The 144179-nt window shown below is 43.4% G+C and overlaps 7 protein-coding genes and 1 long non-coding RNA gene across 12 annotated transcripts in view; 3 read left to right on the forward strand and 5 right to left on the reverse strand.

The window, feature by feature from the left end:
* Positions 1-2153: 2153 nt before the first annotated feature.
* snx27a (sorting nexin 27a) lies at positions 2154-16655 on the reverse strand. The gene is made up of 13 exons (XM_071518238.1): positions 16282-16655; positions 13106-13337; positions 12624-12816; positions 11720-11784; positions 11247-11351; positions 10910-10988; positions 10437-10600; positions 9272-9361; positions 8801-8950; positions 8019-8147; positions 7682-7741; positions 7439-7487; positions 2154-6346 (listed from the first exon to the last, which is right to left on the reverse strand). The coding sequence occupies exons 1-13, from the start codon at positions 16590-16592 to the stop codon at positions 6276-6278; spliced, it is 1698 nt and encodes a 565-aa protein (XP_071374339.1). The 5' UTR covers positions 16593-16655; the 3' UTR covers positions 2154-6275.
* A 1582-nt stretch (positions 16656-18237) lies between these two features.
* Positions 18238-21277, reverse strand: LOC139642671 (ictacalcin-like). Its single transcript, XM_071517622.1, has 3 exons — positions 21207-21277; positions 18896-19041; positions 18238-18537 (listed from the first exon to the last, which is right to left on the reverse strand). Exons 2-3 carry the CDS (start codon positions 19031-19033, stop codon positions 18394-18396), a joined length of 282 nt encoding a protein of 93 aa, XP_071373723.1. The 5' UTR covers positions 19034-19041; positions 21207-21277; the 3' UTR covers positions 18238-18393.
* Positions 21278-26071: 4794 nt separating this feature from the next.
* LOC139642663 (protein S100-A1-like) lies at positions 26072-28560 on the reverse strand. Its single transcript, XM_071517610.1, has 3 exons — positions 28451-28560; positions 26620-26782; positions 26072-26328 (listed from the first exon to the last, which is right to left on the reverse strand). Exons 2-3 carry the CDS (start codon positions 26758-26760, stop codon positions 26167-26169), a joined length of 303 nt encoding a protein of 100 aa, XP_071373711.1. The 5' UTR covers positions 26761-26782; positions 28451-28560; the 3' UTR covers positions 26072-26166.
* An 8524-nt stretch (positions 28561-37084) lies between these two features.
* trim46b (tripartite motif containing 46b) lies at positions 37085-51347 on the forward strand. Of its 4 annotated transcripts, none has more exons than XM_071517911.1 (12): positions 37085-37144; positions 40535-40797; positions 41178-41366; positions 42358-42556; positions 44032-44178; positions 44476-44571; positions 45998-46251; positions 46825-46946; positions 47343-47681; positions 49057-49286; positions 49495-49562; positions 49981-51347. In XM_071517911.1, exons 1-12 carry the CDS (start codon positions 37085-37087, stop codon positions 50426-50428), a joined length of 2415 nt encoding a protein of 804 aa, XP_071374012.1. In that variant the 3' UTR covers positions 50429-51347. The 4 variants fall into 4 exon arrangements, with proteins under 4 accessions (XP_071374012.1, XP_071374021.1, XP_071374029.1 ...); XM_071517920.1 differs by having other exon boundaries at positions 40535-40796; positions 41216-41366; XM_071517936.1 differs by lacking the exon at positions 37085-37144 and adding an exon at positions 38173-38196 and having other exon boundaries at positions 40535-40796; positions 41216-41366.
* Positions 51348-60250: 8903 nt separating this feature from the next.
* On the forward strand, positions 60251-61890 carry dpm3 (dolichyl-phosphate mannosyltransferase subunit 3, regulatory). The gene is made up of 2 exons (XM_071518298.1): positions 60251-60272; positions 60769-61890. The coding sequence occupies exon 2, from the start codon at positions 60806-60808 to the stop codon at positions 61082-61084; it is 279 nt and encodes a 92-aa protein (XP_071374399.1). The 5' UTR covers positions 60251-60272; positions 60769-60805; the 3' UTR covers positions 61085-61890.
* A 4986-nt stretch (positions 61891-66876) lies between these two features.
* Positions 66877-81459, reverse strand: efna1a (ephrin-A1a). Of its 2 annotated transcripts, none has more exons than XM_071517860.1 (5): positions 81147-81459; positions 69594-69889; positions 69020-69085; positions 68805-68903; positions 66877-68622 (listed from the first exon to the last, which is right to left on the reverse strand). In XM_071517860.1, exons 1-5 carry the CDS (start codon positions 81242-81244, stop codon positions 68501-68503), a joined length of 681 nt encoding a protein of 226 aa, XP_071373961.1. In that variant the 5' UTR covers positions 81245-81459; the 3' UTR covers positions 66877-68500. The 2 variants fall into 2 exon arrangements, with proteins under 2 accessions (XP_071373961.1, XP_071373953.1); XM_071517852.1 differs by having other exon boundaries at positions 66877-68625.
* A 30482-nt stretch (positions 81460-111941) lies between these two features.
* On the forward strand, positions 111942-115340 carry LOC139643002 (uncharacterized). The gene is made up of 3 exons (XR_011695059.1): positions 111942-112086; positions 113913-114035; positions 114641-115340. It is a non-coding gene; the product is annotated as an uncharacterized lncRNA (long non-coding RNA).
* Positions 114726-144179, reverse strand: part of efna3a (ephrin-A3a) — a 48692-nt gene continuing 19238 nt past the window's right edge. The window contains 8 exon segments of the mRNA XM_071518106.1: positions 114726-114844; positions 119484-119561; positions 121538-121603; positions 121905-121923; positions 121925-121993; positions 121995-122076; positions 122078-122190; positions 122192-122207. Coding sequence (XP_071374207.1) covers positions 114726-114844; positions 119484-119561; positions 121538-121603; positions 121905-121923; positions 121925-121993; positions 121995-122076; positions 122078-122190; positions 122192-122207 — 562 coding nt within the window.

Here is a 144179-nt window from a genome sequence, read left to right on the forward strand (position 1 = left end):
ACTTCACCCTCTTTCAGCTGCAGGGTTTGGTGTGATCTCATCTCTCTTTCTCCACCAGCCCGTCTCTCCTCTCCTCTCTCCAGAGAATGTTGCAATTCAATGCAATTCAAATGGGTGAAGTAAAATGAGAAAAACAAATAAACCATGTAAAGGCAATCCGGGGCATGCATGCATAAACGGTGTTGATTTGAAACCACAATGCCTCTTAAGTCATAGATGAAGTTTTTTTTTTGCTGTATAACATTATTAGAGATTGTAGAGCAGTATTTTATGTATACAGCCCACAAACACAAAAAAAGCAATCTGCTTGGCTGCTTGGCACGGTGAATAAGAAAACTAGAAAAGAAAGACAAATAACAAATCCAACAAAAAAGACCAAAGTGGCCTCTGTGTAAAATTGGAAATAGTATGTAAGAGAAACAGCTGCACTGTTTTCACTGAATCCTCAACCCAAGTGGCCTAGATTGCATGTCCATTAGATAACCAGCTGCTCTGAGGGTCTGAGGGCATTATCCCAACCTGGCTGGTTAAAATAGGGCACCTGGTCGGCAGAGGAGTGCTCTTATTAAACAACACTAGAGGGTTCGCTTGCTTGTGCCAGTAAATGTCAAACTATAAAATCAGTGGCTATAGAACGAAACCCCCCCGCTGCCGTCTTAGAGCAGCAAAAATATACTTTCTCCAAATTAGACGTAGGAAAAATGGAAACTGAGGGAAAGTGGTGAAGTCAGGATGGCAACCTGCAGTCAGCATATAGTGACCACGTGAGACGGCTCTAATGAGATGAGTATTTTCACCTCAGTAGTGCCAATGCACACAACATTTTATGGGCTCGGTTCCACGGGCTGCATTAAGAGGCCTTGTGTTTTTTTTTTTTTGAGTTTTCCCCCCGCAGACTGCGCTCGCTCCTGCTGGGTTCTGGGGGGTTGAGCAGCACAGTGGACAATATAAAGATCTGTGCAGCATGTGACCATCAAAATGTCATTGTGCCCATTATTCTGGCAGACGAACGAGCCTGTGGATCTTTTATAAGCGACCATGCTCCCTGCCATGGAACCCTTTTATGTACAGCGCTGTTCCCTTTCCTGCAGACCTGGGAGTGCTTTCAGGCAGGAAATCTGAATTTTTTAAAAAGTGTGTGGACAGTAACTGATCAGCAGCAGCATTGCAGAGGCAGAGGCAGAGAATAAAGCACATACCACAGCCATCCACAAATAAGCTGTCTACTAATCGCGCCTCAAGCACAATATATCTTTGGTCGGCTCCAGTCTGCTCTGTCATTTGTAACTCCAGTAAATCCCCAAGAGAGGGGCATCATGTTTTCTATTCATCGCAGACCTTTTTAAGGTGCTAAGGAGGAATACTGAAGGGATAGTGAAATGATTCCTGCCAGCAAACTGTCACATCTGTTCCTTATCTCCATCTGCTCTCCGTCACTTCTCATCCAGCAAGCTGTTAAATGTAGATAATGTAGTTAAATGTTAGGGGGGGGGGAAAAATAAAAATGACTGCCGCCTCAACTTCAACCCCTACTGAGCCAAAGGACTTTGCTCTGAATTTAGCATTACCTTTTACTTTACCACTAGTGACTCATTATGAATTGCATTTGCATAAACGCCTCCCACACACACACACACACACGATACACTGCATCTCACCAAAGGGAGGATAAGGGAATGAATGAGTGCATGAATGAGACCAAACCATCACCTTGCCTGGCAGTCAGAAAACACACAGTATATCACTAATTAAAGCAAATTATTCACTACGGTTTTAGCGTTTTTAACTAATTCAGTTAAAAACAAACAACCATACATTAAAAGCCTATTTACTGTTTGGTTTTCCTTCAAGAGGTGAACTGGTCCCGGATGAGCACTGCTGTTGCTTTATTGCTGCACATCTTCAGCGGTGGATATTCCTGACAGCAGCCAGGTCCCACTGGACAGCAGCAGGATCCATACATTGATAAGCACCAGCTGAGTGCTTTATCAATATGACAGCTGGTAACAAGCCCTCTAAAAGCTAATTGAGGTAATCGCCAACATCCTAATCAGAATGCAAGAAAACGAGTCTGCAGTTCATTTTATGTCCAAGGGAGGATAAATAAATAAATGCAGATCGAACAATGTGCCAGTCTATCAGCATTTTTTCCCAATATATAACTTTATTTAAAATAATGTTACAATTTATTACTCTACACAACATTTTCAAACCTTTTTTTTCCTTTTTCTTACATTGGTTAGTAAACCTTCATTTGTTTTTCAGATATAAAACTCTCCATTTTGTAGTTCTGCATCAGTTGTTAATTCATGTCTTTAGACTGTTGAATAAATGCGACACGGCTTCTCTTTTATATAGCTCGTCTCAATGTGTAGTTAGCTAATCCTTCCCCATACAGCCATTCCCCCACACACAAAATTAATGATCGACAGTGGCCTTAACGCATTACACTATAATTTCCCCTATCTTTATAATTTCTGCTGAAATAAATTAAAGTTTTGAGTTGGAGAAACAAGAGTGCATTTTGTCCAAAAGGATATATTCTTTTTTTTTTTTTTTAACAATAATTTACAAGTTATGCTGAAGACAGACAAACAAGGCTTAGGTTTTTAAATCAATGTCACTGCCTACTTGCCATGGAAAAGCCCTGTGTCTCTGAGCAAGGAACAGAAATTAATTACATATCTATACAAAGGCTAACACTTTATTATTTTATTTTTTTTAAACAGCACTTCACCCTCCATGTTAGTCATGTGTGACGCATCAGCTCAAATGGGGAAAAAGCCTGGTGGCATTAATGCCGTCCAAGCTGGATGTGCGTTCAAAGAGTTTGAGGAACATCAAGTCTACACAAAAGCTGATTAGATTAATGTGGTGGCTGACTGAACGAGCAGTGTCGAGCTGAGACTGACACCAGTTAACACGCTGAAACGGGACACTTGAAATACATTCCTCTTTTTTTCGGGAAAAACAACACTTGCTTACAAGCCTCGGTCCACAGTAAAAAGCGTCTCAAACACAAACGCAGGTGGACAGGAGCGTACATTGAAAAACATGACGTGCTTCTTAACATCCCTGCTTGTACCAAACATTGTTACTATGACAATAACCCGCTGATGACACATCTGACAGTACACACACCTGCCTGTGACTGCTAATGAGAGTGAGCGTAAAGACAAGGGACGCACAAACCAAAAAAGCGCTCTCTTCTATTGCCTATTCACAGTAGCACGAGCCAGAGGGACAGAAAACAAACACCAAATAGTAAAAAAAAAAACAAAAAAAAAACAAAACACTGCTTTGAATACATTATTATTAGGAGTGAGTCAGTCGATCGACGCGAGGAACAGAGGCTGTACTGAGCATGGAGAGCCGACGTGGTGCTGCCAAGGCAACCGCATCCCCTCGTGATGATGGGAGACCAACCTGGTATAGGAGCAGAGGATAGCCGAGCCAGCCAACACACACACACACACACACACACACAAAAAGCACTATCTCTATCTCTCTCCCTATGACATACAAAAAACCCAAAAAAAAACACGTCATGGTTGAGCACCTTCAATTCTTAGGTCATCCATCTCTAAATTGGCTATTACTTCGCCTGTCAGAATGACTGTCCAGCTATCCAACTGCACCTTACACAAACAGCGCTTATTTCACAATGCAGCCATCTGTAGTGTGTGTGAGAAACGGACAGCATGCTACTATAGTATAGTATGTATTGCTATATCGTCTGGCCGAGGCCTTTCCTCAGAGGAAACAATCGATGATGGAATAACAAAATATCTTGTGATCAGCTATACTTGGGTAAAAAAAAAAAAAAATCCCCTCCAACCACAGGGAGAGAAGACAGGGGAAGAGGAGGGAGGGCTGTGTGTGTGTGTGTTATGTTAAAAGAGCATGTGCGAGGCTGTGTGTGTTTGCTAGAGGAAGGGAAATGTCTCCCATTTATCTCTATCTGTCCACCGTCTCCACTGTCATGCAAACACAAAGCCCAATCTTCATCTACTGGCTCTCACACCGACAGCTCATCACACATGTCCAATCAGAGTCTAACACCTTATCAGCAATGTCAAACGCAGACACACACACACACCAACATCCTCCAAGGTTATTATAACTAACTCATAATAACACTATGACTAAACCTAGTCATGAAATAAAACGTTTTATCTGAAACCAAAACTGTACTGTAAGAAAAAATTATTCCAACTATAGAGAAAGTTGAATATGTGCGTCCAAAATTGATGTAAATAAAAAAAAAAATTAATCTGAATTATTCTCTCTCTCTGTTATTTCAGTTTTTTGGTCAATGCCTGAATGAAGAAAGTAGGAGATCCATCTAGTAATGAATCAGCCAAGATAAACTAATAGCCCTTTGTGGGATAAGTAAAGCTCTATTGAATTAAATGGAAATCAATACATTTACATACACTATATCCATCCAGAGACTATTTTCTTTCAGTATGTAGGCCTAATGCACATCCAATACACTCCACACAGGCATGACTGATGAAAAAACAAAGTTAAACTGAGGATAAAATCTAAAATTGAAGGTTTATAGAGAGCAAAAACCTGGCATCTTTGTGAAAAATAACTGAAACTAAATAAAATGACACTCAAGAAGACAGAAATTAATGTAAACCATAAAACTACCACAACCCTGACACACACACACACAGCTAATACTGTATCCTTTTAGGCTCAGTGAGGGACAAACAGCCACCTGCATTCCCGTCTACGCTGTAGGCTGTGGCCTCTGTCACACCAGTTAATGCACCGTCAACTCTCTAAACAACACACACACACACACTCACACACACGCATGCCATCTGTCCTCCTGACACGGTTAATAGACAAACTGCAGAGGAGTGATACTTGGTGGTGAGTTACAGAGCCCGGGGGAGCACTCTCCAAGAAGCTCCTAAAAGATCCCTCTCTTTTTGCTCAATACTTACATTTAAAAGGCCTCTTACACTCTACTGCTCTCTGCTGCCTGTTCGGAGAACTGCAACTCAACAGAACGTACACATAAAACTCTCTCGTCCTCATACCCTCAATCTGTCTGCCAAATGCCCCATACAGAACTCGTGGCGTTTCAGGGACGTCAAAGCCTTGTCCCACGACTTTTTGTTCAAGAGGTCACCCCCTCTCTCCCTCCTCCTCCCGTACATGGAGTTGATGGAAGACAGCGCTTTTGACAGAACACCACTTCCTCTCAACTTCAGAGCTCTGCTGAATCACCACAATAAAACACGTCCGAGGGGAATAAATACCCATACTGTTGGTGGTCGACTGCCAACAGGCGTCCATCTGGACTAGTGTACGTTAGACCAGTAAGACAAGGTGAAAAATGGAGAGTAGATGGAGCAGCCTGAATGCAATTCAGTTAGCGTTTCATTCCGTTAGATCAAGAAAACAATTATCGTAGCTCTTATATTAATCTCTACATTATCATAAGTAAGATTGTTAAACATAGACATAATTATGAACACATGTTCCCCTTATCAGTTTCCAGTAAGTTACACTTGTGTTGCCTTTGCTTTTTGACAGACAGAATACTTCTGAACCCATAGACGGAAAACATAACCTTTGTGTTAATGTCCAGCATCAGTGTAAAGCATGTTTTGCTTTCCTTCTATATCACTGCCTGTGAAAGTAGTGAAAACCCCCTTTTCCTTTATCCCTCCCCACCCCTCTTCTTCTCCTCGACTCCAGCATCTCATGTCAGTTCAGTAGACCAGAGGCACACTGAAGTGTTTGGCCCAAACCGATAGTGTTGCAGAACCGGCCGTCACAATCGCACTGCAGTTGTCAGCTCCCTCACCAGGTGGCTTTTCGTTGGCTGGCCGCGTCATCAAGGTGCTCCGTCTGTGCAAATGGTGTCGCAGCGCTGCCGTAACCATGGCCAATCACACGCTGTATTGTTGCATCTCATCAACCAGTAGGGTCGCAGGATTCTCTAGTGTCCTGCCCGACATCTGAGGGCTGATGCATGGAGGAAAACAGTAGACACGCTATGGACATCTAGTAAATGACATGAAAGTTTGTTTTTGTTTATTTTCCTTCATTGCTTTTCCTGCTGTGTGTATCCCTGGGTTTGGTGTGTGTGTGTGACTTTCCCAATTTCCCAAATTGGTCACTTCCAGTTTGTTTCGGGGCATGGATCGCCTCAGTCTGTCACTCAGTTCTGTGTTTGTCGATGGGCACTCTCTGGGGTGGCTGTGATGATGTGAGTGGACCAATTCTAGTTAGGATGATGACCGTGGTTTTTAGGAGGTTGCAATCTCGCCCCCTAGGTGGCGCCATCCCTTCTGCTGCGTCTCCAGAGGAGGCAGAAACTCTGCAACACAGAGAGACGGTTCAGGGGATGAAACTGAATGGCCATCTCTCTTTGTGCGTCATGTGGCTTATGAAAATGCAGGCACAACACAACACAATTCAGTAGAATGTCAATATGTCTCCACATCAGCAAGACAAATTTCCTGTGTATTTACTGTGCTTCAATTAGTGGTTTTGATTCTACTTGTCACTCTGCAGCATGTCGAAGCCCTGGCCTTCTATCTGTATGCTTCTGCTGTCCTCAGTCTTTGCCGTTCAGAGTTGTTCATTATCTCTCTCTGCTGAACATAATGCCATTACTGTTCCTGTGACTCCCAAGGTTGTTCATTCATTCTCATACCTCGCAGTCATTTGTTCACATGCTTTTGTCACTGTTCTCACGGTGTCTTGCGTGGGGCAAATAGCTCTCAACTTCTAACGTGTTAGTCTACTGGAAATGGCCTTGATAGCAAGTCACGTGTTTCTCTTTTGACTGTTTTTTCCCCCTTTATGCACAAATATACCTGACCATGTCTTCTCACAGATATCATGAATATTGGCCTTGGAAGAGAATTTACTCTATCCTATTATATGTGATATATTGTGAGGCTGGGGTGAATTGTCTAAGAAATGCAACCTTTGTTCTGCCTTGTTATTTCCCCTTGACTTTGTTCAATGACTCATAATGCAGAAGGTCACAAAAAGACTGCATGGAAAAGACAATAAAGCAATCCAACTGTGAATGCAACCTTTGTGTTGGACAGTTAGTGTCCAACACAGTGTTACTTATGAACTAGTAAAAGCTTTATATACATTTCTTCTTTTCCTACACAGATGGAAGGTAGTTTACTTTGAAATCCTCTAGCTCTGTTCCCCACACACTGGGAGCTGTGGGCTGTGAAGAGTTAAGTTTTGGCTGTCGGACAGGGAATTTCCGCATAATATATTGCACTTGGTGGATGCTTTTATCCAAAGCACCGCACAGTACCATGACTGAGTTGCCCCAATTCGAATCTAACCTCTAACTCTGGCAGTGCTGGTGATACGTTTTATCCATGGAGCTACACAGAATGTTACTGTTTTTATGAAGGACAAAAAAATACTTGCTGCTTACCACTGTTACTGCAGTTCTTGTTGTCTTTGTCAGATGCCTCTTCCTCAACCTTATATAAGATAGAAAGAAAAGAAATGAATACATAGGAATCATAAAATAACCATTTTAAACAAAACAACTGAAGAAAACATGCAAAAAATTGTGCTTCAATAGATAAACCTATAGTGAGCTAGGCTAGGAATTTCAAACTTGGTATGGAGTTATGTGCTTCCAAGAATGGAAAAGGAAAGGTGTGGTCTGTACCTGTTTCCTCCACTTCAGCTCACAAAAGACCCGCTCAAAGCACTCGTGCATGTAGTTAAACTGGGAGAAAAAGCAAACAAAAACTCAGTACAGTCTTACAATACAGCACAACCACCCAGTAAAATGACTGTGACCAGTTATTATTACTCTGTTATCTTTGATTCCTCTTACTCCTGCTTTAAGAACATGTGATTGGCATTGTGTTGACTTTATTAATTCATGCCCGTAGCACATCTGAATCTGAGCGGAATTTTATGGCAACCTCCACTTTCAAAATTGCGATAAAAACGCTGCAAAACATTTCAGGCAGCATTGTACGACATGTGTGCAGACTCACATATGGGGTGAAGATCTTGACCCAGCGAGGTTTCTTCTCTCCCCTGGCGTACTCAAAGCAGAAGGCCATGCCCTCCTCGTCTGTGTCCCAGCGCTGCATCTCCCCCCACTCAAAAGCTATCACCTGGTTCTGAGGGTGGGACAGAGTTGACATGATTATTTACACATCCCACATCTGCAGCAATACACAGATACATACCATACATACCTCTGCACACGCAACCAAGCATGCGTGCACACTTAGGCATGTCTGTACTCCCCCCCTCTCTCTCCCCTCCCCCTCTCTTTCTCTCCCTCCCAGACCAATGATGTCCACTAGGGATGGGCCAATATGCTTATCTCACGATGCGATTCGATATGCGATATGGGATTCACGATTCAATACAGTCACGATATGATAACAGATAATCAAATTTCAATGCCTACAAAGTATGACTGTGCAGAATTATATGCAGAATTATGTTTATTTTTGAGTCACAAATCTTTCTGGCTTGCTAGAATGTAAACAACAATTTAAAAATGTAATTACAAAGTGCAAATAATATAATTTGGATGGAGAGCTTGTGAAACTGTGATGGTCAAACCATCTAATTTATGATTACTACAGCAGAATAAAATGGAGCTAATACTGTGATTCATTTTTCTGCCCCACTATACATATTGTCACATTTTTGTATTGCAATATATTGATTTTTTTTTCAAGTTCCTCATCAACATCCATTCTCATACTTTTGCACTCTCTCACACAAGCATACATACACACACACAAACACACACACACACCTCCAGCGTGCCGTCCTCGGTGCAAGCGTGCAGCTTGAAATGATGGATGCTGATTGCTGTGATAACGTGTCCCTTCCTCCTGGAGTCGCAGGAGCAGTGGGGGAACATCACCTCGTTGTAGCCCTCACATGACCGCAAGAGGCTCAGGTACTAAGAGACAGAAGAGCGTGGGGGCACACACATCAATGCCGTCTTTACATTCATCCAAATAAAGTGTAACCAAGTTCTAGAATAAACACTGACACACACACACACGCTACTTTCTTTCAATATTGTTGCAGATTCAATGCAACTTCAGTGGCTCTATCTTATTTTATACCATTGAGTGCCTTTATTCTGAAATGTGAAAGGCTTTCTGATTATTTTGTCCGTTTTTATTTGGTAACGTATTGGTGATGGCTCTGGTAGGGAGGCTAGAAGTGCAGTCGTCCCAATCCCCCGCCTGAACAAAGACTGGACTGTGGGACTGACCGTGGCCATCTTGCGCTGCTCTGCCAGTTTCTGCAGCTGGTAGGATTTGTCCTCCGTTTTTATGAATCCCTTCTTCACATCATCCAATGCCTGGACACACAGAGAGAGGGAGTGGGGGGAGGGGAGATAGCATGTCGGGATGAACCAATACCACTTTTTCCACTGCCAATACAGAGAACTCTAAACTTTACCAAGCACAGATGTGATGAATTAATCTTAATGAACAAGAGCTTAATGAACAAGAACTTGCACTTCTACTGTTTGGGGTCACTGAACAAAAATGATTGAAATAAAAATTAGTCCCTTTTCATCCATGAGATTTAACAGAAAGATATCTTCCTTGGGAAACTGAGATCACTCAAAGACTGCAATAATCTCTTATATACATTTTTGCATACAAATGTATTCTGGCATGTTTACCATGAGGGGAAGCATCTACATGTGCTGACGTCACCAAGAGAAATCATTTTCATTAGGTCCTTGTTGAACTGCGCATGCCTGAAATGCCTGTGGTAGTAACCTTCATTGGCCAGCTAATGGCCTGAAGGTTACGGCTGCTGCTATACCTATTGTTCACTGTATTTACACTGGAAGATTGCTTTTTCCAGTTTCACAATTTAAATTGCTTGTGGAAGCGTTTTGCTAGCTGGTAGAAGATTCATCTCAAGTTCCCTGGTTTCCTGATAAGGTAAGTGGTGGCATTTTAAACACCTAGCAAGTATTTAACTAGCGCTAAGCTAGATTTCACTTGATTAAATGTCACATTGTCCTGCTTTGAAGCTCCACTGAAAGTGTTGCAATTAGATTCTGTAATGATGAGTGAATGTGTGCATGTTTACACTGACTGTAGATATGTTCAAAAGCTAGCCTCAGATAAAAATAGATTTATAATGGTCACTGTTGTGATGCAAAATTCAATTACTTTTCCATGACAATGGCAGAGCATTTCCATGACACAAAACGTTAAAAGATTCCAGGTATGTTAGTGTTGTTTTTCAGGTCAGAAAATGGGAAACAAAGTTAAAAAAACCCCAACCTACATTCCTGTAGACATCTAATTTTCTGTTATATTCCCATAAAGTCCATGGCTTCGGGAACATAAATCTGAAATTTCAATGATACTCCAGTTATTCCATGGCAAGTCAGAATCTATTATTGTCATTACCTGGTGGAAGCAGTAGTGCAAGGCCAGGGGGTTGTCTCTGAGCAACTCCTCCTCCTGGGAGCTGAACAGCCATTTACGGAGTGCCAGGCAGGTCCCCGGCACTGCCGAGGTATAGTTCTGCACATAAAGCTTGTGGGGGAACTCATTAGGCGCCAGCTTCCGCACTGGAAAAGAGAAAAGCGATGAGGAGAAAGATGAGGAGAGGGATGAAGAGCAGGGGGGGATACAGTTATTAGTTATTAGTCATCAACTCCAAATCCTTCACTGTACCAATTAGCTACCCTTGCTGCCCACTGATACACACAAACACACCCTCAGGTCCAATGCATTAAACAAACCATTGTGGCTGGCAGAGGTCTTTGTTTAGAGTAATACTGATCATGTGATGAAGAGTCACCCAGGAGAGGACTTTTAACTTACACGTGATAGCATGTGAGAAACTCATGAAAAATAGACAAATGCACAGTTCTTACCAAAGGAGTGGTTGATGACTTCAAAAAGGGCAAAGTAACTGGCCATAATACTGTCCATTCCAACCTTCATCACTAATGCCTGCAGGAATAGGAGTAGAAATTAGGACAGTGTTGGCTATTAAAAAACAAACACACAAATAGAGTTGAGGAATTTCTACTGCATCATTGTGTGAAAGTATTTCATTCTTTTAAATAGTCTTTGTTTATTAGTTTTACTGCATTTTTTATTTCAGTATGTGTCATATGTCGAAAGACTGAGGCATTATATACTTCCATGACAATATAGTCCAAGCAGATGGTGATACAAAATCTAGGCCTAGTGTCAGTCATGTGGTACCTGGTAGACTTGGTCTGTGGTGCTGTTCTTGCGAACTCTGACAGAGATGGTGGTCTTGTCTGGCAGGGCTATCCGCAGTTCTACATCTGTCACCCCATTGTAGTTCTGCACAGGAAAGCAAAATATGATGAGAACAATTGTGTGTGTGTGCGTGCATAAATGAGCTTATTTCGAATTAAGTACTTCTAGATAGTCAAAATACACAAGCAAGACATAGCTATACCAGCTATTGTAATTTCCAAAATGCAAGTGAGTGGGGGGTTTTTTTGACTAGGGGGAAGGGCATTTCAGACAATGTATTATATAAGATATTCTGGTGCTCTGCTGATTCCCTAGCTTACAAGGTTACAAAGAAAAATTTCAAAGAATCCATTACAATCCATACTACAACAGCAGAAGTTATTTTACAAATGTCAGTGTCGTGCAGTCCTAGAATAGTGAAGTAATAGCACTACATAGACAAAATGACATACCTCATCTGATTCAGAGAGGAACTCCTGCATGATGTCACTCTCCCCAATCACCCGCACAGAACACACTAGAGAGAGAAAGAGGATGATGGAGAGAAAGGGGGGAGGTCAAAATAAAGCAATTAAAGAGAGGAGAGAAAATGTCACGTTCCCTGTATCTTCTGTGCTCACATTTAGCTTCCATTGGTTGTACTGCTAAAGTCTGACAGGGTGTGCAGGTATTCCAGACAGTCCAGCACAGTCACACAGATACTGCAGTTCTTCAGATACTCACGAGACTCCTCTCTCTCTCTCGCCCTCCCCCTCTCCCTGCCTCCCTCAACAGGATTGTGACACAGTTGCTCTCTCACTTCTTCAAACTGTGATTTATGTACTTCCCTGTACAATGTCCAAATTATTTCATATGCACTGCAGACTATCAACACCTGTGCTTGGCCTCTTCTCCACACTCAAAGTGAAATAAAAGTGATGGTTAACTACACTCTAACTATACATTAAATTATTTCTCCTTTTGTTAGGCTATAGACTGTGGTGCTTGAGTTTTAGTGTCTTTAAAAGATGTCTGTCTCATTCGGCCCTGAAAGACAATTGCCTATTCTCCAACCCCTCCTTATTTATACCAAGCAAATATTTCTTCCATCTCATTTTGTCATAGAAACTTGATCATTTGATCATCTACATTTTGGCCTCACCTTTCTCCAGGTAATCCTGTCTCCCTTACATTATCCTCCTATTCAATTTTTGTAACCACAACCATTCTCCTCCCCTTTCTATCCCTTCCACCCCTGCTTCCTTCCCCCGTATCCTCATCCAGGCATAGAAATATGGATTTCGGAGCCCCCCCCCCCCTTCAAATTCTGGCTTAGAAAAAAACACGCATGCTTGTGACGATCCCACATCAGCTCACCTCTCTCAAGGTACTCCTCCAGGCCTCTACGCCGAGCATCCAGCTGCTGTTCAGAAAGGGAGAAGGGCCATTTGCCAGGCAGCTTGGGGAAGCTGTAGGTGGAAAACTCCCTCTTTAGGTTCTGGTGCAGGATGGCAAACTCCCGGTAGCGCTTTGAGCACAGCTGTCTGCCTGACATGTACACGTTGTACACCTATGGCCATGGACACAAAGACAGAACAGAGCCACCATATTGCATCAGAACAAATGGAGGGAATGAGAAGTTGTGGGGAGGATACAGACTTGATTTTGGACTATATGTAGGATTACTTTGATCATGGAAAACATGTGCAAGAGTTACAAGCGATTACAATACGCCGCAGAAAAACATCCCTGTGGACATTTTCTACCTCTAAAGGGAGAAATTGTGAGGGCAGCCATTTGAGACCATTTGTCCCTTTCAGGAAGAAAAAAGTAAACTCATTTGTCCATTCATTACTCACCACAAACCTCTCGGAGTGCTGCTCAACATGTTTGTAGGTGGGGATGGATATGGGCACGGCCTGCTTGTCACTGTAATCATAGGTGGGTTGGACCGAGCTGTCCTCCCCTCCTTCCAACCCATCAGCCTCCTGGGGTGGCACAGACAGCACGGCCAGAACCAGCTCCCTCTCCCCGGCCCGGATCAGGTCCACCACCTGCTTATGGGTGGCACCCTCCACGCTCACCCCATTACTGGAGGGAGAGGGACAGCAAGAGAAGGGTGAAGGGAGGGAAGGAGAGAGAGAGAGAAACTCAGCTTCATATTTTTTTTTATTTATAATTTGTTTGCTTTAAAGATGCAGTAAGTTTCCAGGGAAAACCACCGGTGGTTATTTGTTTGAGCAAATTGTCTCTGATGAGTTTGCCACCTACTGATCATCTGGTTAAACAACCTACAATACCTCCACAACAGTTCCACAGCCGTGATTAGCTACACCCACTGGAAGAGATTTAGAGGCTTCAAGCTGCATTTTTTCAGTGTATGACCCATAAACCAGAGTGTTTGACCATCACTACTTTGATATGCACAACCTGGGAATATTAAGGTATGCTGATCAGGGACCATCTTGTGTAGGAGAATTCACACTGAGCCTTGTACATGGGAATGTCTTATAGGCCATCACGTTATAACCTCATCAAAAGCAGGTGTGTTTACAATTACGCACTGACCTTGAACCCCAAGCAGAGCAGAGTTTGACCAGTCCTCTACCACTAGTCTAATGTGAAGGGGGTAGCCTATATGATGGATTTTTACAAAGGCATGTATTGATATCTCTTGATTCATAAGATTTTACAGATATTTCTATGCTTTAAAATGTTTGCAACTGCATCGCTGGTGGACATAAGAAGGCCATACTGATCGTAAATCTGTAATGACCCATTGATAAACGTGATCAATTTTATTATCATGCCTCTCTATGACCACAACAGTCTTTCCTTTGGTGCTGCGAGATGCCTCCCTCCTTAGCTTACTTTGCTGAGGCCAGATGGCTGCAGCATCAGGTGTCTCTGCTAATCTTCCTCTGAGAACCAAGGGGACAGAGGGAGGAAAGGAGGGAGTGAGCAAGAGTGCAAGCAAGGGTCTGTCTGCCATACGCTATGTTTCCATCATTGTTTATTAATTCATGTTGGTGTAATGCCTTACATGAAAGCGAGAGTGAGACAAGCAGGTGAAGAGAGGGTGGAAGAAAGTCAAGCCAACAATGACAGAGTGGGAGAAAGCTGGAGGGGAGCTTGTGCATCATGAGGACACAAGGTGACATGGGGACATTCCTGTGGGTTGTTGGACTGAACTGAAATGAAAGGGGGGCTGAACAGTAAGGTGGAGATAAAGGGAGATGTAGGCTATTGTTCTCATCACTGCTCTGATCTCATCATCCTCCTATTCGCCAAAACAAAAAAAGAGGGATCTCTGCCAGAATGCTGTCTCAGTTGCTAATCAGCAACAAAGGAGGTTGGTAGAATATGAATTAGGCTGATGAAATGAAGAGATATTAACACTGAAGCCTGATAAAACAGCAGGACATTGTCCTGTACATTCACCAAAATAGACTAGGTTAATTTCATTCCATTTTTACAAAAGGCGAGTCTGTAAACAAGCAGTTCTACACAGAGAGCACACTCTGACAGTAATCAATAGAGACAATCAATAGTGACTTAAACCAGCAAGAAATAGCATAGGCTAGCTAGTTATCACCACTCAAGCTGGGGTCATTCAGTTTTCTCGTTGATATAACTTTGAGCCTAAATGCTGACACATGTGAAATACCTAACCGGATGACTACACTTAAGTTTCTTGTTGTGAGTCTTGATTTTTTGAGAAATGGTCATGCTGGTTAATAAGTCACATGGAAACTACTGGTCAAGTCATATGACCAGAGAGGTTTAGCAATTCAAATAGGGAAAACACACTAAAACCTTTTCTGATGCCTCAGCAAGTTGGCTTTGCCAGCCAAGAGCCGTGTTCCTTGTTTTTTTCTTTCTCTTCTCCCTTACTCTAAGTTTCATCTGCGGTCACTTTCACAGTAACAACTTGGCCCATTCTCACTGCTCAATCTTCATCCTGACTTTAAAGCTTAGGCTAGGCCCCAAAATACATATGGACTTCTTAGAAAAATCTATGATGACTTCGTAGTGATATCATATAGTAATTTGTACATGTTAATATTTTGCTCTTAATGTGCTTTCCAACATTTGCTCTAAAGGTCAGGACTTATCTTAACAAATGATGGTTGAAGTGGAAGAATGTTTGACAATTTAGACAATTACACACTGAGACTGTGGCGTTATTCAGAGTTTACCTATATGGAAATATGAACTGAAAGAGGCTTTGTGGACATACTTCCTTTTACACTTAATTGTTATACGTTTACTAAGGGTTAAAGGCTTGAAAGGTATCAAAAGTTCAGTCTCTCCCCTGAGGGGTTTTGATTAAAATAGGCTTTTCCTGGCATGAGCTACTGGGCTTGCCAAAACACAAAGTACTTTTATAACATGTCTCCAGGGTCCAGTCATGCCTATCAACTCCACCCAAACACACTGATAGGAAAAAGGGCATAAACAATGGACAACACTAAAAACTGCCACATGTAAACAGCAAGCCTGACTTGAAGGCAATTTTGTCAAGCTGTCTGTCGCCAAGGCAAGAAGCACAGACACAAAGTGATGATAAACTTGGTGACAACACTGGCATCTACTGTCTTCAGGCAAGGCCAAAAGACGCATCTTAACTATTATGCATCGGAGAATTTAATGTCAACAAGGCTGTTATTTAAGTTACGTCCTCACATCCATGCTGGAGGCAGTCACTGCGCAAATAGGGCTAGCTAAATAACACGTTAGCTACCTAGCTAGCTAAAGCTAATCAGCATGCACAGGCTGTTTTCCAACTTATGCAAGCTGATTAGCTTGCTAGTTACAATAATACCATTAGCTAGGTAGCTAACGTTTCATACCGTTAACTTGTTGGACAAATATCTAGCTAACTGGGTAGTAAGTGGCAATTTTGTTGTCATAACAGACAAGTGACGTTTGTATTAAAGATGGCTAACAGACGTTTGTAATTGCAGAGGCTTGACACGGAGCTAAACCAGCTAGCTATCTGCTGGCTAACATGAACTGATGAAAGCTGACTTACACCTCAAGGATCCTGTCACCCTTTGATATGCCAGCTCGGTCTGCCGCTCCTCCGGGCAAAACAGCGCTGACATGCTGAAGAGGAGCATACAATTCCCCATTGATGCTTCGCAGTTGTCCTCCTTCGCTAACTTGACCGCGAACATTGAATCCATATCCCGACTCCGACTTCACAATCCTTACCACCCTTGGACCTGACGTCACCGTGGTTGCGTTCTGGCCTGCGGTACCGACTACCGAACCGACGACAGGTCCATTACGGGATGCCGAAGGGAGAGCCGACCGAGTTTCATCGCCTTCTACATCCGCCATCTTATACACAGGCCCTACCCCCCTCCAGTCGGTGTCTTCTAGCAAATTCAAAACAACACACGCTCTCTGTGTCCCTCAGTAGCTCCTACAGACCGACTCCGTTGTTGTTAACCCGCCCCTTGGTCGCGTCACGAGACACGGCTGCTCACACAACGTGGACTACCGGAGGCATCGCGGGAACACAGGCGGTCTAGTCTCCATAAACCCTAATCAGTGGTCCGATTTGGGGACTCCAGGGGTCCTTGGCAAAATGCGGAATAGCTGAATTTCACTAGCCTATATTTTAAATCACTACAAAATTATTCAAATTAGAAAATCATAAGAATGGCTCTTGACATCTATTATCTGCCACCTACCTTGTAGACAGTTACAGAATTCAAAACTAAATCAAGAAGAGCAAAAATCTTCCCACATGGAGGTCACTGGACAAAATCTTATCAACTGGGCTCTGTGGCCTAATATGTGTCTAGTTGTATTAGGGTTCATCACATAAAAACACTTTAAGACCCCCCAGTTATATAATTCAGTGGTTCTCAAATGGTTCCCAAAGTGGGAACATCCAGGGGTCCCTGAACAGGCCCCAGGGGTGAATGTAGCCTACTGTTTTGATTTTAGATTTCACGGTTCCTACTGGTATCTCCCCACCTACAATGCAGACAGTTATATAATTCTGTACCAAGTCATAGGCCTATATCTAAAAACAAATTGGGCTCCTTGGCAAAATCTTACCAAAGGGTGGTCCATCGATGAATACGTATATGGGGGTTCTTGACATGAAAAAGTGTGGGAACCAATTCAGAAACAAACTCTTTCTCTTTCAAATATTTCAAAACCAGATCTCTCTCTGGTAAGGCACACACACTCATTTATTTATTTAGACAGAAGATTGAAAGTAGCACAAACTCATTTTTTTTTTCATTTCTGATGGAAGATAATTGCCTTCCAGGATTTACCTGCTTCTTTTTGTTTTTCTCTTTCTCTCTCCCCACTCCCCTTTTTTCTCATGCAAGGAATGCCACACTGTCATTGTTTTAGTCTAGTTTTTTTTCATGATGGAAGACACCTGTTTCCATCTCTCTCTCTCTCTCTTTCTCCCTCTCTCTCTCTTTCTGTCTGTCTCCCCCCCCCTCTCTCTCTGTCTCCCCCCCCCTCTCTCTCACTCTCTCTCTCTCTCTCTCTCTCTCTCCCTGGATGGAGTTTAAGGAGGCCAAAAATGTTACAGAGATGTACTGTCTTGTGACTACCTCCCACCACACACACACACACACACACACACACACACGCGCACACGTGCGCGCGCACACACACACACACACACACACACACACACACACACACACACACACACACACACACACACACACACACACACACACACAATTTAAAAACTCTTGTTCAGTACTGACACTACTGTGCTTTGTTTGAGTGTAACCCTCCAGACAGTCATCAAAGCCAAGTAACCTGCTGATAAAGCTGTTGATGTCAAAGCTTATCAGTGTTTCAAGAGGCAACACATCACCAGCATGGATGCTAGACTAAAGCCAAAAAATGAATGTTGATTAAAGAAGCAATTGAACAACAAAAGTGTACTGCAGAAGAAACAAATCCCCCCAATAATACAGTAACAAAGTGCACTAGTCAAGTGTAACGATTTAAACAAAATTTATTGCATTTTGCCTTACAATATATTAAGTTGTGCCTTCATTTTAAGTTTTTGTGTTAGTTTCATTTCCTCCCTGGGAACAACTGCAGCTAAGAGACGCCTTGTTCTCTTTCACAGCCCCAAGGTGGCGCTCGGGCCCTATTTCTTGCTGACGAAGAAGTCGTTGCACATCACAGTGAGGCAGGAGACCATGGTGACGAACTCCTTGAAGTCCACGGTGTTGTCCTTGTTTGAGTCCAGGTCCTGGAACAACCTGTCCACTGACGTCTTGTCACTGGCTTTCTGCGTGAGTGAGGAGAACAGGTCAATTGCGTTCATAAAAATGTAGACAGGCTATGCAGAAATTAAAGACATACAATACACATCATTCCAGTGTGTAAGTGGAATAACCCTGATCCTCACTGGCGATAAAACGGGAAAGTATCGTCATCGGATACGTTCCCCACCAGAAAGTAGAACAGGCTGTGATGACGCACAAATATATAGCTCCATACCAGAAGCGCTCCCCACTGATGATGCTGGATAGGTAAAAGCACTCTAAAACACATCCACTGTCTGTAGACCAATAATGTGCTAATTCATCCTTCTGGAGAGCGTGGCTGTGCAGGGCCGGGCTACAGAGAGGTCAGAGGTCACTCACCCCCAGGATCTCTCCCAGTTCGCTCTCAAGCAGTTCCTTCAGCTCCGCCTTAGTCAGGGTGTACTTGTCCCCCTCCTTGCCAGAGTATTTGTGGAAGGAGGAGATGAGGAGGGCCATAGCCTGCTGGACCTCGGACATGATGAAGGCTGGTGAGAGGGGACAGAGAGAGAGAGACAGGGAGAGAAAGAGAGAGAGAGAGAGAGAGAGAGAGAGAGAGAATGATGACAAAGTAAATTTCCCTCTTGCCTCCCTGTTGGTTGAATGTTCTGCCATCACGCCTGAGGAGGTCCACACACTGTGATGGATGGCATGGATTCAGATGTGATTGGGTGCTATACAGATAGCGTCATGTTTTTCTCTGTTCTCTTTCATGTCTTCCTCCAGGATACCAACAGGGGGTCAATGTGTGGAATTCATTACCCACACACCTCAAAAATGGACATAATTGGGATGACTTTAAATACAAATTGAAACAATTTTTGAAGAGCAACCAGTCACGCAGTCATGGGTGACCTTGTCTTTCTTTCTCTCTCTCTCTCTCTCTCTCTCTCTCTCTCTCTCTCTGTCCATGTATGTATCTGTCCCTATTCAAATAAACACTGAATGAACGAATTAGAAAAGTTGTTATAATACTGAATGTTATAAAACTGCATGCTCTCATTTTGTGTTGCTCTAACTCCACCTAGAGGCAGAGTCTCCAGGTCTCTTCAACTTCAACTCTCACTGATGAGAGTAGAGCACTAGTGTGATGCTAGTGTGATGTTTTGAAATTTGGCATATGGACAAAGAACATAATTTACTTCCCTGGCTTGAGGGAGTAGTTGCAGGGGAAGGAAGGGGAACAGGCATACGCTCACATCTGAAAGCTGGGCAACCACAGTGTGGTAAAATTGGTGACTGAACAGCTCTTCTTCATTAGTTTAGGACTTTTTTTTTTTTCTTTTTTTTTTTACAGTTGTTGTTGCAAGTGGCAAGCATTGCTCATTTCATTAAAGCTGGTCTTGTGATGCAAAGCAGAGACATTCCAGTCATAAGCCTGCTTTTGCAGTCTTAAGGCTACTGGTGTGTCATTGTTGGCATTTTGCTTTTTCCTGTCTAACACTAACTGTTTTAAATGACGGCTAAATTAGCCATACACTTATATAGAATGTCATTTCATGGCAACTAAGAAGAACGGTATTCATTGAAATAAAGAAAAGAATTCTCAGAGCAATGCATACCAGTTTCATTCAGAGTACTTTAACAGCAAGCAGCTGCTGACATCATTGCTTTTGTCTTTGCCATGTTTTTCTCTGGATTTTCCATGGAGCTGGATAAAAATAAACCCTGGGTTTCCACCAGGGCCCAGCTACTCTCAGTCCTCCTCCCCTGTCACCAGTCTCAGGCTCTCTGCTGAATGACACAGGAAGCCATTGTTATGGCAACAGCTTCTTCTCTCCTGGAAATTCAGACTGAACCAAAGACGCAGGATGAAACCCCACTGGTGATTTCTATCCTCTTAGTGCTGTATGCCTTGAAACGTATTTCTATTGGCTGCATGCACCCATGAGAGTCAGCTGTGTTTACAGTAGATTCTGACTCAGACAGTAGGCTCCCTCTCCAAGGTGTGTGGTAGGTTGAGGAAACTGGTACCAAAGGATTTGTAAACAAATGAGACTTGTAGAAAGTAGAGGAAGAGAGTACAAAAAGAATACCATTGGTATTGTTGTTCTTGGTTCATATTAAAAGTAAGAATACAACTGGGTGAAGAGTTCTGGATGTGCAAGTGCATTACAGGATGTTTCAGGTTCATTAGCTAAATAATTGGCATCACAGCAAAATGAACAGCATCTACTGCAACATGAAGTCTCACAAGCAATGAAGAGATGTCCTAGTGGAAACAAATCTTCAAAACAAACTAATACTGCTGTTTGAAAACACTATTGCTTATATATTTTCATACTTATAAACTATTGCACGTATTTGATATGCAGTACTTGATATTCCATTGAAGTATATACTACTGTAAATAGTTATGCAAATGTTGATATTATCCTAATTAATCATCAGTAATCAATGTGAAGAAGATACAGATTTATTGTGTCCTTTGGTGTTCTTGTTGTTGAATTTACCATTTTTTGTGTTTGTAGTTTGAATTTCTGCTCTGGCAATATGTATATGTGCATGTCATGCCAATAAAACTCACTGAAATGAAACTGTATAAGTGTTTAATACATTGTAGCCTGGGAAAACGTTTTGCTCCTATTCGCTGAAGCCAGTAAATAAAACCAAATAAAACAACAACAAATCGTAGTTTAGATTTTCTACTCACCAAGGCTGATTTGTTGGGAATGAATGAGGAATGAGAGTGAAAGTCAGTCGTAGAGGAACTGTAGACAGTGATGGAGAAAAGGATTGAAAGGATGTTTTATACATAACCCCACCCTTTCTCCCTTCCTCTATCATGCTCCTTCCATCCCCAACCACTCCTCCCTCTTTCCTCCCTGTTCCGTTACTTCTGTCGCTTCCCATCTTTAATCTTTCTATTTTGGTATTGTCACTTGACAAAATGGTAACACTGAAAAGATAATCAGCAAATAAGTCTTGTACTAGATATGTATCTTTAAGTCTATCTCTTTCTGGACAAAGTGTTTGTTAGAGTCAGTGGTGGTTCTGGCTTATTTGGTGCCCTAGGCGAGTTCATGACGAGGCACCCTTTCTTTCAACACCACCCAAACTCCAACAGACTGCCTTCTGTGTGGACAGGGGCACCCAGTTGACTCGGGGGCTGGGGGAGGGGTGGAGTTTATATCACATTGTATAGCATAAAATGCTAGCAGGTAACCAAATGCATCCCTTCCCTCCCCATATCACATAAAAATGTACTTATGGAATATTACCCTAGTCATAAAAACTCATAAAAGCTGCCAATTGCATGATTTGCACAAAAAAAGCTGGTGAAATAATGTACTTGACACTTGGGGCTTGACCCTTGATTGACAGGAAGGTCAAGCACTGCAGTTATTGACACACACAAGGAGAATCACAGGTGAGAGAAGAAAATCCTCCCGCTGCATTATGAAGAGGTCAAAACCTCCAGGTGCACAATTTAGGGGAAAAAAAGAAGATGCATTTTAAATAGATGATGATAGATGATAGAGGGATGTCATGTCATCATAAACATTTTTATTACGGTTATTACGGTTTTGAAGTGTAATAAACACTATTGTTCACTGATAGCTTGCTAGCTAATTGATAGGTAGCTTGATGTATAGCTGGATGGGCTTAGCTAGCACCCCGTTGAAACTTCTCTTAAAAACTTAAAACAAGCACCAGTAGTTTTTTGTTTCACCTAGGTTGAAGGAAAATGGAGTACATGTATGGAGTAATTTTATGGTCATTTTTTGCCCTGTTTGGAACTCTAAAGAACCGGACACCATTGACTTCAGTTGTTTTGGAGAAGGCTGTTACAGAGTTGTGCAGCAACCTCCCTGTGTGTTATGTGGACAAAGCAACTTCACCTGTGTTTTGACTGGCATGAGGCCAGATAAAGATAACAGAATTTTTATTTTTGGGTTAATTATTCCTTTTATTCATGAAATAGAAATAGTTCCTCTTTGAAAGGCAGTGCTACCTTACTTCTCTGGATCAGATAGTGAGGCATCATTTTTGCAAACACACATGAACTTTTGGTTTAAATTAGGCCTCGTTGATTTCTGTAATTTGTACTGTAATACTGAATGTAATAATTCTTTGCCAGTTTCTAATCTATTGTTTGTCATATTTTCAGTGTGAGGGGATTAGCCAGGACTGCCACTGCTTGTGGACATGAACCGGTCTCTTCCAAATACAAAAACGAGAGTCAAGACTCTTGATGATGTGGTCAAGAGACAAATCCTGGAGCTGCTTCCCCAACAGTGAATGGAAATTGACTTAAGGGATTTTTTTTTTTTTTTACCAGCCATGTATTTTTATCATAACCATATAAATTTTGCCAAAGGGCAGCACAGCACAAAAAGGTTGACAGCCACTTGTGTTGACTCTAGACATATTTACATACAGTATGTGATCCGTATACACATTCATATACACATACATTGTTGCTGGGTTTGTTAAAGTCCCTCAGTTGATAAGATTGTCATGTTTGCCTCGGTGGCAACCAAGCCCAAAAATATTGATCCTCTTCCTGGACAATCTGAGGCTGAAGACCAAAGGAGACTGGAAGTCTTTGTAGCCTGGCAAAATATTTTTTTTACACAATCACTTATCAGAGCACACTTTTACAGTCTGGCGTGAAATATAATTTTGCATTCCCCTGTTATATTTTCATTGTATTTTTTATTTATTGATTGTATTTTGTAATAACTCATGTCTGGCAAGTGTAACTTAGTGTAAAGTCTAACTTACTTTTATCTATTTTTGTTTTATTGTTTGAAATGCGCTTTGTAACACTGTTTTGAAAAGCACTGTGTAAATCATGTTAATTGTCATGACGATTAAATGAAAGGATGGTCTCAGTGACTCATTGATAGTTCAGTGTTGTGTAGATTGTGTGGCTCAGATTTTTTTATGGTGGAGGTTGTGACTCACAGTCATGTCCCTGAGCTAGTGAGTCAGATCCAGCAGGAGCCTCAGACACAGAGACAGATGAAAATCTTCACCATGGCGACTGTGTGTGTGTGTGTGTGTGTGTGTGTGTGTGTGATGCTTGCTTGGTTACAGTCTTTTCCTGCCTCTCCTCTTTGGTAGGGGCACACCACTGTTTTTGTCTCTTATTACATCTTCCATCAGCCCAAACAGAATATACAATTCAGTGACCAGAATTCAAGACACATTTGCCACCATTCATGTTTGCTGTGGTTTAATTTATAATGCAAAGCCAATCTGAGATTTTTCGGTACATTTTAGATCAATAGGGCCTACTATCCTCTCCCACAGTGTGGAAAAAAATTGTCACTAAAAATATTTCTTCCTTCCCCATTTTATTACATTTACTCACATGGTGATCTAGCAACAAATAAGCAACAAACTATCCATGGAAACTGTATGCTGTATATATCCAACTGTGATTTATATAATAGTATTTGCAATACATCTGGAGCAGGAATAACTCTAGAATAGTTATATTTTCATATGCTGATGGTAACCTTATGAATACTGTTATACTCTTACACCATCTAGTGGTCAAGCAGAAGAACACTGGAAACAACGTAGACCCTAGACTGATATTCCTCATTTGCTGCCTTTTCTCGTGTTGCCTCTTATAAGAAATTTGTTATTTTCGAATAGAAAGAATATTCTGTGATTGAAATGTGACACTCCATTAAGAGAGAGTGCTTCACTTCTCATTTAACCCAGAAACTCATGGTTAATGGGGTATACCACTGGATTTCAAATGTGAAATATTTTATTCCGGTGCCCTAGGAAAGTTTGGTCTGTACTAGTGAAAACTCATACCCCGCTCCTACAGTCAGAGAGAATAGAGAGGTGGAAAGACAGAATAGCTTGTCTCGCTATTCTCTGATGTTACACTAATTCACACCTCCATAGAGAATGAATTATGAAGACATAAAGGGCAAAATCAACATTAAATCACATAAGGCAGGTATTGCAATACCTGCTTTGACATCACTGATTGGGGCGTGGCCAGAAGTGCAACATGCTTGAGAGTTTCAACCCATAGAGAGCAGTGCAACTACACTTTTCTGTCCCATGTTATTTAGTGTTGATTTTAAAAGTTAACCGTGGCAGTATCCAGGGTGAATTCTTTTAGAGATGAGTGTTTATTTCTGGTTTGAAGGTGATTGCACTGCCATAATATGAAGATCACTTGGCTGAAAAAGTTGAGACAAACTTCATGTCAGTCCACAAACTCAGTCTTCTCACTGCTAATGGAGCAGCTGTCTCTTGTTTCCTGCTTTAGGAGAGTTACAAGTACTGGACTGCCTTAAGCCTTCAGCCACATGTAAATATCTATGAATTCTTACATTGAGTGATAGTTCCCTTTCAACAGATAATACATCAACTGCACAAAGACAGTACTGAGAAAACAGTCAGCACAGGGGGAATTCCTTGCTCTGAACCTCTGCTGTGGGTCACATGGGCGTTGTCTTGTGCAAACCCAGAGTTAAATACAAACTCTCTCTCTCTCTGTCCACGCACACACACTGTGGTAACCTAGCAACCCTCATGTTTGCCCTGTAACCAGTAACATCGGTAGGCCACAAAGTCAGGCCCTGCCCAAAGAGCTGAGGAAGGGGGGGAGAGAGAGAGAGAGAGAGAGAGAGAGGGGGGGGGTCTATCCTGTTCCTCCCTCTGTTGTTATCCAACACCCACCAGAGCATGAAACACAATGAAAAGGGCCTTGTGGAAAAACAATGATATGAAAATTGCTGATCTGCTGAGTCCTGCGACTCATTTATTCAGATAGCCCAGGGCTGAATTGCCTGTTATTGAATCGAAATGACCAGAATTCCACAAATTGTACTTAATAACATGGGCAAACCATTCATATAGCAATGGATTTTGCCCCCCCCCCCCAAAAAAAATCATGTCTGTTTATTAGCGCTGCAGAGTTGCAACATCAGCTCGATAGAGGGGTGTGTCCACGACCAGAACATTCTGAGGATTCCTCAGCGCGGTGATAAGCAGGTCTTTATCAGGCCGACAGGGAGCGGCTCCTCTGCCCTCTCAGACCCACTGAAGTGTAAAATACAGGTGGGAGTTACATTATCGCATCTAGGATCTGGACTGGTACAGGTGCCAGGTGAGAACACAGTGATCTTTGACGCAGGCCCAACAGACTGCCTGTTACCGGGGTGTGAAATTAACACCAACCAAAAGCCACCAGCAACCAGTCAAATGCATGTACACTTTGATGGTGGCTGGTAAATTTGTCTATCTGCCATTTAAGATAACAAACTATCATTTTGAGGTTGCTGTCCTTTGTAAAAAATCAACCTGGCTATATCACATTCATAACCATAGGTAACAAGAGGTAGCAACTCTGCTTCTCTATATCACAGACACACACAAACAAACACAGGTGAAATATGTAAACCTATGCAAACACATGCAGGCATAAACACAGAGGTGGATTTGTATTCACATTATGTTGTTCATATATGACAAACACACACGTGCACGCAGACAGACAGTACCTACACACACCCACACAAAAACCACAAGGCAAATTCATGGCGGTTTGGGATTTGTCAGTGTATTTAATGGACACAATCTTTACAAAATTGAAATGCTTTCCTCTTTCCTCTCCTCTCTTCCTCTGTCATCTTTTACTTCTTTCCCGACTTCTTCATGTGCATTTGATAGCAGTGCTCACAGGCAATGGAAAGTCCAACAACCAGAGAAACAAACTCCTCAAAGTCCACCTGGCCGTCGCCATTGGCATCCAGGTTCTTCATGATCTTGTCAACTGCAGCAGGGTCCTTCTGAGACTGGATTGGGTGGGGGATCGGGGGGTGTGTCAACAAGAAAATATTCAATCATACTGAAATATTTGATGATTAATTAGTTAATGTATGCTAAGGCGATATATTTATATGTATAAGTTGCTATCATACTGTATAAGTTGTTGTGAAATGTTACAAATCTGTCATATTAGCTGAAAGTAAACAATAGCTTTAAATGTTGGTGAGCCATCAATTTAGTCAAAATCTACTGTTGAGCATCTTCTCAATGCCTAAAATGTAAAAGTCAAAAAGCATGGGGGCACTGTCCCTCCTCACCTTAAGGAAGCTAGATAGCTCGTTCTCCAGCAGGTCTTTAAGATCTTTACGGCTGAGTGTGCCGCTTCGTCCGTCCTTAGAGGCGTAGTGGTGGAACACCGTGATCATCGACTCCATGGCGGTCTCCAGTTGTGAAGGCATGGCTGCTGACTGTGGTTGTTGGCTGAGAGACAGAGAAATAGAGTTCAAATACTACAGACATTACTGAATATGAACATCGATGGAAGAGCTTAACACGAGCCACAACTACAAACACTGCAAGAAATCTCCATCTTAACAAGTTCAAGTTCAATCAAGAATTTTGTAGAAACAAGTGTCATTTTCTTGATAGATCGTGCAGTGATCTGCCTTATTCTGACTTGTTTCAAGATAATTTCTCATTCATTTCTGGAAAATTCCTGAAACAAGTGAAGCTGCATTGGAGACAAGTGGAGTTATCTCACCTCATTGGCAGAATTTTTCTCTTGGTTTGAAAAAACTACGATTTGCAGGCTGAATATGAGACTAAATGACTCGTTAAGATGGATGTTTTTTGCAGTGAAAAAGTTTGCTGCTGCTGATTTTTTAGGTGTTTACAGCTGATTCATCTGGTGATATAAAGGAGGGTGGGGGAGCTGACCCTCCCACAGTAAACAGCAGTACTCTCCAATATGAAAAAAAAGCACTGGATTAACATTATCAGCAATCTGTCAATCTGTCCCTCCCCCATGCACTGTGACCTAGCTCCATCAGTGAGAGGATTCATGTGACTATTTGTCTGTCTTCACTCTGGCAGGAACTACGCAATGTCTTGGCTGAAATAAAGATATTCTGAAGACACTGTGTTGGGAAAGAGGAGATTTCCACTGCGCTGTGGCAGGACGGGGTGTGTTGAGGGTGAAAGCAATGGTTTGCTCCGTGGCCCTGCCCAGTGATGAGTAATACTCATGAGTAATTCTAGGTACAAAAGGTCTGCTAAAAAGTTGTCAGTAAAAGATGGCTGAAATATTTACACATAACTTAACAATATAAACACATAACTGAACAACAATAATAAAAAAAAAAAAACATAAAGCTGAAACCTTTCTTGACTATAGAGCTGCTTCTGTAGAGTTGCAACAGAAGTTAAAAGGAGAAGTGAGTTGAAAGAGGGAGGGTGTGTCATTTGTGTGAGAGGGAATGGAAAACTTCAACCTAATGAGGAAAAAATGTGCTGTGGACCAAGATGGCCAGAATTTGAAGCAGCAAATAAGAGGTTACACACTAGCAGCAGAGTAGAGAGAGAGAGATGTGTGTACATGCCCACAGTCAGCCACACCCTTGGTACTGTTCCTGTCTGGACTCTGTTAATAATACATTTAAGAATCAATGTAATTATCAGAGTAAATTGAGTTAGACTTGAGGAAATAAACCGGTAGAAATCCCTTACTCAGTGCATTAGTGTATATAGACCTTTACAGAAGTTGTAAATTCAGGACAAATCATGCTAGAGAACAACAGCCTTATTATTGCAGTAGCCTATAGGCCTATTAGTCTTAGGTTACAATGTTGTTGTTTTTTTTTAAGATACAATGAAAAGTATCATTTAAAGACATCACCGCGAAATGACATGAATTCACACTGTAAAACAGGCTGCATTCAAACCAAAAATCATTTACCATTACAAAAGCTATATGATTGGCAGACACTTTTTCTTTTTTTCCCCCAGCAGATAAAAAACTGTGGTAACTATTCCGCAAACAAATACAGCCTTCACACACCTAGACCTACATTAAAAACTTGGCAGACTACCTGCAGGCAAACCCATACCCGTTAGACAAGAACTGTACGGACCAATTATGTTAATCCTTACCGTGTAGGACCGAGGAGAGGTGGGAATGTTCAGAAGTTGGGAAAAACTGCCGCGGGGATTTTATAGTCAGGCGCCGCCCCTGCTGCTGTGAGGTGTGAGTCGAGCTGTGAATATGAAGATTACACTATAGGTTTATGACACGGCAAATAAGGTTCAGCGTTGGCTGGTAACACGGAACAGTAATAAGCCTAACATTACATTTCCCCGTAAGAAAAACTAATTTGCAGGCCTATTTCCATTTCAGTAATAACTGAAGAGTTACCAGTGGAAAAATCTCAAAACGTTTTTTTTTTAGATTTCTTTCCTGAAGATAAAGAACACATCTTTATTGATATCTTTATTAATGTATTATTCATATATTAATCTAAATCATATTTATATTTTATTATATTTGTATTTTGCCTACATAATGAAGACATATGCCTATATCTTTATTATAGGCATATGTCTTCATTATTTATATAGGCCTACATCACGTAGCCTATGTAGGCCTTTCTACCAACACATAAATCCATATAGGCCTAGATACAGTATATACAGTATATAGCCTATGCTGTTTGCTTCCCATGGTCATTTACAGGAGGTGAGTTGAGTTATCGTGATTTTGGAAGGCAAAAGCGGATGCAACCGCAAATGTGGTGGGTGTAATGCTGCCTTACGAGCTCCTCCTAAACTACTTTTCTCTTTAGAAGACGTAAATCCGTCTTGTCGCGCATTCAAGTGTTTTTGGTCGGAATGGTAATAACAAAATGCACCCTGTAACAAAACTAGTTTTCTAGTGGTGGATGTTGCCATAGAAATCAAGCGGCATATAGGTAATCTGTTGCGTAGCGGCAGAATGAAGAGGAGAAATAGCACCTCGGGCATATTGATCTTTCGATAAATTTACTACAGGCAAAAGTTGTTGTAGGCTACATGTCACATTCACCACTTTTATTTTGTAAAACCTGATATTTCCGACAGTACGTGAAAAATCATTCTAAATATGACTCCTTTCTCTCGGGGATTAGGATACATCTAGGCTAAATCAAGAATATTTCTGATCATCATTATTGGTCGTCTGGCAGAGAGCCTGTTACTGATAACGAAACTCGATATCTGACTGATGTCAATGTTATCACTGGGTAAAGTTGATCTCATTTAAACTTAGGGAACAAAGCAAAACAGTAGCATTTTACAACATAGCCCAAGATAGATGAACATCTTAACTGTAAGCCTGTCAGTGACTGTGTGACAACTGTGTGACAACACATGCAATCAGTTGATGAGATTTGGTGTCCCACATTGTTTTGGTCAGTGCGGGAAAAAAAACGAATTTACAGCACTTATGATAACGGTCCAGTCTATATTGGAGGAATCTTAGTATTTTGTTTTGATTCTTGTATTACTTCTTTATTTATTGTACACGTTTTTTATATTGTGTAAAGCTCTTTGTATCTCTATTTTGATAAGCGCTCTATAAATAAAGGTTATATTATTATCTTTAGAATATAGGACTTATCGTAGGGGGCCCTCATCTGGCCGGTATATGGCATTGCAACTTTGAAACTCTCTGAACTGCTCCTGTCTGCTGAAAGAGGTCACCAATAACCAAAGATACATCCACTTCACTTGCAATTTCTGTTACCTGTTTTTTTGTTTTCGTACAGTAAATGAAAAATGCACTGACAGTTTGAATTAACAGAATCCAGTGTTCACTAAACAGGTTTACGGCTCTGAATGTGTAAGAGTTTTACCCAGCTGCTTTAGTCATGGTGCAGTACAGACCTTTTTTTTTAAACCTTTGTTTTACCAGGCAGGTCACTTAAGAGCAAATTCTTATTTACAAGGATGGCCTCCTTGTTCCCCATGCTCATCCCACCATAGGCGTGCGTGCGTGTGTGTGTGTGTGTGTGTGTGTGTGTGTGTGTCCTAGGTGCCCTTTTCAGATTAAAACACTGCAGAGTTTCTAAACAGGCATTGCTAACAAAATGCCTCTTCACTTTCAACAACTTAGTGCAGTTTCACCTGGAATTATTAATGGAAAAAGAGTTGAGCATTGACTCTTATTGATGGAATAGTGCAACTTTTGGAAGAAAGTGGAAATTACTGAATACCAACACTAGCTATTTTGTATACACCAAGTGATATAATTTAGAAATACTAGCCAAATACTGGTTGAGTGCTTTCTTATTGTGGAAACATGTTTTTTCTTAGTTACTGAAAAATGGAAATGGAAATGATCTTGCTAAACCAAGAAACTTTGTTGGTAGGGCCCTTTTTGATATTTCAAAGTTGTTCAATTTTATATTGTATTTCATTTAATACCTGTAAGTTTTAGATTGGATTACATATTAAGGTCAGAAATGCAAGTATATTGCATTTTCTCCCATGTAAGTGTATGCACTTGCCACCAGTGGTGGAAGAAGTACTCTGATCCTTTACTTCAGTAAAAGTACCGATACAGCAATGTAAAAATACTCCATTACAAGTAAAAGTCCTGCATGAAAAATCCTACTTAAGTAAAAGTACATAAGTATTAGCAGCAAAGTGTAGTTAAAGTATTAAAGTAAAAGTAGTGGTTTGGTCCCTCTGACTGATATTTTATTATATATGACATCATTAGATTATTAATACTGAAGCATCAGTGTGTAAGCAGCATGTTACTGTTGTAGCTGCTGGAGGTGGAGCTAGTGTGAACTACTTTATATACAATTAGCTAGTTTAGTCCAGTGGTTCCCAACCTAGGGGTCGGGCCCCTCCAAAGGGTCACCAGATAACTCTGAGGGGTCGTGAGATGATTAATGGGAGAGGAAAGAAGAAAAAACAAAGTTCTGATACACAAATCTGTTTTCAGTTTTTGGACTTTTTTTCTAATCTTTGATTTTTGCTGAAATATTGGATCATTTGAACATTTATTGAAATGAAACCATGTGAAGTTTAGAGGGAAAAATCACTATTTGGTGGAGCTGTTAACAACTCATAGACATCTGAAATGTGACCCGACTACACACTGCTTTTTGTAAGATGTCAAAAGCCAAAAAGGTTGGAAACCACTGGTTTCATCTTTAACAATGTGTTGTATTTTAAAAGCTTGTTATATTATCCAATGTGTCAAATCTCCATCTGAAAAGTAACTAAAGCTGTCAAATAAATGTAGTGGAGTAGAAAGTACAATATTTCCCTCTGAAATGTAGAGGAGTGGAAGTATAAAGTAGCATCAAATGGAAATACTCAAGTAAAGTACAAGTATCTCAAAATTGTACTTAAGTACAGTACTTGAGTAAATGTACTTAGTTACTTTCCACCACTACATGCCACTGTCCAAAACTCAAATGAGTTTTTAACAGCAGATTTTCCAAACATCTCTCTCATAGCTTGGCTTGCTTGACTGTACGACAAAACAAGTCCAACTACAATTTCTACAGCGCGGCATCCTTCCAAATGATTACGCCCATCATAGTGTTTATTCTGGGTTTCTTCTTTTTTTTTTTTTATGAACTTTGTTTATTGATTTTTAAACACAAACTGACAATAATTTAAAGCGCTTGTAAGTGTATTCTGGGTTTCTTCTGAGTCACCTTTTCATACTATTGAGAGAGTGTATGATGTATGCCTAGAGCACCAGAGTGGCAAATTATAGCTAAATGTCATTTCTAATAGGTGGCACATCCCAACACCTTGCCACATCTTTAAGAAACAACCAAGAGATGCCGCATGCTGTGTAGTGCCTTGGAGATTACATGTGAATATCATGCAATACTGGAATTCATGCTGTTTGTTACCACATATGCCCCTCTCCATCTGTCCAGAGGAAAAAACAACATGCACACTCCAAAGGATCTTTTTTGTTGCGGTGCTGGGGGTAAAGTGGCCCCCTAGCTAACTGTCAGAAAAAACAAACTTGCTCCTGCACACACATTGTTACAAACTCTAATTATTCTGTCGATGTTTCGGCCCTCCGACCTTTTTCAAGACATTCCTCTCCATCTGCCTGCCACAGCTAGAGAGGCATTGTCCTTTGATGAGAAAGTACTGTATGAATACAGTAAATCACGTTTCAGTGATGAGCTGTGCCTATTACCTATCTTGCATCAAAATGTTGTATGAAATAGTCTCCTATTTAACAATGTATTTCTTCAGTTTTATGCTGTGGTTGAAACATGGGCTGAATGTAATTGTACACTACTGTAATTAAACTGAAATGCACCAAATTTTGTGTCCATTGTACACATTCGAAAGTGTATTCCAAAACCACTGAAGTCAGTGGGGACCAGTTCTTCAGAGTTCCAAAAAGACCTATATTTTGTATTTCTTAACTACAGCTGATTGATTTGCGACACATAATGGTGTATAGGTCTTTCTATTCACAGTGTGACTTTTTGGCTGTTTTTGTTTTGGAACTCTAAAGAACAGGTCCCCATTGACTTCTGTTGTTTTGGAGAAGGCTGCTACCAAGTTGTGCTGGCAACCTCCCTGTGTGTTATATGGACTAACAAATTTCACCTGTGTTTCATTTGGCATGAGGGTGAGCAGATGACAGAATTGTCATTTTGGGTGAACTATTCCTTTAACCTTGGCTATTTCATGTTAAAATGTAAGAAAACGTACCAACGCGTTGTGGCCCCACCCCAACTGCTCCAGTTGAGCTACCCATCAGCACAAGCAGAAGAATGTGCTGGGCAGCTCTCCAGTGTGGGTGGGTGTAACTGTATGAATGAGGTTGCTGAAAACGTTCCAATAAATACTGGTTAAGCTGCAATGCAAGGGCTTGAAAAAAGCCATAGGCATGCTATGGCTTTTTTCTGCGGGAACCATATTGAAAGAGGTGTGTTCAAAATAATATGAAGAGACATGTCTTAATGAATGTCTTAAGAATAGGTATCAACAAGACCTAGAGATAGTGTAGGTGTAGAACGAGTTACAGGGTGTGTCTCTTCTATTTAAACCCTCACAGCCTTTCTCCTCCTCACTCCACGGATTCACCTTCGGCACACACTTGGAATAAAAGCATTTAATTGCTTATTTTCTTGTCTTTGGGGTAGGTTTTTTTCTGATAACTTTACACCTATTTTGCAGTAATAAAACTGCACTGACAGTAACTCTAATAGAATTAAAGTCAATCAATTGTATTTGAAAAGCTGTGTAGGCAAATTGCTAGCAGCAAACTGCTGCTAGCAAGTTTGTGTTAAACACCCAGAATTTCATGATTTCTGATTTAGGTTATGTGCTTTTGTATGGATGCCTTAACTTTTACCAGGTGTGCAGAAATCTTGAAAACAGAAAACAAATCTTTATGAATAGGCCTAATATTTCCCTTTTTAACACATATGTTTTATTTCAATTCTTTATAATGAATTCAGCAAGCCTAGATAGAATAAGAATTCACTTTTTATTTCTCTCCAGCTCATCACATCTGGGAGACAGATGGCCCAGGGGCAGAAGGAACTAACTGCAGTGGAAACTGGTCTGACTCTACTTTGCATCGCTTTCAAGAAGCATGCTGGCGATGACGACAAACTGAGCAAGGCAGAGTTCAGAGAGCTTGTGGAGGAGCAAATGCCTGCATTTACTACTGAGAATCTGTAGAGTCTGAGAATCAGAATCAACCTATAGTAGTATATACTGTACAACTTACAGTACAAACATATCATGTGATAGACAAAAGGCTATCATTCTACCTACAATATACACATTTTACTTTCAATTACAATGATTTTACATCTATATGCAGCAGAGATTTTCACATATTGAGATTGTTTATTGGGGTTGTGTTTCAGGAAATGTAAAATTTTGAATTCTACAGAACTACACTCAAATGTGATTATTAACAGTCAGATACTGCAATGACCTTGGGGGTAAAAAAACCCCCCAAAAAAAACACTTCATTTACAAGAAAATGTATAATACTGTAAATTCTTCAAGAGTTTTGGCAAATACTTAAACATATTGAATGTTTGTCAAGGTGTAATATGACACAGTGGGCAAATATTTTTTTAATTCTCTTTCCCATTATATAAAGCAAAAAATGAATGCAAAAAATAAATAAACATATGCACTTGTTTTTGTCATCCATGCAGAAAGGTGCAGCTGATGAGCTATTCAAAGATCTGGATAAGGACAAAAGTGGGTCAGTGGACTTCACCGAGTTCATCCAGCTGATCGGTGGGATGGCTTTTTTGCAGTTTGAGCTCATCAAACAATTAATGGCTTGCCGCAAATGATGGAAAAACACTTCTTTCATCTGTTTTGTATGGTATCATAACCCATTAATAAAAGTTAATATTACACCAATCTTGCTTGCTTGTTGTTTGTCTTAGAAAGGCTTTAACAGTAATTTAGAATCGGCTGATAAGACTATCTTATTTGTTAAAAAATTCTTATGAATTCTTTCATTTCATTATTTCCATGTACAACTACCTATACATACATATAAAATACCTTTTAATTGATAAAGATAATATTTCACTTGTTGTGTCATTCCCTAATATTTTGGCTGGAACAGGACCACTAAACATTCTGTAACCCTAACTCGATAGATAGATAGATAGATAGATAGATAGATAGATAGATAGACAGATAGATAGATAGAGTTAGGTAAATCAGTGTAGGATAGAAGTTAATGGATGTGCTACCGAGGAATTTCAAAATACTCTGTAATGTAGTTTTACATCAACATTCAAGCACAAGTGAAGGTTTTATCATTGAGCATTGAACAAAATCAACAACATGTCCAACTCACTGACTTCCTCACACCATAAGCTGCTGACATTAGACACAATAGATAAATGCATAGGTGTGGTAGGCCAAGGCCCACAGCAACATGGTGCATTGCTTAATGAAGTATGCCAAAATGAAACTAGAGCAGTCGACCAGTAGCATTACACGTGACTGAATGGAGAGGTTGGGAGTGTCAAGGTGTAGGCAACATGTATAACACACACACACACACACACTGAGAGTCTTTCCTCATGACTCATATAGTCATAGTGGCGTACTTTGCTAAAGAAGATTATGATCACTTTTAATAATAATAGAGTATTTCTAGCATTCATTTTAGGTGTGCTATAATTACAAGCGTGCCACGTGGGAGTGTATGGGTGAATAATGCAACACTGTTTTTTTTTACCTGCTGCGCTAAAGTTGTTATACTGACTTTTATTTTCATTTGTTGTTATGGTTAAAGCAAAACATAGGTATAACAGCTTTATTTCAAGCAAAAGGTTGTTTGTCTTTCAAAGTAAAAATTAGCTGGCAAACCATATTAAATTACAAAGATGAAGCAGAGGTAAAATGAAAAACAAAAGGATAGCTTATGTACCTGTCACTCTCACCCTCTGATCACCCTATAACATATAGGACCCAGATATGTTCCAGACTGGAATTACTTTTTAGATGAATTGATACAAACATGATATTTACCCTCTGCTTACAAGCTAACTATGATTGCCCATCAAGAATAACATTAACAACAGAATTAACGTTTCTTCAACAAGCTTAAGTTTGATTAAGAAAACCAAGTACTTAAGTTTTATTGTATGATAGAATTCCAGGAGAGTCTAGAATTTACAGAGCAGGCTTTGGCGATTAGAGCCCATCAGCAGATTGCAGCATGGCAGATATCTCCCCAGCGGAGTCTAGACGCTGGTGATGCTGAGAGGACTGAGAGCTGAAGGCCTAACACACGTCTTCCTATTAGAAACTTTGCTTCTCCTGAGCCTAGCTATATATGGAAGCAGAAGTACGTAGTATGGGGTGTGGAGGGGTTTGTTCTGGGACGTTAGAACTTGTGGCGGTGTCATGAGCCCATAATTCAACAAAACATCTGTGATAAAGTGCCAACATTTAATTACAATGGCATCCAAGCTGGTTTCCACAAACTGGTGCTCACCCAAAACAGTCCAAGGGATAGTTTCACTGATCCTGTGTATCAGTGAATACCCCCCCCCCCCCCCCAACACACACACACACACACAAGATAGACACTTGGGATAATTGTTTTCCATAATTAGCTATACCATACAATTTTTCTGAGGCTCCTGAAAATATTTAAGAGCATTTATTCCACTTTAGGTCAAACGGACAAAGATAGTCTGTCTGTGCTTTGAAACAAGACAATTGATTAGTGATCCACCACTTGTTTTCCTACAAAAGAATCAAACAGATTTATCTCTTCCGATGACATTTAGCATTGCCTCGCCTCATACAGGCACACTGATGTGTGCCATCATTTGAAGGTATTCGCTGCGGGAAGGGAAGGGAAGGGAAGGGAAGGGTGGGGGGCGGGATGTCTGGGCGAGGAAGAAAGCCACGGGCATCTGTCAGCATTCTGCGTGGATGTTTTCAGTGCCGTTTATATCACATTTAGACATTTGTTTCTTTTCGTTTTTTTTTTAAAATATCTAACTGATAATACGGACCAGGCTCTTTATATTGCGTGCGTAAAATGCCAATTGGCTGCCCACGCATATTCATTACGCAAAAAAATCGCAGAAATTACCACGTTTGGCCTACAACATTTGAAAATCCAGGAGCCCAAAGGTTGCACATATTGGTGTTGTTAGTATGTTCCATATTGGCTATGCCCTAATTACATCGTCGTCTAGTACTACTATATCGAGATGATGACAACGGGGGGTTCTAGCAATTCTTAAAATGGCAGAGTTGGATTTGAAAACGGCCACATCGACGATGGACGCTTTGGTTCGTATCAGTGTGAGTAGAAATTCCGCGTCTGTGTTTGTGTTGTCACTGGATGTTTGGTCTCTGTACTTTTCCGTTAAATGGCTTTTTTTTTTTTTTTGCCTATTTCTAATGGAGCACCGGAGAAACGGCTTGATCTCTGTTCCACCTGTCGGACCACTCTTGACAGACATGCCTTTTTGATTTTCCTGCATTCAGTCTATAGCCAGTTTTATTCAAATCAATCAACATTACATGAAATATAAAGGCTTAGCCTGCCCATAGAGAATAAATAGCCTTATACCGGCCTTCTGTTAAGGAGCGGCTTCGCTTTTCTTGGTGCTGTAACCCACATTTTTATCATGTCATTTTAACGATGTGACTCCGGCCCTAAATATTGAAATGTGTCCGGTAAATCAGGCTTAAGTAGGTTGAATGCCTATTCTGAATTGGAATTCAAGACATTGTCTGCAGGGAGACTGGGGAGATTTCTTTTAAAAAAGCATTTTAGTAGCCTACCAAATGCCAAAACACTGTGCCTTTGTAGGTTCACTTCCCCGAATTTCGAACATTAATGGATGGATGCTATGATAAATGGAGAGTAGCCTAGGCTATTTTATTTCTGGGTTCGTTCTTTGGATGTATGAATACTCGTTTCCATGGAGACGAGATGCAGGCGAACCAGGCCCTTCGGTTGCTGAGGCAAAGAAAAGAAGGGAAAGTACGGCTAGGCTGCATGTAGCATCGCCTGCTATAACGTTAACACATCACTATCCTTGCATGCAGAGATGGGAACAACGCACCATCGTGGACTGACTCAAACTGCAGTTCTGCAGGTCTCGCCATTTGCATAAGCTACAGCCCATGTTGCAGTGGAAACAGTTCCGAAAAAATGCACCACCATTTCATAATTCTGAATCGTAGATCAGTCACCTCCACAATTCCCCCCCATTGCCCACCTATTGCACAGCTGTAGAGCAGTGCATCTCCCTCACACCCCTCCCCTCTCTTCAACAAGCATCGCTCCCTTTATGCTGGAAATGTGCACGTAGTCCACTGTCATGGCGCCTAGGTTCCAGGTGAAGGTAAGGATGCGCTGTCGCAACGCCTGTTCTGTTCACCACGCCGGTCGGCAGTGCGCGATTACCATTTGAGATTTGACAATAAACAGTGGGCAATAATGCGCTCTGGACACTGGAATTGCTTGCCTGAAATTGCGATAGGCTAATTCACTAGAGAGAGAGGATAGGCCGGAGTTGACATTGGGGAATGACACAGAAAGATTGAGGTGGACTGAGGGAGAAAATAGGTTACTTTGATTCCTAATTAGACTAATTTAATGATTTAATATAGGTTTATTTATTTAGTCCTAGTGCTGTACGCATAGCCTATTTAATTCTGCCACAACTGTGGAAGTGACAGTTGCTTTATTATATGTAAATGACTATAGAGACAGGCTATATTTCATTTCCATCCTATAGGTGTTCAAAGCTCAGGGAGGATGGAAGATTGTCATTCTTCTTGCTTGGGGCATTCGATCAACATGGGTGTGTTAAGTGGTTTTCTGTGTAATCCAGCTGATTGAATTGTGTGTGTCTGTGTGTGTGTGTGTGTGTGTGTGTGTGTGTGTGTGGGTATGTGTGTGTGTGTGTGTGTGTGTGTGTGTGTGTGTGTGTGTGTGTGTGTGTGCTTAGCGTGCTTATGATCTTGTGGACATACAGTTTATGTTCCTCTCCAGCAAGCAAGATTCACTCTGATGCAAACATGCAGAATCATCGGTTAAAGGAGAAGCTGCAGTTTTAGATAAAGGCAAGGCAAGGCAAACTTTACTTATATAGCACATTTCACACGCAAGGCAAATTCAGTGTGCGTCACATAAAACATAAAATAAAATGTATAATTAGTCTAGTCACTATGATAACATTTAGCAACACTTTACAAGGATCAACTCATAAAATGACATTGAAAAGAAAGAAAGATGAAAGCAACACTTTTAAGGTGCATTTGTGATAGAAACATTCCTGTCACATCACATCATAAAGATGAAATCCCAAATCCCTTTGCAGCAAAGCCAGTCAGTCTGCGTTGCCCTGATTTTGAAGTTAACTCATAGTGTCAGTGATGTAGATGTAATACCAGAGACACTGCAACAGTTGCACGGGTCAACAGTTTCAGCCATAATTTCTACAGAAGCTGTGTGTCAAGGGCATCCGCAAAGGCAAAACAGACACACGGCTAGATTAAAATGGCAGAAACTCAGAAACTTTATTATACCGTGCTCTGATCAGAGACAATACAACATTTGGGCTGAACAAAAAGTCTGGGTACATAATTGTCACTCATTCCAGTGTAGGAAGATTGAGAATGGAACTGATTGGTTATCTTTGTTTGACCAGCTCATTCATTATGATAAAGGTGACAAAGTGGCCTTGCAGTTAGAATGACTGTCCTGTGACTGAAGTCTCAACAGCTAATGTGTCCGTCTCTGTCAAAGTGTCCTTGAGCAAGACACCGAAGTGCTAATTCCCCCTGTGCTCCGACCCCTCTGCTGAAATAGATAGCAAGTATAGGTTTATCAGTGGATTATGCAAAGAAACAAATCCATAATTATACTGTATGTTATGTAAACTGATAAAATGATCTGAAAGGCAAAACTGATTCTAGCACTCCTACTGCATGTGATATGAATAATCCACTGGTTATCTCTTGCACTGTCCCTTTGCACTGCATATGAGGTCTTGTTTCTTCTTGTGCCATGTGTCAGTATGTAGTGTGTCGCTATGAAAGATGTCGATACGTCTTTACACCAAGTCTTTGATGAGTAAAGTGCCACTGATTTGGATTGAGTATGTGCGTTGTAACAAGGCTGAGTTGTGGGTGATGTCAGTGCACACAGCAGTGGTCATGTGTGGCCACTGGCCAGAGAGCTCATCTTCATATGCAAAGCTGTGATTTAACCACACGGATGCACTGTGTGCAGTGATTGAATAATTAATGCCTGGTCCTTTATCCATATTTAACAAGAGCGGTGCCCCCTATTGGCCTGACTAGGACAGCTATTTATATCGGCTGCTCTGTCAGCTTTGTGGTCATACTTTAACGAAAGAAATCTCTGTGTTCTATGTTTTTCCTCCTTTGCTCTGTCTTAGTCTGTTCACCTCTATGAATACACCTCCTATTGGGTATTCCTGCATGTTTTACTTTTCTCTGATCTGACTTTCCCTCAAGGCTAATTGTTCACGCATCAATATTGTTCCTTTCTGTATGTTGCATGCCAGGTTCAGATTTGTATTTAAGTTTGAATAATACACCCTAATGCTAGCTCGGCGACCATTGGATACTCAACTTGTGTTTCTGCAAGAAACGAAAATATGCTCACCCACCTCTGCAGATTGTAACCCCTCGCTTCTTTGCCTCTGACAGTCTAACATGAAGAGCATGGAGCGTGAGCTGCATTGCCCAGTGTGTAAGGAGATAGTGAAACAACCCGTGGTCCTGCCATGCCAGCACAGCGTCTGCCTCATGTGTGCCTCTGAGGTCTTGGTGGCAAATGGCTACCCGCCTCCAGAGCTTCCTCCAGAGCCCAATTCGCCAGCCTCCACCCCCAACACCCGCTCCCCCCGTCAGGCGCGCAGGCCCATGCCTAAAGCTGAGCAGCGGCCCATTGACCGTGTGCTACGGGCAGGTTTGGATTAACTGTTCATACGGCATATTGATGTGATATGTAGAGGAGGGGGAAGGGTACATTTATGCCTCTGACTCTTCACATAAAATGGTAAATGTCTTTATAAAACATGCTTTCTCTCCTCTCTAAAAGTCCTAACATGTCATTATATGGAGGCCATTTGGTGGGAGTGCTTCACAAATTTTGGCATGCAGTGAGACTAAAGAGGAAAGAAACAGAAACTGTGTCTTCACACGTTAGCTAAACTCTTCCTCCTTGACTTCAACGTCAAGTCATGATCAATATGCCCCAGTCTATAGATGTGTTAGGAATAGACATTCCTCCCCTATCATTTGCTCTCTCCCTCTGCTCATTATTGACTTTTCCTCCTGGTTTGCTGGACCCCCACCCTGCTCCCCCATCTATCCCCCGGTCTCCAGGATATGGGACGTATCCAGGGCGACGCCGCAAGGAAGGCCCGCCCCTGGTGATGATGTTTCCCTGCATCCCCTGTGGCCGAGACGTGGAGCTGGGGGAGAAGGGTCTTACTGACTGTCTTCGCAACCTCACCCTGGAGCGTATAGTGGAGAGGTAGGTACCACACACACACACACACCTAAACACACAGATGCACACACTCTTAACGCAGTGGTATCTTGGTGATCCATGCAAACACGTGCAAAAAATGCATGCTGTGATATGGCCATTCAGCGCTCATGATGCTTGGGCAACATACTTCAGTGAGTAGACGATTTAGGTGTGAAAAACAGAAGGTGTGGGAATGTGTCCAAATGCTGACTGTAATTAATCAGCAGTAGCTGAGCTGTTGAAGAATCCAGCAGAGTATGCACTGCAACATGGCTACTATGGCCGACAGTGCACTTCCACAGTCTAGCAGCTTTGTGTTCCCTCTGTAACCCATTTGATACTATTTATCTCACTCTCTGCTATGTGCACTCTCATTTAGTGCATTTTCACCAGCCTTGTCTTTCATGTGGTTTTGAGTGAACTTATACTCAGGTATAATAATTTTATGTTGTTTGTCTGCAACTTTTCTATTTGTTATCGATGCTGCTTTCTTGGCCAGGTCCATCTTGAAAAAGAGATATTTAATATGAATGGGACCAACTGCTTAAATAAAGGCAAAAAAACTCTTTAGGAATTCAATATTCCCCATGAAATGAACTCCCATTACCTTTACTTCCTGGAAAACACAGTATCTTTCATGGTGACCTCATGCTGCACTAGTAGGCGTAAATATAAATTTCTAACCAATAAAACCATCAGATTTTTAAACAATTCTGCCCCTCTGCACCCCTCCCAACATTGCCTTTCTCTCCATGACTCCTATTCCATTGGTTTAGACGTTTGAATGATCCCTCTCTGCATTATGTCCTGCCCCAACATCCTGTTTCAACAGGAAATGCATAAAATCTAGGAAGTAAAGATGCCATTTCATCACTAACGCATTTTCCTCTCTCTTTACGTTCATAAGTATGTTTACATTATGTCTTATTTGTTGTTATTGCCTTTCTCCATATTCCTGTACCTTACTCTTTCTACCCTTACATTCCCTTCTCAGGTACAGACACACAGTGAGCCTGGGCAGTGTGGCTGTGATGTGCCAGTTTTGTAAGCCTCCTCAAGCTCTGGAGGCCACTAAGGGCTGTGCTGACTGCAGGGCCAGTTTTTGTAATGAGTGTTTCAAGCTCTACCACCCCTGGGGGACGCCGCGGGCTCAACATGAACATGTCCAGCCCACACTCAACTTCAGACCAAAGGTGAGACATTTACATATTTACTGTCTATGTACAGTATGTAATAATAAAGAATGATATGCTTTATTTTCATAGCACATTTAAATATAATAAAAAAGATAAACAAAAAATGAATTGTAAAAAAAGATGAAACAGAAAACAGCAGACCAAACTGTAAAACTGTAACTCAACCTCCAGGGGCAGAGCTGGTGATTTGGAGGTCCTAGGGAAAGGTAAACATGGGGCTCCTTGAATCCCAACCCCTACCTTTTTTCAATCCATCCTTAAAGGATAAGCCTGGTTATTTTCAACCTTGTCATCATGACAATCAAGTCTTCACTGTGGAGTTTTCAGGGAGTGCTGCTCTCCAATGCAATCTGGGCCAGTGGAGACTCAAAAAGCGATTAAAACCCCCTTTCAACAGTCACATTGCAGTTACATAGTCTTTAAATAGCTGCGACTCAACAGTTACCACACAACAGTGTTACAACCAGTTATAATAGTCCATTTGATACTTTTGATACTACATTTGATTGTTCACACACTTCCTTGTTTACTCTGCTGTCTGCCGCATTTGCGTAATATCGGAAGAAGTAGAAGAACGAGATTACATTTTGTTGCTAGAACTTGAAACTCGCATCCAAAATCCATCCAATCCATCCAAAATCATTTTTATTTATAATTAATTTATAAATTAATTTATAAAATCAGCCATAAACTAACAGCAGCAGATATTGCTCGCTTTTCGTAAGTAAGGTCGATTGTAGTAGCATGAATATAACGCATCATTTTTATTTTTATTACCTTGGACTGCCAACATCAGTGGATTCCCTGCTGTGTTTACCACTTGTGTTGACACACAATTCGTGACGGCAAGGGGCAGATATCAGAGCTCACAAAAACTTCCCCACATATCCTACTTGTGATTACCACTAGGTTGACATGAATGTTTTCTCCCAGTCGGCGGTTCATACTTACAGATAATCCAATATGACGTGAACATTAGAGCACTTCTACGGTCTCCTTGCCAAGTAGCTCACGCTAGTTAAAATAACGTGTAGCACTGCAATATACTCAATTTTCAGGCCATGGATAATTGGAAGATCAGAAGTAGGCAGATTTCATTGCAGTGTGTGTTACTGAGTTGAAATGGACATGTATAGAAAAATAAGGTGCAGGTTGAAAATAACTGGAATTATCCTTTCTAAAGTCAAGTGGCAAGATGACACGAGAAGTGAATTGTCAGTATAGCCTGACTCAGTAGGGGGATAGCCATGACTCAGGATTGAAATTATTATATTATTTATTGTAAAGATGTTTTGCAAAAAAGTAAACATTTTAAATTGATGAAGTTGATGTTTTCTAGATACACACAGATCCTCCTAATGCCCTGCCGCAATGCTCTCCTCCTTCTCTCCTCTGTTCTTTTGTCTGTGTAAAGTGTATTCAGACACTACTTCACATACATTTGATTTGATTTGACTTGACTCTCCTCCCAGGTTCTGACCTGTCCAGAGCATGACCAGGAGAAACTACAGTTCTACTGTAGGTCCTGTCAGCGGCTGCTGTGCCCTCTCTGCAAGTTGCGCCGCGTCCACGCCGGACACAAGATAATGCCAGTGGCACACGCGTACCAAGCCCTTAAGGTGGGAATCTGGGACTCTGATGTCATGCAACATTGCTGGATGGTTGTAGGATGGTTCTGAGAAACCCAGCCCAGTCCAGTGACAATTAATAGTAATTTCATTACAAAAATTGCATTACTGTGGATTGTTATTCAGCAGCCTGCCATACATCAGAGACTGGCACAGCACAGTACGGCATTGTACAGTACAGTTATAAAATGGGGTAACACACAGAGTTAATGTAATACTTTGTATTAGGATTAAGCCGATCTGGTGTCAATTTGTTGTTTGTTGTGTTGTGTGCTGTTTATTTGACAGGAGAAGATTACCAAGGAGATGAACTACATTCTGTCCAACCAGGAGACAGTTCTGGCTCAGATTACCCAGCTGGAGAGCGCCATCACTCAGACTGAGGTGACTCATACAGTGCGCAGACAAAATGTCACTGAGCAAGGAATTAACAGCAGCCATCAGCTAAATTGTGGCAAAAAAAAAACTGGCTGTAGATTAGCATCCTGTCTGTCCATTTTACTAGCTTCTTTGACAGGTAGCCATGTGTTCCCTCAAATGTTCCTATTATAAAACCTACTGTTCTATTATAAAACCTACTGTTCTATTATTATAAAACCTACTGTTCTATTATAAAACCTACTGTTCTATTATAAAACCTACTGTTCTATTATTATAAAACCTACTGTTCTATTATAAAACCTACTGTTCTATTATAAAACCTACTGTTCTATTATTATAAAACCTACTGTTCTATTATAAAACCTACTATGAAATAAATTGACTGGTGAAATTTGGACTTCACTTACCACAGTCGATAGTTGACAAAAAGGTTTGATACATGCCCTTCTGCTAACAGATATAAAAAGTATCAAAAGTATTACTGTTAGTATAAAAAGTATCACTGTTGGATGGAGAAACACAAAGCATCATCAAGCACAGAGCTACGTGGTTCAACCCGTGTCAGTTTATTGGTGGTGTAGGTGTTAATTGCAGGTTTTACCTGGACTCTTTGTCCCAACTTGTCTGACTGTGTTCTCCCTCTAAATGTTCCTTGCTTTTGTTTATAGGTGTGTATTGGCACTACTGGACCAAAGGAATATTTTGATGATTACTTGCCACATGATACAGTCAACAAATCCAACAGTCTATCTGATTAACAAATCTTTTTTCACTTTTCAAAAGAATGCCATGCAAAACAAGCACTTTAGATCCGGTGTTTACCATAGACTATTGCATATGAATATGCTTGTTTATTTAACCCATACAATGGCAGAAAATAGTCACTGTTTAGTCAACTGGATGACTAAAGAGAAGGCAGCTCAGTATGTGTTGTCATTTCTGTGTGCTTTCCCTCCCCAGATAGTTACAGCACTAGTTAGAGTTAGATGTCCAGACCGCTCTGAATTTGCCCCACCACTAGTTGTTTCCACCACAGTTTCTAGTAATATAAGTAGTAATCTGTCCACTAGTAACCTGCTTGTTTTTGGAATCGGCCAGATGATACTACTAGTTAGATCATGTGTGTGGGCGCACACATAGACGTGCACAGTCACACCAACACACATACACAAGCACACACACACACACACACACACACACACACACACACAAAAACTTTGACTTTTTTTGTGTTATACTTGTTTTTGTTATCATTGTTTTTATCTATTTTTGTGTCCCTTCTTTTCCGAAGAACACTGGATGGCAAACCTACAAAAAAGGGGCTCCAGAAATAAACTTGACTTGACTCAAAGGTGTTGTTGTAACCTGGCATCCGCTTGTTAGTTTTCACATGCGTCCCAACTTGTCTGTCTGTGTTACTCTCCACCAGGTGAACAGTGTGGCAGCCAGAGAGCAGCTGGCTCAGAGTGTCAGGGATCTAACTGCTGCTCTGGCCGAGCGCCACGCCTCGCTCACCCAGGCTCTGGAGGGGACGAGGCAGAGGCGGGGCGAGGCACTGGCTTCCCAAGTGGCGGAGAGACGGAGCATGATGGAGCACGCAGGACTCATGGCGTTTACCCAGGAGCTGCTGAAGGAAACAGACCCGCCCTGCTTTGTGCAGGCGGCCCGCCAGATTCATAACAGGTTTGAGTGCTCTATTATTTATCTTTAGGTGTGTGCAATGTTTTTTTGTTTTTTTTTGTCACTCCTCTCTTAGATGTGTTCTTTTTTTCTTTCCGAGATTATCTTCATTTGTTTTTTAATGACAGAGAAAGGCGATGTTTTAATCACATTCAAAGTTTCTGCAGAGAACAAAAACAGCTTGTAAAAGTAGAAAAATTGTTATTCAATTAGTTATTATTGTCCCTGCATTCCTCTCTGAATTCTTTGTAATAGCTAAATGGCCACAAGATGGAGCTAGTAGACTTAGTAGTAAGAGTGAGTAGCTTTTGGAAGCACAGTACATATGTGTGGATGTAGATGCCAAGGTAGATAGTCTACGATTTGCTATTCAATTTTCTTCCTTTCAGTTCATTGTCTTGCCTGAAAAATCATTTGGCCAAAAGCTTACATCCTGAACTTAATCATGCACCCCTTCTCTCCTCATCAAGCTGTTTCACCCTCCCACCCCGTACCATCTTGATGCAAGCGTCACGTAACCGCCCATCTTCCTCTTTCCTCTAACACCACCTCCTCCCTTTTTTTTCGCCTCACCAGGTTGAATAAATCCATCGACAACGTCCAGTGTTTCTCTCTGGCTGCTGATCCATCCTTCAGACACTTCCAGCTGGACGTCTCCAAAGAACTCAAATTCCTCACAGAGCTGCACTTCATCCAGGGTGAGAAGGGGAGAGCAGAGGAGAAGGGGATGGGCAGGACAGGGTGGAGGGGAGGAGGAGAAGGAAGGGATGGAGGATAGAGGGGGGAGGAGGAGGAGGAGAAGACAGAGGTTTCTTGGTGGCTCAGTGGGCTGAAGCGCATATAATTTGCCCACAATGTCACTAGTTTGTGACTATTGTTGCATGTCATCCCCTTTCTCTTCCTGTCAATTTCCACTTATGCTGTCCAATGAAGCAGAAATGTCATAAAATATTGCATAACAAGCGAATGTGGCGCAGTGACAGAATTGGAGAGGGTAGTCAAACTGTGACAAGCCAAACCTCCACACTTGAGTATGTTATTAAGCTTTCAGCCCAAAAAATTGAGCTCTCACATTCAACCCGTTATTTCCCTAGCACCTCTGGCTCCAGTGATCGATACCCAGCGCACCCTGGCCTACGACCAGCTCTTCCTGTGCTGGCGGCTGCCTCAGGACTCCTCGCCCGCCTGGCACTTCTCTGTGGAGTATCGGCGTCGGGGCGTGGTGCCAGGGGGAGGGTCCAGAGGCGGGATCAGGGGAGGATTGGCTGCCGCCCGCTGGGGCTGGCAGCGAATGGATGAAGTGAGCGGGACCAGCGCTGTGATTGACAGACTGGAGATGGACAGCGTGTACGTGCTGAGGGTGAGAGGCTGCAACAAGGCGGGCTACGGGGAGTACAGTGAGGAGGTGTACCTACACACACCCCCCGCGCCAGGTGAGCATACACACTGATAGTGCTTTCCGGTTGGTAAACTGAGAGTTTGACTTTGCCACTTGGGAACTGCACCCAAACAAGTTATAAATACAAGTGGTAAACTATGGCTAGTTTGGTAATGCCCCACTTTACAAAGTGTAACCTTCCTTTTGGACCTCTTATCTTTTGTTGTGGGAAAATCCCAAACAAGGCTTGAAGTCAGTGAGAACTTTATTACAGCTACCAAAATATCCCATTATATGCACACAGCAAGCTACACATCAGTCATTCAAGACTCATACATGCCTACACACCTGTTATTACTATCAGTCATAATATAAGCATTAGTATGGCTACCATGATGAAATGCTTAATAATTCATTCTCTTTTTTTCTGCCCATTCCCATCTTCTTCTTCTTCTTCTTCCTTTTCCCATCTTTCCATCTCTCTCCTCTCACTCTCCATCCATTCGTTACCTGCCATCCCCACCTTCTTCTTACCGTTTTTTTTTCCTCATCCTTCTCCTGCCTGTCATCACCACACCACAGCTCTGCACTTGTCATCCTGTCCTAAGCTTCTTCCACGCTGCCAACCTTCATGCCTCCTACTGAATGTAAGAAGCGCATCCATATCTGGTGACCACCCCTCTCTACCCCATCGTATTACACATAATTATCTCTTCCTCTCTCTCTCTCTCTCTCTCTCTCTCTCTCATCCTATGCACTCCTCTGTTCTCCACTCTCTCTCCCCCATAACGAGATCTGTCCAAGTGCTGATGAGGTTTGCAGTTTGTTAAGACGCGAGGCTTAACAACATGGATCGGATTCAGATCCAGGGTTTTTTTAACGAGTCGAGTCGAGTCCTGAGTGGTTGGTGAATTCCTTGTGTTCCCCCGGGTTTTTCTCTCCCTCCTGCAACTGCGTATGTTCCCTCTGTAATGGTTCCTCCTTTTGGAAAGAATGCTCTCCCCACTGCCACAAGCTTCTTTCTTCTCTAGCTACTTTCTGCGTTTTACTCCCCGAGTCGTCAATATATAGATCGGTGTTATATTCCTTATCTCTTTGTAACCTCTGTCTGGAGGAGGTGCATGTCTGCTCTCTGTTCCTCTCCGCCCCACTCTCTCCTCTCAGTTGGTTCTTATTCTTCTCGTTCTTCTTCTCCTTACTATTTCCCCGCTGTAAATCTGTACCGCCTCCCTCTATCCACCCAAACCTCTCCTGTCGTTTCTAAATCCCCTATACCTCATTTTGAACGCACCTTTCCCCTTGTCTTCCCTCTATCCTCGCTTCTTCTCTCCTCCCCTCCCATTCCTGTCTTCCTTCTCTGTCTTTTTCTCTTCCCCCTCCCTCCCCCCCACTCCTCTCTCTCCCTCTCCTCCCTCCCCTCCTTCTCCCAGTGCTGAACTTCTACCTGGACTCTCGCTGGGGTCTCCATGCAGACCGGCTGGTGGTCAGTAAGGAGCAGCGGTGCGCCCGCAGCGTCCCGGGCCTCTCTCTGCTGCAGGCTGCCGACCACGCCCTCACTTCCTGTCACCTGACCTCGGACCTGCTGGTGGGGGATGTGGCCATCACACAGGGACGGCACTACTGGGCATGCTCAGTGGAGCCTGGGTCTTACCTGGTGAAGGCAAGTAAAAAAGATGTGGGGGTTATGGAAATAATCACGAGAGAGAGGCGTATCCCCTTATAAAGAGGCATGTATTTCTCCTATATTTCAAATAATTGGAAATGGGCATGCAGGGAAAGCTGGATCAATGCATTATTTAAAGATTTGCTACCAGAGAAATGTTTAGTTAATTATAATTTGCTTCCTTTTTTCTCTGTTTGTTGAACAGGTTGGAGTTGGTCTGGAATCTAAACTGCAGGAGTGGTTCCACCTTCCACAGGACATGGCCAGTCCCCGGTGAGTAGCTGGAGTATGAAAAATGAAAATGAAAGGGACATAGTATATGACAGTGGTTCTTAACGTGGGGTCCGGAGACCACCAGGGGTCCTTGAGGAGGTTCCAGGGGGTCCCTGGCAAATTGATGAATTGTTAAACTTCACCATTATTTAATTTACAAGAAGTTAACACAATAAGAGAATGTAGAAGAATGACTATTTTATTTTTATCATACTTTCATTGTTATCTCTCCACCTACAACACGGATAGTCATGCAATTCTGGACAAGATCATATCTAACAATACAAATATTCTCAGATTTGGGTCCAAGAGACAAAATCTCATCAAATGGGGGTCCGTGGCCCTAATGAGTACTAAATTAGGTCCAAACATAGCTGTCTGTCTCATCCTCATACCCCAAACTGCCGTCCCCCTGCAGCTACGACCCGGACAGCGGTCACGACAGCGGGGCAGAGGACGCGCTGGACTCCGCTCCGCCCTTCTGCTTCCTCACCATGGGGATGGGCAAAATCTACCTGCCGCAGCACAGCTTCCACCACCACAGCAGCCACGGCAACGGCATCCGAGACCCCATCACCAACGGCAACGGTCCCTCGTCGCCCACGGGCCTCACCTACCCCCTGCCCCCGCGGCTCGGGGTGTGCCTTGACTTTGAGAAGGGCCGCGTCACCTTCTATGACGCCCACTCCCTGCGGCCGCTCTGGGAAGGCCATGTGGATTGCTCCGGCCCCGTCTGCCCGGCTTTCTGCTTCATCGGCGGAGGGGCGCTACAGCTGCAGGAGCTGGTGGCCAATCGCAACGCGGATCAGACTCCGGTAAGAAGGGTAACCATCCAACCCCGTGTCACCAATTTGAATAATAACTGACAGCTGATCTGAGGTCATGTGGTAATACGGAATGTAACGGTTAATTGTGAACTATTTACTCAGCTAGAGCGAAAAAGTTAGACATCTCAGCGATTTTGTTTTGTATTTCATTTGTATAAGAAAATGTTTCTATAGCAACAAATATGCAAATGTAATTAAGTTTCTTACTTTTTTGTTACACGCTGTTTTGCAAGAATTATTGAATTGCTTAAGTAGTGTCTGGTATATCCAACACACACTATGTAATTATATCTTTGATGCTTGCACTTGTAGCCATGCTATACTGCATACATTTATAAAGCTAATGTAGATAGAGCAAAACACGATGTCATCCTTCCTGTAGGAACATCTATTATCTGTCCTCTCACATCCTTAATGTTTAATGCTTAATCTCCATTTATGTTTTAGAGATATGAACATAATGTTGCTAAAATAGGCCTTTTATTGCATCTATAACTGCTAACGCTGTCTTAAACAACACAGTTTTTTCTTCACCGTTGGTAGATACTCGCCATTCACCCATTATGATCCCAACCAAAGCCATTGTTTTTTTCTGGGATGTAAATGTGATTGAGTGGTAGATTAGAGGTAGAGAGGAACAATGAGGCAATACTGCAATTAGAAGCTCCAATTATACCTCTGCTGCACAGCTAATCACTGGTTTCTGTTGGTTCTGTTTGTGCATTGCTATTTCGTATTTCAAATAGCCTACATGAATCTGATTTGGGTGTGTGTGCTTGTATGTATGTGTGTGTGTGTGTGTGTGTGTGTGGTTTGACTGATAACTACATTGATTCATTGCTGATGGTAAAAATTGTTTTCACTCAAACAATGTTTTTGATTAGTTTAACCTGGCTTGATTGTAAGTTAATGAGCTGTGCTTCTTATGAAATGATTAGCAGATTTGAATCCATGTAAACTTCACCTGCTGGCAGAATGTTTGCAAAACAAAATGAATTAAAGAAATAAACGCTGAATAAATGCAAATTGTTTAAATTATGATAATATTCTCTGTTTCCTTTTGTCGCTGTCTCTGTTTAGTTAATATTCAATCTGCTTCAACATTGTGCCAGTTTTTCAACCCTTTATAATGAACAACTTCACTGTGAGCGAGAATCAATACTTATTTTCACCACTAGGGTGCAGCAAGACATAGCTGAACCCCCTAGAAATGTGAAAATGAAATATTAAACATGCACATACTGGGAGCTCTGTAGGTGACACATTGGTCAGTATATAACATAACTAATAAACTTGGAAAGATGAAGGATTTGAACCATTTTCTATAACAAGAATCTTTCTTTTAGGATAGGTTACTTAACAAACAAAGATTTTGAAACGTGCACTGCAATATGCTGTGTGGGTGAACGACCTGCCCGAGGAGCTTAGGATGGATATATCAGTATCATCTTCCAAATCACCTCTTAAAATTTTTATAGATTCACTTTTATGTGTCTTTTACTTTTATGGATCTGTTATTCAATGTCTTTGACCTCCCGTTTTATGTTTTACTTTTTATGTTTCAGTCTTTGCTGGACTGTTTCTTGCTTTGATTTCTGCTATTTCACTTTATCGTTTGGTTTTATTTACTCCTTCAAAAAAGCGCTTTGTAACTATGTTTGCTATATGATAATGATAATGATAGATCACAAGCGATAGATTTTTCTTCTAACCTTGCACAGGATTTACGCCACAGTTTGACTGGCCACTCTGGCCCATACTGAGGAGAGCAATTTTGTACTGCCTTAATCACATTGACTGATAAACATGGTGATCAATCAATGGAATCACAACACACACCAAACCCTAGCACACACTGGCTTAGCCAGACAGCCATAATACAGTGTAACCAGGCCGTTCATGCCAAGTTCATGAACTCCACAGAGCAGCGCTTACTGCCAAATGTTACATATCGGCTTATATGAATGAGGGGCCGTGTAATTCAAGTTTATTGTACACACACACACAATGAAATGTTCACATCCACATATAAAATATGCACCCTTTAGTCCTACAAGGCCTCTCATATATATGACATGAGTTTAGCTTTGTAATAATGTGCAAAGGACGCCACCTATTGGTTAACCAAGATTAAAGACAGAATATAGACTCAGCACTGCCCATAATGCATGAAGCTCCCACCCCAAAATGCTGAAGTCTCTGGGTTTGCATGATAGGAAATTATATGCTTTTGAGATTTTACATGTATCTCAAATCCCATGTCTGACCGCCAAATTCTTGCTTAGCGAAACACCTTGAGTGAGAATAATGAACAATGATGACCATCTGCTTTTGATATAGATATTAACACCTCACATGTGTGGGTGCTTAGCATTCCTTATGTAGATGTAATGTAAATCGCTACAGTTTACTTTTTATGAGCTTCGATATGAAAATCCACATATGTGTTTAATTGGACCCATATCCAACGGGAAACCATAGGCCGATTTGGGTTTGCCTCAACCACAAAGGGAAAATAAAAACGTAGAAAAAAGGGAATTGAGAAAAAAATAATAAAGTCCATAGCCTTGACACAAGCCAAGGTTCTTTTAAATGTCCTAATACACACAGATAAAAATACTGCCTCCACCGGGAGGTTTATCTCTGATCCCCCATGATATAGAGGGAGTGGAATGTACTGTAAAGTATGAATACAGTATAGCCTCCCGCCCCCCGTCCCACCCGACCCTCCCTCGCAAGCTTGCTGCACCTCTCTTCTTTAGTCCAAATCTGTAACAGATTGGGTTTAGTCTGACTGGAGGTATGCAGCCACAACACCACATGTAGGGGTCTGCATAATCCCTCCGCTGAGTATTAAGCACACAGCATGGGCATTCTTTTTAAGACCTGGCAGGAATTACCAATACATAATCTCCATGATCATCATTTAGTATAGTTCGGAGGGAGAGGCTGGGGGGAGGGAGGCATCTGAACTCATGAAGGGCCTCAGAGCTATACAATCTGTGAGAGACATAGTGCGCTGTGCCATCTGGAGAACACATAGGGCTCCTAGTACAGTCTGTTGGAATTCTCCAACCCGACTGTCTTAAATAACACGAAGCTAAACCGCACTTTCAAAAGGCCTGATTTGTTTGTTGAACCCACTATGCAGTATATATAGCCTAGGGCGGAATACATTGTTTATGGGGAACCTGCTTAATACTATTCTGTTGAGTCAAAGCCATTATCATGGATCTCTGTGACGGAGGCCTGCAGTTAGAATTAAGTAGGTAGGGGGTGAGATAAAAATATACATGAATATATAATGTGTTTGTTGCAAAAGCTCAGTGTTTGATGACTGCCACCTACACTTCATAGCACTGGCATTTCGAATTGATTGGAGAAGTGAATACATCATAAATCTTCATCAGCACATGTACATTACAATCACATGAGGACACAATTCTAATTTCTTGAATAAGCCACTCCTTCTCTATATGTAACACACCGTTTCATTTGGAGGTTATTGGCCAGTGGAACTGCATCACATCCGCATTTTTCATTTCTTTTATTCAGTTTCCTTGACCTTTAAATTCAATAATCTTGGCCTGATATTATTCTTCCAGACATGGCCACTACTGAAACATTTATGCTTCTCTCCCTCATCCATCCATCCGCCCAGGAGACGGAACAGTATTAATAATATACATCTCCCAGCTTTTATCACATTGATAATCCGAATAGAGGAAGTAGGAAAAAAATCAATCAGCTAAATGTTGGCTAAGAGGATTTGAGGGGGCATAGCGGGGCCATCTTCCCTCACTATAATAAATGAGGGGTGACAGTAATGCTAGACAGAGCCCATATGGCCACATACTGTAACCTAGTGCACTGCGATCGTGAGAGGAAGCACAGGGCTAATTCACTTTAACATTTACACTCCAGTGGCATATCCTTTTGTATTGGATTTGTGTACTGTACTTCATTGCCTCCATCTAATGATGCGATGTGTATTATGCAATGAAAGTGTAGTTTATTGCATAAATCAAACAGCATACAGAGCAAAATGGGACTTCTAACAATTGGAAGGCCCTCTGATATCAAGCATTAACATTATCGAAAGACTCAAACCAAAAACTTGCATATCACATCCTTTAAAAATGATTTCATTCTGCACCCAGAGAAACAGTTTGCTAGTTTGAACCATTAAAATCCAATCTTTTAGGGTTCCTCAAATGTATGCGTGGGAAGCGGACCTCCTCCTATAATGGATTTATCAAACTATATTAAATAGCCTTTGGCCTTAGGGTGTAACTTTAAGGCTGGTGTAACTTCAGATATATACCTTTACACTCTGCCTGTAACTCATAACAACTAGGATGTTATTATTTCCATAAAGCTGAGGTGTGGAATAGCATTTTGGTGAGTAATGATACAACATTAATCGTAACACATGGTGTGAGCGGGTGTGGGACTGCCGCACTGGTGGTAGAAACGCCATTTTTGATTGAGCTTTGCGTACTGTGTGACACATCCATACGAGAAGTCTGTCAGGCAGGAGGGCTGTCGTGTATTTTGAGTGGTTTTCCACCTTGGTTAAACATGCTGAGTCGGACCTCAACAGCCCCTGCACAGTTAAAATTCCAGGTCCCTGAAAAGCGAAAGCCAAGGCAAATCAGAATGTCAACAGGGGATCCGTAAACCACACGTTTCCTGGACCGCTCTGTCAAGACCAGCTGTGCATACATCAGCCTCGATGCCCTGTGTGTGCAGTTCACCGAGATGGATGGATATGGAGGGAGAGACAGAGAGAGAGAAAGAAAGAGAGAGAGAGACAGACAGAGAAACAGAGAGATGTGAAGACAGATACCAATGGAAGCGTACAGAAAGTGAAGTGGAGGAGGGGAAGTTGGGAGCCGAAAGGTATTTGATCTGTGAAAAGAGAAAAACAGACTGACCGTCTCTCTGAAGTTTGGAGACTCTTAGTCCTATCTGTTACCGTGTCAACACTTGGCCTGCCCGACCCCCTCCCTCCATTCCTCCCTCCATCCCTCCTTACCTTCCAAATGCTCACCAAGTTAAGGGGTTAAAGGTTGGCAGGTGCCTGAGGGGGCAGCCAGCAGACTGTGGGTCAGATTTCTGAGAGGTCAAGCAGCAGGGGTTTGTGCGGTGGGGGGGGGGGACAATATGGCTAGTGTCCAGAGCAGAAGGACTGGTCAATGCAGACCAGCAGTCTAGCCTAATCAACTTCATCTATGGGCAATGACAGACAGCCACGCCTGCCTGAGATGGCCACAATCAGCTTTCAGGGAATTACCTTCTACCCACCGCAAATCCATAATCCTTTCACATTTCCAATATAAAGTCAATGGCGGTCACAAATGTACAGTGCATTTGTATAATCATATTTCAACTTCAAACACTGTGCCAACCACGTGTTGTTACAGCTCCTGAAATAACTAAATGTGGGTAATAAGTGAGGGTTACTGATTACATTATATGCGACATACTGCGAATTAATCAAATTATGTCATTTGTTTCAACACAAAACAGACAGCCTTTCATTATAATTAGATTTTATAGACAGCATACTGATGCATCCATACATGACTGAACCCCTGTGATTTATCTGATCTTACAAAGCAACATGACATCAGCCCTGATTACCAAACCTAATCTGGTAGAACAAGAGCAGACATTGCCAACATAATGAGAGACTAAGGGCAATATCCTGTATGCAGTCAATAACGCTCAGATCCATCGTCTGGTCTTAATGAGTTTTTGCACGTAATTGCATGCTCTTTTTGGCATGTTTGGGCTTCTAATGCACGCTCCAGTTTCTCCAAAGCCCTTCATTATATCAATGTAATGAATCGATAATGTCTGCAATCCCTACATCCAAATCAATGTGGTGTCGGCAAGAGAGACGGATAATCTGTAGCACCCTATATTGTGTGCCTGATTGTACACAGCCGAAAAATCGGATTAAATTCACCTATAGCTACGACTACATCCTCTGACCTGAGCCCAGGCACCGGATCTATCAAAGGAAAGCGACCTAGTGAGCAGACAAGACTAGTAGACAGAGTTCCCCTCCTTCTCCCATTACCACCCATTATCTAAACAGAAGATGAGATCAGTTTATTCCAGTCTAGACATGTAGCCCTACATCATCAGCCCCTTGCTGGGTACACTGCACTGACCCACATTCACCATTTATAATCAATACCTCCTCAGGTCCCGTGCACGGACTCGCCTATCTGATGTTGAAGGAAATTGCACAGTCCAATTTAAAATAGCCCAGGGGGACTTTCATAACCATGTGCCAATTAGTTCCACTGTCAATAATGGTAATGCTAAAGGACACTGTGTTCTAGGGCGAGAGGAGAGGATAGATACAGGGAGGAGGGAGACATCATCAAGCTTATGCCCGTTGCTCATTGTTAATGGCTGTTACACTGACAAGAAGCATTTGATCAGACACACACACAGTAGGCTGTGGATGTGGTTCGAGGGGGTAGCGGTATGGGGCAGAATTATACACCCATGAAGATAATCGGTAATGACGTCTTATAAAGGTCAACAAACAAAGCACTAGTGGGACAAACACAGGCCATGTGATGAGATTCATTAGGACAGCATGGAGAGCGAGGGAGGAGAGCGGGGATGAGGGGGGAGCGCATTCCTCCTCCGTTTCATCGCGGCCGTCACAGCAGCAGCTGAAACAGGTGTGTGTTTTCACTCGGGGCACCGAGGGCAAGACAAGTGCCATTCTCACATGGCTCAGACCGGTCACACTTGACCACACTCTGACCTCACACCCACTTGAGTAGCCTAAGACTTCATTAAGTAGGCCCTAAGCACCGCAGGGGTCCCACAACCATTATGTCAACAATTTAATACAGACTCCTGCTGTCCCTAGATGATCTTGGCTGAAGGATATTTGTGAACAGTCTGCTTATCAATGTAGAAACATTCAGGAGCGCCGCAAGGAATTCTGGGCTGCGTGACAAGTTGCTCCCCACCCCGATCGCCCCGGATTTAGTACAGTATCGCCTCGCCTGTCTGAAGGGCCCCTTCTTCCGAAAAGTTTTCCCTCTTCTTCCCCCACTATCGGCGTCCCTGGAACCTGGATGTGGTGACACACTGTTAGTCACCCCATCCTGGGTACAAACACATCTATTCACACACACACACACACACACACACACACACACACACACGTGTCTCATGGCAACGTAACACACGGCTAAGGTCTCCAGCTCAGGAAACAGAGGGTTCCTGTTTTTGAGTCCAAGCTCTATTGTTATCTTAACCAGCATTTTGATTCTCTCTCTCTTTCTCTTTCTCTCTCTCTTTTTCTCTCTCTCCCCCTCTCTCTCTCCACACACACTTGAGATATTACACAATACTTATCGGGCCACATCTTGTTCCCTAATTTGCTCTTTAATACCACAAAGTCTTATCTGGACCTTTCACTCTGCTAATATTGACATAACCAGAGAGATAGAGTCAACACAACTCTCCATTACCACTTTTCCTGTTTTATCTGCTCCTCTTATCTTCCCTCTCTGGATGGAGTCGCACAGTCACTCCTCTTTCTGCACTTAAGAAGAGATACTTGATCTCTTCTTCCATCACTCTGTCTCTGCCAGACCCCCCCCCCCCCCCCCTCTCTCTCTCTTTTTCTCACTCTCTCTGTCTGTACTCCTATGCTTACTCCCTCTTGTGGGAACCGAGGAGCTGTATGCGGCATGCTGCGCAGTCGAAGGTGTTAGCGGATTGAAGAAAAGTCTGGATAAGCAACAGCTGGATTTAATGCACCATTAAGGTCATTGGTTGTTCAAGCTGCACCTGCAAATCCCCTGATTTCACCCCCTTTCTAAACCTCTCTCCTCTGTCAGCTCCCTCCTCCTCCCTCGCTCCCTCCTCTGCCCTCTCTTGCCCTCTCCTCTTTCCTCCACATAGCCGGTCACCCTTTCTTTTCATTCCTGGCCTCTCAGCTTTCTCTCTCCCTCTCTCTCTCTCTCTTTTTCTCTGTCTCTTTCGCCCTGTCAGCTATGAAATCCCCCTCTCTTTCTGGCTCTTTATCTGCCTTTTGCCTCACCCCTCTCTCTCCCTCTAGTACCCCATATCTCTGTCTCTGTTTCTGTCTGTGTCTGCATTTGTTTCTCTCTCTCTCTCTCTCTCTCTCTCTCTCTGTCCCTCTCTCTGTCTCATTCTCAGTCTTTCTGTACCCCTCCCTCTCCCAGGCTGTTGTGTTGTGTCTGCCAGGCCTTCTCGGCCGGAGCACAGGTTTCCTGAGTACTGGAACGGAACAGGAGCTGGCAGGGAGATACACTGAGAAAAGCCAGCTTGACTGTTCCCACTGAGCGTCACACGCGCTCACACTGCTACTCACACTGATGCAACACAGGCACGACAGAGCACACGGCGTGCTGTACCTAATGATGCAGCGGAGGGTAAACCCACCTGGACTCAGTTTACCAACCACTCTATCGAAGAAATGGAGCATACTGACCTTGACGACCTGATAGAAATCTTTATTATCTAAAGTTTTATTTTAGAGTGCAGCAAGTCGCATCAGGCTGGTGTAAGTTGCATGAAAATAGCGGTTCTGAGGATTGAAAGTTTTTTATATTGGTGGTTCTTTGCTTTATGATGATCATGGACTGCAGTTCATAGTTTACCCTCTTTTTAATTTACCACTACATTCATGTCTGTATCCATGGGTGTGCAAACAAATGCACAGATAGGCCTGCGTCCTAGTTCAAAGCTGGGAAAATCACACGCAATAAACATGGACAGACATTTATAGCCTTGTCTTATCACGCCGTAATATTTTGACTGTTTTAGAGCGCCACAAAGTCACGCACAAGATTCAGCATCCTGGAACTGCACTGCAAACTCCGAAATATAATTGTTGATTTCAGCATTTATTTATAAAGATTTACACTTTCCGCAAATAGACATAAACCCCCCCCTATCTTACGCTTGTACATATTACACCCCGCATAAACACAGAAAACAGGCTTTGCCCCTCTGGCCGGCACGCACATCGTCACTTACACTACTAACACTGGGGCAGACAAACATAAACACCAACGTCCCAAGAATAACTCTCCATTTTGCCAAAAGAATGATGTTTATGTCTCAGTGGCTCTTTAGTGTCTCCGCGGCCCCAGCTAAGTGAATGATGTTTATGTCTCCCACTCCTCTTGATTTCACTCCAGAGAGGTCTGTGCCCTCTGCACCCTGACAGCCCCCAAGTTCACCACTCTGAATGAACGGATGTGACCCATAGCACCTAAAGAGCCACTGAGCTCTAATAACAACGCGCTCCCGGCGGGCCCCTAATGAAATTCTAGCAACTGTTGTTGAATTCCTTGCTTTGGCATAACATTAGTATTTATAGATGGCTCTTAGCTGGTGGTAATGGTAATGCAATTTTCAAAATGGCTTTTCTAAATTGAGGGTATGAGAGAGAGAAACAATTAGGGGGCTAATGTGTGTTGAAGCTTGACTGGGGGGCTCATTAAGGACTCAATCAAAACAGATTGTTCTCTCTCTCTCACCAGACAGGCAACTGGTGGGTTAATACATCAACAGTCTAGTACAGTGTTTTGTTTTGTTTTTTATATCATGGGGGTTTCTGTGATCCAAACAGACAGCAGCAATGTTAAGATTTAAGTGTTAAGTATTATATCCTTGGACAGACCCACATAACAAAGCAATTATTCTATCCTAAATAGAAATAGTGAATGTTCTTCTAATCACTGGCGCCCTATTTCTCATCCACTCCTATCTTACTATTAGTTAGTGGCTGACAACTGCATTTCCCACAAGGCGTTTCAGCTTGTCACGTCATATCTCTGCGCAGAGCTGAGCTGGCGTTTGAGAGAAGGTAATACACCGGATTATTCCTACTATAACTGATTTACTGCGATGCTTTTAAACCAGTCATTAAACGCAGTATCTTAACGTTTTAAGATACTGCGTTAAGATACTACTGTTTCACAGTTCACACTGCCAAGTAGCAGTCTCCCTGCATATTGTATCACAGAGCTACTGTTGTGCTTTACAGCTAAAGCTAACGGCAGCTAATTTGGTTGAATTTGTCACGGAGATGTACCGATTTCTCGATTGTATAGCCTACATCTAGTTAAGAGGTTTTGTTGAATCTCTATTCTCTTAACGTGTACAGTCGGTAACGTTATGGAAGACGTTGTATCGTTTTTAATCCCCCGAATAGCTCGCTTTGCTAGCTACAGACAAGCGTTTAACTGAAGTCAGCATGTTGAGCACTCGTAAAGTCGTTTTTTTTGGCTGTGGGTGCACCTTTCTTGTACTTGTATCCGTCTTGTTATGACTTATACCGTCACCGTTTCTTTCTCTCTCAGGTTGTTTACCGACTGCTGTCCTGGTCCTCTCGTCATCATGACAAAGCTGTTGGAGTGGGTGTTTGGCGTGTCGGTAGTGGGCGCAGCCTGGGCTCTGGTCACTTTCGACCTGCTGGACCTCAGCCTACCACAGACTTACAAGGAGGTCGCCTGGCCCATGCCTCTGTATCTGTTGGTGTCGTTTGGCTGCTACTCCCTGGCCACCGTGGGATACAGGGTGGCCACCTTCAATGACTGTGACGAGGCGGCAAAGGAGCTGCAGGAACAGATCAAAGAAGCCAAAGAGGACCTGAGGAAAAAGGGGTTGAAGATGTAAAACTAGAGAAGCACTGTCTAGAGACTTTTGAGAGACTGACGGGAGACACAAAAGCTGACACACACCAGTTGCTTATCCCAGACCGCTTCACCATTCAGTGTCCACAAAATCATGAGGCTGTTGTTGAGGATGTGTGAAAGTGTTGGGATGTGATCGTGCCCCGAGTATACATCCATCTCTTTCCCGTTACTTTCTTACCAGCAGATATGATCTGAATATCAATCATCACTTACATTTTTAGCAGTGATGTTAGTGTTTAGACAGCCCGACTCACCGACCTCTTGTTATAAATTAGATATTGATCAGCTGTACTTGAAGAAATGAGAAATGCAAGTAGGCCTAATGGATGAGTTCCTGAGTTACTCTACAATAGTTTCAACAAAGAGAGCAGTTTGAATGTAATTTAATGTCGAAAAATCTGCGTCTTCGCGTCACCATTTCAGGACCTCTTTGTTTTTGTAAGGAAATAAATGTGTTTCAGGATTCTCTGTGTCATATAGCGCATCCTAAAAATATTCTTTGCAACCAGTTGCTGGTCACTGTGATATGCCAACTAATGAAACCCAAGGGTTACACTGGAACAGAACCTGACAAAGATTGCTTCCATAGGGAATTCTTAGCTGCTCTCCGCCTACCTGATTTCAAAAAGGCTATTATATAGACCTAGTTGTGTGTGCCCGGAGATTGTTGCTTGTCAGTATGTATCGGCTAGATTTTATCTTTTAAGAACTGTACATTCCATTGTCCGATTTCAGACTATGTGCCCCGAGGCTATTGCTGTGACTTAATTAAATCGGAGTCTATTTTCCTCAGTTTTTCTCCCTGGAAATGCTTCTGTGTGGGTCGGGGGTCCGGGTGGGGCCGGGAGGTATGCGAGTGTGTGCATGAATGCTTGCAAATATGATGAATGTCTTCTCCAATCAAGAACCACATGGCCTGCGGGCTCTATATCAACTGCTCAATGCCTCCCTCTGTGCAAGAGACAGATCTCTTTTGTCCCACTTTGTAGTTAACAGCATAAAATATACATGACATAGCCTTTCCCTCTTTTCCCTTACAGAGGTTTATTTCAGTCAGAATATGTAAGCTAAGTATGTAGTCCAGAACTAATCTGATTTTGGTGAGTACAGTTCTTTGTGTCAGCCTCAAAACGCTGCCTATGCTCATTTTCAGTGACTCCTGCTGTGCATAAACAAAGCATAGCCTGGCCAAAGGCATCATTATAGGGTTTCAAAAGCTCCCATAACTTCAGAACAAATCCAAAAGAGTTGGCAGTTCTCTGCGTGCAAGATCTGCCTGTTGTGCCGTTTGGCTGCAGCCCCATCATGCCTTGCAACGTCACCCCCCATGAATATCTGCAAGCTGTTGCGAGAGCAGACTGGATTAAAGGCAACCTGCGATTTACCAGAAAACCTTCTCGTTTGGCAATTACACCAAAGGCTTCCCTTGGTAGGCAGTTATGTTCTTACTCATAGCCACATGTGAAATAGTTAATCACTTTTCTTTGTCACCCTTCTCCCTAAATCCAACTTTGAAGATATCCATCTGTTCAATAAATTTCGGCAGGCTGTCTGACAAAAGCTTTTATTTGGATAGGCCTAACATTATATAGACCGTACGGTACATCTACACATAAGTGTTGTTCTCCCGTTGTCATGTGAACATGCAGTATCAGCATTTTTGTACCTTTTTATTTTAATCCCTTATGTCAAACAAAAATAGCCATCAACCACCTAGACATATCCGTTAACATTCACATAATAGCAATGTAACTGTAATCTGATGCACAGACAGGGATGCGTATGAAAGCCGTCCCATTAGAAATGACCTCTTGTATACTCTGTCCCTTTTTTTTTTTTTTTTTTAATCTCACTGCATTTTGTTTACGGCACGCGTGAGAGGATTACCATCACCGCTGCTGTTGTTTGCTGGGTAAGAGGCAGCAGTCACAAGAGAGGATGCGCTTGATATAGTACTGTAACTCGAAGCACTGAGCAAAATCCATAATAATGATTGCATAGTAATTCTGTATCTCTGCCTGCATACTCACTTGCCTCGGAGGTGAGAGGTTTGCCCCTCTGGAGAGAAAGCTGCGGAGCGCTGCCTTTGCATTTCAATGGACTTCTGAAAGAGTCAGTGTTCTCAACTTTGTGAACTGTTATTTGGATGCATCATTTTAGCAGGGGAGCAAGAACAGGCCTTCAGTTGTTATTTAAACCCTTTGGCCGTCAGATGTTGCGGAGGAATAAAACTAAATTGAAAACTGATCTTTTCTTGCTTCTTGCTGAAGGTATGTGACGATTGACAGTCCAGCAGTACAGGTCCTTCATTCGTCCAAAGTAATCTTCCTGAAGGTCTCACCTCTATTGAAGGAATTCAGTAACAGTTTGAAATAACCTATAGAATAGAAGTACGCATCCCTTCAAAGCAGATACCTTGAATTACATAAAAGATTACTGTACCGTCTGCTGAATGTGAGACCGTTTCAAAATGCATCACAAGTGTATGTGTGGGCACCGAGCCTGATATGAAACAGACATCTGTGATGGTTAGTCATAAACACTCCTAAATACTAACAAATACTATCCATCCTCCCTTATATTAACTGTTACAGGTCCCTTTCAGGTGAGAGGTTAGTCCAGGATGACTCCAGGGGAAACATATGAATTAAACACAAAGTTTACCAAAGTTGAGATTCCATTGTTTGGAATTGAACATGAGAAGCTGATTTGTTCTGAATGATCTGAATTATTCATCCACCCTTGTATCACAAAGTGGTAAGTTCTGTATGCTTCTTCATGTGTCAAACTCATCTTAAATCCCTTAGTGATATAGCATGCCTGAATGCTTACTCCAAAATCCTCTTTGTCGCAGCTGCGGTTTTTTGTGCATGTATTCTTTTCTGGAGTTTCTGGAGTACGAGTGCCATTTACCAGTATTTCATGAGTGGTCTGTCTGGCTTTGGCAGGGGATGATTTGACAGTCGGTGAGGCTGAGAGCGATGACTTATGCGCACAGAATGTTCTTCACCCTCTGCTCTGAAGTGGCAAGGTGACAGGCGTCAGACACAGCGAGAGGAGGGCTGAAAAACAGGAACAAACATAACAGGGACAGAGGCAGAGAGAGAGAGCATGGCGAGCTGCGGGGTCGCGCCCGCAGCATGGCCCCACTGAGACCTTCAGACACTATAAAAAACCTTTGCTAGAGACAGTCAGTGACACTGCTGGGAGCAAATCCATCCGCACAGGCTGAGAACCAAGACTGAAAAATGATAGGTTATCGTTTTTCCTCACAGAAAAGACTTTTTCCCACCCACACATTTCACAGCAAAACCTCAAACCCATCTAGAGACGGAGAGAAAGAGAGATGGAGTTAGTTGACGAGGCCAGAGAAGTAAAAGAGAGGCGATATGGTGGAATAGCAGATTTGGAGATACAAAGGGAGTGAACAACAATAATGACAGAATGAGAGAATGAGAGAGTAAAGTGAAGAGAAATCAAGACAGTGATAGACAGGTAGATAGACTGATGGATAGATAGATAGATAGATAGATAGATAGATAGATAGATAGAAGAATAGAGGGGGGGGAAAGAACAAAAGAAGAGGAATAGAATGAGAAAATGAGAGGGAATAAAAAGGGAGAGAGTGAGTAAGTGACACGGACAGGAAACCAAAGCATGAGCTGGAAAACAAGACAGATGACCGTGGCAGAGGCGACGGCCCAGAGCGTGTGACAGGACTGTTTCGGGAAGAGGAGACCACACCCGACCGCCGGCCGGTGGCAGGGGGCCAGCAAGTGCTCTGATTGCAGCACAGGCTCCGACTGCGCTCTGTGTGCGCTGACAGTGACTGAGGTGTCCTCCTCCCCATCAGGGTTTATAGGTATTGAAGATGGCGATTCTTTGTTGTTGTTGAGGAAGACTTACTTGCTCGAAACGTCACTTCTGTATGAAATTATTTTTTGTGTGCGGATCCTCTGTTGTATTTCCTTTCCCATCAGCCCCTTCTGACCCAGCCTCTCTGTCATCTAAAGCCATTATAACCAGCCATTAGCAGGGATCAAGCAGAAGAGGGAATAAAAGGGGCTTCCGAACGACACTCAGGCAAATTTAATCTGCATCGCCCAACTGCATAAAGATGATGTGAATGAGACTAAAAAGTCACATATGGGTCAGCCTATTGTTCTTACGCTGCACACAAAACAGCTGCTTTTGATGCTTAAGGGACACCGGCTTCCCATTTCGGGGCAGGATGGAAGGATATAAAAGCTGCAAATAACTACAATAACATTAGGTAACCTCCCCAAGGCCTTGTAGGGCAGATACTCCTGGCTCCTCTGAGCGGGTTAACATACGCTGGCAGGCAGGCCCGGGACCGGCCGTCATGCGTCCTGCTGATAGCGAGGCCTGACTCAGTCCAGAGACACAGAGATAGACCAGCTGGCCATGCCAAGCTGACTCTGCTGCCCTCTGAAATGTGCTGCTTTCTCGCTGCGTCTCATGGCCTCCTCCCAATTTTTAGTGTCACATACTCTTGGCTCAGCTCTCGTTCTGTTAAACCCGTCGACTGATACATCGGTCAGTGTCCTGTTTTACTGGTTCTTGGGGAACGCTCGAGTTACTATATATATATACTCAAGGTGTTGTTCATCTTCTTCTCTGCTCTATATTTTAGTATATAAAATCTCGTCTGTGTGCTGCGACTTTGATTCATGCTCTGCTTGCTATTGGATGTAATGCTGGTGATCTATGAATCTAAACTTATTCCGCTGCTGCAGTCATTGCATTCTGGATAAGAGTGTCAACTGAATTTAATGCAAATGTAATTTTCCTAAGCCTGTAGTTAAAGACATCATTCTTGGGTTTTTCCTGTTCCTGTTTTCTGTGCTCAGTGTTTGCCACCGTTATCTCTGCACTGCCCTTAACATTTATTACAGTGTTTAAAGCTTCTACACTTGTTCCTCATTGCTGTTCACGTTTGCTCAAGCCAGGGTGCTGAACGAGCGAGTAAATAAAGAGAATCGTCTCCCCTCCATACGAGACACCATTCAGCAGAGCCTCTTCCAGGGGTCGGGCGGTTAAGGGGTCTGTCCACCAGCCTAATTTATGACCGGCCCTTTGAAAACACTGGGGAGTTGCGAGGCAGTGGCACCACTTTTTGGTGCTACAGCTGTTTTTACTGTCACGGCCGTAAAGCTCCTCTGGGAAGGGGGAGACAAGAGAAGGAGAGATGAGAACAATGGCTTGTCATGCAACACAGAGTGACTGAGGACTGGAGGATCAGGGGAGATGATTGGAGGAGGGGGGGTGGGGGGGTGGATCACTGGGAGGAGGCTCGCCAGAAGGTTGAGATAAAGACAGTAGAAGGATCACACCTGTGTATTTAGTCTCCCTGCCAAAAGGCAAGCCTATTGGCAATGATAAACATAGCACTCTCTCTCTCTTTTGTCTCTCTCTATTGTTGCTCTTTCCTGCCACTGGCCTCCTTGGCCTTGATTCTCTTTGACTCCTGTCACATTAGTATGTGTGAGCCATTATCTCTGATATTGACTCGTCTCTGGAAATCTTTCCAGTCTAATAAAAAGGACAAAAGGGTTGGGTTTCCCGAAAGCTTTTTTAGTGCTGAGATCACCTTAGTTCCTTTATAAGCCGATGGAAAAAGGTGATGTTAGCACTAAGACGATTTTTGAGAAACTCTGTCCTCGGTTCTTTTTGAGTAAAGGATGGAAGAACTATTTATTACAGAACATGTGGAAAAAGAACACACAAGGAAACAGTTGTGGTTTTCCAAAAATATCATTTTTATTTCACATGAAAATTTCACATTTAGCATATTTATCAAACAGGTCTTTTATATAATCTTCTATATATATATACATATTATACACTTTTCTTACTTACACATGTACAAAATAAGGTAACAAGAATTCTGATAACAAAAAAGATTGACTTCAATGGTAGTCATACACTGTTGTGCTTTGTTGTTTCAAGCCAGCCTGTCAGGTGAAGATGTGCTTGGCAACTCGGTTTGATGCCGTGTCTTGTCTGGTGTGAAGTGGTTACGAAGAGTAAACCCTCTTCAAATACGTCCAAAACTGCCACATTTACTGTGAGAGTTGATTCAGGTAATGCCGATTACTTAACTTTGCTTTTGAAAGTATACGTGCTTGTTTTTGCGTTTGCGACTGGGGTTTGGATACATGAAGGAAGCACCGTGACACTACAGTGATTGGTCCTGCAGTAAGAAGGATTTGTTAGCGGCTCTTCATGTTGGTCAGTTTAACCGATACAGGGGCAAGATCCAACAAACAGAGAAGTCCAGCCTCTCCTTGCTACACACAACATATCAGTGTTCGCTTTTGGCAGAATAACATTTTTGTTTTTTATCTCTTCTTTCCACTCAGTCTTTCCCTAGCGCTCATTCTCTTACTCTCACTGAAACACACACATTTTCCCTTTCACACAAGTACTAACTCTACACAGAGAGAGAAAAGCTCTCCCTGTTGCCAACAGTAAACATTTCCTTTCTTGAACATATGGTATATACATTAAAACTTCTCAACTCAGCTGCAAACATTATAAATTATCTTCACAGAATGTACACGTAACACCTGTCAGTTTCATGTAGTGTGTTACCGAGTGTCTGATGTCAGTGTGTGTGTGTCTGTATGTACAACTGTTGTGTAGTGTATGTTGGTGTGTCTGTACTGTGCGGTATAGTGCTACAGTATATAAGCACATGGTCGAGTTTGCAAAGGAATGGTAGTCATGAGAACAGCCCCTGCTTTTGTCAATGCTACATTTAGAGAAAATCACTTGGGACATCAATGCCACTCAATACCATTACGATAACAATACAACAAACCGTACACAATACTCAAGGGTGGAATAGTGTACAAGTTGGAGAGATGACTGATCTTTGGCTCAAAAGGTAAGAGATTCTCTTTTTCATTAAATGCTGATTTATGCAATATAAATTTATATCTACATAATCCAAATAGATTTGCTTATCCCATGGTGTCTTTTAGTCTTGATTGTTCTTCGGCCGGTTTAGGTTCCCCTTCAAATTCTTCATATTTTCTTTGTAGTTTTTCCAAAGAGGTTCGTGTTTTTTTTTTGAAGAGAGCCCAAAAATGTAAAAATCAAAGACAGCTTGATCTTTCAAAGAAAAAAAAAATACTGTCACCTTTTGAAAAAATTAGATTAAGCCCAAACGCGCTCAAACATAAGAGTCACTCAGCACACTTGGTGCATGTGAGTCCATCCGTACTTTACAAGCTTCAAAAGTCTCTCTCCCTGTGGCCAGCACTGGGCATGGAAAACTGTCTTTTTGAGTCAGTGGTTTCATCCCCACGGACTGTCTTCATTGTAGTCCCTGAAAAAAAATGTCTGGGAATAGCAGTTCTTTCATGTGCTCTCAGTGCAACAATAGCAGTAATGAAAATGGGACTAGCAATGAGAGGATTGAGAGGGATGTTGCCGTCACTGCAGAGTTCGTCCTCACACTCTTCTGGACCTCTGGCAGGACCACTGGGTCATCTGCTTGAAGACAGAAGAAGAAGAAGACACATTAGAAACGCACACTTACTCCTGTACTTCCCTAAATCTCAGCCTGGGCCAATGTGAAAAATCTAAACCAGATCTTTACAACCACCCTGAATGTACCTAGATTGCTTTAGGGTTAGGGATAATTAGAACAGAGGCTGGGTTGGTCAACATACCTGCAGGCAGTCTGTTGGAGGGGTTGTGAGCTCCACCTCCAGCTCCAGCTGCAGCCCCACCTGCACCTCCTCCTTTAGCCACTCTGGCCTCCTGAGAGCCTGAAAGAAAAACAAAATACATCAACTCCTCTGCTAGGGTCTTCCAATTGTCTAACACAACTGTTATGAGGTGACTGTGCTGTTCCCCTTCCAGCCGGCAGGGCGGTAAGACTTACCATCAGCAGCCACGACGTCCACCCTGAGCCTGAGGCACTCCTGTCCGTGGTGGTGCAAAGGTTTTGCTGCAGGGAAGAGCGAGGAGACAACAGGCGTTAATTACAGGCTAACTAATGCACTTACCCTCCCCTGGCCCCTTAATCCACCTTCATGCAAGTGCACACACACACACACACACACACACACACATTCACGCACACACTTGGAAACAGACAGACACAGGACAAAGCCTGAGGAAGCCATCTGTGAACAGGCGGAGTGTGTCTTGTCCTGCCGTTTATCTAATTACAGCCATGGTCAGGGTGACAGCGTCGCTTGTTCTAGCAGTTACATTCGAGCAGGACAGCTATTGCATAAACCTGGCAAACTGAGCCCACACCCAGTTAATGTCAACGTAAAAGCTTCAAAGAGCTGGGCTTGTTTGTCTGGGGTGCCGCCAAACTCCAGCAGACCATGGTTAGTAGACAAACACACCAAGTCCACAGAGCTTTGCCCTTGCATCACTACAGTTCTATTTCAAAAGCTCCTGAGAAAGCTGTGCACTAACTGGCAGACACAGCGATACACACTTACAGATATAATAGTAGCTTTCTCCCTGGCGGAACTCCTTGCCCAGAGTGAACGGAGTAAAGCGCTGGAACTTCTCGGAGAACTTCTCGGGGGCGTGAGCAGCGAAGGGATAGCCGCACTCCCAGCGCATCTGGTCGTAAGACTGGGGCTTGCAGGAGTCGTAGTCCTCGCGCTCCACCATGTAGAGGACGTAGCGCTCGGCGTCCTGCGTCGGGACCTCCCCCTGCGGGTAATGGGGGCACACGATGTCCAGGTAGTCATTGAGCTTCACCTCCACGGCATAGTCGTCCCATAGAAACCTGCAGAGAGGAGGGACAGGAGGATCGTTAGGCAAGTAGCAGGAGATTAATAACCACGGTTATAGCATCGGAGCGGTAATAAATATAAGCCTCAAAATGTGTGATTATATATCGACCGGTCACACGTCAGGGTACAACAGGGAAATCAGAGGAAAAGACGGAGAGGCCTGGGAGAGTGAGAGAAAGAGAGAGAGTGTCTTTATGCGAGTGTATATATTTGTGTGTGTGCGTGTGTGTGTGTTGGAGAGGAATGGAGGGAGCAAACACAATAAGGGGGAAGAGTGATCTGCAGAGAACATGCGCATAAATATGGATGAACGCGGGGCCAGTGCAGTGCTGTGCTGTGCTGCTGTGTTGAGAGTTAGCGCTGAGTGCACATTGATCCTGTTTCCCCCAGGAGCTGGATGATGTTTACAGAGAAACATTAGCAGTCAGTTAGCCCGCCAAGGCAGGAGATGAGTATCGACATCTGCAGGGCTACACACACACACACACATTCCCTCACACAGATAGAGAGGCTGAATGCATAATGACAAACACACCTTAACAGAAGCAGAAGCAGAAACACAAACACAAACACACACACACACCCACACACACACACACACGTTGAAGTTGCTCGAAATAGGGGCAAGGATAAAAGAACATGTATGTTTTTAACCCTTTCATTAGGGTCAGAGGGGGAGAGACAGACAGACATGTAGACACACATATAACATGCGTCTGGTGCTGCCTGTAGCTGCCTCCCACCACACTCCCTCTCATTACAAATACAGAGAGAGAGAGAGAACGGAGACAGTCAGGCTGTCTGCCTCCCCTCCGTTCCTCCCTGCATCCCTCCCTTCACTTCTCCTCCTCCTCCTCCTCTCCACCCTCTTTACGATGGTCTTTAAGTAAACTACACTGTATTTCTCTCCCTCCGTCTCCTCTTGGACCTGGGTCAAATAGTATACGCACAAAATTCTTAGCATTTTAACCTGCTTGAAGTACCAGCAAGGTGAAGTTTCCACACATACAACGTACAATACATTGAGTACAACGTGACAATACGACTGCCAGAAAGTTTAGACCATTTAAATGTCAATTTAGTATATTCTGAGGCCACTTCACTGGCACTATCTCACTCGATTCCTTTCCCCCGGGATTTTCTTGCACAGATATTATGAGTTTATCTCCAGGGGATTATCACCAACGGTAGCTGTGTTTCAGTTTTGCCCCCTTCCCCGTGACTGAGCGATTGCTCCAGGGGCGGCTCACAGCTAATGCTCTCTTCTCAGCCATAGCCATCTATCACCAGCCTCGAGCGGCAGCTAGCCGCTAGCAACACATACACACACACACACACACACACACACACTTCTCAGTAATTCCCATCTATCAACAACTAGAGCAGTAGCTACCTACTACTTGCACCCACCGAACCCACACACCCACACACACACACACACACACACCACCTCTCCCAGGATTCAGTTACCCAAGCGGTGCCTATCCATTTACCATCTCCTACCGTTCTGGATCACCAGGGGCGCTCTGAGAATGGATGAAATTCACCAGACTCAAATATTTTCACAACACACGTCTAGAATGTGTGTCTAATATAGGGTTTTGTTGCTTTTGCAATGAATACACGTACGGCTCTTCAGTCTTTCAACAGCCCACAAAGAGCCAGGCAGTATGTGTTATATTGACTGCCATTTACACAGATCTAGAGATCTCAGGGAGCCGGGGTTCTCAGCAGCCCTTGGGGTGCTATTGACACATCAGCCAATAAAAACTCCACATTGGAGCCATTTCTTTCGTCCGGTAGAGGCCATGGTTAGATTTTTCTCAGAGAAATCCGGCGTTTCCTCATAAAAGCCCTAAATGTAACAAGTGACATTTGGGGAGTTTGTGTTTGTGTGACAAGGTCCATATGTGTGACTAACGATCAAAGTGCGCAGGCAGAGGCCCCCGTCGCTCGTTAGCTGCTGTTGTTGTTTGTTGCCGGGGGACCCCCTGGTAAAAGGATAGACGCTGTGGCTCCAAACTCTGGGCCCTGACTCCTGACTCCCTCCCCCATCCACCATAACACCCCCCTCCTCCCTTTACCCTCTTCGCTTGACTGCATTCCCTCAATACTGATGACCAGATTAGCCAGCAACACTATTACAAGAGCAACACAGGCCTGTTAGAAAACAAGTACCTTTTTTTCTGTGCTGATGAAACTTCCATCTAACTGGGTTGATAATAGCGTGTTTCAGCCAACTTAGGGGGGAGAGTAATAATTATCATTTTGCCATGGTCCAGACAGCTTAGTGCTTATCTGCAGTTTGCCTGCCACGCTCTGTTTACCAGATTGCTGCTAAAGTGTTTTTTTCCCCCTGCCACTTTCAATTCCAGCTGAATCGATAACACTATTGAACAAACACTGTTGTCTGCTTTTGCCTGACAGAGTTATCATCCTCCGGCAAACACTGAAAGCACACACAAACAAACTCTCTCCACCCATTCCCTCCTCCACCCCGAGCCCTGATTACAAACTGGTTGTGGTATGGTCCCAATGTGTTCATCAAAAGAGGGTCGAAGGGGGGCGCAATTAAAACACAAAAAAGGGTATTAAAGTTACCCTGGAGGGGGGTAATTATGCCCCTCCACCCCCACATCCCGGCCCCTTTAGGCTGAGAGCCGGGGGGAGCCGGGGGGCATGAGTGGGGGTGGGCGGGGGGTCAGAGGGCTTGAGCTGGGAATGGCTTTTGAAGTTTCTCTGTGTAAGTGTTTCTGTGCAAGTGCTACAGTTGCTTCATCAATGCCAGCGTTTCATACAGTGCCTCTATTCACACTCTGCCCGCGCTGATGGAATACCTCACTTAGCAGAGAGAACAGCGGCTGAATACACACCCGGGAGGCCGGCTAGCCCCCTATTATTAATGGCAAATAGTTTTAATTATCCTGCTGCCTTTTGTTCCCCTCTAACGGCTCGGCATTGAAACGATCCACATCATCAGCTTAATTAGCTGATTGGAGTAATGCACTTCAAAGAGAGCTTCGGCCTCTGTGTGAAAAGGTTTAGCTAACAAAGTCAAATCATGCCACCCTCATTTTGGCAGACAAACTCCTCCTTCTTTCTTACGCACTATTTGTCCCATGTTATTTCCCTCTTCCAGACTGTGCCTCTCTGTTGCTGCCTCTCGCTGTGTCGTAGTGTTGGCTGGTTTGATTTATCCCCATTGTTTTTCCAGGGATGCGCCGTTTTAATGACAGTGACACTTGGAGGTTCGGCAGAAAAAACAGAGGGGAGGAGCTCTCGCATTCTCTACTTAGGGATGATTTGTGGAGCTATGGCAGATATGCAGCTAGGATTGTGTGCATGTGTGTCTGTCTGAGCCTGAATATATATATAAATGTGTGTTTGCATCTGAGCATGAGTGAATGTGTGTCTGTGTTGAGTCTGTTGAGCTTTGAGGAATCTGGGTGTGTGTTTCTGTCACGATAAGGTGGAATAATGAATGCCGATAATGAATGACGATGATAGCAGACAGCCAGGGAATGTCAAGTGGTCAAGTATGTGTGTGTGTGTGTGTGTGTGTGCGTGTGCAGTCTGGTGAAAAATAGACTACAGACTGTTCCAAGTCTCTCTTCCTCCTCTCCTAAGAAGGAATTCCTGATTTATTGGAGCCTCTTCAGGAGCAGGAGTCTAATCTCTCTTCTTTAATCTCTCTGGCCAGCGTTTTGCTTTCTTCTCCACCTCTACCCCCTCCTTTCATCCATCCATCACCCTCTCTCATCTCTGCACTCTATCGCCCTGTGGAATGCTGGACCTCTGAGGCGAGGAGGCCGCACTGTGGATCAAAGGTCGGACAATCGCCAAGTCAGCAGTGGAGACTCTTGCACACAGATACATACACACACAGTCAGCAAGAAGTCACAGTCACCCATGTACATCAGGCCGATGCTGTGAAGGGAATCACCCACTTGACACATCGATTCAGATCAATTTAAAGACCCATAAAGGCCACCAGAGTCTAAACATAAGTCTAAACATAGCAGCTCCACTCAACTCAAATCTTTGAACACTGAAGTCCTGTGCCATCTCTCAGAGGCCCACATAATTACACTAACCACATCAATATGATTTTTTCCATTGGGTTACAAAGCCCCACTAATGTAACCTAAGAGGTGACCGGCCTACGTCACGGTTGAGTGAACCGGAATGCTGGGGGCCGCCTAATCGGCTCGTCCGAGCCTGGATTACTGGGTGGAGCAGAGGCTGAGCTCGGGTCCATTCATCAGCACCAGACCCTGCCTAATACAGGGGCTTAGAGTCGACACCGAGGCCCAGAGCAGGGGGATGAGAGCTGGGTACAGAGGGGTGAGACGGGCAGGGTGGGGCCTCTGCCCCTATTGTTCTCACATAGAGAGGGGGTATTACTCCCTTACCCTGGACTTTAGCAGTTCAAAAAGAGCTACACGGACTGAGTGTGTGTGTGTCCCTGTGTGTGTGTGTCTTGTGTCCATGGCAGCAGAGGGGAAAGCGAGAGGTGTTAACAGAGTGATGAAACACACTGGACACAAGGGAGCTGTTTCTTTCGGACTTATCTGTGAAATGAAACTCAGTTAAGGGACTTTAGAAGAGAGGTGGCACGTGAGCGAAGGGAGAAGCCTTTCTGAAGTCTACCATGAGCCTGGTTAAGCTGAGCTGGTTAATGCTATTGGATGAAGTCAAATTTGTTTTGTTTCATCTATTTATCTATCTACTCATACATCAGTGTCAGGCCTCCCCTCCCACTCTCTGTCCGGCTTTCATCACTCAATAAGCCCACCACATCCCCATCTCCCCCTGCCCCTCCCCCACCCCCAGACTTGCTGAACTGATCGCAACCTGTCCTGTTGGTATTCCAAATATGCAAGTTTCTGACCCACGGTTTGCAGAGCCCAGCACAATGCAGCGTGGGTATGTTGGCGTTGTCATAGAAACAAATATGGTCTAACTCTTCTGGCTCCTCCCTCTTAACATAATATTCTAGCCTTCACTCTTCCCGCCTTGTGACTTTTGTCATCCATCTCCGTCTGTCATTCAACCTTTGTTTGTGCGGATCATTGGTCATTCTGACAGCGTTCCTGGCCAGACGAGCTGAACTCCTCTGCCACCCTGCAAAGCAATAAAGCAAAAGTCCAGCAGAAAAATAATTGGCTGATTCCAATGAACTAAGGAGACTTAGATGAATACATATGCTCTTTCCAACTGTCTCACAGTGTCCCCTGAGCCATTTGTATCTTATAAGGGCCGGAACAAAAAGGTCACCACTGACATCACATTTCTCAGGAGGCAAATATCCGTGCAAGAAAATCGATTTCTCTGGATTGATTTCCACAAGATAAACTTTCATTTTCACTGTTTTTTCCCCCTCCAAACACTCTGGGCTTGTAGCTTAATGAATTCCACAAGGAATTTACAATATATGAGAATGGGCCATGGATTTTTTTACTGTATTAGGTGCTGGCTTACATACATCTGATAATGATAATGGTTATAATACAGCTGGCCTCTAGGGGGTAGTAGTAAGAGGAACAGAAGCATATGCCTTTTCTGTGGAGAGAAGTTTACAAACCAAATCCAGTGTTTTAACAAACGGGACAAACAAAACAAGAAAAAAACAAAAGTCACACAATGACCCTTATTTACACAACAGAGCAAACACAATAGCTCATTTTCAGAGGCAATATTTGACCCTTGCAGGCTAATTCTTCCTCTTTCAAACACGCACGCTCTGTTGGATGCATTGGACAATATCACAAAGACTTGAAAAACAAATCTGCAGGGAGACGTATACGCAAACACACAAAGAGAGAGAAAGTGCAGGCTAGGTTTATCATAATTGAACATCTATTTAGTAAAGGAGTCTTTCATCCTCAGTGCTTTTTTGTCTGGGATCGAACAGTTGTAGTCCTTGTTGCTGTAGACAATTGCGGGGCAGCGTGAGAGAGGAGGAGGGAGGAGGAGGAGGAGGGAGGAGGAAGACGCAGGGGAAGTCTGTGGCGTAGATAAGGGAGAGGCACAAGGATGGACGGCGGGCAGAGAAACACCCACGAGGGCTGACCGGGGTGACACTGATCAGAGGAGAATCTCAAACAGAGAGAAACAGAGACTTCACAGCAGGGCAGGCAGGGAATCCTCAAAGCTCGACAGTTGCACGTCCCTTACAAAACAATTAATCACTATTAATCACCGTTAATCTACTTATTCTCACTGGCGGTGTTTAAACACGTTAATTTCTCATATGAGCCTGGGAAATTCAATCAACTCCTGAGCGCAGCCTGGGTCCAGACTTGCGTGTGTGAGTGTGTGAGAACTGTATTGTTTATTGTGTAGACAGGATACGCAGTTTTCCCGGGAAAAGACGTAGCCAGGAAGTTCAGGACTTCATAGGGAAACACACACACACACACAGCAGACAGCATGCAGACTTTGGTAACACTGACTGCCTGGCAGTGGAAGTAAAAAACCTTTGGCCTGATTCACTATCTAGTGCAGTCAATAAAACAAGGCCTTCTGCCTCTGACATGGCGACAACAAGTGTGATTATTTGACAGGAATAAAATCAGCTTTCTGAGAACCCGGGGGACTCGTCAATATGGTCGGTCGAGGTAAAGTCTTCTTACAGACGATTACAGTCTGTAAATATAGGAAACGTCCACACACTTTGATGATCATTGAGCCTATAAGAGGCGATTACCAGCCGTTCTACAATCTCGCAGTGTATTTTTCCCCAGATTGAATTCACCAGACAGATTACGGGGGCCAGATTAAGGGTGGGAGGGGAGAGAGAGAGACAGAGAGAGAGAGAGAGAGAGAGAGAGAGAGAGAGAGAGAGAGAGAGAGAGAGAGAGAGAGAGAGAGAGAGAGAGAGAGAGAGAGAGAGAGAGAGAGAGACAGACGATGAGGGAGAAAGACGGAGATACAGACTCAGGAAATTGCTGGAGAGAATGCTGACCCAGAGGAGGGAGGAGAGGAGAAGGCAGGATTAGGGAGAGAAGTGGGAAACCTGGATGTTTTTCGTGGAAAGTAGCTTCGGTTCAGATTACTTGAACAATGCAGAAATCCCTTATCTATTACCTCCACCTAATCACACCCAATCTTATCTCTCTCATCTCTCAAACACACATATACACGCAAGCAAACACACACACACACACACTCACATACACATATGCCTTTGTTTTTCCCCCTCCATTTAATTCCTGTCCTTTCATGGCTAGAGTTCTCAGACTGGCTCTACCACTTCCACTGCCACAACAAGAAACTCAAGAGGGGGAGGCAGCATACATGGACAGACAGATGAAAAGAAGGAACAGAATAAAACGAGGTTGCTGGAAGACTAGAGTGGCTTTAGAATGGAGGTGGAGGAGGAAAGCTTAAGGGAGAGGCAAACTCAGAGAGAGAGAGAGAGGGAAAAAAAGTAGGAGCATGAAGTAGAGGGCAAAGTGCCTGGTGACGGATCGCCACGGGTGCCAAGAACGATAAAAAAAAAATTCCACACCCCTTAGCATGCTTCCCTCCTCCTCCCCCCCTTTTCTCGGAGAGCCAGAGTTGGAGGTGAGGAAATAATAGACTGAAAAGGGGCAGCTTGTAAAGTTGAGATAAAAGCTGGTGAAGGAGCGATGGGGACCCGAAAGACAGGGGGGAAGAATGAGAGTTTCCCAGCGGCAGAAGCACAGCCGTGTGAAGAGGGGCCGGCCTGAGTGGCAGCGAGCATTCAGGGACCACCGCCGTGACAGAATGACTGACAGATTGATAGAGGCCATGCCACTTCATCACATACTGAACTCTGACCCCCAATCAGTCACACCAGTTACCATTCTCTTTCTGTGGCACACCGTGAAGAGCATTCCCCAATTTGTATGGGGAAGCATCACAAAAAAACAGCCAAATTGACTGGATAAATACTCTGAGAATCCCACATGTGGGTGAAACATATCTTTAAAAAAAAAACTCATTCATCAAAATTCATCTGAGCCAACGCAGCACAAAGACATTCACTGAAATGAATTGCATCACTGGGCTGGCAATGTTGGGCGGAAATATCCATAAAATTATTTAGTGGTTTCACCCAAAAAAGCAGCACAGCAGAAAGGAATATTAAAACAAACACGTCAGATTTAGAACGGGGAAAAGTGATTAACTCAAAAATGTGTTGCGCTTACAAATGAGATAACGATGATGAATAAATACTGAAAATGAAGCGGATGTGTGTCATGCGTTGGAGCCATGAAACAGTTAACAGACTCGCAGAACTCCAGACCACAGAACCAACTTGAAGAAGGGAACCTGGCCAAGACGAGGGGAGGGAGGTGCTGGAGCGAGGGAGAGACAGGTACAAAGCGGAGGAGGAGGAAGGATGGAGGGAAGAGGAGGAGAAGGAGGGGGGAGGACTACTCATGCTCTGTCAGCAGGGGAAAGGGGAAAAGGGAGAAAGAAATGAATGAGCAGATTATTGCTTCACATTGGGGCTGTAGAGTCCAGAGGGCTCCGGGGACGATGTTAACATCAATCACAGCTGTGTGGCATGTGTGTGTGTGTGTGTTTGCGTGTGTGTATGAGAGTGTGGAGGGGTGGGTTAATGTGTATGCGAGTCACTCGGCGATTTGGATCTGGTGCTGTTGTACACGTGTGTACGCACACACACACACACATACACACACACACACACAGGTTCTGCCTCCCGCGTGGACACTCCCTTCACAAAGACACGTACACACACAGGCATGCTGAGGCACAAGCTGACTGGGCATACTGGTGAGGCACTTTCTGGGAAGCTGGTGATTAAGCTGCTGCTTATCAGACCCAAGCCTGCATTCTTTTTTTCACTCAAATATACTCACAAATAAGGTACAGAAAGTGCTGGAACACACACACATGCTGTCTAGAATGGATCTCACTCATGCTGAAACACAGCAGTAGTTAACGTAGCACAGGCAGCTACGACCTTGGGAGTAACAAGCCCCAAGGCACACACAGATGAGTAGTAGCAAGCAGAGCAACTGTGTATGCATGTGTGTGTATGTGTGTGTGTGTGTGTGTGTGTGTGTGTGTGTGTGTGTGTGTGTGTGCGTGTGACTAAATCTCTCTCCAAACACAGCCAGCAACAGGAAATGAAGCCCCACCACATTGATCAAAATGATCAATCTGAGACCAATCAGCCTAACAAGAACTTTCTAATCAATGCCATTGACTGATGGAACACCTAAACTAGGGCTGCAGAGCCTGTCTCACGAGAACCAAGACAGACGTCAACGCGCAGTGTCAAGAAATGGGGCAAAGGGGAACGCAGATTGCTAGAAATGATGAAAGTACAAGACCAAATGAAAACATCTCCGCAGCCCACCGTTATTTCTGCCAATGCAGGATTATGTGTAGCCAAAGGGCGAGATTTAGCACAGTTATCCAGAAAAAAACAGTGCAAGGGACGGATTATCAGTATATTTACAGGAATGATCACTGTTGTGTCCCCTGCAATGACGCAACAAAACGCCTCTACATCTGGGACTATACTGATTTTCTGTGAAATCCTTAGGGAGACAGACGTGATTACGGCATATGTGTTTCTGAGAACCACGAACGCCGTCGTTTCGACACAAGCGAGATCGGAAAAGGAAAACAGTGGCAGAATCTAAGTTTTGTGAGAGGAAATTTGAATACCTGTGTACCAACCAAGACGGGACATGTGTTTGCACAGCAGTGAGAGTGAACGCCTAACACTGATTGATTGGGATGGCGTCAGTTGTTGTGATTGAGTATGGCGGTTTGTGATGGAGTGACTGTCTGCCAGGAGTCTCTGTTTGTGCTTGCCTGTCGGTGTGTATGTGGGTGTGTTTCCCTGCGTGTGTTTACCTGTGTGTGCTGTGTTTGCGGCCGTGTAAAACTAATCCTCCTCCCACACACCCCAGCCATTTCACCCCTGCCATCATCAACCATAACTCTAATTGACCCCCACTTATTCCGAATGGCCCCTAACCCCAACAATTTGAGCTCCAATTTCTCCTCCCTGAGCAATCCATCTCTCTCCCACAGCGTGACCTACTGGGCAGGCTTCAAGTTACCTCCTCTGTCTCTGTCATACACCATTATTACTCGTCTTACCACCTGAAATATGAACACCCCTATGTCTCCCCGACAGCCACGTAAACCCCCATGTGATATCTCTTGATTTAGGAGACACAGTCAACTCCCACTCCACACAAAGGTTAGGACGCCCTGTCAGGTCTGGAGGATATTGCAACAGATATTTCAACACTTCTGCTGTGACTCAAATCTGGAAAACCAAACACAAAAACATCTCACTCTTGCCGTACTACTATTTTAAGTCTCCCTTACAGGATTTCATCATGTTGTTAATACAATAACGAAAACTCAATGGTACCATAGTAGGCAACAACACATTTACCTGAAACTTTTAGCATTGTAATTCAATTAGTTAGGCTATTTAAATGGATGCTCCAGAATTCTACAGTGGATTTTTGTAGCAAATGCTCCTACAAATCAATTAACTCAGAAAACTTGAAAAAAGGGCATATGTGCACCTACAGAATCCAAAATAAGGATAGGCAGTTTCAGTTGTTTTCACAGATAATGCCCCTAAATTTCTTTCTGGGGCTCCTAAACTGAAAAACTGAGCTCCAAGGAAAAATGTTACCATAGATTGCTCTGCTCTGATTATGAAGAGTCTGTAATACACAGTGTACATGGCCTTTTTAAACGAGCTATCTGCCCTTCAAAGTAGAACAAACTGTTTAACTAGCTGACTATCGGTTCAATCAGATAAATGTAGATGACATAATCAGATGTAACTAATCCAGCAGCACAGGTACACAGATTGCGAAACGGATTAAATGTGACCAGGTTAGGCAAAGAATTACAGGTAAACAGCATAATAATAAGGTTCAACGCCAGAAAGTTGCGGAACCAGATAGGGAGGGAGGGAGGGAGGGAGAGAGAAAGAAAGAGACTCCCAACTGTCTTGCATTATCATGACAACAGCAGCCAGTTGCTTCCATCACAAATTTTACCAAACTAATTGAATATGCATGAGTTCAAAAGTTTCAAATGCAACTGAATACAGGAGATAACAATGTAACTTGAACTGAGAAAATACTAGTCTACTTTAAGCTTTAAGTCACAAAGCTGAATTTCATTTACGACTCGGCAACAGAGAGTGTTTTAAATGCAGTAAATCAAAATGGGAGAAGACATCATGGTAAATCATAACAGATTATTTACTTTGGGTTCGTGCTATTCCAGTAGACACTGTGCCGCTCCGCAGATGCAAACCAGGCGCAGACGCTCACAGCGAAGCCCACAATCCAAACCAAATCCATTGTGGAGAGGAGTGGAGGCGTGCAGGAAGGACAAAAAAAACAACAACTCAGGTAGACTGCAAAAAAACAAACAAACTTTACCAAAACGAATTCGTCCGTGCACGGTGAGACTGCACGCTCAGAAAGTCTTATTTGTGCACGTAATGCCGCTAGAAAAAAAAAGCAAACAGATTCGTGGAGAAATATAAACTATGCGAGGTTCAGGACAACTCGGGAAATCCGTAGTGAATGAAACGCTCAACTGCGTGGTGGCTGGTTTTGTGAAACGCCCACAGCCGTCTGCCACGCCCCCTGTCCCGCCGACAGCCAATGAGAAGCCTGTCCGAGAGGCGCTTTCTGAGTTCACACGCCCCCCGTGGAGCTCTGTGGAGCTGACTACTGTTTATATTTATGAGTTAGAAATAATAAAATATTTCCATGGTTATAGCAACACATTATAACAACAGGCATAGTGATTAACTGCATGTCTCGATAGGCCAAAATGTAACACAGCATTAAACTCTTGGGAGAAAACACTATAATATAGGACTTCATGCATCTGTGGAACTCAATAGTGAGTTTATAGTGACCTTCATTTACTTTATGGTATTTCTTAAAATCTCATATAGTATCACTATAATATTCCTATTGGGACTTATAATTTTGCAGATGATGTGTATTATCCTTCTAAAATGTGCTATAGGATTATAATAACTCTTCTTATTAAGGGAAGGATATCATACTTTCCACAGTAGCTATCATTCTAAAAGCTAACAGAAATCCTTTATTCGTTTTCAGGAAATTACTCATCGTTATTGCCTATAATATTGCTTGTTCGCATGTAAAATAGAAGTTTTTAATTGACTTGCAAACACACATACGCTCATTCCATTGTTTAGGCTGCATTAGTATTGGACTGCTGTGTTCAAACTGTACAGTTTTTCTAAATGAGCTCTTATTTGCAATGCACCGCCCTCTGTTGAATAATTGTTGCCCAACTTCTGGTTGTGTTTACATAGTGATTTCTCGGATTGAAGCTCTTTTTTTCAATCTTACATTTATTCTATGACCTTTTGTATGAGGACAGGCAGTAACTGGCTACTATACCTGAGTTTTACATTTAAAATATTTACATTTGTGATATTTGCAAACACTGAAGTAAAATATCCCTTCAATTAATTTTGATGGGTTATAAAAAATTCCAGCAAGCCTTTAAGAACATACAGTATGTTGAAGAAACCCCACATTTAGATGTTTAAATAAATCGATTGTAACTTTAAATGGTCTGAAAGCACATAACATCCATGTAGTCGCATTGTAAATCCTGATTCTCATTTTCTGTTTCACTGACATGGATAATGTGGACCGCAGGCCTCTTGTTCAGCCCAGTGAGCCATATTACCACAAGGGGTTTTCAAGCCTGGTTCTGCTTGACATGGCTCTTTATTTGCCGGGTCTGCTCAGCAGTGTAACAGCTTTCAAAGGTGCCACGGCAAACAACAACAATGAAAGGTGAGTAAAAAGAAGGGCAACCAACCCAGACGATGAAGGTAAGCAGTTAGTTGCATACAGTTAGAAGGATTGGCTTAATTTGAGGACATGGATAAGATTCAGTGATGTGGCCGGATAATAAACACTGAGGGGGTTTGGTCCATATTTAACAAGGCCAAGGAAACAAGAGGGGAGAAGGGGAAGAATATAGAGAGTACAGTATAAGCCCCTGATGTAACCATAATATATTTCATGATAATTTTTAATCTGGAAAAGGTATCCTATCATAGAAAGGAAAATAAATCAGTCAAATCAGTCAAATAAATCAGTATATGCAGTCCTGAGATACAATTTTAAAATAGTATTTATGTTTTGTTTTTGCTTACATCGGTGCCATTTAGATTAGGCTGGCCTCATGAGACAATACAATGAGTTTTGGAAAGTTTAGACAATTACAGTCGGTTTAGTATACTTTATTTTTTGATTGACAGTTTACCTGACACTGTCTGAACTGTCCCAATGCAGTAAATCCCACTCAACTGGTGCTCCAAGCAAGTTAAATCTGCTTAAAGCCTGGAATAAAAGACACCCACACAAGCATTTTGTCGAGCAGTTTACATAAAGCCTTTATTGTTGTATTATATACTTTACACAGTAGAAGATCCAGACACTACAAGTGAGAAGAGGAGTCCTCTATAAATTACGAGACAAAAATATTCTGTGTTGAATGGTCCTCAATATTCACACTTTAGGAAATCTGCATCCACAGTTTTATCCAGGAGCACAAATTGTTCCAGGTGTCACACAGAAAATGCAGAAAAGCGCATTCATGGTCCTTGTGTGCTATTCAATGCCAAGCAGGTCATCCCAAATCATGTGTTTTGTATTCATGAAGAGCGCTCATCCCGTTTGATCTATTTTTTAGAGTCCAATTGTTTTTTTTGTCTCAGTGGGAAGATAGCAGGGTGAGAGCGACTGCCAGCGTAATTGTCATTTGCATTGCAGTAGAAAATTGCTCTGGAAAAGCTTTCACCGCACTGTAAGCGCTGATGTCAAAACATTATCGGGAGGCAAATAGTAGACCTTTAATTTCATACCATCCTGTAATAGTAAATGACTAACCTAAAAGATGAACTGGAACAGGATTTTTTTTTTTAAATCATGGACACACACATACACACACACACACGCATGGACTTTTGCACACCTGCATGGCTACACAGACACACACACACACACACACACACACACACACACACACACATGCATGCGTGGACGTTTGCATGCCTGCATGGCTACACATACACACACACACACACACAGACACAGACACAGACACACACACACGCGCACACTCACACACACACACATACACACACACACACACACACACACATACACACACACACAAACACAACCAAATTCACCTCAGACCGTAACCCTAACTGTAATTTGCTGTGAGTCTGTTCTGCGGAGTGAAAATGAGATATAGGAAAATGATAGGGAAAAACATTTCATGTAGACATGGGAACTTGAATGTCCATAATCTTTTTTCAACCATTCCAGGCAAAGTAATTAGATGATGTCATAGAGTTGCACTTTTCATGATCCGGGACAGAAGAATCAAAACACACAGAATCCACCAAAAAGCTTAGAAAGCTTTATAAAAATGTCTACGTTTGCACAATAACAACAACCCGAAAGTCAGTTTTTGGGGGAATAGCCCTTTAATGGTTTGACTTGCCTACTACTTTGATTTAACTTTGTTTAACATGTTCTCATACCATGTCTAATCTGCTGTGCTCTTCCAGCTCACCTCAGTGATCTGGGCAGCTGGTGGATACATCCAGGTTAGGCCTTGGGATCAGCGAGTTTTCACAGCTATATTTAACAGATATGCAGTGAGTCACCTTCAATGAGCTCTTGTCTTCTCTTGAGGCAGGCTGCTGCTTTCTTCCGCCCTGCTATCCAACACGATTGTTGCTGCAGAAGTGGTCGGTCCACATGCCTCCTTCACTGTGAATACCAATGAGGGGTTTAATAACAGACTGTCATCATGTTCCCATCCCCATACAACACCCCACCACCCATTTACATAATGGAAATGGGTTGGTGTGAACTGTGGAACGGCCCGGCAGTTTTCGGTCCAGTGTCTGTCTCATTACATAGGCCTCCCTGGGTTGGCCTCCCCTACTGTTAGTCAATGGAGCTCCTCTGCAGGCGCTGTTCCTGAACCTATGAGCTCCTTCTGGGGAACAATGGAAGTGAAGTGTTTTCCTGTAATTAGCATTGCACAGGTCTGCCCTGTCCTATGAAACAGAGATTCAGCAAAGATAGCGCATCCACCTCTTCAGTAGTTTGCCTGTGAAGAACAAGTTTGTGCATGCTCCTGTGTTTTTGCTTGTGCTGCCACGAAAGCTGATTTTCCCTCGACTTTTTTCCAGAGGCAGTAGAAAGCATAAAGCTGTTAATGATTAGGTGGAGCAATGTTAAAGCAAGACGAAAGTAATCAGCGTGTAGCCCCGGCGTAACAGCAGACTAAGAGGTGAGGTGGGTAAATGCCCAGTTGTTAATTACCTGTGATTAATTATCAGAGATAAACAAAGCGGTGGCTGATTATGCTTAGATGTGGCCAATGATCTGTGTGCTGGCCGAGAGATCAGTGTTCAGGTAAGCCTATTAAGATGACATCTCACTGAGTGGCCTTGCCAAGAGCCCGGCAGCCACTGTGCTTGGACATTCAAGAGCACACACACACACACACACAGATGCACAGACAGACCCACACACACACATATGCACTCTTGCATACATATTATACAAACCAAACTGAGAGACAAAGAGCAGCTGAGAAGGAGGCGGATGAGGAGGAGGAGGATTGAGGAGAAATGCAAACACAATGTTAGATAACGAAAGTGTAAGACCAAGAATGAAAGCAAAAGTGAGGAGGCGTGTGAGATGAGAGTGGAGAGCTTAAAAAAGATGTACTTAAGAGGAACAATATGCAAAGTAAAAGATACAGGAGAAATATAGAGAGGGAGGGATATACTGAATAAGGCACCAGTGAACATGTCGTCCCTCACGAATGATCCAGTCAATCAGGAACAAATCTGTCACCTTAGTTGACCTGTAATTGTAGCTAATCGGAACACAGCAGTGAGATGCATCACTTTCCCAACTTTCTTCAAAATTTTAGTAAGCGGTGTCTGAGATATCACAGGTGGCACATGGACGAACAAATGGACAAACGAACAATGTTGCGCCCCCGCTTGAGCAAAGTGCTGTAATTGTGAAAATGCTGGAAAGCAGTGATGAACGGATGGAGAACAATCAATATCCATCCACACACACACACACTCACACACACACTGATTTCAGCGTGGGAGAGACAATGACACAGTGAAAAAAGCAGAAACAGACTACCGATTCTATACAAGAGAGGCAGAGGGATAGAACAAGGGAGAAACAGGAGGTGAGAGGGAAAGACAGAAAAGTACTACATGGGAAAAACGAACGGGGAGAAAGAGACAGTGAGACGGGGGCTGTGAGATGAGGAAGAAAGGTGAAAAGAGATATAATGTGATGTAACGTGCAAACAAAAAGATATTTGATATTTGAGAAATTGAGTGTGGAGGAGAAGCGGAAGGAGGGAGGGATGCCAAATGAAAAAGAGGGGGCAGGCGAGAGAGTGAGAAGGATGGAAATAGATGGCAAGCAAACTGCACAGGAAGGACTGAGAGGGAGAGAGGAGAATGAAAGATGAGGTGTTAGGTGTAACAAGATGTACAGACGAGGTATAACATGCAAACAAATAACATAAGGGAGGAGAATGAGAGAGTGAGAAATGGAGCAAAATAATAAATGTGAAAGGGTAAGAAAGGTGGAAATAAATAATAAATGTATTACATGGAGATAGAGAGAGATAAAGAGGAAGTGAGGAGAAGTATGAGTGTTGAGTGAGAAAGGCAGAATTAGATTATATATTTACTAGAGTACATTTAAAGTGAGAGAGAGAAAGAGAGTTGTGAGATTAGAAAAAAGGGTTTTAAAAGATGCATAAGGTATAATATTCAAGCAAAAAAGATTTTTAAGGAGACAGTGGGAAAGACAGAAATATAACATTTGGAGTGGGGGAGAGAGAGAGAGAGAGAGAGAGGAGTGTGAGATGAGGTGGGAAGGTTTTAAAGTGTTGCACAAATGAGTTTTAATCTACAAAAATAAATAAATAAATAAAATAAGCAGAGAAAATGTGGAGCTGAGGAAAAAGAGGGACTACGGTGAAGAGGGCAGGTGAAAGAGAGTGAGAAAAACAAAAATAGAATAGTAGAATGGAAAAGTACTTTCAGAGAGATACAGACAGAGAGAGAGAGAGAGAGAAAAAAAGAGATTGACACTCAAATGTAAATAGGGAGAGGAGGGGTAGACTGGATGAAAAAGCTGCACACTGGTGGATTCCTCAAAAGCCCCTTCAATATGTATGAGGGCAGTTCCATAGACTCCGGCAGCCACAAACAAGCGACAGAACAGAAAGGAGAGGAGTGCAGGAACGCAGGTTGTGTTGAAAAGAAAGAGCTCTTCTCCTGTCAGCAGACTCTGCAGTGTGTCCGGGGAGACCGGGTCCAGAGAAAGGGGACCACCCAGAGTTTGTGTTTACCATCCCCTGCTTTTCCTTGACACAACAAAACAACAGCGCGCCCGTTGTATAGGGGGCTCAGCGTGAATAACCTGCCCACCAAATTACAACCGTACACCAAAGCACAATTACATCATTACAGCGCATACAGGACCGGAGTGAAAGGGAAACCAAAATGATATCGCTTGGTAAACAACTCAGCGCCATGTTACACATATACAATGAGACTTTAAACAGAAACGCCACAAGGCTCCAACAATCTCACAGGGCCAGCTGAGCACCTTCCTCCAGAGGAAAAAAAAAGTGAATAATAATGACGGTGCTCTCTGTGTTGGGAGAGCCGTGTGTTTTTTCAGAGGGAGCTGTAGGCTAGATGCACCTGATCCCGGAGAATAGTCAACATAACTAGATTTGAGCGAGAACAGCATGTACTCACGCTGTCAATCCCGAGGATGCCGGAGCCGTTCATGTTTGCTCATTACCCGCGGAAAAATGTTGAAATGAAAGTGACAGCTTCTGCCCGGCCCCAAAGAGCAGCGATCTGTCCAAAGTGCCCAGACCTTCCTGGCACTGATAGGCCTTGGGGAGTCTTGAGGGAGAGAGGGAGACATCGGCAGTTGGCATGCCCAGAATAGTGCCATCCTGACTGTCACATTGACAGCAACAGCAAGTGACACCGTCGCTAACAAGACGGTATATTTTACATTCACGTTCACTCAGCGGCTACACTGGCATTGCTGCTGACTTGTGCTGACAGATGGGAAGTAATATTGATGTAACTTTCCAACACTAAAGTTGCTTTTTGCAACTCATTCTGCTGATAGTGGGGAAACTGGAAACATGCATTGATAGAGCGTTATATAATTGAAGATAGTTTGGGGCGTTTCAGCTGAAACATGGCAATAGATGGTGTGAAAATATGCAGTGCAGAAGTCCGGATGTACACACAGAGAGACAGTGGTAAATAGATGGCTCGGGGCTTTTCAGCTGAAATAAGATAGTGTGAAAAAGCTTGGGAATAACACACAGAGACTGTGGTGAATCCAACTGACAAGAATTGTGTGCATGTGTGCATGTTAAAGATGTGTTTATATAAGTGTGTTTGTGAATGGGTAAAGAGTATGTGTGTGTGGTCTGAGGCTGCAAAAGAGGAGCTGCACTCTGCCCTTAGAGGCTGTTTCTGTAAGTGTGCCATGCTAAAAAATCTGCTTAATAGTAATTACTCCACCCTCCATTCAAACTGGCACATGCTACCTCTCTGCCTCTGCCTCATTACTTGAGGGAATACGAAAAAGACTTTTACAGCCTCTGACCTCGCCTCCCTTTCTCCATATGAACAGTCCTCCCTCTGCCACGGCACACTCCGCTAGCCAAACCTATCTCTCTCTAAAGAAAATACGGAATAGGGACGGAGGAAATGAATTTTATTGGCCCATTTTCCCTCCCTCTCTCCTTATTGACAAAGGCTCCCAACCCAAAGCACCACACTGGCCCTCAGCGAATTCTCCTTTCTCATTACTTAAAGAGAGGAAGGGAAAATGAATTTTATAGCCTTTGGTCCTATCTGTCGCTTCAGACACCCCCTACCTCCCATCTGAAATGGCACACTCCGCCACTTTCCCTCTTTCTCATTACTTAACAGAAAGGTTGGAAATGAATTTTACTGCCTATCTCCTTTCTTCTCTACTCAGTGCCATCCTACAGTGCCTCATCCACATTGCCCTATTGTCTCTCGCCTTTGCAGTCTTAAAGAAGGAGAAAATCAATTTTACAGCACCCTCTCCCCCATAAAGTGGCACACTTCAGATTTCTTGTTTCTTCCCTTTCTACTTGTTCAAAAAGAGGGCAAAAATCAATTTATGGCCCCTGCTTCTGTTTTACAGCCCAGGGCTTCCTCCAAAGAGGCGGCACACTTCATCCCTGTACTTTGGTGGCGCTGCCCTCTCAGAGCCCCACTACACATTAGCATACAGGTGGTGTCTTTTGTCTCCTTCAGAGGCACACTTCTGCTCTGTATATTGCCCATGTGTCCACTTTGAACGCCCGCCGAGTAAGGCATTGTGAAAGGGCCGAGGGTATTAAAAGGTCACTTAAGATAACTGGCCCTTCTGTTGCCACACCTCCTCTGACACCTCCCATAGATAAGGTAAAGTCATTAGTCTGGAGCTGGGCTGCCCTTTCTCTGCAGCCCATTCTGTGTGTGCGTGCCAGTTCTTTTCCAGTAGTATGGAGGTGGGGGGGGGGTTGCAGAGTTAATCTTCCTTTTTGATCTTGGTAATGCAATGTTAAATGGCTGAGCTTAACGTGTGAGCACTTACATTTGACCTAACACAGAAATTTCCACGAAGCAGCGTTTTTGTTTTCTTGTTTTTCCCGCAGCAGATACATTCATACAATGCATTTCCTACCCGGCAGGTCATAGGGAGCACTGGCTTCAACACAGATCTTTTGATTCCTCTCCTCCCCCAAGACGTGCACTGTTACCGCAACCTCTTTTACATGACTACACACATATCTGCAGCCCAGATGCTACCCACCCCCCTCCCTCCCTCCCGCCTTCATACCCCTCCCTCTTCCATCTCCCTCGCTCCACTTGTGGCTGCTGCTCCAGCACCCTATTCATTAACAGCTTCTTAATGCTCCCAGATGGGATGACTGTAATTTATGGTGGCCTCAGTGTGTTTTTGTTTGTGTGTGTGTGTGTGCATGAGTATGTGTGTTTATCCGTAAAATCTATGCATAGCATAGGGCAGATTTGTTTGTATGTACAACTGATTAGAGCCAATGTACAAAGTGTTATCTTAATTAGATTGCACCTGTGATTATTTGAATCCATTTTCCACACTACATTTGCGTTGGTTCAAGAGTAAACTGTGAGCATATGCAAATCTGTTTGTGTTGGCCTCCCTCTTCGCCCTTTGTCTGACTCGGGCAAGAGCACGTATCTCTGGAGGGCAGAGCGAGGACAACGATTAAAGCGCATATTTCAGGTTTTTACTTTACTCGCTCAGTGAGGGTTTTGTCTCCAGAGCTGACCTCAGCTGGAGCAGCAGAATTTTTCCATTCCGTTTTTCCCTCTGCTTCCCTACGACTTTGCGTTTGGTGCCGCTGAATTAAGATGTCATGAGCTTGTGTGGGAAGTCCCCGTGTCCACGGGCACGCAAACACGAACATGTGTGTGCAGTGTGTGTACGTGTACGTGTGTGAGTGTGTGTGTGTGTGTGTGTGTGTGTGTTTATGTGTACGTGAGTGTTTGTGTGCTCATGTGCGCGCATATCCGACTGATGTTCCATGCCCAAACCTCAGCTCACGGATGCTGGCACGCTCACTCCCTCAGACTGCGCAGTATCGATTCCCAGCTTCTCTCCTGGAGGGTGAGGAAGGGTGGAGGAGGTGGTGACGGTGGTGGTGGTGGGTGGGGGTTGCAGAGGTTATCCAGATTGCTGGCTGCCTGCTGTGCCAAGGAAAGCCTGTTTCCTAGAAATGGAGAGAAACACACACAAACACTCATACAAACAAACAAACGGACAGCTCCCCTCGCCTAAACACAGGCACGGCGCAGCGTACGTACTGTAAAAGCCCACCCGCGTTTGGATACAAAGTAAATGTACACACAGACATGCACACGTACACACGCGTAAACACGCGTTCGTGCGCTACACACACACATACAATGACACAAACTGCTGCGTTAAGAGGGAACTTTCCCCTCCTTGACTCTTTGACCATGTTGCATTTCCTGCACCTCTCTCCCCTGCCAGTCCAACGGAACTCCACACTTGGTAAAAATAACCCCTCGGAGGGCCAGTCAGCAGTAGCCGGGCCCGCTCTGAAAACACAGGGTGCCCACACCGCCTGTTAGCAGCACCGTTTCTATTTGAGGAGACGTGCGCGTTGGGCAACAGTCAGGCTCCGGCGGTGGGAACGGCGGCCTCAGAATGCAGCAAAGCATTGTGGGAGGGGACCTTTTCGGGGGGTTGAGGGGTCTAGCTGTTGCACCTTTGAGCACTTATTCCTAATTACTCAGTTTGGGCTGAACGTTGGTAATGGTTCACAGACGCGACACACATGTGGAGACAGAGTGAAGAGGCTGAGATGATAGAGTGCTACGCGGGGACACTCTACACATCGATATCCTGCCCACTCAAGCTGCTTAGCAAGAAAAACAGATGGAAATGAGCATCGGCGCACTCCAGCAGACGTGTAAATATACGTACACACACACACACACACACACACACACACACACACACACACACACACACAGATACACACAGAGGTTCAGGGACATAGGCACAAAGGCACAAAGGCTGGAAGGAAAATAAACATAGACGCTTGGATTTTTGGTCATTTTCGCACTCTCTGTAGCATGCATGGATAGGCTGTCACATACGCACACACGCACACACACACACACACACACACACATCCATACAGGCCAAGTATGTCCTCATCACCAGCATGCGTAGATAAGTATATGTGTGTGTGAGTGTGTCCTCTCCGACTCGACCGCAATGCACAGCTGGCAAGGAGAGAGAGACCCGAGTGTGTCAGTGTGGTCAGGTCAGGGGCCCGGTCTCTCTCCACTCTCTCCATCATTCCTTCTCTCTGCCTTTTCCTCTTCTTGTCCTCCCTTGTTTTTATCGTTGCCTTCCTCTCTCTTGGTCACATTTTGGCATGTTTGTCTGTCTGTCTGCCTATCCATCCAGACCTTGGCCGTTCCCAAGTTTCTCCCAATACAAATATACAAACACATGCTGATGTATACGATCTTCTTCTTCTTCTTTTTTTTTTTTTTTAAAGGCCAGTGAAAGACTGAGAAAAATGACTTCCTAGAACTGTAGAGACACATACAGTTTGGACAGACACAAACAGACCAATGCAGACATTTTCATTCAGTCTATATTTGCAAATTGTAGCAGCCAGTTAAGTTCAGATGCCTGCAAACATCAACCATCCACTCTCTATTGGACATGCCTCTCGTGTGAGTGCTGACCACATTACAAATGCTCAAACTAAACACTCACAATGTAATACCATACACAAAAGACCATGAAACAGTGAAAACCAACTTATCTAAATACTGACATGGGCCAGGACAAAGTGGCTGGATTTATCTTAAACAACAAGGACATGGGAGGCACTGGCAAAATGCAAACCGGATCTAAGTGAGGAATTCAATTCATGTTCAGTCTTCTTAGAAAACAGGTCAATATGTTTTCAGACAAGCAGTGGCTTAGAGAGTAAACTGTATATATTTTATGGGGGAGGTATCAATTAAAAGCCTTTTTCTACAATCTGTTGTTGTTTTTGCACTGCGGAGCCCCCAGGCTTGCTGGAATGTAATCCATTCTTTAAACCCTTTAAAACTTTATTGACATTACAGAAAATATACAGAAAAGCCTAATCAGATTAAAAGTACTTAGCAACGCCAGTGGCGGGGAGTCAGCAAAAGCGGAATCAATGGTTAGGGAGCGTTCCAAAAAGCAATCCGAAACGGTTCATGTGCACTGTGTACCTGTGTATGTGACTGTCGATTTTGATTTTCTGAGTGTTGTGGGTGACGACGGCCTTGGTTTGGGGCTGATGCATCAGTATTTTTGGGAAAATGAGAGTTTTGTTTATTGTTTTTTTTTGCTAAGAATAATCTCATTCATTGTCATGGTGTAGAATTTCATTCAGCTACGTTGCACGTGGGAAAGGGTGATATTCGAAACTGAAAGTATATTTATTGATGTAATCATGAGTACATTTAAACAAAGGGTCTGATAATACATCGCGTGTTTAGGTGTTCCCACTTAGTATGAAAGGGAGATATGGACATAGTGCGTGTGTGTGTGTGTGTGTGTGCATGCATGTCTGTGTGTGACTATGTGTTTTTGTCTGCATACTGTATACGTGCATGTTTGATGGGTGTGTAAATGGCCTGCAGGTGCTTTTACAGGCAGAACAAACACACCTGAGTAACTTCAGCTTGATGATAACAATCTTTCATCAAAACCTATTCATTTCTTTATGAGGCAGAGAAACGTGTGATGGGGAGATCCCTGGATCAAATATGATTAGCCTGGATATTTGGCTTAAAGCTGCATGAAAGCCACTAAAAGGCTGACTGTCATTGGGCACTATTACAATGATTTATTAACCTCCAAACTTGGTTCAGTGCTTGCCAAATATGTCTTGATATTTCTGGATTGAGAGTGAAATGACCTTGGGAAGTGAAATAATTGGTTGTGTATGGGCTACTTGTATTAGCCTGAATATAAAATGTCACTGCATACACAGGCAGCAAAAACCGTGTGGTCATTTCAACATGGGGGGAATGTTGTCCCACATGGAAAAGAGTTCCTCAGCAACCATTAGGGTAAATGTCACCCACATTGAACACATTGTACAATGCAACTTGCATAAATGACTACCAGATAGCCAACATGATGTACCCCCCCCCAAATCTGGCAACATGGAAAAAGAGCAATCATCATAAAAATGCAGAACCAAGCGGAAGAAAGGAAAGAACCACATATTGTTCTTTCCTGCCAACATGTTGGTTGATGATGTCCCACGCGTTGTGCAAAACAATGCCATCAAATCCGTCTCTATGACTCGTCATGACAAGAGAGGCTTTTTTTTTCATGCCAAGTGTTGCCCTCCAGCTTGTTTACTGCTGGTAAGAAATCCAATCTCAAATCAAATCAAACCAAACAAGGAAAGCCTTATCTGGCCCATCGTTGCAGCTCAGCCACGGCGCTCTACCTTTAGGTTGTTTGCTCAACTTAACGAAGGATAAAAAATACAGATGTGTTGAATATATTCCAGATCTGGAAACCCCACGAAGGACGGCCATAGCGCTAAGCGAGGGAAGCGCAGTTCAGGGAATACTTGATGACATGGGCCTGGCGGTGGTACCGGTTTCCTCCGAGGGGCTGACTCATCTCAGCAGTGAGTCTGTAGGCAGCCTTCTCAGAAACCATAGAGAAGAAGAACACTGTGGTAATAACACAGACTGTGTGCCAATAAAATCACAAATGGGTTTGAGCTAGTGAATACTCAGCCACAGAAGTGTATAAGGTGTTCCTCAGTGGTTGCTGATTTATGAAGTAGGCCTCAGGACAAATAGTGCATGCTCGAACAACAGTCAGAAGTACAGAGGGAATATTGAACTAACAGCCAATTTGGTCTTAAAGTTACAAATAATGCTTAGCATTGGTGTTAACCTGTTTCGAGTACCAGATGGATCGTATTTACTATGTCAGGACACTTAAGATAGTGTCAGGTTAGATGTCATTCACAGAAAAGTGTATGAAATTGACTTGCTTATTCCAAAAAATTCTAAACATTCTGAGGTGCATTGTATTGTCCTCTCAAGTAGGGAAAACTCAAAGTATTTGCAAACACAATATCACCCAGGCCAGTCGCACTGTTTCCTCACATGGTAAACTCTATGAACCTGTAACCATGATCTTTCTGTGGTCACAGGAATATTGTAAGGAACGCGCTGTTGGTTGCTTGAAATTTTGCAGATCTAGGAATTTAAGCTTATTCTTATTCTGATGCACTCACTGTAAATTGCTCCGGTTAAGAGCATCTGCTAAATGTCTGTAAGAATGGTAAATGGACTTTAATCTGTTTCCATCCCTGGGCCAGTCCTTTTGTTATAATGTTTTCCAAATTACACTTGCATTAAACCATCAAGTAGGCTCACAGGGTGGTGAAAAACGGAGTGAAAAACATTGTTTGTTAATGAGGGCAGCATACACTTAATACTCACGTTGACTAGCCCGAAGCCCGTCAGCAATGGACCAGTGTGACCCAGTTTAAATCAACAACTGACCTAGTTCTTCCGCTTGACCTACTGAGACGGAACATGGTGCGGCGGGCTGACGGCATCGCCACACTCGCCGTGAGCCTCGTTCGCTGTTTTCATTCTCTGTCCAAACTAGTGATTAGATACTAATGTCCAACAAATTAGACAAGTTGAAAATTCAGGGGGAAAAAAAGAATCTACTCAGATGAGAGCACAGCAATTATTGTGTAAATACTGATCATAAATAAATAGAATAAATAAATAATAAAGTGTGTGAAGCCAACATGTACAGTAGGATTACAGAAGGAGTCAAACTTAATTCTCACCATCTTCTCATTCTCTCATTTTTTTTTATTTTTCCATTTTATTATATAGTACTTATGTAAACTTTTATCAATTTATGGAAGGCTTGCTGCTGTCTTTATGGACTGACCTGCTTCGCGTTCACGCAGGTACACACATTCACACTTGGGAGCTAAACCCTAACCCTAGTACAAACCATGCATAGTCTTCTTCTGTTAGGCAGTTGCAGTGAAGTATTTGTAAGTTATTCTAAAGCATAGAGGTTATGTACTTTGCTCAAGGGCACTTCAACAGCAGTTATTGAGATGGGAGAGAGCAGTTTTTATTCTTCCCCACTGATTCTCCCAGCAGGGCCAGAATTCAAACCAGCTACCTTCCAGTCAGAGCGCTGCTACTTTACCCTCTAAGCCTCCACTGCCTACATGATAATGAAGTAAAGGTGCATGGGAGCATGTGAAAAAAAAAAGGTATAAAAAGTCTGAAAAGAGTAGAGCAGACTTTTCAGCTTCATACTTTTTTCCACTGCTCTCTGATGAATGACACCTTGTTTATACTTGTGCGCAATCCATGTTGTTAGTATTTTAGGCAGCGCGTCGGATCATGCAGGCTTTTTCACATCTGTGTCCAGTTGTGAAGAATGCATGTAGTTAAACTATCAGTTACCTCCTTTTGATAGACACCCGCTGGCAGCCACGCATGTCTGTGTGATGTCTGCACAACTGACATGCAGCTGAACATAACCTGCACGGAGATGGATACCTGCAACTCCCTGTGCAGGCCGATTTAGACGTGCAAAACGCAAAAGGCATAAATCAGCCATGACACTGCCACCCCTGATGAGATTATTGGTTTCAGCTGGAAGAAGAGGAAGAAGAGAGGTATTAGTTACCCATAGAAGCGATGATTGGTTACAGAGACAGCAAAACTGTCAATAAAGGACAGCAATGACCACAGCAAGGAAAAACCCCCGAAAACAAGAGAAAACTGAAAACAGCAAAAAAGAAAAAATCTCATGAGCTGTTACATTTAGAGCAGAGAAACTGAGCTAATTCAAAATCACTTTCAAAGTTAGATAAAAGATAAGTGTTTCAGCCAGAGAGAGGAGTCAGTTTAAGCGACCTCTCCATTCTGTTGCATGTATGTGTCTACATGTGTGTGTGTGTGATATCCATATGTATGCATGTGTGTGCACGTATGCATGTACCTATGTGCCTGTGTATGTGCGTGTGCTTGTATATGGGTGTGTGTGTGTGTGTGTGTGTGTGAGATATGGTGACTGTCCTGGGGAGTGTGTTGTTGTTGTGCGTGTTGCGTGCTGCTAAAGAGTTTATGTTATTCCGTCCCTCCTCTCTCCCTCGTTTACTGGCTATTCTGGGAAAATCCAAATTACAGTCTTTCAGTGTGTGGTTGGCTTGTGTGGTTCCAAATTTGTACTTAACCTACCCCTCCTGCTCCGTCCCTCTCCCTCCGCCTTCCTTTACCCCCCCCCCCAACCCCCCCCTTGCTATACCTCCCTCGCTCCAACTGCACCAGTCTCTCTCTCTACTTTGCATTCTTGATTCCACCTTCTTTGAATGAACTGAAATGCACTTTGAATGAATGTGATTTATTGAGTGTAAATCAAAATACAATGTGCCAAGTAGCACACGGCACCACAACTATCAGGATGACATACTGAAGTCATATGACACGTCGGTTCTTCCGTTCTTCCTTTTCTCCCTCTCCCACTCCTACTTTTCATCCTATTTGCTCTCCTCCCTCCTCGTTTCTTGTTTCCGTTCTTGTTGTTTTGTCCCTGTGCCTGTTGCTGTGTGGATGGAAGTACTGAATAAATCCATGTCTCCTCTAAAAACATATCCTCCCTGCGGCTTTACTCTCCACTCAGTTTCGGCTCTTCCTGCCCTCCCCCCCCAGCCTGCCTATAATTACCATCGTAACCTATGGATCTGGAACACTCACTCCATTCACAAAATGAGTGTTTTTATGTGTGTCTGTGTGAGAGAGATTTTTCTTTTTTTAGATTATGTCTATATGTGTGAGTATTTGTGCAAATGCTTTCATTTGTCTGTTTGCTTACATAATTGCACTGTTCTATTCCTGATACCTGTTAAATCTATTCTGGTCCGCCGACTGACCCTGCACACATACATGAGTCCATGTGATATCGGACATGCGGATCCAGTCATTGGATTAAAACCATCAGAATGAAAACTCTAACTCTACGGACACGGTGCTCTCCCAAAAGCTGCACTGCACCTCTAAAATGGGTCATTGCTTTGGTACGCTAATATGCCCTCAGAGGTTTTTGGTAGTGCTTTGTCATCGTCACTGAATATTTTTAACTTTTCAGAAAGTTCACTTTTATTTTGACCTTAAATGCAATGACGCATCACACTGGTTTGAGCTCCTTGTGAAGAGGAGCTGCAAAGCAATTTGTTAGTTTTTTCTTACAGATGTGGTTAACGTTGAAGTTTTTAAAGTCCAAATGAGAGCGCTCAAGTTGACAAGCTGAGTCACCAGCTTTAATTTATTCTTTACAGTATCTGCATGGGGATCTTCATTTTGTGTGCTGACCTAGACCAGAGGGCAGCTCGCTCCCAAAAGTCTCCTCAAGTCCTCCTACTTTCTATTTTTATGTAAAGTGGGTGTTTGTATATCCAGATATTAGCATTAATATGTGATGCCTTAGTTAAAGCAGTTGCACTTTCACATGGAAAGTTCCGGATGGACTCGGGACAGATTATGTTGTGATGCCCAGCTCCGGTGCAATGCCAAAAATAGTATGCGGAATCTAATTCGACACAATTAAAAGATAACTATTTTTAGATGTACTTATGTTTGTGGTAGATTAATGGACTTCTTGGTAGAAAGGTACTGTTAAAAGATCATGTTCATTCTTAGGAATCCGCAAATCCGCTTTAATATGGATCTCTCTCAGCTCAAGTCTTTAGTTTCTGGTCCCTTGCTTTTTAGTGAAAGGCGACTGGATCATTAACCTTCTGAAGTGACCAGCTGCTTCACTCTCTCTCCCCTCCTCTTCTCTTCTCTTCTCTTCTCTGCTCTGCGGCACTATTCCATGTCTTCCTGTGGTAGTCGGCCACCGTTTACCGCTGCTGACTGCTTTATGCGGGTGCGTTTTTTTCCCCCTCTGTGTGCTTGTGTGTGCTTGTGTAGCAAGCTGGTGAAAAACACATGACCATGATGAGTGCTCACCACTCACCCCTCTAATCCTGCGGAGGAGAGAGGAGAGGCTGCCTTGAGGCCAAGCCCTGCTAGTATGAGCAAACGCCGTGTGACATTCTCAGCAGCATCCCCTCCGGCTCCGTGTGACAGCTACAGCGGTCGCTCTTTTGCCTCCTCTTCCTCCTCCTCTTCCTCCTCCTTTTCTTCCATTCTGAGCAAAAAAAAAAAAAGACAGTTTGGTTCAGTTGCATGGTTACACACAATAAATAAATAAATCTGCATGATTACGTAAGCGGTGTTTTGCTGAACTACCGCCAAGAGTGTTGCGAGTCAAAGGCTGATGTTAGCACTCATTAAGGGTGGCACAAAGCTCTCGAATTTAGAAGTTCAAAAAAAGAAAAAGAAAATCATCGAGCAGACTTTTTTGTTGGGAGTTTTTCAGTGGCGGTGCAGTGATGGAAAAAGAGCAAGAAAGGAAAAAGGTTGCATGGAATTCTGACATGAACTGTAAGGTTTTACGCTGGTTGAACATCCAGGACCTTGCAATGAGCACATTGGAGACATGCTGAACGGGTTTTGACTGCACAGCATATTCGCTATGATCTAACTCGATGCCACAGGCAGGAAACAACTGGAGAGAAGAGAGACTGCATTTGCTTGATGACTAGTCTCAGATCAGCAGATGAAGAACCAGTGAAAAGAGGGAGTGGAACCTTTCCTTTTTTCATCTACCTTGAAATTCTCCACTCCAAGCCAATTGTTCTTTTGTTCCTTCCTTTTTCTCAGTCTGATGGTGTGTCCCTCTTTCCCTTCAATCCAGCTTCTCTTAAAATCTCTCACCAATCTTTCTCACCCTTCCAGACCTCTCTCTTCCACCACAACCTTTTCTTTTCTGTCTTTAACCCTCTCCGCTTCCCTCTGTATTTCTCTTTCCCATCTCCTTTGCCTTTCCACACTCCCATCACTGCCTTTCTCTCCTTTCTCCCTCTCTCCCTCCTTCTCTCCCTCCTTTGGTTTGTGAAAGGGGGCTTTATCAGCAGGCCTGAATGGTGCAGGTCCACTGGAAGCAGGGACAATGGGCCCATCATCAGAGGAAAGCAGAGCCCATGAAAGAGGAACAAAGACCCTCGGCCCTAGAGGGGCCCCACTCTGCACCTCACACCACAGCAGCAACAGCCTCCACTGGCCCTGCATGCTGTGTGTGTGTGTGTGTGCGTGAGAGAGAGAGAGTGATTGTGTGTGTGTGTGCATGTATGAATGTGACAGTATGTGTGTGTGTGCATGGGAACAAACCTGTGTGTGTTCTTGCCTGCATAAGCAGGCAGGTGCTGCCCCTCGGGATTTCTGCGTTATGGATCTGCCCCCCCAAAACGGCTTGGCTTTCAGCTATCATTCTTAAACAGGCTGCATTATACTGTCGGCACCACGCATCCATTATTGTCGAAATCCATCTTCCTGCATGGCCTCCAGTGCATCGTCACCATGATGCATTATACACTTGCGTTTGTTAGTGTGCAGACGCCCTTAGCAATTCACCTGAAAATGAATGTCAGTGGGCGCATGCTTCCCTGTCTTTCATTAAAACATGACAATACACGCACCGATCATGAATATGCATGTTCACTTACTGACTTAGCGGCTGTCTCCTCAGGGGGGTAAAGCTCTTCAAAAACAAACTTGTTTGTGCAGAGAAAGCTGTTTGTATGACTGGAGTGTGAGACGAGTGCTGTCTGGCTGACAGGTTTCTCACTAGAAAGTGACTGGACATGAGGAAGATGACAAAAGGCCCATCTGTTCCTCCATTTGTCATCATTGTTGAAGAGGTCCATTCCAAAATGCTGTACACCCTTTGGAGACAAACGTGATCTGAAATTCATCATTCAATATCAAATTAAAAATGTTAGCAGTTTGTCAATCTAGGACTTGTTATCCTTCTTATCCAGGAACATAACTTCATTTAATTTTGTGCAAGCAATGATTTTGTAAAAGCAGGTGTCATTTATTAAATTGAGAAATGTCTCATTTTGGGACAAAATGATTTGCTTTTCACCATCCACAACTGTAATAGCAGTGCACAGCTCACAAATAAACTATTTAGATTGCCATGAGAAAAAGTACATTATGGCACTATGCGGATTAGAACCGGTGGAATTTTATTATGAATATACCGAGTAACTATAGCCTCCTGTGAGAGATAATTCCATCCGGTGTGTTGATATTGCGCAATAGTATTTAGCATTCAAGGTGAGGCAAGGTCACATTCACTAGTTGACCTTAATGGGTTCAACTGTACTCATAAGTCAGAACACTCATTAATTCCCATTATGCTGGCAGAGACCTATTCTGACCTGGTGTGAATTATACAATTCATCCAAGGGTTTAAGGTGCCTTTGAGGTCTCTCTCTCTCTCTCTCTCTCTCTCTCTCTCTCTACTCTCTTTCTCTTTCTCTCTCTCTCTCTCTCTCTCTCGCTCTCCATACAAAGGGAGAGAGGCAGAAAGTGTGTGGATTTGTATATAATATATATATATATACTGTATATATGTGTGTGTTTGTGTGAGTGTGTGTGTGTATGTGTGTGCGTGCACCTGCTTGCCTGTGCACGCGCACACAGAAAAATAAAGGTGTGAACTGGAACCGAAAATGGTTCACTCTTCGGAGTGATGCCATAGAAGAACCATTTCTGGTTCCACAAAGAACCTTTTAGAAGATATTAAAAGGTTCTTAATTCTTAGTTAATGGATGGTGGGTGATGGCATAAATGTGGAAAATAACCAAACCCCTGTGTATAGTATATATTGTGCAAATGCAAATGAGGCTATTGCAGATAAACAAAAACACAATGCAGGTGGAGTGCAGAACTGGTTCTTTAAAGAACCTTGGTCTGAAAGGTTCTTTGTGGAACCAGACATGGCATCACTCCGAACAACCATCAGCACCTTTATTTTTCTGTGTGTGATCTGCACCATATTTATGTGCATGTCAATCATATGCCTCCAACATGAGGGTGGCAGTTGTGGTGTGACAGCGGATGCTCGGAGGCCAACCCGGACCAGAGGTCTGTCTATTTCTGAACACACAGGACGCGGGGAGCACATTATGCCGCCCACAGAACAGGACACAAGCAATCGACCTATGACCCTGGTCCATTTCAAATCATTATCTCCCGGCTTAAGAGCAGGGGCTAATCCTCGCTGTGTTTACCACACAACTGGCACAACAGCTGGATGGTCTGTTCGCAGCCTCTCCCGGACCTCTCTGTGGGCCGATCCATATGGATACTATCTGGGATCATGTGCCCTCGTTTGGATTTCCACCAATGGGCTGCGGGGGAACATTAGTGCATGTACAGTAAGCTATGTTCATCTCAGGAGATATGAGGGGCTCAGTCCAGTCTGCTGCTCCAAATCATCCTATTGCTATTGGCAATTTTTACTGTTCCACTGAAATATGGTATTAGTGAAGGATTAATTGATGTGTCCATGTTGGCCAGTGGGGTAGTAGCCAGTTATACTATGAAGGTCTGATAGACTTTCTTCTCTGGTGGTCTCCTGGTTCAGATTTGGTGTTCTCACCGTGACAGAGAATGTAGTTTGGGGTGGCAGGGTGAAGTAGTGTACAGTGAGATCGCCCTTGAACCGGAGGACCTGGGTTCAAGCACCGTGACAGCAAGCATCCCCCCTGCTAAAGTGTGTTTTTGCAAGATACTGAATTCCTACCAGCTCTCAGGAGCGATGCTCTGTAGCTAAACCTGCACTCTGATCTCCCTGTGGAGCGGGACAAGAGAAAAGAGAAATCCCCTACAGGGATCAATACAGTATCAGATTGAACGTCAAATGATAAAACTGATAATCTGTGGAAGAGCACAGTGTGAGGGAGTCTGTTTTCTATGTAAAACGATTATACTTGAACAAAATGTCAACTTGCCATTTATAAATGATAATGATATTAAAGGAATAAGGCTAATAACGTTTAGATGAATATAGACTAAAGGTCAATGTTATTTTTACAGCGTTTCTCTGTGTATTCACAGTATTTTACTGTGATATGTCTTTAACTGAGCAGAGATTGTGTAACAGCTATGCCAGGACAGGTGAACCATGTAACCATGTTCAGACTTGTTTTCATTCTGTTGAATAAGTACTGCCTTGAGCATGTTCGCACATGCACACATGCACGCACACGCACGTACACACACACACACACACACACACACACACACTCCAACGAGCTCCCGCACACAGACACTCTACGCATGTTGTTCTTTTTCCCCACCATGCATCTACTTTATTTCCTCTTTCAATATCCATTTATAGATTTAAAGCATAACACAATGGCGCAGATGTTTGCAAGTTTTACCTTCATTTGATCCCACTCAGGAAAATCAATGCTATTTCATTACACATTATATTGGTCTAAGAGGGCTTAGCCCCATGCATGTCTGGGCAGAGGTCACAGTGGACTTCCCTCATGAAGGCTAGTTGATTATGGATAAAAGGCCAGCTAAGGTGCTTTAATCGCTCGCTCTCTCGACATCTAGGTTTTCATTCAAAAAGGGAAAAAAACAAAACACCGGCACTTAAACTCGCATTAATGGAGTGCAGTTGAGGATAGCGGTGCTAATGGTACTGGGATAAGCTGCGGCTGTGCCTGAAAGTTTGTTACTGTCAATATTGACTCCCATTCTGGGACCTGGATACCACAACGGGATTGTGCCTTCTTCTGGGAACGTCAGAGGGTGATTTAAGGGGAAATGAATGGGGAAGTCCCATCCTTTTCAATAACAGTCTCCTTTAATTATGTCACAAAAAATGTAATGGGTAAGAAAGCCTTCGTAATCTACTGTGTGCAATAACCTGCAGAGACAATTGAAACTAAAGAAACCAGTTAGTCTAGTTGAGTTTAAAGCTGGGATGTTAGGACAATGAAAGATGAATCTACTGGAAATGCCCTGATTAAAGGTGCCAGCATTTTAACATCAATAAATCATTAACATTCATTTTGAGACATTAGTACAGTTACCGTAAACAAATGAGACCATCACTGAGAGGATTGGACAGCCTCTACCAGCCTCAACGCTGCATTTTACATTGTGTGCCACCGGGTAAAGTCAGGACTGTTTCTTCTCTCTTTCTTCTTCCTCTTTCCTTCCCCTTCTCTTCCTTTCACTTTAAAATAATATATATATATATATATATATATATATACATATGTAAAATACACACAAATTATGGTCTGCATCCCCCTCATTTTAGGGGAAAAATAAGAGAAACCTATGGTTGGCTTCTCCGACTTGTTACAGTTGAATGGATCCACTGCTCAGTAACATTAGGGCACATCACACATGACCACTCACTGGCTCACCTCTCCCCATTATCCAAACACATTTTCTAAATCGCTGCTTTCACTTCAACTACCATTTAGCTTTTGCATAAGAAATCTTGGATATCTTGGCAAACAGACCCATCTCAAATGTTTATATAAGTGCACACACCATCAATCACATAACAAACACAAACACACACACACTAACGCTTAGACATGCACTTATTCACTTGACGGAGCAGTCATAACACAGCAGTGCTACACGGGGACAACCGCTGATCTCTGCGCCTGAACTCCCCATTTCTCACATTGGGAATTAACCAACGATAAAGCAGGAAAGAGAGAAAGAGGAGTGCCAGCATGGGTGGAAAAATAAGTCTAATAGCTCTATCAATGCTCCGTGGAAGGGATTGGGATTACAAGCCATTTTAGTGGCCATTAATATGGATATGACACTAAAACGGTGACCTCTGACTCTGCAGAGAAGCCATGCCATGCCAGGCCAGGCCAGGCCAGGCCAGGCCAGGACACCAACAATCAGGTTTTGACTCATCAGGGCCCTTCAGCTGATTTTGATAGATAAGCTGTTTGATCAACACTTTTGTACGACGAGAAGATTTGTGGCAGTTTTCACTCAGTTTGTAGAGGATTTAATGTGCCAAAGTGCTCCTGAGATGATGAAAAACTAGCATGTACTTTATGATGTTAACGTACAACATAGCAAACTACATGAAAACTAGATAAATAGAAGTGAAACTGCTACCAATCTTTTTGTCATTATTTGTTATTTGATTGAAGACCGTCGGTGCATTCCTTTAATGTTAGCATTAACATTACACACATACACACACACACACACAGAGATGTATACTAAAAGGGATCTAGGAGGGGTTAACCAGAGATTGATGAATAATCCTAATCTTTCGGCTTTTGTGCATATTCTCCCTTTCAGCGCTGAATCCAACAGTCCGTAAAAGAAGAAGCAGCCTTTTCAGACTCCAGGCTGGTCAGATGTGGCTTTGCTTCAGTCCCAGCTTCCCTCAGTGTTTACTGAAACACACAGATATAAAGGGAGAGGTTTGATTAGGCACAGGTGCAGGCTCTTTGACAGCCAACACTCACTGGTCCTCTTCATCAAGCCATTGTGGAAAAGAGTGTAGAATCTACTGTGGAAACAATCCTAAGACTCTTGCCACATCTGATTCATGAACCTTTCTCATGCCACTAAAATGACACAAATTACATTGTAAATTTATAAATCAAATGCAGCCGTTGCTTGAGCATCATGTGAAAACAATTGACTATTTACATATGACACCCAAAATTATATGCCTTTGGCGCATGTGGAATTGAAAAATACCGACTTTTGCTGTGAAATGAGCGTAAGGCTACAATAGCTTGGTGAATGAGGGCCGTTGTCTTCTCAAGCGGGACATAATTTTTCAGCCCAAATAAGGGATTTTGGATCCTACTCCCTTTCAGTCTAACATGAAAATGAATAGGGGTGTAAAATAATTGTATTAAACTACATCCAGCACTAATATTGACTATTTTTGCTTTCAACGGTTCCTCTATTATGCATGTCTTTATTTACTGAGGTTCTTATGGGTTTTGAAGCTGCAATGAAAAAATAAAAACCTATTTTAATATTTACCTATTTTAAGAAGCGAAGGATTGGCAAATGGGATCCTAAAATCCAAGTTAGCAATGACATCGCATTCTTTTGCTTCTCATGATATGACATGAATGCGTCATCAGTCCCAGTCAGTATTAACATCTCATCTATCATTGTGGCCGTTGCCAATTTACATGCTGCTGGTGTAATCTGTGGCTCATGCAAGTCTTATGTGCTGTGAATGGGTATTTGGCTTAGGCTTTTAGGATTATTTATACTCCAAGAATCATTGGAAATAGTTTGTTGAGGTCACTGCATGTCTGTTGAAGAAACATGATAAAAACACTGACAATTTATAAACACAGACTGAGGAATCTTGAATGTTTTTATTAAGTTGGTTTGCATATTTCTTAGGTGACGGTTTTGTTTCATTGTGAATGTGTATTTTCATGACACAAAATGTCTTAACTGTGTATCAAATGCTGAAGAATAAACAACAGAAAAAAAACTCAATGAAACTAAAAGGCTTTTGTAAAATGATTACGTCAGTATGACACAGAGAAAAACATTCCCTGAATCAGATGAGTCAAGACACCTCATGACATCTGAAGTACTCTGTTGAAATAAATGGGTGTGACAAGTGCTCACACAAGGTACAAAACATGTTAAGGAGTACAACGAACACACAGTACCTCCTGATGAAATGACCCTTCATGTCAGTGGATCCTCACTAGATCAGGGAGTTGACAGCAGTTGACTCATCTGAAATGTGAAATCGTTCCAAAATTGTTTGTGACAAAACTAATCATTGTCATTCAACCAGAAATCCACCATGAATCCACCATGTTCTTTGTATGGTCTTATGCAGTTAAATCAGTATTTGTAAACTTTTGTATTTTCCTGTTAAAGCTAGAAATCAGAGAACTGAGACTAACTTGTAATGTCACAGAGAGACAAAACTTAGGTTTGCTCCATTGACAATGAATTGGAGACTGTTTGTTTTAGCTTTAAAACCAAATGAGTTGACTTGGTTATATTCCATTACAGTAATAACAGTTCTTAACTAGAAAATGTGTCCATATCACCATAAAACCACCTTGGCTACTGTCACTGAGTCCACAAAGTAGGTCTCTCATTGTCTGTCAGTGGAACAGCTCCAGGATTTATCTTTTGATGGCACCATAAAGAGAGTGTTGGCTCTCGTTTTTTTTTTACTTTGGGAGAGAGCTGTTGAGATTCACCAATCAAAACTGAGAAATCGAAGTTCATATTAATACAACATATAGGTTCTGTTTAAGTTGGATTTTTTTTCCTTTCAAGATTTGTTTACAAATGAGACAGGCTCTACTGTCTTCCTAGATTTCTCTGAATTTGAAATGGTATTATCCATTTCCTTTGATTCTTATTTGTGTCAGTTTAGAGCCAACATGCCGAATCGTTCAGCCTGACAGAAATAGTCTGTCATCTTTTTTGGAGACAAGCATTAGCTATTCCTAGGCTTAAGTTTTGACCAGATGCCCAAAGTGTGGGCACATATCTGCGTACATGCACACACACACACACACACACACACGCACACACACACACACACACACACACACGGGCTGTGGCTGTTTGTGTGAATAGGTCCCCAGCTGTTGAGTGCTATGCAGATGTAGCAACCAGAAATGGGGGATTACAGCTAAATCTAGAGAGAGAAGGAGGAGGGTGTGTGTGTGTGTGTGTGTGTGTGTGTGTGTGTTTGGGGGGGGGATTAGGGAACAGCGTGGAGACTGGAGGGGAACGTACGACTGTCTGAAACGAAAGACAAGGGTTAAGAGGGGTCTGAGGAAAAGCAACCTGATGATAGAGAGATTAGACACAAATGAGAACAGGCAGAGTACCGGGAGAGATGGAGGGATAATCAGAGAAAACGTGTGAAAGAAAAACAACACAGGAAGAAAGAAGAGACGAGTGACAGATTTTTCACGAGTGATGGCTGTAGGGAGGAAAAAACGACTACTGCTAAAAAGAAAAACAATCCCAGGCTGGGATTCTGTAAGGCTGTTACAGTCAGTTTTTTCACTTGATTATAAATTCATTGATTTCTTCAACTTTCCCACAGAAAATCTGCAAAAGAAGGCAGCGTTAATGCAGGCCAAAAAAAAAAATGCAGTTAAAGCATCTTAAACCTTATATCCATTTATAAACTCACACATGGGGGAGGGCCGGGAAGTTTTTGCTAATCAGTTTCTGCAGAGGAACAGTGCAGCTTTCAGCAGAGTTCAAATGTGTTTTCTATAATTCATAAGGAGCTTTAGCCTCTTAAATGGAAAAACAGATAATGGATTACATTCTAAAAAGGAAGGTTATGCGAGTCTAACTTTTTTAGAATCACAAGCACTATTTATAGGGAGATGAAGACACCTCTGGTTTCTACTTTGGTCAGGCAAAGGCCTTAAAAAACAAAGTTGGTGCACGAGTGATGGCTTGTCAGGGGAAAAAAAATCCTGCTTAGTTTTGGGCTCCTATTACAGTCTCATATCTACCTCCGCTTCATCTACCCCAGGGTTAGAGTAATCTTACCCTTTTTAATATTCTGAACATTTTCACACACGCTCTGTTGCTGCGAGTACTAGAGGCTGCTGCAGACAGCAAATGTGGTGTGTTTGATATTCTGCGATAAGTTTCCTCCACTTGTCAACACATTAGCCAACTGATCTGGAGAGGATTGGCAAGAGCCCAAATTAATGTGCGCAAAAGCAAAGCCCTCTAGGAAGCTTAACGCCTTTCTAATTAAGATGCACATTGACATTTCCCTGCTTTCAGATGGGTCTTTGTGCATCTCTTAACAGCATGTCCAAGAAAGACTGCCATAGAAAACCTTAAATTAGTATGTTGTTATTGTAGAATTAGAAGTTTTCATTTAAATTAAGCTGGTAATGATTATTCTTCAATAAATGCAAGGTTTTTGCCTATCGCATGGGAACAGCTATATTGTCCTTGCTCTAAAATTACAAATTTTGCTTTGAGAAAGCCAGACGCACGCTCTCTCCAAGTATTCAGGGCCAATTATGAGCTCAAAGGAGACTATTAATAAGATTACCAACCCCATAGACTCCTCTCTCCCCAGTTCTGCATGAATCAAATCCATACAACAGTAACACGTAATAAACAAAGGAAAAAAACAAAGAAATCACACTTGTTACCTGCTTGGTCACGCCTGCTAGCTGGCACTGCGTCACCAGCGGATTGTCACATCACCTTCCCCATCCTCTGAGTGTCTTTGTTGGGGGGGAGCTGGCATCATATTTCCCTGGGCATTAAAGGATGTCGTTTTGCATCCCAAAATGTCTCCTCACCTCATCTCAGCCCAGCCCTCCACCTGGGTCAGCCTCTATCCGAGGAGGAGGAGAGCTGACTCACAACGACCCGCAGCCAGAGGAACGTCAAGTCAGATCCCAAAACCTGGTGAGATTTGAAGAGGTCCTATTGGGATACTTTGAGACCAGGGGACATGCACCTGGGATCCCACCTGCGACCCGGTGAACAGGTGTGTGCTGTCACTGTGACCCTGAGATCATTAAGGTTCACCTAATGCTCATGGCAACCAAGATACCAGGACACTGTTACGCAGCCATCATCACTAAACTATTATAATCCCGAAGGCCTGAGGAAAACTGTTAGTACAGTAGGTCAACTCATCCCCATCAGCAATTACATAACAGATAATATTCTATACAGTTTTTTTTATACACATTTATTTTTGCCCTGTGTGACTTCACTTGATTCACTAATTTCTAGGTGTGTGAATGCTGTTTAATTAATACTGGATGCCCCTGGGCCGCTTAATTGATATGATTAAACCATGATTAAACACAGGCTTCAGCAATGTCACACTACGCTGAATCAGCATAGTGAGATAGTGCATTGTAGAGCAGATATACAGTCCTATTGAACCTCGGCAGCAATGTTAACCTAATCCAAAAGTTAGACGTGCTTAGCCTACATGAATAAAGATAACAAAAAAATCTATTCAGGGAACAAGAACCACGTAACACATAAACCAACCCAGTGTTGTCATCAAAAGCTGCATTGGTTTTTTTTTTCAAAATCCAATCTCTTCTTATAGGCAGACATACTTAAACCCGTTACATAATGCTTTTCAGATGTCCTGCTTCATACTGTATACATCTCACTGGCACTTTCACCACCAGCACCCCCGGGTGAAAGAAGGCTTTGGCGACCTCTATGGGTGATGAGTAGCATGGTTGTTCAAATTGATTTCAGTAGATATTCCATGTCTCTAAACAGGACATGATGTCTGTTATCTGCAAGTATGTTACCTGGCAGAGATGTTGCCCATATCAAAATATATTTTTTAATAAAAACCTAGTTGGAAAGTCCCTAAGTTCGTCTTTCACACGAGAAAATATGAAATTGAAACCTGACTTTTCACTCCCCCACCTTCATATTGAAATACCTGCGAGATGTGTTGCCTTTAAGTGCTGTGGGAAATATCACAATCTGAACACATTAACGACCGAACATAGTGAACTGGAAAGAGGGAATTTTCTGATACTTGAGTTCCTTAGATGTTTAGGAGGCAGACAGCATGGAAGCAGTGTCAACAGCTGATGGTAAAAGTGATTTATTTTATTATTATGTGTTATTGTTTAGCATTTTACGTTAATAATTAGCGTGGGTGTGTGCTTCCACTTTCATTCTTCGTTTCAGTTTTAGTTGTCACGCATGTACAACAACTTTTGGATAATAAGTTAATCAAAACATCAATTATGTGCCCGACGCATTTTCTCCGGTTGATTTCTAAAAATGAAACACCGGCCACCACAAAACTACTTTTGTACAAGGTCAGTTTCCATCATTTTCCGACCCGAAGCACTTCACTGAGCTTGGAGACGTGAAAAAACGGAGCTTACGGGGAGGACGTGAAGGCAACATCAGTCTCCGTGATTGTCTCGCTGATGTCCTGAGCTATAACAAGTTCTCCGAGGAGGAGGCATCTGTTTCATTGTCTGGGCCAGACGGTGCAGCTTGTCAGGGGAATTCTTCTAGACGGCGTCGGCCTGCCCATGCTACAGATGGCTTATCTCACAGTAAATGATTCAGAAAACGATAATATGCCTCCAAACGGAGAAAAGGTCATCTCCCTTTGCTAATGGAATGTCTTCCTTAGTTAGAGTCTGGGCAGAGTCCTTGTTAAATATCTATTTCAAGGTGGAAACACATGTGAAGCTCTGTGTCTGTAGTTTAGGGACGGATGGGCGTATTTAATCCGCTGGCAACACTTCTGATCCTCTCATTTGAATAGTAAGCAGATCAATTAATGTTTTTAATTTCGACACAAGCAAAACATAACCCCCCCATTTAAGGTGTAAATATGACAGTTCTAGTGCCGTTACATAACAAACTATAGTCATCGTTAATTCCTGCAAAATGATGGTTTAAGTTGTCAAGTCGGGCCCTGGAGCAGAAGCTAAAATCCTTTCACTGTTCCCTCAGTGTCAAAACAGTGAAACGTTAATGTGCAAGTCCTAACCTATAAGTAGGCTAGGGACTGCAAGCCAAGGCCTAATATTGAGCAAACACATGGTAATTATCTGTCTGTCAGCTAAATGCTCAAGTGTCAGATGCAATCAGAAGCCGTTTTTATATATTATAACTCCCTCAGAGGCTACATAGACTCGTACACCGAGAGCCAAACAGCCATAGAATAGAAATGAATAGACAGGGATCAAACAATATTTGCAGATAGTTGTTTGTTGGAGCCTGTTTGGTTAAGGGCAAATCAGATTATGTAATATCTGTTGTCAATCAGAGAAAATTATAATTTAATTAACTTTCAAAACTTTCTGGCACTTATTATATCATCCTATGTGGCAGAACCCCCCATTTGACACCCCCTCCCCTCCAAACACACACACACACACACACACACACACACACATACACACAAATACTATTTGACCCAGGCCTGGAAATGAGCAGCACAGACAGCCAACAGCTGCATCTGCTCTATTTCTCTCTCTCTCTCTCTCCCTCTCTCTCTCTTTCTGTCATGTGATTTCAGGTCTGATGTATAACATCAAAGACAAACTCTTATCTGCCCCCTCTGTCTCTCTGACATGGACATTACTGCATCTGAGAGATGTGTCCCTCCCTATTGTCAACTTCTTTCTGTTCTGCGTACAAAGATTAGAAAGAAGCTGACAGGGGCAAATAGACAGGAGAGAGAGGTGGAGAGACGGAGGGAGATAGATCTGTGGAGACATGAATGGCTTGCAGGTGTTTTTTGGGAGAGAAAGGGCAGAGCAAGAGAGAGAGAGAGATGATAGATAGAGAGAGAGAGGAGGGTGGGGGGATGGGGGGTGGGAGAAGAGATTTGGAGCCGTGACTTTTCCCCCCGTGTTGTTATTATGTTTTATGGCAGAAGCAGTGTTTGTGAAGTGAAGCGAGGCGCAATAAGGATGGGCCATGTGAAAAAGGGTGATCATTTCACTCTAGGAGCATGTGAGTACTGTGTTTTTACATGTCTGCTTAGCACCAACATATCTAAAAGTCAAGTGTGAGGGAAAGAGAGTGGGGATTTCAAGTACTGCTCAACAAAAACAAACAGAAGTGAGGGGAAGGGTGAGTGAAGGTGAATGAGAAACTTAAGATAAAGAAAGGGCAGAGGGAGGCAGAGTGAAAAGGGCTGTGCTCAAAATATAGTCAATATAGGCTATTATATATGTAGAAATAAATACACAAAAATAAATTTGCAAAAAAGATTTTAATTGTCATTGTTTTAATCATTCTTGGTTCAATTTACAGTTTTTTTTTATTCATTCTTGTCAAAGGTAAACACATTTCTTGTGGTTGTCTTCAACATCAGTAAATGCTTTTTGCCCCCTTCCCACGCCCCGTAACGTAAACTAACATTACAGAAGAGCACATTCTCTCATACACACTTGCATATTCAGATCCTACAAACAATTCCTTAACGGATACGAAATTTCTAAATGCCACATACTCGAAAGCGCGGACAAAACACATTCTACATACATACGCACACAAATGTGCACACATATGTTTTTTTCTCTTGCTCCCATACACACGCACGCACGCACACACACACGCAAGCAGGCAGATAAAGACTTGCATACACGCTCACACACGCATTGGCACGCACACGCACATTCCATAACTGGCATGTATTATAAATATACATTACAATGCAGACTCCTTGTTTCTTGCTGTGAATGTTGCAAGTGCAGCACTTGAGGAATGCTGTCCTTCCATCAATATCACCTCTTTCTCTAATTTCCTCTGCGGTCACAACTGGTTTATGAGATGCTTCTCGGCAACATAATCTGGTTAGCAGTATCTGTTACATGAGAGCAGGGTTACTGAGTGTGTGTCCCTGCTCACGAGTCATAACCAATAACCTGCTCTATCTGTCAGGCTGAATTACATCTGACCATCTATCTACACAAGCAAATGCTCCAGTAGAAATTCCACCGTTAAAAAAAATAAAATAAAAAAATAAAAAAATGGCACAATAGCTTATTGAGAAAATGCCTACAAATGTACACTAATAAATTAGGTAGATAAATAACATAATTTAATGTTAAAATAAATACATTTAAAAGTAAATAAATTAAAAAAGCACAACATTGTAATCTGATTAATGCCAGCCTACGTTGTCCTGTATTACAATATAAAAAAGTGAACTTCTGTTTATTTGCACATTCACACGTGTTTTTTTTTTTTTTAACAAAATGGCGGCAGCGTTACTTTGTGACTCAAAGCACAAATTCTCCTCAGGCACCTGCCGCGCTCTGGCGACTGTATGGGGTCGTTTCCATGGTGACTGTGACCGCTGTAATGGCCATCAGTACTGATTGGCTGGGGTCCTCTGAAGTGGGAAACGAATAGACCAGATCGTCTGGATTGAAAGGGAATTTGCTGCTGAGAGAGGTTTTCAGAATTGTAAATTAGTGGTATTCAGAGCTTCTCTGTTGATTGCTGCGAGGAGAAAGGTTTGACATCCGGAAAACCTAAGCGAAGTGCTGAGGGTAAATGCATCGGAACAAAACACAGATCTACCACATCTACCACATCTAAGTGCCGTCAAATTACTAGTCCAGAGTCTGTATTTTTCTAGGGTTGTTACAGTGTGAAGGCAGGAAATACAGACACAGGACTAGTTGTAAGAGGGCACTCACTACTCCTCTAAGAAATGCAGGCTTTGCGTCTGTACCTATCACAAAGCTGGGGGTATTTTTGATGTCTGGAGAAAATGGATTCTTGAAAGGCCCATGGATATCCTCACAAAGTCTTTCCCTTTTCCTAAGAAACACCGCGGGCTCCTGTATCAGCAGCTCCCTCACACCAATGTGAAAACATTCCTCATCTTCCAGGACAATGGCAGCAGTTCACATCACTGACTGACTATATAAATGCCCAGCAGAGCCCAGGTAAGATCAGTACAGTTTCAGAGTCCAGCTCACTCTTTACTGCATCACATCAAAGTTGAGTTTAATCCATTAGCGCACTTTGGTCCATGGTCCAAAGCCTACAATCCATTGGGTCTCCACGGCAAAATCCACTCCTGTACTGTCCATTATATTCCTCAAAGCTTACAGTTACGGAAACCGTGCTTTCTTTCTTGGGTGCAGCTTGAATTCCTCAGGAGATTGACATCCATGCTACGGTTAAGGGAGTGTAGCCTACATCCAGCTCAATACTAGTCCACTTTCACTTGCCCTGCTATCACTGCATGTGACAGCCTTGCCAGTTGGCTGCCAGGCACGACAGCAGCACAGAAGTCTGATTCATATTCTGAATATTGGTTTGTGGTCTCCATGTTGTGGCACAGGCACCTACATGAAATGCTGTGGTATTCATATGGCAATGATGTCCAACAACACATGGAGTGTCAAAACACACTGGTGTAAATATGATAGCAAAAAGGCCTCTCCTTTTTTTTTTTAAAGTCCAGTAAATTATGTCCAAGGTTTGTTCTGTATCGTTTTGATTGTGTTTCTAATCGGTTCTCTCCTTTGTCTCTGCCCACTTTCAGCTCAAAAACTCATGGTCGGTGGATACAAAGCCCTTTGGACAAGGTGGTCCAGCTATGCATGAAGTGTCACTCCTGGCGACAGTCGCTAGGACAACAGGGTGGCAGACATGAGCAGCATTGCCACGGTGAGAAGAAGGCGATCGCGTGATGGGCTGCTGCCACTGACGCTTTTCTCCAGTTTGGGAACTTCGGGGTTAAATTCATCTGGAGAGACAAAACACCGAATGAGAGAATAAGAAAGTGTCAGAGAGAGCGAAAAAACAAAGAGAGAGAATGTGTGAGTGAGAAAGAGAGTGAGAGAGATAGTGAGTGTGTGTGAGAGAGGAAGAAACGAACCATTACTACATTATTAATTCATCAATCTAAAGGCAATGTGTGATGCATGCAAATTGTGCTTTTACATATGCAGAGAAAAGGACATGATGCAATTATCAACAAACCACCAATTATCATCAGTGCCGCTACATATGGCCATTTTCCCCCATGGGATGGAGAATTAAAAACACTTTGTTGCCGTTCTATTTTTTTCCACGTATTCCTCTTTTCACACTAATGATGTTTTTATCCTACAGGGATTTCAATCAAACCAAATTACTATGGCCTTGCCATTGATTAGACACAATGGAACATTAGCTGGAGGGGAAAGAGGGAGAAAGAGCTGGAGGAACACATTTTGTAATATTCAGTAAAAAGGCTCTAACGTGGATTATACCGAGTCATTATGCTCTGTCTGTACGTAATGTTTCCTGTTATATCTCCGGTTATTTCACGCCGAAATAAACCAAAAGGAACCAAGCTGAGCTGCACTGCTTACACATCCATCATAGCTGCTAGAATAACCTGGGCTGGTGCTGCATTGATATACAGAGCGCTGAGAGCACAAAATGTTAGGAAAACCTCCTTTTTCTATGGAATAAACTGACTGCAGGGGAAAGCTATGATATCTTATTGAGTTCACCTTTTAAATCCACCTCAGTCATAAAAGAGGACTGGAGTTGAACGGGAGGAGACAGGTTCAAGAAGAATTTTAAGCCTTGAGACTAAAGTCAATATTACAGAAGTTTTCAGGTTTAGCAGGTTAAAGCCCTTGCCTGGAGTTTGAAGAACTCCAGGCAGACAGTCATGGGTTAACTCGAGAAAACTCAGAGACAGAAAAAAAAAAGGTAAAGTGTTAAGAGACATCAGGTACAGGCAACAAATACATGACAACTGATGTGTGACAAGCGGTATCTCTGAAATGAATCCTCAGAAAGGAAAATGTACAGAATTTTGTTATTGTTGTCTCTGTATAGGAGCGCAGCATCCAACCGGGCCAGTTTGTCCTGGTTGTGAGTGACTCTTGTCCACGTCAGAGCCATTCTTAGTAAACACAAGGCATCTGTCTGCAGTGGTGACACACAAAGCTGACATTCACACCGTGATGCACCAGGATGAACTCGGTAAACAGAAAACACACGGCGCAGGCAGGAGGAAGAATATAAACTAGGCTTGCCCAAGGTGGGGCCCATAGGTCACACTTGGTGCTTCACAGGTCCTTTTATAGCTCTCCAAAACTCTTCAGAGAGACACTTTTCACAAATAAAACATATAGAGAGTATATGTGGAGTATTTTGGTGTGTTTATAGGTGCAATATACTTGTGAAAATGTGCATATAACAAGGCATATTATTTTTTTTAGCATTTGTGAGATATACAAAACAAACAGATCAATAAACATATAGAAAAAATACAAAATATATTACACAAACAAAACCTGTGTATAGGGCCAAGGATCTATATTAGGTATTTGTAATTCGCCTTCTTTTTTTCATTAACAACACATATATTTTAAAAAAATACTTCCATTTCATGAAATAATATCCTTTAAATGCCAACAACACTTGAATCCAAACACCCTTACACACCCTCATACACAAACTCAAAACTCTGCTCACTGTAATGTGACAAGAAAGAAGACTAGACCTAACCTAAAACAAGGCAAATTAACAAACACAACGATCAGATAAAACCGAAGATGCTAATGGCTGTGTGCTACATTTGGAAATAATCCCATTTCCAGCTGCATTTTCTGGTCCACCACCCAAGCTAGGCTACGTTTCAGCCATTAGCCCTCAGCACGCCTGCTGCAGAGCCTCAGAACAGAAGGAAAATGTTTAAAGGGTGTGTATGTCACAGGTGGGAGGATGTACAGCGTTTACTGAGCGGGTTTGCTGCTGGAGACGGGAAGGTAATGTTTAATTCAAGCAGGAAGCAGCAAGACTGATGCTGAATTCCTGTAGCAAATTTGTGGCAAGAAGGCACAATATATAGAGCGCATGCACATGTAAAGTCACAGTTTGTTATGAGATGTTCACCATCTTTGTTCAATTTCACTCTCCATATGGGAATAACTAAGAGCAGAGCAAGGGCCTGTTGTAAGGAGCCACAAAAAATGACCAGAAAAAAGGATAAATCCAGTTAGTACCAGTGCTTTGTTACAAAGTAATGCGTCATTGTAATCACATTACTGCCTGTAACAGAGTAAAGTTAGGCATTACTGTTCCAATTTCAGTAATCACATTACAGTTACTGATCGAACAGATACTTGCATTACATTCTTTAGCCTGCTTTACCTCTTTATTGGTAATATCTGTCAAACGATTCTCTCATCTTATCCTGCCCTCAAGTCATGTCGGATATATCAGAATTACGAGTACAGCGCACACGAACGAGTCAACAAAGTGGTAAATATGACTTGCAAAATCTGAATTTAACGCTGTAGGCTCTATCTTTATTAAAAACCTTGAAAGAAAGATTTTCTGTCTGTCATTATTTAGATACTGCTGCTGCTAATGTGGGCTTATGTCTACCGTATTTATTGGCCCAATAAACGCAAGTAAGTCTAGCACAATCGTTTTAGGGTGTAACGCAAAAGTAATGTAACGAGTAGTGTAACTAATTACTTTTCTGAGGGAGTAATAAGTGAAGTAATTCATTATTTTTAAGAAAAGCAACGAGTAATGTGTAATTTATGACTTTTTTTTCCAGCAACACTGGTCAGTACACAGGTAAACACCGTCGTAAATCAATCAACGGTGACGCAGAAGCAAAGCTAGCAGAGCAGGGGTCATGTAGAAAATGTGGAGAGAGAGAGAGAGAGAGAGAGAGAAACAGAGAGAGAAAAAAAGAGAGCGAAAAAAAAGAGAGAGAGACAGAGAGAGATGGGTCAATACTAAGCCAATCTGTGGCTCTTCTGGTCCTGAGGGTGAGTCAGCCAGTGGGTGTCCAGTGGTCAGCGAGGCTACCAGGGTATGGGTTGTTGTTGGGTAAGTGTGTGTGTGTGTGTGTGTGTGTGTGTGTGTGTGTGTGTGTGTGTGTGTGTGTGTGTGCGTAAATGTGTGTGTGTCCCGTTTGTGTTATTCCTCCCAGTGTATTCAGCCAAATGCATCAGAACGCTAGAGGCTATATGATTTTTTATGACTCCCTGCCTGTGTGTTTTTTTATTTTTTTATTATTAAATTCTACGTAAGCTTGAGCCTGAGTTACTGCTGAGCAATTCGCCCACTACTGAGCTTTCCTTTCTTCTTCTGCCCCTTCTCTCTCACACAGCACAGCACAGCCCCCCCCCCCCATCTTTGCCCCCACTCTCTTTTTTTTTATCTCTCTTTCTGCCTGTTTCTCACTCTGCCTTATCTGTCCTTCTTTCCATCAGGCTTTTTTCTGTCTTTTTTTTCCTGCTGCATTTCTCTTTCGCTGCCTCCTCTCTGTCTTTTATCTCTCTGCCATTCTGTCTCTCTCTTTGTCTCACTCTTCCACTCTTCCTCCTCTCTCTCTCTCTGCCTTTTTCTCCTCTGACACACTCTATTTGCCTTCTTCTCTCTCTTCCTCTCTCTGTCTCTCTCTCTCTCTCTCTCCCTCCCTCTCTCTCTCTAAAGGTACTCTGTGCTGATGGCTGAAGGGCTCTTTTCACTCCGTCTCTGCTGGTCTGAGTTTCCATCTCAGGCAGGTCACACTCTCTTAGCCCTCGTCACAGACAGCCTACAGCTCCCAGAAACAAGCATACGAAATGATTCCCGGCAAAGAGGCTTTTGTTTGAGGTAGGGATGGAGAAAAAAGAAAGGAAAATAGAGGGTTTATGTAACCACTCAACTGCACAATTGACTTGCTCGCTAACGTGCCTTCTCTTTAGGTAAACATGGACCTTTCATTCCTTACAAGACCTCTACTGACCTTGCGGATTTGGCGCAGGGGAGAAAGGGAGGTTTACATCTGTGTGCGTGTGTGTGTGTGTGTCTGAGAGAGAACACTGATATGTGACCAACATGGAAAAATAGGCACATTCTAGGAGGTAGGCATTCAGAATTTCAGAAGTCAGTAAATTATTTTCTTTGAATTATTAAAAATTTAATGAAAAATGGGCATTTCGATCAAACTATTTCTGATGTAAAAATGGGTCTCCTGTTAAGTGAAAGAGGTTCATGCCATTTGCTGACATATGCATTTGTTTGCTCACATGCATGCCTGCATATATGTATATATAGGCATGTATGTAACTGCATGTGAAGGCTGTTCAGTCACTAAACATTGCAGTGTTGATGGCCCAACCCATATTGCACCACCACAACAGCAGGGCCTGGGCCGGGAAGTTTTTGCTCATCAGCCACAGTGGCCTTTGCATTTTAAAATTCACCAGCCACTTGCATTATTTTGCCAACCATAGAATAAACAAAACAAATGGTTGGTTACATTCCACAATGACTGGCAGACCAAACAAACTTAGCGGCCACAGCATGTATTGACCAGCATTTGGCTAGCGGCTGCTGTTCATTTTTGGTAGCTCAGAGACTGAAGCACGGTCACTCACCAATGTCATGTATTTTGATGTTTGGCCTGACTGTGTAGTCGGGAGGAGTCTGACTGGAGTCATCATCTGCCTGGGAGACTGAGAAACACACCACATACACACAAATGGGGAGAGAGAGGGAAAAACAGAGAGGGAGAAAAAGAGAGAGGGGGGGCAAGAAAGAGAAGAGAGCAAGAGATATAGGAGAGGAGAGAGGGAGAGAGGGAGAGTTGACACCCCATTAAAATGACAACACTGAGTAAAATGTGCATTTTAGGCACCATTAAAGTGTATACGGTTATAGAGCAACGTGGGCCAGTTAGCGTGTCCCTGCCACTGAGAAAGCACAAAGAAATCCTGGACCGCGAATCCAGACTTCCAGCTGAAGATTAAAACCATTTGGAACTGGGGGACAGAAAGCATTATTACATTTACTGTTCGTCTAGACATGGAATTACAGTCACTCTGATTTGCCAATTTATGCATGAATGAATGAATGAGAGCTTGTGCTTGTGGAATCTGTCTGTGTGCATTCTCTACTAATTTAACTGAATGTGTGTGTGTGTGTGTGTGTGTGTGTGTGTGTGTGTGCGCACGCGTCTGATGCTGATTCTGATCCATATTGCTCTAAAGCAACATATGGCAGTATACATAAAGGCCGGAAGCTTCTTTCACCATTTCGATTTGCAAATCCTCACAAATTTAAAGCATATGCTGTGGATAATCACATTTCTTTCTTTCTTTCTTGTCCAAGAGTCTCCAAAGGGTTAAGGTGGGGAAGATGCAGAGAGAAGGAAAAAGGTCTGGAGGCAGCAGAAATGAATTGGGTATTTTGATAGCAAGCTGTTAAAATGACCTTGCTGTGTAAAGGTTGTGGATCGTAAACTGACTAAATGCACACATAGCCTTTCATGCACACGCTGGCACACATACACACACACACAGCTGCACACAGGCACACATTAAAAAATTTATAGCTGAAATACTACCATGTGCAGAGTTGTGAGGTGTAAACTAAATGCACACACGCCCACACACACACACACACACACACACACACAAATGCACAAGCACAAACATGCTCAAACCCATACTCCTCAAACACACACAGGGGTACACACACACTCACACAGGCACAGAAACACACACACACACACAGAGGCAAATGGAGGCGTGGTAGACACTTCAATAGATTAGCAGTGACACTGGGATGGGGGGGTTAAGGTGATGTGTACACAGGGGCTGACACTGGCCTGAGTGTGGGATGTATTAGTGCTGACAAGGTTAGAGGAGAGGGGGAGGCTTTCAGCGCTGGGCTCCCTGATCAAAGGCCTGCAGGGGAGAGAGCAGGCTACCGGGGTAAAAATAACACACAGTATACAGAGCAGCAGGCATCAGAGAGACAGAGAGAGAGAGGGGGGGGGGGGGGAAGTAGAGAAAGACAGTGAGGGGGGTAGAAAGAGATGGTCAATGTAAAGGGAAGATTCAGTGTTAGAAGGGGAGAGAGACAATGAGACATCGGAAGAGGTAGAGAGAGAAGGAGAGAGAGCTGAATCTTGCAGCCAAATCTTGTTGTTTTTTTGTTTTTTTTATGTCTTTTGTACAGCTTCACAAGAGCATGTCATTCACTAAGAGAGAGAGAGAGCATTACTGTAATAGCACTGAGACAGAGAATAACATTAAGCCATCACTCTCAAAGCCCTGCTCGGAGGGAACAGACGCCATCATCAAAACCCGCCAAGACAGCGCAAGGCAGAAAAGCCTCTCTCTGAGACAAGACCGTCAGATCTTAGCTTTTCTCTCTCTCTCTTTCTCTATCTCTCTCTATCTCTTTGTCTCTCTGTTTCTCTGTGTGTTTTTGTGATTGTGTGTGTGTGTGTGTGTGTGTGTGTGTGTGTTTGGGTGACACAGAGAGACAGGTGGGAGAGAGGGGAGACAAAGTAGGTGAGAGTAAGATAGTGAGACAAGGGAGAAAAGGTCTAACAGGGAGTGAGAGAGACAGAGACAGACGGGAGGGAGTGACATACTGAGATAGAGATAAGAGAGAGAGCCAAAAACAAAGAGTTGGACCTCACCAGTGGAGCAGCAGACGTAGACCCTCAGTCTCAGGCAGCTGTGGCCATGGTGATGGGTGGGCGTGGCTACAACAGAGAGCAAACACACACAGCATGTCAACCTTGTGCCCTCTGCAGGCCGCCATACTGCACAACCCTAAACAATCAACTGTGTAAACTGCAAAACTGTGATTGGACTGACTGTCCTCAGCTGAACTTGCAGAATCTATTAGCAACACCCACACACCGTCAATACATGTGGGTGACAGCAGCCCAGGAGAGGTTCCTCGTTATAATCCCAGATTGAAATATCGGCTGCGCTTTACCCCTCAGGGCCGTTTGTTACCATCGTGACGCACCGGCACTAACGTTTACTGGGCGGACTCACAGATGTAGTAGTACTCGTGGGCCCACGTTGAACTCGTAGCCCAGGGAGAAGGCGCTGTACCGCTGGAACTTCTCCGAGAACTTGATGGGCGGCGTGGGGCGCGTGGGGCCGGTTGCACTCCCAGCGCTTGAAGCCCAGCTGGGGGTCGCAGGTGCGGTAGCCCCGTAGTTGACCATGTAGAGACGTACTGCTCTGCCACGGTGCCGCTCTAGCGTCCCCGCTGGCTGGTGTTGTAGTGCGGGCAGTAGATGTCCAGGTAGTCGTTGACGCTGACCTGCACCGTGTAATCCCTCCCTCCGTAGACTGGAGGAGAGAAAGAGATAGATAGAGGGAGAGAGAGAGAGAGAGAGGAAGAAAGAAATGTGGATAAGTAATGACAGGCAACATAAAAAAACCCTAACAGTGATAAACTTTTCCCCCGGCGTATGAAAATACCCTCTTTTTTCAAGAGATAAGCTATTACACCTTTTCCCCCTATGCATATAAAAACACATATTTTCACACTCCATGCCTTGTGGCAAGGGCTGAGAATGGTGCAGAAAATAATAACCTCCACGCCTGTCTTTCCCCCTGAGCCTGGTGCAGGCCGGGGTCACTGAGGCGGAAGCAGATCACGTCAGTGGCGATGTATGCTTTGGCCGCAGGAGGACCGACCTGCACACCGCACATGTGATGGACCAGGCTCCCTCGGCAACCGTTGCTGCCTGCTGATGGACGAGCAGGCTATTAGCAGGTACAGAAGGTCGCACTAAGGTTGTGTGTGTGTGTGTGTGTGTGTGTGAGACATACATGACAGTACAGTAAGATGAACAAGCACTTTAGAGGATTCAGGACTCCTCGCTCTACTTGTCTAGTGCTGAGCAACTGGGATGAGATGATTGATATGATCTGGCATTCAGCCCCCATACTGTGATCTTTGGTGTTTATAATACTAAGTATACTCATTATGTAAATTACACAATCTGTAATTTGACAAAGTAGAAGTCATTAGAAGGGCTCCTGCAGGTGAGTTGATGAGATGGGATTTGTCCTTAGCTGCGATCTAAAGAACAGTGATGTGTAGCCTGCAACAACTACAGCTGTAATGACTCATTTGTACCAGTAGGTGGAGCTATTGTGCTGCATTATGTTTAAAGGACAACCCCCCCCACTACACCCACCCCTTCCGCCTCTGCTCTCATTTCTTTCCTCCTGGTTCTCCATTCTTTCTTACACATTTTCTGTTGTTACACACACACACAGACACACACACACACACACACACACACACACACACACACACACACACACATAAGCGCACACACATCCACACATTCACGAACATCATTCTATGTGCATATATTTTGCAGATGAGCAGACATACGAACTCACACACTCACTCACACACACACATTCACTCACACACATACATTCACACACACACACACACACACACACACACACACACACACACACACTCACACACAAACTCACAGACATGCTCACACAAACATGCACACACATGCACGTTACTAGGTCAGGTCTCCAGAGAGATTAATATTCAATTACAAAATGAGGATCAAAAATGTCAAAACACCTCTCTCTCTCTCTCTCTCTCTTTCTCTATCTCTCTTTCTCTCTGTCTCGCCATCTTTCTAAGTGTGGCGTTATAACTGTTCCTTTTTCTGGATCTTCTCCTCCACTCCCATTCCCTTTTCCAGCTCCACCCCTTCTATTCGTTTGCGATTACACACATGCTGAGGCAGATGAATATCAATTCTCTTAACCAGTGTTCTTTCTGGGCCATCAATCTTATCTCTGCTTTCTATCCCTGGTGCTCAGATGTGAGATGACAGACTTTTGTCTTGCAGTGTTGCGGGAAGAGACAACACAGCTATGCTTCAAAGGGACTATATTTAGAGAGGGGTTGGGGGGGGTGGGGGGTTGGAGCAGTAGGAGAGAGTAGTGGGGAATAGAGAGAGAAAGAGGGAGAGAGAAAGGGAGAGAGGGAGAGATGTACAATAGGGAAAGGAGAATGGGGAGTAAAGAGACCCAAGATCAAAGTGGGCGAAAGAGGGTGCAGTGAATATGAAAACATACTATGAGGAGAATCATGGTTGCAAGCGGTGTGTGTGAAAGCAGGACAGGAAAGACGCAGTCATTGAGAAATAGGTGAGAGGAAAAGCAAGCAAGAGGGGGTGAGTGAGTGAAAGCAAGGAAGCAAGAGTGGGAGGGAGAGAAAGAGAGTGTTTTTGAGCACTCAATAGTATTCATGTGTAAAAGGCTGCTGAAGTACTACAGAAACACAGTACTGCAAGTACAGCTATAACTATGCTACCAGCCTCCCTTCATCCCTGCTGCCATTACCAAACCATTCTGACCATCCAAAGGTCTATTGGCAGCAGAGGCAGAAAAATATGTTAAAATGCACATGGCTCACTTTGTGGCAGCCTACCAAAATAGACGTTTATGTGTGGTTCATCAACATGTGGTTTGGATGCAAATCAAGCCGAGGATGGATGTATTACTGGCTTGTTTTAGTTGTCACTTACGCGTAGCTATAGATGGACCACAAAGGCACAACGTTATAGGAGAGGAAGAGGGGAAAGGAGGAAAGGAGGGAGAGTGGTGGCTGTGGAGAAGGTAGAGAAGGAGAGGTGGAGCAGGAGAGAAAGACAAGAGGAAAGGAGAAGAAGGTGGAGTGAGAGGAGGAGGAGGCCGAGAGGAGGCGGGGAGTCCCTCTAGGTGTACGCTGTTATATAAGCCGTCCACTTAGTGACACAAGACAGAAAGGTTGCAGGGCAGAGAGGAATGGAGGGAGGGAGAAAACGGACGAAGGGGGTGAGGGGATGGAGAGATTTAATAACTTACGGTGGGTGGGTGGGTGGGTGGGGGGGGGTGAGGGTGAGGGAGGGAGAGGAAAATGCGTTGAATGATGACAACAAAAAGAAAGGCATAGAATGGGAGGCAGAGGCCCAGACAGAGACATAGTGCTCCCCGGGGACGGACATATATGTAGTAAAAGTGCATAAAAAAAGACTGATGGCTCTCATTCTCTTTCTCTTTTCCTGTATTCTGTCCCCTCTCTCTATCTCTCTCTCTCACACACACACGCACTCACACTCTCTCTCTCTCTGTGTCTCGCTGCTGTGCATTGTCTCTGTGTCGGATTTGCTGTCTCATCATCATTTTCCTATGAGCGAGAACGCGCAGCTAGTTAGTAAAGGCTGCACAAGCTGGTGAAGACTACCAGGGGAGGCAGATAGCAAGAGAGAGAGAGAGAGAGAGAGAGAGAGAGAGAGAGAGAGAGAGAGAGAAGGAGAGAGATGGATAAAGAGGGAAAGAAAGAAAGAGCAGGGAAGGAAGACTGAGACAAAGATAGCAATGCTGCACCTTTCACATCTGCGCTAAAAAGAGTCTTTTGAGAATACTGCCGGTATCAATAAATAACAATGGTAAGGTACTGCTACAGCTAAAGAGAATAAAAAAAAAACCCAAGTACAGTGGCCAGAAACAAACCATCTGCTACAGTCATGGGGAATCTATAATTCCTATAGCAAAACAAACAAGCAAACACGCCCACTGTCTTCAGCATAACAGTGAGACGAATAAGGCTGATATATAGATAGACGTTTGTAAATAATAATAAAAATGGAGAGAAACATGAAACATATTCAGGAAATATTTCAGTTTGGAATAACATCTGTAGTGTTAATAGTGAATAGTCAGTCAGCAATATTGGCTGTCCCAGTTAGTGAGCGATGTCAGCCGCTTGTTTTTGTTTTGCTTAAGTCTTGACACATACAAACTAAAGCAGGGAGACCAAGAGATTTTTCCCCCATGTTCTTTGTCACTTTTCTGTAAAATTATTTTGCCTGCTCGCATCAATAAAAGAGGAAGCCTGAATACTCATTTTAAATGCACATTCCAGCAACCCGCTAATGCTTGAGGCTGGCTTTCACTGAGTAATGTCAAGGGGAGCGTGCTGGAAAAGGAAAACATTATACCAAAGCCAAATACTGTTTAGGAAAACATCTCAATTATCTACATGAACTGCAAGAATTCAATATATTTTGCAGTTTCATGCTTTTGACCTCTAAAGATTTTGCTTTCTCACAGATATTTAAATATTTGTAATATTCAATAATAAATAACACTATGGGATCGATACTATTCCGTTCAGGGTATCGGCTTCTGTATAAATACTCTGTCAGTATACAGAATGTTTGTGAATGTCTAACCATCACGTCCTCCTGCTCCAACAATAACAAGTAATCTGGGTCTGATTAACACTGTGTTGTTTTTTGGTGTTGTTGTTGTTGTCTCTATTGCTTGTTGTCATTATTGCTTTCCGAGATGGCTGCCATGAATATGTAGTTCATTAAACTTGATTATGTTAAACCTTGTACTTGCGCGTGTCGAGTCTGGCCGTGGTTTTCTGACTGTTGCAGAATCTTCATCCAAGCAAGATGAGGTCAGCATGGCATCATCATCGGCGACCTTAAAAACACTCTCTCTGCAGTAATCAACATCAGCCTCATCAGGAGGATGAACTACCGATGCGCGAAATGGTGTGACTTAGATGCCATTTACCAATCGTCTGTTTACCACAGACACACTCCTCCAATCCAGTCCCTTGGCAGGGACAAGCTAGGCTCTGCTGTTTTTCTCTGTACCTCAGCACCAAAACTCATTACTCGTGCGCGCACACACACGCACAAAGACACAGACAAACATCACACATATGCGTGCAAGTGTACACACATACACACACACACACACACACACACACAGATACGCACACACACAAAATGTCTCTGGTGAGTCTTCCACTGATTGAGTTAGCGTCGCAATTAACAGCCCGGTTTACCATGTTTCGATCCAAAATGGAGGATTGAGGGAGAAACAAGTGCTGAGCCAGTCTGGGGGAAGAGGCAAACGCTGCAACTCTCCTCTATTACTATTGGACTACTGGGACTCATCCACCAGTTTCCTCCACAACCTCACTCAAGCCTGGCCAGAGAGAAATTGGGGAACATTACCTTTTCATATTTACCCATTCCTCTATAAACCTCCCGCCGGTTTATCCCCCGGCCTTCCACCTCAGCTTCTTTTATTTGAAAAGCTCCCTCACAACTTTTTTTCACATTTATTTATTCAGGGACGCTTCTTCAGCAGTTCCCTGCTTTGCATTCATACAGTTACAGACATTCACACCTAGCAGTTGGCCTGTATAACCGCAGTCTTCAACTGTTGACCACTATAGCTCTGCTGAAGTAGGTAGGAATTAAAAGCCTTGCTAAAAGGCACCTTGACAGCAACTACCTTTTCATACCAATTATCAATTCCAACCAATCATAAGCCAGCCTCTCTGGCCCTTAGGCTACCACTGACCCAAGTGTAGACACATTACATTTTCCCCAGTTTCCCAAAGCTTCCTCACAATTTAAACCAAACTCCCCCAGTCTCAGGCTCATCCAGTCCTGATGTGATATTTTATTGATCCTGTAGGTAAAATCTCTTTGCTTTCCCCGCTCACAGAGAGGTCACAGTGCAGGGTCAGCTACAGAACAATGCTCCTGGAGCTCGTAGGGCAGATTCTTGCCAACACAAGGGCTTAAAAAACTGATCTTTCAGCTGAAGGGCGGTCTCTCTACTCACTATGCCACCATGCAATCCAGCTGCCTGGTGTCTCCGTCTCCCCCAGCCTTCCTCCAGGCATGACTTTAGTGAAGGGAAAAGGGGGAATACTTTCGGGGGGTGGAGGAGAGCTCGAGGGAGACTTTCAGAAAGGTAAAATATTACTGAAGTGAGGCAAAACCATCAGGGTGGGAGACCCGGTGTCACATGTTGGGGACCCCAGAATTCCTTGCAGCACCCCTGCCTTCCTCTAGTCCCAGCAGCAGCGAGCAGTGGTGATGATTCAGAGATGAGTCAGGACTCTGGCTGCAGCTGGTGGGTACACAGCGCAGAACAGAGATTCACACATAGCTTAGCCCAGAGGCCACTTTTGGAAACTTGGGCCAGTTGGTGCAGCGATCTGTTTTCACTGCCAACCTTTCATCATCTGCTGTTACGGCTCATCTTTGCTGGAGGGGTCCAATGGGTATACTAGTTTGAATTGTGGGAGTGAGGGAAATAAAACTGATCATGATCGAACGAAAGCATGCCATTTCCACAGCTTCAACTATTGATTAAATCATTTGCATCATGGTTTGCTGCCAAGTGGTTCAAAGGAAATATATATATGCATAAATTTCATAGATTAATCTATTTGGCTTAATCTGCTTCTCTACTTTCTAGAGAGCCATTCAGGAAGTTTAAATTTCAAACAGAAATATGGATGACATAGTTGAATATTCACTATGAATATTAACTGCGGCTCTACCCCAACTACACTTTTCACATGAAATAAATATAATATAATACAGGCTGGCAAGGAATTTTTTTACAGTGGAACATTTCCAAGGACCACTTGGGAGTCGTTCTTTGGCCATAATTGGCCCCTGGGCTTTGGACTTTGCCATGGTGCAGCAGCTCACATATTGGCGGCAATGCGGCATGCACATTAGTGAGACTCCAGCCAAGGGACACTCTGAGTAAGACACAAACAGGTGCCCTCCAAACACACACACATACTTATGCAGACAAATACTGTATGTGTGCACACTTCCAAACGCCCTCATTTAATTATTACACTACACTGTAATGTCTATGGTTTATTTTATTTAATTTTACTAGGATCCTGGCTGGCTGAAACCACACTCAGCACTATAGTCTGAGGTCCAAGAATCTGGTAATGTCAACATGTTCATTCATACAGGCAGGGTGACACACAAGCAAAACAATAAAATGGCCAAATGGAAGAGGCAGATGGAAATCCCTCCTGTCCTAATTATGACAGATAGAAAACCCCCCGGAGACGTGACAAGGTGATGTCAGACTCCAGTCACAGCCAGCCTTGAAAAGTCATCCATCCCATTGAGTTGTACGTGTGATTATATCCTGCGACAAGCCATGATAACAAGGGTCCATCTCTCTCAAGGTGAGGCTCTAATTGTACCTCGCTATTAAAGGCTTGAGTGCTCACATTCGTGCTCTCTCTCCCTGAGCATGCCTCTCTTGCTCTCTCTCACCCAAGCCCTGTTCTGCCTTTCTTTCACTATTTATCTGCTTTTCAGAGTGATGTCGTCTGATGATGAAAAGCACAACTCATTCTCCCCTCTCCTTTATCCAAGGCAGCCCATTCTCTCACAGAGGCCCTGCATTGATACATGGAGATAATGGAGCGTGCCAAGCCGCTAGAAAGTGGTGTGTGTATGTGTGTGTGAGTGTGCATGTTCACATGAATGCAAAGAGTGATAGTCTGCTTAGCAAAGTCCTTTTGTGTGTGTGTCTGCATCTGCGTGTGTATATGAAGTTGTGGGATATGTACCGTATATGGGTAATTAGAGCATGTGTATGTATCTGCCTGAGTGTGAGCATGTGTTTCCATGTATATGAGAGAAAGAGAGAGAGAGGGAGAGAGAGAGTCAGACAGACAGCCAGAGAGACACAGGGAGAGAGATAGCAGAGGGCTTGTGACAGGCAATAGAGGCTCACATCAAGATGAATTCTCCACAGTACACACCTCAGCGAGGATGCCAGCCAGCCCCATGCTATGCTGCTGTGGCCATGTCCAAAAACAAAGTACTTATCTCGCCCATCTCCAACTCTCCGGCCACTGACAGAGCGGAGGAAATGTAAAGACCAGGAGGACACACACAAACACACACACACAAGCATGCACCAAGGTACGTTACACACATTCAAAGAATAAATAGGAGCAAATAAGAAAATAACCACACACACACAAAAAAAAAAGAAAAAAATACCCAAAATTGAATACTTAAGTAGATCCACAGAGAGGCTCACGGGCCATAAGACAACATAGCTACTTCTATTATCTTTTTCAAGTTTGGTATGCAAGCTTTGAAGTGCGGTGTGCGAGCGCCTCGGCTGCTCTCACAGGAAGTCTACCACAGTAGGGTGTTCGCTTTCACAAACCTCCAGTCTTTAAGCCTCTCCTCTGGGCTGGCACACATATCCCTCTCTCACGGAGAAAGAAAGAGGGAGAGAAGAAAGGGAACAAAGGGAGGAGAGAGAGAAAGAGAGAGAGAGAGGGGGTGGAAAGGAAGAAAGAAAGATGAAGGAAAGTAGTTCTTGGTCAGATTTAGACTGGACCATATTCAGGCAGCGCCAACCTCATGGATGCCAAGTTGAATAATCTGGCCTTTTATCTCCAAGCCATGGCAACTGCAGGGATTCATGTAGATACGCGCACCCACCCACCCATCCACCCACCCCGAACTCCCCAACTCCCCACCACACACACACACACACACACACACACACACACACACACACACACACACACACACACACACACACACACACACACACACACTACCCAAAATACAAAAGAAACCTCAAAGCAAAAACGAACGGAGTACCTGATTGCTCAGGCCGTACACAATCATCGTACGCAGCACTTTTAAGAAATAAGCATCCTCACATTCTGCCACTTCCACTTTCTTCTCACACACACAGCTTGCTTATGATAACTCCAAATGCACAGAACATACAGTAGCACAAACGCGCAAACACTTCCTAGCAGGCCTCCATAAATAATTCAGCCCTTTTCTTAAAATAACCCATCGCCCTTTTAAAATATATCCTCTCTTCTTTGTGCAAACAACCCTCCAGCTTGCACGGCGGAGTGGTCATGGAGTAATTATTTACACGTTCCACCAGAGAGCACAGATAAGAGCCCGTATAGGAAGAGAGGGAGAGCTGCTGAGGGATGAGGAGAGTCTGCTCAGGTAGCATGTCAATCTGTAGCCCATTAGAAGGTGATGCCAGGCCAGGCATGTTCAAAGCAGCTCCCAAGGTAAGATGGACCTTTCTCTCCTGAATAATTGACTGGCCTCAGCCCACATGTTTTCTCACCCCTCTCTCCCTCTCTCTCTCCCTCTCTCTCTCCTCTGCCTCTGCGTCACCTGTGTGGTACCTCCTGTTCTTTTGTTCTCTCTCCTTTCCATCTCTCTACCCCCCTCTTCTGTGCTCTCTTTCATGCTTCTTTCTTTGTCTCCCTCTATCTTCCCCTCCTCCTTCCTCTCCTCTCTCTCTTTCTCTGTCTCCCAAGGCTTTGAATTGTAGAGGTTGCAGGTACATATAGGCACTTATGTAACAGGGGAGATAAAAGGGAAGTATTCTGGAAGCATTTGATGTGATACATCCTTGGAGAGGCTACACATCCTTCAGCATGTTTACTTCTGCAGGACAATTCCTAAAACTACAGCTGTTGGTTGATAATGCATGCGGACAGTGAAAGGAGGAGTTTTGCGGCCTAGAAAAAAGGCTGGGTGCGGCTGAAACGGTACATGTTTGTATGGTTTTCTATTTATACACTTGCAATAGATTGAGTGAAGATTTGAGTGGACAGTTGAGAGCCCCTAGTCAAGGGCCTTGCAGAATACTGAACAGCCTGAGATGAGCTTCACAGAGATAGACCTGGAACAGAGCAAATGGTGAGGAAGGGGGGGGGGGGGGGGGCATGTAATACCACACGATGATACTCCACGAAATCCACCTGCTCTCCCGCTAGTCACAATACCATCCTCGAGAATACGGAACCCCTTGGAAGAAGTTTGTGATGAGGCACGATATATTATCCTCAGGAATCAAATCAAATTCAAAAGCTTCCCCTCCGACGTGCAGAGGAGCATCTGGCTGGGGCCATTAATGAATGCCGCCTCATGCCATCTCTTAATGGAATTGCCTTGTCTCGGAGTTCACCGCAGTGACACCGGCTCGGGAGCGGCAAAAAGATTACTAGAAAGATTAAAAAGACAGAATAAACAAGTGGCTGCGGATGACAGGCAGCCAGGCCCCAAGATCACACATTAGATAATTGGTGCAAAAAAATCCCCGCATCTCTCTGTCTCTCGTCTGTTTTCTGCTGGGGTTTGGAAAATGGTGGGCAGCAGATCCCCGCCTGGCGTGCTGTCACACCTCCGCAGCAAAGACTGTTTGAAGAGGCTGGAACAAAGCCTGTGTGGTGTATGTTATGTCTGTGTGAAAATGTTGCCTTTGTGGGCCCAGTGATGAGCCTAAATCCAATGGCGTAGTTAGCATTTTTTCACGCAGCTGGTTAGATTTGGGTCGATACAGCGTTGATCTTACATACACCCAGAGACATACACAAGCACAAATACGGCCGCTTACACACATGCGTACACACACACACACACACACACACACACACACACACACACACAGGCACACAAACTTTCTTCCTTTCTCCAAAACAAACACTCTCTCGCTCCAGTACACATGCACACTTTATCTCCCTCCGTCATTGTGCCTGTGCATCTTTCTCCCCTTTATTTTTCACTTCGCTTCGCGCTACACTATCTTTCTATCCATCTACAATATGTAGTTATCGCTCCCTCCGTCTCTTTCTCTCTCAGAGCGGCAAGTAGCACAGCGATGGGCTTGTGCCCTTTCATAATTCATGGAGTTGTTCTTATGGCTCAGGCAGCCATGTCGGATGTGAATCTGTGCGCCTGAAAGGCTCACTCAGCCTAAACTGCCTCAGCCAGCTAAAGCCACCATGCTCAGGTACCATACAACACTAAATCAACACGCTCAATCGGACCTGGTCAAATAGTACATACAAATAACTCTGTTGTAACCTCCTTGCACCAGATGTGTGTTTTCCACCTAGGACAGAGTGCCAGAGTTGAAACTATTTGGAAGTTAATTTAGTTTGCTGTTATGCCGCTGACAACTTACGTAACACGATCTGTCCTGATTCTGTACACCCCACCCATCTGGTGCTCCAGGTCGAATAAATCAAACACAATCATTTTCCAATACTATTTGATCCAGATCCGCACTCAAAAACCTAAATATACATGTGTGCAAACATCAAAGGCAGTATTTGCACACATGCAAAATGCGTGCACCCACACACACACAAACTAAACCGCACACTACTTCAATGCTGGGACCAGATGACCAGACATGTATGACACAGTAAATATGCTGCTGTGGTAGAAGCAGAGTTTGATTGACTAGGTGGGTCACTTGATTGGTTGCTGAAATTACGCTGCAGGGCTTTTGGAACACGCTGTGCAGATCTGTGGGTAAAACGGCCCACGTGGAAAGGAAACAAAGGATGAGAGACTCTGCTTAACAGGCAGCAGAATCAGTGAGTGTGCTTTAGACTGACACACACACACACACACACACATACACACACACGCCCGTATACAATCACATTAAACACACCGACACCTCAACTGACAAGCACTCACAGCTGGGCTTTTCTTTCCTCACGGACCCATCCCAGATGAGTGACACATTTATGAACACATACTGAACACACGCACAAACCCGCACGCGCACACACCCAGACATGGACATGCATACACAAGCGCACACACACACACACACCCAACACACGCTTTCCCGCACACTCAAACACACAACCACACACACACACAATCCCACACCAACAGAATGAAAAGGAGACTCGTTAGCCACTTTAATCAATGTTAATCACTGCAGACTCTCGCCTCACTGTCAAGACTGCGACAACGTCTGTCTGAGAAGGAGGGAAAGAGAAAGAGAGACAGAGCAAAAGAAGACAGAGAAAGAGACAGACAGAGACAGAGGCAGACGGGGTTTGGGAGGGTGGGGGGGGGGAGCGAGGCCACTGAACGCAGCCTGTAAAAATGTGAAATGGTATCCAAAAATATACACTGCCCATGGAGCGGTGAAGCCATTGCAGTTTTGATGTACTTTATCTTGTTTTTCAAGGTCTATTTCTTAGGTCCATATGGCTGAGCCTTGATGGGAGACGTGGCCGGGCCAAGCCCATGCCGACGGGGTTTAATTTCAGCCAGGGGCAGGAGGACAGAGAGGGAGGGGCAGACGGACAGAGCAAGGGAAGGGGGGCGCAGAGCGGGAGGATGCAGAGGGAGCTGGGCAGAAAGATAGAGAGGAGGGATAGGAAAAGAGAGATGAAGGAATATAGAGGGGAAGAGGGAGATAAGAATTGAGCCGAATGGGGGAAACTGTGCCCAGGCAACGGAGATAGTGGAGAGGTGAACCGCTTTACACGAGGCAGAAGAAAGGGATGCAGAGACGGAGGGAGGCAAAGGAGGAAAATTGAAAGATGAGAGGAGAGATTATTAAGAAAAGATGTGTAATGCATAAATAAGTCATGACAAAGGGAATGGATCCCCTGAATGCACTGTGAATGTGTTAAGGTGAGCAAAAAAATAAATAAATAAATAATCGAGTTGAAGTTGGAATAAGGAGTGGAGGCCAAGGTGAAGGGAGACCGAGGGGAAGAAGCAGGGAGGGAGGGAGGGAGGGAGGGATGGAGACTGCGGAATGGGGGCAGAAAGTAACAGCCAGATTGTGTTTATCAATATGTAATACAAACGTGGGTGTTATGAAATGGGCTTTGGCCTTCACGGTTTAACCAAAACTTTAGTGCAAAGCTTAGCCGCCGTGCAGGCTGCCAGCGGGAGCACAGACTGAATAGTAATGTCTGCGAGCGGTGATTAGAATTTCAGATAGAGACAGGCGGGCCGCTTTGCCATGATTCCTGGGCCTAATGCAGCCGGCCTGTGTAGCGAGGCATACAGGAGCTCTGAATGTGACCTTATGTGCGTAAAGATAGCATAACGTACCGGGCCGTGTGTGTGTGTGTGTAGGCGTGCATTCATATGTCTTGGAGCAGGACGATGTGGTCACATTTAACATGCACAGCAGCATAGAGCTACAGTATATGTACTGCTCAGAACAGCAGTGCAAAGACAGGGTTAAGTGTTGATTTGTGTGATCTAATGCATGGGTCACACTAATGGAGTTCACATCATTCTACACACACACACACACACACACACACACACACACACACACACACACACACACACACACACTCCACACACTGTTGCTGCGGTGCCAGTCTTTCTGAAATTGACAGCTGTCAGTACGGAGGGATCAGCAGGAGGAGAAGAGGGAGGGAGAGTTGAGCGGTGTCAGGGTACGAATGAGAGGAAGAACCAGATGGAGGGGCAGAGATCAGGACAGAAGAAACGGAGAGGACGAGAAAGAAAGAGAGAGGGAAAGAAAGAGAGAGAGAAAGAGAGAAACAAAGAAAGAAAGAAAGAAAGAAAAAGGAAAGAAAGAAAGAAAGAAAGAAAGAGGAGACAGAGAGGGAGAGTGAAAGACAGAGAGACAGAGAGAGACAGAGAGAGAGAGATAAGAGGATAACCCCCTCCCTCCCTCCCTGTCAGTCTTTATGATCATCTATTCCTCTTCTCCTCTCTATCAGCGACTCAGTAACCTTCAGCACAAGACCCAAGTAGAGATGATGAATTGAGACGGAGAGCAGAGAAAGGACGGAGATTAGCAAACACCGACAGATGATGAAAAATGACAAACACAGAGAGGGAGAGAGAGAGAGAGAGAGAGAGAGAGAGAGAGGAAGGAGCGCGGGGGGGGGGGGGTAGAGGAGGAGAACGTAAAAAGTGGAAGGAGAGAAGGTGACATTGGGGGAGGAGTGTAGAGGAGAGCGAGCCGCTGGCTTTTAGCTGGAGGACGGCCACAGGATGACATTAGAGGAACGCACTTTGGCTGCTCCTGCTGGGAGGTTCTGCCCACGTGCACGTGCACTCACACACACACACATACACACACACACACACACACACTCACTCACAGACATACACACACACACACACACACTCACTCACACACACACACACACACTCATGTACATGTGCACACAAACAGACACAGACATACACACACACAAAGACGCAGGGAGACAGGCAGATAAACAGACACATGCACAGATACTCACGACACACACACACACACACACACACACACACAATGGTAAAAATGAGCAGCTAACTCATGCTGCATACTTATGCCTGCTAACCTGTGGGGAGTCTGCCGCACCTCCCCTCCACCTCTAGTCTAGTTTGTGTGCTGGCCTGATAACCTTCATGGCAACTGGGCTAAATACACACCCAGGGTGACAGGCCGCCTACCTGCAACAACAATGATAACTTTGTCTGGAAGGGCTTCTCCGGATACTGCCAATTAGTTAGAATACTGCATTATTAGTACCAATAATGGCACATTTGACGTTTTGTAATCTAGGCCCAATGAACATTAAAATACTGAAATAGAATGAAATTGTAGAGATAATCTTGTGGCTGGGCAGATATTACTCACTACTAGGGTTACACCGATATATCAGTTTGCTAATATATCGTGCTGATATTGGCCTTTTATTAAATATCAGACATCGGACAGTCAGTGTTGTCCACTACTGATTTGATGGAAATTCCTCCCTGACCACAGCTCTGCAATCTGCAAAATCTGCAATGACATTTTATTTTCTTTACACAATTTATTTATTCATTCAATTGCCTTCAATAGGTTAAGGTGGGTCACCCTGCCTTAAAGAGCGAGTTTTAGTGTCACATGATGCTGTTTCAGAGGCTTTTCCACACTGACAATAATAACATTCTGGGGGAAACACTGATAATTTGGCATTAAAATAGAAAAAATGTTAGATATTAAATATCAGCACCAAAATATCGACTATCTGCAGCTTCAATTCAAAGATATTGGTATCAGCCTTCAAAAACCAATATCGGTCAAACCCTGCTTACTACTAGTTTTAAATAATTTTTTTTAACATAATTAAAGTGCAAGTGCATCATTAATTGTCATTTTAGCTGTGACATTTAACAGAGCAGCTAGGGTTGCTTCGATGCTGGTGGCATTGCACAACATGAAGACAGCAACCAAACTAGTGACAGTCATTCTGCCCCCAAAGCTGAGATAAAACCGAATGCCCTCCACAACACAGCCAGCTATAAAAGTGTATGTGCTCAAGGATATCCCGCTGTAGCCTTAGAGGAAAAGCAGAGACCTGCTGTAAGCGGCACGCTCCGGCTATAAAACCGCTATGTATGTGAAGGAAGAACAAGGCAGGGAGGAATGTAAGGAGGGAGGGGACGGCGAAGGAAATAAAAAAAAGAAGGGATGCAGATGGAAGAAAAGAGGGAAAATGAAAGAACGGGTGATTCATTCAATGATGAAAAAGAACATTACACTTCTTTCCCCAATCCCCCATTCTCACATGAGCCACCACACACACACACACACACACACACACACACACACACACACACACACACACACACACACACACACACACACACCAGCTCAGTGCCCTTTACCTCTGCCTCGGAGGGAGGCTTAAACGAGTGGAGTGACAGACATAGAGAGCCAATGGGCCTCCTCCCCAGAGAGGGGAAACGCACTCATCCGTACTGATCTTAAAACAACAGCCTCCCCCTTTGCTTGCTCTCTTTCTCCTCTCCTCCTCCTTCCCTCCCTCCCCCTCTCTCTCTCTTTACCCTGACTCACGACCTCCCACCAGCCTCTCTCCTAGTCTCCTCATTCTCCCTCCGTTTCCTCCCCCCATTCATTTTCATTTACCGCTCCTTATTCATCACCATTTTTGTTTGTCTGTTTGATTGCTCCGTGGTTATTTGCTGTTTACTCTTGTTCTTTCCATCGTTTCTTCTCTCTCTCTCTCCCGCTCTCCCTCTCTCTCTCTAATACTGCAGCCCAACATCAGTTCACACCCGCTCATCAGTAATCCTCGCTCTTTCAAACATTCATCTCTCTCTCATCATTTGATCACATTTTCATGACTCTTTATGTCTCATAAATATCTCAGATGTATCTCTGACCCTGCTCCAGTTTCTGCCACCATCAGCTTCTCTCTCTCTCCACCCCCTTCCTTACCCTCACTCCCTCTCTCACTCCCTACTTATTTTGCTCTCTCTCTCTCTCTGTCCTTCTATTGCTTACTCTCTCTCTCTCTCACTATTTCTCTCAACGTCACCCCCTCTCCACCCTTTCTCTCTCATACTGCCCTATTCCACTTCAGAATCAATTTGGGACAGAGGTGCTCTGCCAGCGCCCTTACTTTTCATTGTTTTCTAGCCCACATTTAAAATGGTACACAGGCAATCTCCACCAGCCCGATTCCCATCTACACTCCAACTGAGTGAGAGAGCTTTTCTTCGCTCCATGACACCGGCGAGATGCCACTGACGCAGTCCAGCGTTTGACAAATGAGGCAACAAATTGACTTCTCCGAGCATTCGAAACAACAAAGGCAAAACAAAACAAATCTCGCTTAACTAAATGCTGGATGAAATGGCGCAATAGAGCGCACAGGCTATTACAAATGATTCCACTCTCGCGCTCCATCTCATCGCTCCAACCCTCTTTTCCTCTTAATCTCCTCTCTCTCCCCCCTCCTCCTCCTCCTCCTCTAACCTCCCTCTCTTTTACTCCTCTCCTCCCTTTTCCTGTTTCTGGTGGTTTGTGCCCCAGACGCACATTGACCCACGCGCTCTGGACCCAGTAGGGGGCCTTGTTCCTCTGCGTCGCTCCACTGCACATGACTGACGTACTCCTTACGGGAGAAGGAGGTGGTAGCAGGGGAGGGAGAGAGAGAGAGAAGGAGAGAGAGAGAGAGAGAGAGAGAGAGAGAGAGAGAGAGAGTCAGTCAGTGGAAAGCAGAGCAGCCCTGAGCTCAGGGAGAGAGAAAAGGAGGAGGGAGAAGGAGCTGAATGTGATTCATGATCAATGGTGCTTCTCCAATTACATTCCAATTAAAGGCGCGTCTCAAGCGCGGCTCTAGTACACCGCATCCGCAGAAGAGCTTTTGACAGGCTTTGCATTGGGTATGCTATCCTCATAACAATGGCCATTCGTGCAGACCCTAGCTCTCTCTCTCAGACCAACACTTAGACACATGCACACACACACACACAATTTCCTTGAAGTATCTAGCTACAAAAGTTAGCATGTGTGCGGGGAAGACTGTGCCACCTTATCACAAAACAAATGCGAGTTTATTACAGTCAGATTAAGGGCAGTTCAAAGGGCTAATGCCCACTATTACATCGATGCTGGTTTAACACCGCCTTACACTCTACAGTCAATAAAGAGCAAGGGAGATGGAGGGAGGGCAGTGGACCAGAACCGCTAGGGAGAGACAGAGAGAGAGAGAGAGAGAGAGAGAGAGAGGAAGGAGGTAGAGAAAAAAAAGCAATGTAAAAGGGGATTGAAGCATGGCTGGAAACATGGATTGGAGCATAAAGCTTTAAATGATTCCAACTGCACTAAAGTGATCAATTAGACTGTTATATCAGTTACATTAGGACTGTCAGAGTGCAAATCACAATCAGAATCACTTTATCTGCCAAGTACAATAAATGTAAAGGAATGTGTCTTGGTGGCAGTGGTGTAAAGACATATCAACCAGCACATGCTGACACATGGACAGCAGGAGCTCAAACACAGTGTGAAGGAACAGTGCAAGACATATAAAAGACACTATGAATATTACTCTACAAATATTCTCTACAGAATTCAGTCACTCTGTGTTTTCAGGAAGAAACACAGTATGGTGTGGAGGAGGTGTAGTAGTGTACTGGACAAGTGGATAATGCAGCACTTAGACTGAATAGAGTGAGATGGGGAAAAGAAAGTTATGGCTGGCTCATAACTGAGAAACTGATTAATATCCATTTAAGTGTAGCACTTCTTGTTGACATAACGATGAAGCAAAATGAATACCAAAAAACAACACAAGTGTAAAGCCTGTAATCATTCACAACAAAGAAGGATGGCTTAGTCATCTCCCTACGCTTTCTCACTCTCAGCATCCAGCATCCTGGCGGAGTGGCACACTGGATAAAACTTCTATTTAGCAGCACAGATAATTATCCTGTGCTACATGTTATAATGCATTATTAATGTGTTCGAACAACATGAGTCACTGGTCTTGGGCCCACAGGGGCGTTTGGCTGAATTCAAACTGCTCAGTCATTACTGATGAGAAAGGAGGACAGAGTCTGATTCAGGAGGAAATTGCAGCCAGTTCCAGCCGGTTGGCCGCGGTTAAGGCCAATATTGATTTGCGAGGAAGTTAGGAGACCTCTGACAACCCCAGTGTAAAACCAGTTCGATCAGTCTCCTCTCTCACCGCCCCTGGGCACCAGTACGTGCTGGGCAAAGGGTCTTCAACTCGCCATCTCCACTGCTGAAAGTAAGCTGGACATGTTCCAGCCTGCACAAGAACTTCACACTTGGCAGAACAGGTATGAATCTTTGCCAAACAGGACTAACAGCAGGCGATTACCTGTATCGTTAATAATGGACACTGACTGATTCAGTTGTTGGAAATAAACCTAGAGGCTGCTGGGTTTAGAGTATATCATATAGTCTTGTAGCGGCAGTAATAGCAGTAGTATTAATGGTATTACTACAAGTAAAACTAGTGGCATTATTTCTCTATTGATCCTGCAGTAGCAAATGCCTTTTCTTCTATTGTAATACATCACATAATTAAATGTTTTTGGCTGACAATATAAGCAATATATCTTCCTGCGATTTACATCTGCTTGGAACTGGAAAATATTGCCAGATAATCTTGGCTGAGGCAGCAGCAATGAATAGGAGATCCTATCAAGGATTATTGGATCCTGGAGCATATTTAAACTGGATAGATAAAGATATAGAGCTGACCCCAGGATCATCAGACATAATCTCTTGGAGCATAAGTATGGGTACCCGACAGGATACCTGCGCTTTGTTCTTAAGAGTATCGTATTTCCAAAAGAGTATGCCACCCATATAACAGACTTATTCATGAATTAAAAATGGCCTACTTTATATGGTAATTGTGTCCTTTTAAATGAATAATCCATCATTTTCTGTCAGGTGTGTTGGTTAAAACAGTGTCCATGTAGCCTGAAAGAATTATTAAAATGGTCTTAATTCTGAATCCCCTGCTTCCCTGCCTCTGTTTCCCGTGTCCGCAGGTGCCGCTTTATTCGTCTCTCCCTTTCCTCTTGCTTTTGCTCCTCCTCAGCTCTCTCCTTAAATTAAATTAAATTCAATTGCCTTGAACACAAATCGGTTGGTTGGCATGACAAAAGAACATTTGTGTTGCCAAAGTGTGAACACAAACAAACAAATTGAGCAAGGAAACAATGAATGGGAACAATGAGCAGTGATTATGAAGCAGAATTAAACCAGTAATCCTATGAATGTGCGTATAACAATTAGAGTGGAAAAAGCGGGATTTGACAGGCTGGTGTTTTTTTTCCTGCCCTACCTGCTGTTTCGAGGGTTATGACAGGTGGCGACAGGCTTTCTGCACACCTCACTGTCCCTCTCAAGAGGGGTCGAGAATTACCGCTAAACTCGTGTTCCCATTTACTGGCAGTTTGCGCACAGCTAGTGTTCTCCAGCGAGGGGCAAATCAGCCTCTCTGACAGAGACAAACAAATACACCCACGCTCTAACATGTACATGTAATAACAATGACACTCTCCCCTGCAATTCACAGCAAAGAACAAAGGACGAGGTGGAAGAAGATGGCGGTCTACTCAATTGACATCTTTCAGTCATCCAGAGTCATCCCACAATGCAATTTGCACCCCACGCATTTGCTGTATTCTTTGCCAAATAATTACCTGCTGTACAGAAGCTGTGTGTGTGTGTGTATGTGCGTGTGTGTGTGTACAGTATGCTCACGTGTGATTGAGTATATTGTATCCCCATGCATGTTCATGTGTATGCATAAAAATAACAGAACTCCCACATGTAGAGAGAATTGTGTGAGCATACTTTGTTTAAGCATAATGCTGAAACCAGCAAAAAAGAAAAAGAAAAAAAAAGCTGCACACATAATGGGGGCAGATGGACATTTTGAGTCATATGCAATACTGCAATCTGTTCCACCTGCTAGCAGTCTGCACAGTCATTCTCTACAGACAAAGCTGCTAAGTACATTATAGCATTGTTGTGACTTGCTACTAACGAGGAACAGATCTTTACTTAGACTTGGGGGGCGGGGGGAGAAAACCTCAAAAACTACAGTGTGAGCTGGACAGAGTGGGGTATTTTATTAAAGGAATTGCTTCGGTCTATTGATTTTTCTGCCCATGTGGTGTATCTCTGTGTGTCTTCTGCTTAGCTGTGTGTAGATTAAGTGAAGTCACTCCTTAGTGGTGCTACTCCACTCATCCCCGCCTGTCTTTGACCCCTCCCTTCTTTCCAGCATGAACATATATCTTCATATTCAAGCATTCAACCCCCCCTACAATTTCCCTCAACAACCCCTTTCATCAGTCGAGAGACACTCAATAAGGATACATTTCACAGTTGGTGCATTTTTCTCTTTGTATTGTTGTTTTGACTAATGCTTTATTTTAGCTGAGCCTACTCCCTTAAGTCTTTACTCGAATGCTAACAGGCAACTCGATCCCCCTACCCACATGAAAAATTAACCAAATATCCAGACAGTTCATCATAATTTAGGCCAATAGACATCTGTAGTTAATACAGATGTTGTGTTGCTTGGAATGTAATTCTATTGTGGCTGTGATAGCAAGTAAACGGATCAATGTAGTCACTGTATATTGAGTCGACACACATGCACAGCGGTCTGAATGTAATCTGTTTCAGCCGAACGGGCTTTCAGGAAACGCAGGAGATGATACAACATTGAGACGTCTGCCCCGTGTTTCCCTGCTGCACAGAGCCTGTATTCATGTATGGTACAGATTGGCCTGTAGGCTGTCAACTCGTGGCAGAGCGTCGTGTGAGGCCAAGAACATGTTCTGTTGCTTTTTCCCCAGCCACCTTCAACTTCCTGAGGCACAGAATATTTTTGAAGGCAGGCCTGAAAGGGGGCAGAGAAATGCAATTACTGGTAAATAGAGACTCCCTGCTACTGCAAATTTACCCAGGGTCCAGAAATTATTCCTCACAAGCCTGCTAGAGGTGTGTGTGTGTGTCTGTGTGTGTGTGTGTGTGTGTGTGTGTGTGTGTGTGTGTGTGTGTGTATGTGTGTCGGTCTCACATGGTGTGAATCATTGTGGCGGTGCCATTAAAGCTTATCAGACTCCAGTGGAGCTGCCAAGCTGCGGTCTGCTCTCTCCTCTCCCCCCTCCAGGGTGCTTCTGAGTGGCTGTGACTGCGCTGCGTTGCCCACTCACTCCCACTGACCCCCGCTGCCTCTCCGGCCACTACGGCTCACAGGCAGAATAGCTTCTATTAGCGTAGCTTTGGTACCCAGGATCTAGGAGCCTTTAAAGACAAGTCAGTCTAATTCAATTCTCCCATTTCACCGCTAATAACAGGTGGATGGGGAGGCGAGGTCGGGGGCTGCGATAATGGCCTCGGTACATTGTGTGCCACGTTCTTTCGCTGCCTCCCTTAACCTCTCGTCCTCTTTAACCAACTATTTTCTCACAGCCTTCCACACTGCTCCTTTCCTCCCCAACGTCCCTGTTCCAAGCCATTACTTGCCTTTTTAACGCTGATGAGGGAACGCCTTGTAATGGCTTATGACAATCATGACAACCTTCTCCATCTCATGAAACGTACACTAGAGACTACATTGTGCCATCTGACAGTTCATTCAAGGACAGAACAATAGTCAGGCGCTGGAACAGTAGAGAGGCACGCAAACAGTCAATGGATTCGATGTTCCTCGATGGATCCGCTGTTCTGTATTGAGTTTCGAAGCACAATTGAGGTTTCATTTCTGACGAATATTAATGAACCGTCAGTTGCTCTGTCTTGAGATTGATTAAGCAAGCTATCCTCATTTTTCACACGTGTTAATTTTAAATGTGTGTAAAAGACAAAACCAGGGGGTGCCAGATAGATTTTTTTCTCCATGTTAGAAAAAATATCTTTTTAATTTGAATGCCATTCATAAATATATTAACATCATTATGTTGCACTGTAACCTAATAATTAATAGCTCCAGTAATTGGTACAGAGACTTTCAGCTTGTCCCTTAACACTATTTCTCTGTCTTTTTTTCTAACACTATTATTCTCTCTTTTACTCCTTTTCCCTCCCTATGTCTTATTCTCAGAGTCACCTTGTCCACTAAATATAGTAAATAGACAGGGATTTGTCTTGGTGGCATTGGTGCAGAAACATATCTTCCATAACAAAGCAGTACATTCTGACACACATGGTACAAAGGCAACAGGATATCTGATGTAGTGGAAAAAAGATGGTGCAACACATAATATATAAATTATATACCTTCAATATTCACGCCAATTAATTGAATCAAAATCAAGATCCAATAATTCTCCCATC

Source organism: Centroberyx affinis, unplaced genomic scaffold (genome assembly GCF_046629955.1).
Source record: "Centroberyx affinis isolate AG114_WGS23_722 - 3 ecotype Tasmania unplaced genomic scaffold, CSIRO-AGI_Caff_v1 ptg000046l_1, whole genome shotgun sequence".
In the NCBI taxonomy this organism is placed as follows: Eukaryota; Metazoa; Chordata; class Actinopteri; order Beryciformes; family Berycidae; genus Centroberyx; species Centroberyx affinis.

Coding starts and splice junctions, on each gene's coding strand:
- efna1a (XM_071517852.1), bottom strand. CDS start 81,244: ATGGATTTGGTTTGGATTGTGGGCTTCGCTGTGAGCGTCTGCGCCTGG. Junction 69,086..69,593: donor AGAAAGCTACTATTATATCT/GTAAGTGTGTAT, acceptor TCTTCCCTGCAG/CAAAACCTTTGCACCACCAC. Junction 68,626..68,804: donor CTCCAACAGACTGCCTGCAG/GTATGTTGACCA, acceptor TCTGTCTTCAAG/CAGATGACCCAGTGGTCCTG.
- trim46b (XM_071517911.1), top strand. CDS start 37,085: ATGGCAGAGTTGGATTTGAAAACGGCCACATCGACGATGGACGCTTTG. Junction 41,367..42,357: donor CTGGAGCGTATAGTGGAGAG/GTAGGTACCACA, acceptor TTCCCTTCTCAG/GTACAGACACACAGTGAGCC. Junction 49,563..49,980: donor CAGGACATGGCCAGTCCCCG/GTGAGTAGCTGG, acceptor GTCCCCCTGCAG/CTACGACCCGGACAGCGGTC.
- snx27a (XM_071518238.1), bottom strand. CDS start 16,592: ATGGCGGATGTAGAAGGCGATGAAACTCGGTCGGCTCTCCCTTCGGCA. Junction 11,352..11,719: donor TCCTCTCTGAATCAGATGAG/GTATGTCATTTT, acceptor TTTCCTGTGCAG/AACTACAATGGGGTGACAGA. Junction 8,951..9,271: donor AGCAGCGCAAGATGGCCACG/GTCAGTCCCACA, acceptor TCTGTCTCTTAG/TACCTGAGCCTCTTGCGGTC.
- LOC139642663 (XM_071517610.1), bottom strand. CDS start 26,760: ATGCCTTCACAACTGGAGACCGCCATGGAGTCGATGATCACGGTGTTC. Junction 26,329..26,619: donor AGCTATCTAGCTTCCTTAAG/GTGAGGAGGGAC, acceptor CACCCAATCCAG/TCTCAGAAGGACCCTGCTGC.
- dpm3 (XM_071518298.1), top strand. CDS start 60,806: ATGACAAAGCTGTTGGAGTGGGTGTTTGGCGTGTCGGTAGTGGGCGCA.
- LOC139642671 (XM_071517622.1), bottom strand. CDS start 19,033: ATGTCCGAGGTCCAGCAGGCTATGGCCCTCCTCATCTCCTCCTTCCAC. Junction 18,538..18,895: donor AACTGGGAGAGATCCTGGGG/GTGAGTGACCTC, acceptor TCACTCACGCAG/AAAGCCAGTGACAAGACGTC.